The 144,179-nt window shown below is 51.2% G+C and overlaps 2 protein-coding genes across 2 annotated transcripts in view; one reads left to right on the top strand and one right to left on the bottom strand.

Moving 5' to 3' along the window:
- The window catches only part of parp2 (poly (ADP-ribose) polymerase 2), a 113,631-nt gene extending 84,543 nt beyond the window's left edge, over window positions 1–29,088 (top strand). Inside the window, 2 exon segments of the mRNA XM_072501356.1 lie at window positions 24,879–25,003; window positions 28,118–29,088. Coding sequence (XP_072357457.1) covers window positions 24,879–25,003; window positions 28,118–28,277 — 285 coding nt within the window. The 3' untranslated portion in view covers window positions 28,278–29,088.
- Window positions 29,089–37,882: 8,794 nt separating this feature from the next.
- LOC140419814 (protein lifeguard 1) lies at window positions 37,883–103,891 on the bottom strand. The gene is made up of 7 exons (XM_072503828.1): window positions 103,818–103,891; window positions 92,923–93,022; window positions 89,157–89,251; window positions 81,970–82,170; window positions 80,991–81,119; window positions 52,755–52,898; window positions 37,883–38,564 (listed from the first exon to the last, which is right to left on the bottom strand). The coding sequence occupies exons 2-7, from the start codon at window positions 92,993–92,995 to the stop codon at window positions 38,418–38,420; spliced, it is 789 nt and encodes a 262-aa protein (XP_072359929.1). The 5' UTR covers window positions 92,996–93,022; window positions 103,818–103,891; the 3' UTR covers window positions 37,883–38,417.
- Between the last annotated feature and the right edge of the window lie 40,288 nt (window positions 103,892–144,179).

Genomic DNA, 144,179 nt, shown 5'->3' with positions numbered 1-144,179 from the left:
CACCCGAACCCCTCGATTAGATTCCAGTCTGTAACTCACTCCCGGGTATCTGTTATTCTATATATAAACCACCCGAACCCCTCGATTCGATTCCAGTCTGTAACTCACTCCCGGGTATCTGTTATTCTATATATAAACCACCCGAACCCCTCGATTAGATTCCAGTCTGTAACTCACTCCCGGGTATCTGTTATTCTATATATAAACCATCCAAACACCTCGATTAGATTCCAGTCTGTAACTCACTCCCGGGTATCTGTTATTCTATATATAAACCACCCAAACCCCTCGTTTACATTCCAGTCTGTAACTCACTCCCGGGTATCTGTTATTCTATATATAAACCACCCGAACCCCTCGATTAGATTCCAGTCTGTAACTCACTCCCGGGTATCTGTTATTCTATATATCAACCACCCGAACCCCTCGATTAGATTCCAGTCTGTAACTCACTCCCGGGTATCTGTTATTCTATATATAAACCACCCGAACCCCTCAATTAGATTCCAGTCTGTAACTCGCTCCCGGGTATCTGTTATTCTATATATAAACCACCCGAACCCCTCGATCAGATTCCAGTCTGTAACTCACTCCCGGGTATCTGTTATTCTATATATAAACTACCCAAACCCGTCGATTAGATTCCAGTCTGTAACTCACTCCCGGGTATCTGTTATTCTATATATAAACCACCCGAACCCCTCGATTAGATTCCAGTCTGTAACTCACTCCCGGGTATCTGTTATTCTATATATAAACCACCCAAACCCCTCGATTAGGTTCCAGTCTGTAACTCACTCCCGGGTATCTGTTATTCTATATATAAACCACCCGAACCCCTCGATCAGATTCCAGTCTGTAACTCACTCCCGGGTATCTGTTATTCTATATATAAACCACCCAAACCCCTCGATTAGATTCCAGTCTGTAACTCACTCCCGGGTATCTGTTATTCTGTATATAAACCACCCGAACCCTTCGATTAGATTCCAGTCTGTAACTCACTCCCGGGTATCTGTTATTCTATATATAAACCACCCAAACCCCTCGATTAAATTCCAGTCTGTAACTCAATCCCGGGTATCTGTTATTCTATATATAAACCAACCAAACCCCTTTATTAGATTCCAGTCTGTAACTCACTCCCGGTTATCTGTTATTCTATATGTGAACCATGCAAACCCCTCGATTGGATTCCAGTCTGTAACTCACTCCCGGGTATCAGTTATTCTATATATAAACCACCCAAACCCCTCGATTAGATTCCAGTCTGTAACTCACTCCCGGGTATCTGTTATTCTATATATAAACCACCCAAACCCCTCGATTAGATTCCAGTCTGTAACTCACCCCCGGGTATCTGTTATTCTATATATAAACCACCCGAACCCCTCAATTAGATTCCAGTCTGTAACTCACTCCCGGGTATCTGTTATTCTATATATAAACCACCCGAACCACTCAATTAGATTCCAGTCTGTAACTCACTCCCGGGTATCTGTTATTCTATATATAAACCACCCGAACCCCTCGATTGGATTGCAGTCTGTAACTCACTCTCGGGTATCTGTTATTCTATATATAAACCACCCAAACCCCTCGATTAGATTCCAGTCTGTAACTCACTCCCGGGTATCTGTTATTCTATATATAAACCACCCAAACCCCTCGATTAGATTGCAGTCTGTAACTCACTCCCGGGTATCTGTTATTCTATCTATAAACCAACCAAACCCCTCGATTAGATTCCAGTCTGTAACTCACTCCCGAATCTGTTATTCTATATATAAACCATGCAAACCCCTCGATTAGATTCCAGTCTATAACTCACTCCCGGGTATCTGCTATTCTATATATAAACCACCCAAACCCCTCGATTAGATTCCAGTCTGTAACTCACTCCCGGGTATCTGTTGTTCTATATATAAACCGCCCAAACCCCTCGATTGGATTGCAGTCTGTAACTCACTCCCGGGTATCTGTTATTCTATATATAAACCACCCGAACCCCTCAATTAGATTCCAGTCTGTAACTCACTCCCGGGTATCTGTTATTCTATATATAAACCACCCGAACCCCTCGATTGGATTGCAGTCTGTAACTCACTCCCGGGTATCTGTTATTCTGTATATGAACCACCCAAACCCCTCGATTAGATTCCAGTCTTTAACTCACTCCCGGGTATCTGTTATTCTATATATTAACCACCCAAACCCCTCGATTAGATTCCAGTCTCTCACTCACTCCCGGGTATCTGTTATTCTTTATATAAACCACCCGAACCCCTCAATTACATTCCAGTCTGTAACTCACTCCCGGGTATCTGTTATTCTATATATAAACCACCCGAACCCCTCAATTAGATTCCAGTCTGTAACTCACTCCCGGGTATCTGTTATTCTATATATAAACCACCCGAACCCCTCGATTGGATTGCAGTCTGCAACTCACTCTCGGGTATCTGTTATTCTATATATAACCCACCCGAACTCCACGATTAGATTCCAGTCTGTAACTCACTCCCGGCTATTTGTTATTGTATATATAAACCACCCAAACCCCTCGATTAGATTCCAGTCTGTAACTCACCCCCGGGTATCTGTTATTCTATATATAAACCACCCGAACCCCTCAATTAGATTCCAGTCTGTAACTCACTCCCGGGTATCTGTTATTCTATATATAAACGACCCGAACCCCTCAATTAGATTCCAGTCTCTAACTCACTCCCGGGTATCTGTTATTCTATATATAAACCACCCGAACCCCTCAATTAGATTCCAGTCTGTAACTCACTCCCGGGTATCTGTTATTCTATATATAAACCACCCGAACCCCTCGATTGGATTGCAGTCTGTAACTCACTCTCGGGTATCTGTTATTCTATATATAAACCACCCAAACCCCTCGATTAGATTCCAGTCTGTAACTCACTCCCGGGTATCTGTTATTCTATATATAAACCACCCAAACCCCTCGATTAGATTCCAGTCTGTAACTCACTCCCGGGTGTCTGTTATTCTATATATAAACCACCCGAACCCCTCGATCAGATTCCAGTCTGTAACTCACTCCCGGGTATCTGTTATTCTATATATAAACCACCCGAACCCCTCGATTAGATTCCAGTCTCTAACTCACTCCCGGGTATCTGTTATTCTATATATAAACCACCCAAACCCCTCGATTAGATTCCAGTCTGTAACTCACTCCCGGGTATCTGTTATTCTATATATAAACCACCCGAACCCCTCAATTAGATTCCAGTCTGTAACTCACTCCCGGGTATCTGTTATTCTATATATAAACCACCCGAACCCCTCGATTGGATTGCAGTCTGTAACTCACTCCCGGGTATCTGTTATTCTGTATATAAACCACCCAAACCCCTCGATTAGATTCCAGTCTTTAACTCACTCCCGGGTATCTGTTATTCTATATATTAACCACCTAAACCCCTCGATTAGATTCCAGTCTCTCACTCACTCCCGGGTATCTGTTATTCTATATATAAACCACCCGAACCCCTCAATTAGATTCCAGTCTGTAACTCACTCCCGGGTATCTGTTATTCTATATATAAACCACCCGAACCCCTCAATTAGATTCCAGTCTGTAACTCACTCCCGGGTATCTGTTATTCTATATATAAACCACCCGAACCCCTCGATTGGATTGCAGTCTGTAACTCACTCTCGGGTATCTGTTATTCTATATATAACCCACCCGAACTCCACGATTAGATTCCAGTCTGTAACTCACTCCCGGCTATTTGTTATTGTATATATAAACCACCCAAACCCCTCGATTAGATTCCAGTCTGTAACTCACCCCCGGGTATCTGTTATTCTATATATAAACCACCCGAACCCCTCAATTAGATTCCAGTCTGTAACTCACTCCCGGGTATCTGTTATTCTATATATAAACCACCCGAACCCCTCGATTGGATTGCAGTCTGTAACTCACTCTCGGGTATCTGTTATTCTATATATAAACCACCCAAACCCCTCGATTAGATTCCAGTCTGTAACTCACTCCCGGGTATCTGTTATTCTATATATAAACCACCCAAACCCCTCGATTAGATTGCAGTCTGTAACTCACTCCCGGGTATCTGTTATTCTATATATAAACCAACCAAACCCCTCAATTAGATTCCAGTCTGTAACTCACTCCCGAATCTGTTATTCTATATATAAACCATGCAAACCCCTCGATTAGATTCCAGTCTGTAACTCACTCCCGGGTATCTGCTATTCTATATATAAACCACCCAAACCCCTCGATTAGATTCCAGTCTGTAACTCACTCCCGGGTATCTGTTGTTCTATATATAAACCGCCCAAACCCCTCGATTGGATTGCAGTCTGTAACTCACTCCCGGGTATCTGTTATTCTATATATAAACCACCCGAACCCCTCAATTAGATTCCAGTCTGTAACTCACTCCCGGGTATCTGTTATTCTATATATAAACCACCCGAACCCCTCGATTGGATTGCAGTCTGTAACTCACTCCCGGGTATCTGTTATTCTGTATATAAACCACCCAAACCCCTCGATTAGATTCCAGTCTTTAACTCACTCCCGGGTATCTGTTATTCTATAAATTAACCACCCAAACCCCTCGATTAGATTCCAGTCTCTCACTCACTCCCGGGTATCTGTTATTCTATATATAAACCACCCGAACCCCTCAATTAGATTCCAGTCTGTAACTCACTCCCGGGTATCTGTTATTCTATATATAAACCACCCGAACCCCTCAATTAGATTCCAGTCTGTAACTCACTCCCGGGTATCTGTTATTCTATATATAAACCACCCGAACCCCTCGATTGGATTGCAGTCTGTAACTCACTCTCGGGTATCTGTTATTCTATATATAACCCACCCGAACTCCACGATTAGATTCCAGTCTGTAACTCACTCCCGGCTATTTGTTATTGTATATATAAACCACCCAAACCCCTCGATTAGATTCCAGTCTGTAACTCACCCCCGGTTATGTGTTATTCTATATATAAACCACCCGAACCCCTCAATTAGATTCCAGTCTGTAACTCACTCCCGGGTATCTGTTATTCTATATATAAACCACCCGAACCCCTCAATTAGATTCCAGTCTGTAACTCACTCCCGGGTATCTGTTATTCTATATATAAACCATCCGAACCCCTCAATTAGATTCCAGTCTGTAACTCACTCCCGGGTATCTGTTATTCTATATATAAACCACCCGAACCCCTCGATTGGATTGCAGTCTGTAACTCACTCTCGGGTATCTGTTATTCTATATATAAACCACCCAAACCCCTCGATTAGATTCCAGTCTGTAACTCATTCCCGGGTATCTGTTATTCTATATATAAACCACCCAAACCCCTCGATTAGATTGCAGTCTGTAACTCACTCCCGGGTATCTGTTATTCTATATATAAACCAACCAAACCCCTCGATTAGATTCCAGTCTGTAACTCACTCCCGAATCTGTTATTCTATATATAAACCATGCAAACCCCTCGATTAGATTCCAGTCTGTAACTCACTCCCGGGTATCTGCTATTCTATATATAAACCACCCAAACCCCTCGATTAGATTCCAGTCTGTAACTCACTCCCGGGTATCTGTTGTTCTATATATAAACCGCCCAAACCCCTCGATTGGATTGCAGTCTGTAACTCACTCCCGGGTATCTGTTATTCTATATATAAACCACCCGAACCCCTCAATTAGATTCCAGTCTGTAACTCACTCCCGGGTATCTGTTATTCTATATATAAACCACCCGAACCCCTCGATTAGATTCCAGTCTGTAACTCACTCCCGGTTATCTGTTATTCTATATATAAACCACCCGAACCCCTCAATTAGATTCCAGTCTGTAACTCACTCCCGGGTATCTGTTATTCTATATATAAACCACCCGAACCACTCAATTAGATTCCAGTCTGTAACTCACTCCCGGGTATCTGTTATTCTATATATAAACCACCCGAACCCCTCGATTGGATTGCAGTCTGTAACTCACTCTCGGGTATCTGTTATTCTATATATAAACCACCCAAACCCCTCGATTAGATTCCAGTCTGTAACTCACTCCCGGGTATCTGTTATTCTATATATAAACCACCCAAACCCCTCGATTAGATTGCAGTCTGTAACTCACTCCCGGGTATCTGTTATTCTATATATAAACCAACCAAACCCCTCGATTAGATTCCAGTCTGTAACTCACTCCCGAATCTGTTATTCTATATATAAACCATGCAAACCCCTCGATTAGATTCCAGTCTGTAACTCACTCCCGGGTATCTGCTATTCTCTATATAAACCACCCAAACCCCTCGATTAGATTCCAGTCTGTAACTCACTCCCGGGTATCTGTTGTTCTATATATAAACCGCCCAAACCCCTCGATTGGATTGCAGTCTGTAACTCACTCCCGGGTATCTGTTATTCTATATATAAACCACCCGAACCCCTCAATTAGATTCCAGTCTGTAACTCACTCCCGGGTATCTGTTATTCTATATATAAACCACCCGAACCCCTCGATTGGATTGCAGTCTGTAACTCACTCCCGGGTATCTGTTATTCTGTATATGAACCACCCAAACCCCTCGATTAGATTCCAGTCTTTAACTCACTCCCGGGTATCTGTTATTCTATATATTAACCACCCAAACCCCTCGATTAGATTCCAGTCTCTCACTCACTCCCGGGTATCTGTTATTCTTTATATAAACCACCCGAACCCCTCAATTACATTCCAGTCTGTAACTCACTCCCGGGTATCTGTTATTCTATATATAAACCACCCGAACCCCTCAATTAGATTCCAGTCTGTAACTCACTCCCGGGTATCTGTTATTCTATATATAAACCACCCGAACCCCTCGATTGGATTGCAGTCTGCAACTCACTCTCGGGTATCTGTTATTCTATATATAACCCACCCGAACTCCACGATTAGATTCCAGTCTGTAACTCACTCCCGGCTATTTGTTATTGTATATATAAACCACCCAAACCCCTCGATTAGATTCCAGTCTGTAACTCACCCCCGGGTATCTGTTATTCTATATATAAACCACCCGAACCCCTCAATTAGATTCCAGTCTGTAACTCACTCCCGGGTATCTGTTATTCTATATATAAACGACCCGAACCCCTCAATTAGATTCCAGTCTCTAACTCACTCCCGGGTATCTGTTATTCTATATATAAACCACCCGAACCCCTCAATTAGATTCCAGTCTGTAACTCACTCCCGGGTATCTGTTATTCTATATATAAACCACCCGAACCCCTCGATTGGATTGCAGTCTGTAACTCACTCTCGGGTATCTGTTATTCTATATATAAACCACCCAAACCCCTCGATTAGATTCCAGTCTGTAACTCACTCCCGGGTATCTGTTATTCTATATATAAACCACCCAAACCCCTCGATTAGATTCCAGTCTGTAACTCACTCCCGGGTGTCTGTTATTCTATATATAAACCACCCGAACCCCTCGATCAGATTCCAGTCTGTAACTCACTCCCGGGTATCTGTTATTCTATATATAAACCACCCGAACCCCTCGATTAGATTCCAGTCTCTAACTCACTCCCGGGTATCTGTTATTCTATATATAAACCACCCAAACCCCTCGATTAGATTCCAGTCTGTAACTCACTCCCGGGTATCTGTTATTCTATATATAAACCACCCGAACCCCTCAATTAGATTCCAGTCTGTAACTCACTCCCGGGTATCTGTTATTCTACATATAAACCACCCGAACCCCTCGATTGGATTGCAGTCTGTAACTCACTCCCGGGTATCTGTTATTCTGTATATAAACCACCCAAACCCCTCGATTAGATTCCAGTCTTTAACTCACTCCCGGGTATCTGTTATTCTATATATTAACCACCCAAACCCCTCGATTAGATTCCAGTCTCTCACTCACTCCCGGGTATCTGTTATTCTATATATAAACCACCCGAACCCCTCAATTAGATTCCAGTCTGTAACTCACTCCCGGGTATCTGTTATTCTATATATAAACCACCCGAACCCCTCAATTAGATTCCAGTCTGTAACTCACTCCCGGGTATCTGTTATTCTATATATAAACCACCCGAACCCCTCGATTGGATTGCAGTCTGTAACTCACTCTCGGGTATCTGTTATTCTATATATAACCCACCCGAACTCCACGATTAGATTCCAGTCTGTAACTCACTCCCGGCTATTTGTTATTGTATATATAAACCACCCAAACCCCTCGATTAGATTCCAGTCTGTAACTCACCCCCGGGTATCTGTTATTCTATATATAAACCACCCGAACCCCTCAATTAGATTCCAGTCTGTAACTCACTCCCGGGTATCTGTTATTCTATATATAAACCACCCGAACCCCTCAATTAGATTCCAGTCTGTAACTCACTCCCGGGTATCTGTTATTCTATATATAAACCACCCGAACCCCTCAATTAGATTCCAGTCTGTAACTCACTCCCGGGTATCTGTTATTCTATATATAAACCACCCGAACCCCTCGATTGGATTGCAGTCTGTAACTCACTCTCGGGTATCTGTTATTCTATATATAAACCACCCAAACCCCTCGATTAGATTCCAGTCTGTAACTCACTCCCGGGTATCTGTTATTCTATATATAAACCACCCAAACCCCTCGATTAGATTGCAGTCTGTAACTCACTCCCGGGTATCTGTTATTCTATATATAAACCAACCAAACCCCTCAATTAGATTCCAGTCTGTAACTCACTCCCGAATCTGTTATTCTATATATAAACCATGCAAACCCCTCGATTAGATTCCAGTCTGTAACTCACTCCCGGGTATCTGCTATTCTATATATAAACCACCCAAACCCCTCGATTAGATTCCAGTCTGTAACTCACTCCCGGGTATCTGTTGTTCTATATATAAACCGCCCAAACCCCTCGATTGGATTGCAGTCTGTAACTCACTCCCGGGTATCTGTTATTCTATATATAAACCACCCGAACCCCTCAATTAGATTCCAGTCTGTAACTCACTCCCGGGTATCTGTTATTCTATATATAAACCACCCGAACCCCTCGATTGGATTGCAGTCTGTAACTCACTCCCGGGTATCTGTTATTCTGTATATAAACCACCCAAACCCCTCGATTAGATTCCAGTCTTTAACTCACTCCCGGGTATCTGTTATTCTATAAATTAACCACCCAAACCCCTCGATTAGATTCCAGTCTCTCACTCACTCCCGGGTATCTGTTATTCTATATATAAACCACCCAAACCCCTCAATTAGATTCCAGTCTGTAACTCACTCCCGGGTATCTGTTATTCTATATATAAACCACCCGAACCCCTCAATTAGATTCCAGTCTGTAACTCACTCCCGGGTATCTGTTATTCTATATATAAACCACCCGAACCCCTCGATTGGATTGCAGTCTGTAACTCACTCTCAGGTATCTGTTATTCTATATATAACCCACCCGAACTCCACGATTAGATTCCAGTCTGTAACTCACTCCCGGCTATTTGTTATTGTATATATAAACCACCCAAACCCCTCGATTAGATTCCAGTCTGTAACTCACCCCGGGTATCTGTTATTCTATATATAAACCACCCGAACCCCTCAATTAGATTCCAGTCTGTAACTCACTCCCGGGTATCTGTTATTCTATATATAAACCACCCGAACCCCTCAATTAGATTCCAGTCTGTAACTCACTCCCGGGTATCTGTTATTCTATATATAAACCATCCGAACCCCTCAATTAGATTCCAGTCTGTAACTCACTCCCGGGTATCTGTTATTCTATATATAAACCACCCGAACCCCTCGATTGGATTGCAGTCTGTAACTCACTCTCGGGTATCTGTTATTCTTTATATAAACCACCCAAACCCCTCGATTAGATTCCAGTCTGTAACTCATTCCCGGGTATCTGTTATTCTATATATAAACCACCCAAACCCCTCGATTAGATTGCAGTCTGTAACTCACTCCCGGGTATCTGTTATTCTATATATAAACCAACCAAACCCCTCGATTAGATTCCAGTCTGTAACTCACTCCCGAATCTGTTATTCTATATATAAACCATGCAAACCCCTCGATTAGATTCCAGTCTGTAACTCACTCCCGGGTATCTGCTATTCTATATATAAACCACCCAAACCCCTCGATTAGATTCCAGTCTGTAACTCACTCCCGGGTATCTGTTGTTCTATATATAAACCGCCCAAACCCCTCGATTGGATTGCAGTCTGTAACTCACTCCCGGGTATCTGTTATTCTATATATAAACCACCCGAACCCCTCAATTAGATTCCAGTCTGTAACTCACTCCCGGGTATCTGTTATTCTATATATAAACCACCCGAACCCCTCGATTGGATTGCAGTCTGTAACTCACTCCCGGGTATCTGTTATTCTGTATATAAACCACCCAAACCCCTCGATTAGATTCCAATCTTTAACTCACTCCCGGGTATCTGTTATTCTATATATTAACCACCCAAACCCCTCGATTAGATTCCAGTCTCTCACTCACTCCCGGGTATCTGTTATTCTATATATAAACCACCCGAACCCCTCAATTAGATTCCAGTCTGTAACTCACTCCCGGGTATCTGTTATTCTATATATAAACCACCCGAACCCCTCAATTAGATTCCAGTCTGTAACTCACTCCCGGGTATCTGTTATTCTATATATAAACCACCCGAACCCCTCGATTGGATTGCAGTCTGTAACTCACTCTCGGGTATCTGTTATTCTATATATAACCCACCCGAACTCCACGATTAGATTCCAGTCTGTAACTCACTCCCGGCTATTTGTTATTGTATATATAAACCAACGAAACCCTTCGATTAGATTCCAGTCTGTAACTCACTCCCGTGTATCTGTTATTCTATATATAAACCACCCGAACCCTTCGATTAGATTCCAGTCTGTAACTCACTCCCGGGTATCTGTTATTCTATATATAAACCACCCGAACCACTCAATTAGATTCCAGTCTGTAACTCACTCCCGGGTATCTGTTATTCTATATATAAACCACCCGAACCCCTCAATTAGATTCCAGTCTGGAACTCACTCCCGGGTATCTGTTATTCTATATATTAACCACCCAAACCCCTCGATTAGATTCCAGTCTGTCACTCACTCCCGGGTATCTGTTATTCTATACATAAACCACCCAAACCCCTCGATTAGATTCCAGTCTGTAACTCACTCCAGGGTATCTGTTATTCTATATATAAACCACCCGAACCACTCGATTAGATTCCAGTCTGTAACTCACTCCCGGGTGTCTGTTATTCTATATATAAACCATCCAAACCCCTCGATTAGATTCCAGTCTGTAACTCACTCCCGGGTATCTGTTATTCTATATATAAACCATCCAAACACCTCGATTAGATTCCAGTCTGTAACTCACTCCCGGGTATCTGTTATTCTATATATAAACCACCCAAACCCCTCGTTTACATTCCAGTCAGTAACTTACTCCCGGGTATCTGTTATTCTATATATAAACCACCCGAACCCCTCGATTAGATTCCAGTCTGTAACTCACTCCCGGGTATCTGTTATTCTATATATAAACCACCCGAACCCCTCGATTAGATTCCAGTCTGTAACTCACTCCCGGGTGTCTGTTATTCTATATATAAACCACCCGAACCCCTCGATTAGATTCCAGTCTGTAACTCACTCCCGGGTATCTGTTATTCTATATATAAACCACCCGAACCCCTCGATCAGATTCCAGTCTGTAACTCACTCCCGGGTATCTGTTATTCTATATATAAACCACCCAAACCCCTCGATTAGATTCCAGTCTGTAACTCACTCCCGGGTATCTGTTATTCTATATATAAACCACCCGAACCCCTCTATCAGATTCCAGTCTGTAACTCACTCCCGGGTATCTGTTATTCTATATATAAACCACCCGAACCCCTCGATCAGATTCCAGTCTGTAACTCACTCCCGGGTATCTGTTATTCTATATATAAACCACCCGAACCCCTCGATCAGATTCCAGTCTGTAACTCACTCCCGGGTATCTGTTATTCTATATATAAACCACCCGAACCCCTCGATTAGATTCCAGTCTCTAACTCACTCCCGGGTATCTGTTATTCTATATATAAACCACCCAAACCCCTCGATTAGATTCCAGTCTGTAACTCACTCCCGGGTATCTGTTATTCTATATATAAACCACCCGAACCCCTCGATTAGATTCCAGTCTGTAACTCACTCCCGGGGATCTGTTATTCTACATATAAACCACTCGAACCCCTCGATTAGATTCCAGTCTGTAACTCACTCCCGGGTATCTGTTATTCTATATATAAACCACCCGAACCCCTCGATTAGATTCCAGTCTGTAACTCACTCCCGGGTATCTGTTATTCTATATATAAACCACCCGAACCCCTCGATCAGATTCCAGTCTGTAACTCACTCCCGGGTATCTGTTATTCTATATATAAACCATCCAAACACCTCGATTAGATTCCAGTCTGTAACTCACTCCCGGGTATCTGTTATTCTATATATAAACCACCCAAACCCCTCGTTTACATTCCAGTCTGTAACTCACTCCCGGGTATCTGTTATTCTATATATAAACCACCCGAACCCCTCGATTAGATTCCAGTCTGTAACTCACTCCCGGGTATCTGTTATTCTATATATAAACCACCCGAACCCCTCGATTAGATTCCAGTCTGTAACTCACTCCCGGGTATCTGTTATTCTATATATAAACCACCCGAACCCCTCGATTAGATTCCAGTCTGTAACTCACTCCCGGGTATCTGTTATTCTATATATAAACCAACCGAACCCCTCGATCAGATTCCAGTCTGTAACTCACTCCCGGGTATCTGTTATTCTATATACAAACCACCCAAACCCCTCGATTAGATTCCAGTCTGTAACTCACTCCCGGGTATCTGTTATTCTCTATATAAACCACCCGAACCCCTCGATCAGATTCCAGTCTGTAACTCACTCCCGGGTATCTGTTATTCTATATATAAACCACCCGAACCCCTCGATTAGATTCCAGTCTGTAACTCACTCCCGGGTATCTGTTATTCTATATATAAACCAACCGAACCCCTCGATCAGATTCCAGTCTGTAACTCACTCCCGGGTATCTGTTATTCTATATACAAACCACCCAAACCCCTCGATTAGATTCCAGTCTGTAACTCACTCCCGGGTATCTGTTATTCTCTATATAAACCACCCGAACCCCTCGATCAGATTCCAGTCTGTAACTCACTCCCGGGTATCTGTTATTCTATATATAAACCAACCGAACCCCTCGATCAGATTCCAGTCTGTAACTCACTCCCGGGTATCTGTTATTCTATATACAAACCACCCAAACCCCTCGATTAGATTCCAGTCTGTAACTCACTCCCGGGTATCTGTTATTCTCTATATAAACCACCCGAACCCCTCGATCAGATTCCAGTCTGTAACTCACTCCCGGGTATCTGTTATTCTATATATAAACCAACCGAACCCCTCGATCAGATTCCAGTCTGTAACTCACTCCCGGGTATCTGTTATTCTATATACAAACCACCCAAACCCCTCGATTAGATTCCAGTCTGTAACTCACTCCCGGGTATCTGTTATTCTCTATATAAACCACCCGAACCCCTCGATCAGATTCCAGTCTGTAACTCACTCCCGGGTATCTGTTATTCTCTATATAAACCACCCGAACCCCTCGATCAGATTCCAGTCTGTAACTCACTCCCGGGTATCTGTTATTCTATATATAAACCACCCGAACCCCTCGATCAGATTCCAGTCTGTAACTCACTCCCGGGTATCTGTTATTCTATATATAAACCACCCGAACCCCTCGATCAGATTCCAGTCTGTAACTCACTCCCGGGTATCTGTTATTCTATATATAAACGACCCGAACCCCTCGATTAGATTCCAGTCTCTAACTCACTCCCGGGTATCTGTTATTCTATATATAAACCACCCAAACCCCTCGATTAGATTCCAGTCTGTAACTCACTCCCGGGTATCTGTTATTCTATATATAAACCATCCAAACACCTCGATTAGATTCCAGTCTGTAACTCACTCCCGGGTATCTGTTATTCTATATATAAACCACCCAAACCCCTCGTTTACATTCCAGTCTGTAACTCACTCCCGGGTATCTGTTATTCTATATATAAACCACCCGAACCCCTCGATTAGATTCCAGTCTGTAACTCACTCCCGGGTATCTGTTATTCTATATATAAACCACCCGAACCCCTCGATTAGATTCCAGTCTGTAACTCACTCCCGGGTATCTGTTATTCTATATATAAACCACCCGAACCCCTCGATTAGATTCCAGTCTGTAACTCACCCCCGGGTATCTGTTATTCTATATATAAACCACCCGAACCCCTCGATCAGATTCCAGTCTGTAACTCACTCCCGGGTATCTGTTATTCTATATATAAACCACCCAAACCCCTCGATTAGATTCCAGTCTGTAACTCACTCCCGGGTATCTGTTATTCTATATATAAACCACCCGAACCCCTCGATCAGATTCCAGTCTGTAACTCACTCCCGGGTATCTGTTATTCTATATATAAACCACCCGAACCCCTCGATCAGATTCCAGTCTGTAACTCACTCCCGGGTATCTGTTATTCTATATATAAACCACCCGAACCCCTCGATTAGATTCCAGTCTCTAACTCACTCCCGGGTATCTGTTATTCTATATATAAACCACCCAAACCCCTCGATTAGATTCCAGTCTGTAACTCACTCCCGGGTATCTGTTATTCTATATATAAACCACCCGAACCCCTCGATCAGATTCCAGTCTGTAACTCACTCCCGGGTATCTGTTATTCTATATATAAACCACCCAAACCCCTCGATTAGATTCCAGTCTGTATCTCACTCCCGGGTATCTGTTATTCTATATATAAACCACCCGAACCCCTCGATCAGATTCCAGTCTGTAACTCACTCCCGGGTATCTGTTATTCTATATATAAACCACCCGAACCCCTCGATCAGATTCCAGTCTGTAACTCACTCCCGGGTATCTGTTATTCGATATATAAACCACCCAAACCCCTCGATTAGATTCCAGTCTGTAACTCACTCCCGGGTATCTGTTATTCTATATATAAACCACCCGAACGCCTCGATTAGATTCCAGTCTGTAACTCACTCCCGGGTATCTGTTATTCTATATATAAACCACCCGAACCCCTCGATTAGATTCCAGTCTGTAACTCACTCCCGGGTATCTGTTATTCTATATATAAACCACCCAAACACCTCGATTAGATTCCAGTCTGTAACTCACTCCCGGGTATCTGTTATTCTATATATAAACCACCCGAACCCCTCGATTAGATTCCAGTCTGTAACTCACTCCCGGGTTTCTGTTGTTCTATATATAAACCACCCGAACCCCTCGATTAGATTCCAGTCTGTAACTCACTCCCGGGTATCTGTTATTCTATATATAAACCACCCGAACCCCTCGATTAGATTCCAGTCTGTAACTCACTCCCGGGTATCTGTTATTCTATATATAAACCACCCGAACCCCTCGATTAGATTCCAGTCTGTAACTCACTCCCGGGTATCTGTTATTCTATATATAAACCACCCGAACCCCTCGATTAGATTCCAGTCTGTAACTCACTCCCGGGTATCTGTTATTCTATATATAAACCACCCGAACCCCTCGATTAGATTCCAGTCTGTAACTCACTCTCGGGTATCTGTTATTCTATATATAAACCACCCGAACCCCTCGATTAGATTCCAGTCTGTAACACACACCCGGGTATCTGTTATTCTACATATAAACCACCCGAACCCCTCGATTAGATTCCAGTCTGTAACTCACTCTCGGGTATCTGTTATTCTATATATAAACCACCCAAACCCCTCGATTAGATTCCAGTCTGTAACTCACTCCCGGGTATCTGTTATTCTATATATAAACCACCCGAACCCCTCGATTAGATTCCAGTCTGTAACTCACTCCCGGTTATCTGTTATTCTATATATAAACCACCCGAACCCCTCGATTAGATTCCAGTCTGTAACTCACTCCCGGGTATCTGTTATTCTATATATAAACCACCGGAACCCCTCGATTAGATTCCAGTCTGTAACTCACTCCCGGGTATCTGTTATTCTATATATAAACCACCCGAACCCCTCGATTAGATTCCAGTCTGTAACTCACTCCCGGGTATCTGTTATTCTATATATAAACCACCCAAACACCTCGATTAGATTCCAGTCTGTAACTCACTCCCGGGTATCTGTTATTCTATATATAAACCACCCGAACCCCTCGATTAGATTCCAGTCTGTAACTCACTCCCGGGTTTCTGTTGTTCTATATATAAACCACCCGAACCCCTCGATTAGATTCCAGTCTGTAACTCACTCCCGGGTTTCTGTTGTTCTATATATAAACCACCCGAACCCCTCGATTAGATTCCAGTCTGTAACTCACTCCCGGGTATCTGTTATTCTTTCTATAAACCACCCGAACCCCTCGATTAGATTCCAGTCTGTAACTCACTCCCGGGTATCTGTTATTCTATATATAAACCACCCGAACCCCTCTATCAGATTCCAGTCTGTAACTCACTCCCGGGTATCTGTTATTCTATATATAAACCACCCGAACCCCTCGATCAGATTCCAGTCTGTAACTCACTCCCGGGTATCTGTTATTCTATATATAAACCACCCGAACCCCTCGATCAGATTCCAGTCTGTAACTCACTCCCGGGTATCTGTTATTCTATATATAAACCACCCGAACCCCTCGATTAGATTCCAGTCTCTAACTCACTCCCGGGTATCTGTTATTCTATATATAAACCACCCAAACCCCTCGATTAGATTCCAGTCTGTAACTCACTCCCGGGTATCTGTTATTCTATATATAAACCACCCGAACCCCTCGATTAGATTCCAGTCTGTAACTCACTCCCGGGGATCTGTTATTCTACATATAAACCACTCGAACCCCTCGATTAGATTCCAGTCTGTAACTCACTCCCGGGTATCTGTTATTCTATATATAAACCACCCGAACCCCTCGATTAGATTCCAGTCTGTAACTCACTCCCGGGTATCTGTTATTCTATATATAAACCACCCGAACCCCTCGATCAGATTCCAGTCTGTAACTCACTCCCGGGTATCTGTTATTCTATATATAAACCATCCAAACACCTCGATTAGATTCCAGTCTGTAACTCACTCCCGGGTATCTGTTATTCTATATATAAACCACCCAAACCCCTCGTTTACATTCCAGTCTGTAACTCACTCCCGGGTATCTGTTATTCTATATATAAACCACCCGAACCCCTCGATTAGATTCCAGTCTGTAACTCACTCCCGGGTATCTGTTATTCTATATATAAACCACCCGAACCCCTCGATTAGATTCCAGTCTGTAACTCACTCCCGGGTATCTGTTATTCTATATATAAACCACCCGAACCCCTCGATTAGATTCCAGTCTGTAACTCACTCCCGGGTATCTGTTATTCTATATATAAACCAACCGAACCCCTCGATCAGATTCCAGTCTGTAACTCACTCCCGGGTATCTGTTATTCTATATACAAACCACCCAAACCCCTCGATTAGATTCCAGTCTGTAACTCACTCCCGGGTATCTGTTATTCTCTATATAAACCACCCGAACCCCTCGATCAGATTCCAGTCTGTAACTCACTCCCGGGTATCTGTTATTCTATATATAAACCACCCGAACCCCTCGATCAGATTCCAGTCTGTAACTCACTCCCGGGTATCTGTTATTCTATATATAAACCACCCGAACCCCTCGATCAGATTCCAGTCTGTAACTCACTCCCGGGTATCTGTTATTCTATATATAAACGACCCGAACCCCTCGATTAGATTCCAGTCTCTAACTCACTCCCGGGTATCTGTTATTCTATATATAAACCACCCAAACCCCTCGATTAGATTCCAGTCTGTAACTCACTCCCGGGTATCTGTTATTCTATATATAAACCATCCAAACACCTCGATTAGATTCCAGTCTGTAACTCACTCCCGGGTATCTGTTATTCTATATATAAACCACCCAAACCCCTCGTTTACATTCCAGTCTGTAACTCACTCCCGGGTATCTGTTATTCTATATATAAACCACCCGAACCCCTCGATTAGATTCCAGTCTGTAACTCACTCCCGGGTATCTGTTATTCTATATATAAACCACCCGAACCCCTCGATTAGATTCCAGTCTGTAACTCACTCCCGGGTATCTGTTATTCTATATATAAACCACCCGAACCCCTCGATTAGATTCCAGTCTGTAACTCACCCCCGGGTATCTGTTATTCTATATATAAACCACCCGAACCCCTCGATCAGATTCCAGTCTGTAACTCACTCCCGGGTATCTGTTATTCTATATATAAACCACCCAAACCCCTCGATTAGATTCCAGTCTGTAACTCACTCCCGGGTATCTGTTATTCTATATATAAACCACCCGAACCCCTCGATCAGATTCCAGTCTGTAACTCACTCCCGGGTATCTGTTATTCTATATATAAACCACCCGAACCCCTCGATCAGATTCCAGTCTGTAACTCACTCCCGGGTATCTGTTATTCTATATATAAACCACCCGAACCCCTCGATTAGATTCCAGTCTCTAACTCACTCCCGGGTATCTGTTATTCTATATATAAACCACCCAAACCCCTCGATTAGATTCCAGTCTGTAACTCACTCCCGGGTATCTGTTATTCTATATATAAACCACCCGAACCCCTCGATCAGATTCCAGTCTGTAACTCACTCCCGGGTATCTGTTATTCTATATATAAACCACCCAAACCCCTCGATTAGATTCCAGTCTGTATCTCACTCCCGGGTATCTGTTATTCTATATATAAACCACCCGAACCCCTCGATCAGATTCCAGTCTGTAACTCACTCCCGGGTATCTGTTATTCTATATATAAACCACCCGAACCCCTCGATCAGATTCCAGTCTGTAACTCACTCCCGGGTATCTGTTATTCGATATATAAACCACCCAAACCCCTCGATTAGATTCCAGTCTGTAACTCACTCCCGGGTATCTGTTATTCTATATATAAACCACCCGAACGCCTCGATTAGATTCCAGTCTGTAACTCACTCCCGGGTATCTGTTATTCTATATATAAACCACCCGAACCCCTCGATTAGATTCCAGTCTGTAACTCACTCCCGGGTATCTGTTATTCTATATATAAACCACCCAAACACCTCGATTAGATTCCAGTCTGTAACTCACTCCCGGGTATCTGTTATTCTATATATAAACCACCCGAACCCCTCGATTAGATTCCAGTCTGTAACTCACTCCCGGGTTTCTGTTGTTCTATATATAAACCACCCGAACCCCTCGATTAGATTCCAGTCTGTAACTCACTCCCGGGTATCTGTTATTCTATATATAAACCACCCGAACCCCTCGATTAGATTCCAGTCTGTAACTCACTCCCGGGTATCTGTTATTCTATATATAAACCACCCGAACCCCTCGATTAGATTCCAGTCTGTAACTCACTCCCGGGTATCTGTTATTCTATATATAAACCACCCGAACCCCTCGATTAGATTCCAGTCTGTAACTCACTCCCGGGTATCTGTTATTCTATATATAAACCACCCGAACCCCTCGATTAGATTCCAGTCTGTAACTCACTCTCGGGTATCTGTTATTCTATATATAAACCACCCGAACCCCTCGATTAGATTCCAGTCTGTAACACACACCCGGGTATCTGTTATTCTACATATAAACCACCCGAACCCCTCGATTAGATTCCAGTCTGTAACTCACTCTCGGGTATCTGTTATTCTATATATAAACCACCCAAACCCCTCGATTAGATTCCAGTCTGTAACTCACTCCCGGGTATCTGTTATTCTATATATAAACCACCCGAACCCCTCGATTAGATTCCAGTCTGTAACTCACTCCCGGTTATCTGTTATTCTATATATAAACCACCCGAACCCCTCGATTAGATTCCAGTCTGTAACTCACTCCCGGGTATCTGTTATTCTATATATAAACCACCGGAACCCCTCGATTAGATTCCAGTCTGTAACTCACTCCCGGGTATCTGTTATTCTATATATAAACCACCCGAACCCCTCGATTAGATTCCAGTCTGTAACTCACTCCCGGGTATCTGTTATTCTATATATAAACCACCCAAACACCTCGATTAGATTCCAGTCTGTAACTCACTCCCGGGTATCTGTTATTCTATATATAAACCACCCGAACCCCTCGATTAGATTCCAGTCTGTAACTCACTCCCGGGTTTCTGTTGTTCTATATATAAACCACCCGAACCCCTCGATTAGATTCCAGTCTGTAACTCACTCCCGGGTTTCTGTTGTTCTATATATAAACCACCCGAACCCCTCGATTAGATTCCAGTCTGTAACTCACTCCCGGGTATCTGTTATTCTTTCTATAAACCACCCGAACCCCTCGATTAGATTCCAGTCTGTAACTCACTCCCGGGTATCTGTTATTCTATATATAAACCACCCGAACCCCTCGATTAGATTCCAGTCTGTAACTCACACCCGGGTATCTGTTATTCTACATATAAACCACCCGAACCCCTCGATTAGATTCCAGTCTGTAACTCACTCCCGGGTAACTGTTATTCTATATATAAACCACCCGAACCCCTCGATTAGATTCCAGTCTGTAACTCACACCCGGGTATCTGTTATTCTACATATAAACCACCCGAACCCCTCGATTAGATTCCAGTCTGTAACTCACTCCCGGGTATCTGTTATTCTATATATAAACCACCCGAACCCCTCGATTAGATTCCAGTCTGTAACTCACTCCCGGGTATCTGTTATTCTATATATAAACCACCCGAACCCCTCGATTAGATTCCAGTCTGTAACTCACTCTCGGGTATCTGTTATTCTATATATAAACCACCCGAACCCCTCGATTAGATTCCAGTCTGTAACTCACACCCGGGTATCTGTTATTCTACATATAAACCACCCGAACCCCTCGATTAGATTCCAGTCTGTAACTCACCCCGGGTATCTGTTATTCTATATATAAACCACCCGAACCCCTCGATCAGATTCCAGTCTGTAACTCACTCCCGGGTATCTGTTATTCTATATATAAACCACCCAAACCCCTCGATCAGATTCCAGTCTGTAACTCACTCCCGGGTATCTGTTATTCTATATATAAACCACCCGAACCCCTCGATCAGATTCCAGTCTGTAACTCACTCCCGGGTATCTGTTATTCTATATATAAACCACCCGAACCCCTCGATCAGATTCCAGTCTGTAACTCACTCCCGGGTATCTGTTATTCGATATATAAACCACCCAAACCCCTCGATTAGATTCCAGTCTGTAACTCACTCCCGGGTATCTGTTATTCTATATATAAACCACCCGAACGCCTCGATTAGATTCCAGTCTGTAACTCACTCCCGGGTATCTGTTATTCTATATATAAACCACCCGAACCCCTCGATTAGATTCCAGTCTGTAACTCACTCCCGGGTATCTGTTATTCTATATATAAACCACCCAAACACCTCGATTAGATTCCAGTCTGTAACTCACTCCCGGGTATCTGTTATTCTATATATAAACCACCCGAACCCCTCGATTAGATTCCAGTCTGTAACTCACTCCCGGGTTTCTGTTGTTCTATATATAAACCACCCGAACCCCTCGATTAGATTCCAGTCTGTAACTCACTCCCGGGTTTCTGTTGTTCTATATATAAACCACCCGAACCCCTCGATTAGATTCCAGTCTGTAACTCACTCCCGGGTATCTGTTATTCTATATATAAACCACCCGAACCCCTCGATTAGATTCCAGTCTGTAACTCACTCCCGGGTATCTGTTATTCTATATATAAACCACCCAAACCCCTCGATTAGATTCCAGTCTGTAACTCACTCCCGGGTATCTGTTATTCTATATATAAACCACCCGAACCCCTCGATCAGATTCCAGTCTGTAACTCACTCCCGGGTATCTGTTATTCAATATATAAACCACCCAAACCCCTCGATTAGATTCCAGTCTGTAACTCACTCCCGGGTATCTGTTATTCTATATATAAACCACCCGAACCCCTCGATTAGATTCCAGTCTGTAACTCACTCCCGGGTATCTGTTATTCTATATATAAACCACCCAAACCCCTCGATTAGATTCCAGTCTGTAACTCACTCCCGGGTTTCTGTTGTTCTATATATAAACCACCCGAACCCCTCGATTAGATTCCAGTCTGTAACTCACTCCCGGGTATCTGTTATTCTATATATAAACCACCCGAACCCCTCGATTAGATTCCAGTCTGTAACTCACTCCCGGGTATCTGTTATTCTATATATAAACCACCCGAACCCCTCGATTAGATTCCAGTCTGTAACTCACTCCCGGGTATCTGTTATTCTATATATAAACCACCCGAACCCCTCGATTAGATTCCAGTCTGTAACTCACTCCCGGGTATCTGTTATTCTATATATAAACCACCCGAACCCCTCGATTAGATTCCAGTCTGTAACTCACTCCCGGGTATCTGTTATTCTATATATAAACCACCCGAACCCCTCGATTAGATTCCAGTCTGTAACTCACACCCGGGTATCTGTTATTCTACATATAAACCACCCGAACCCCTCGATTAGATTCCAGTCTGTAACTCACTCCCGGGTAACTGTTATTCTATATATAAACCACCCGAACCCCTCGATTAGATTCCAGTCTGTAACTCACACCCGGGTATCTGTTATTCTACATATAAACCACCCGAACCCCTCGATTAGATTCCAGTCTGTAACTCACTCCCGGGTATCTGTTATTCTATATATAAACCACCCGAACCCCTCGATTAGATTCCAGTCTGTAACTCACTCCCGGGTATCTGTTATTCTACATATAAACCACCCGAACCCCTCGATTAGATTCCAGTCTGTAACTCACTCCCGGGTAACTGTTATTCTATATATAAACCACCCAAACCCCTCGATTAGATTCCGTCTGTAACTCACTCCCGGGTATCTGTTATTCTATATATAAACCACCCGAACCCCTCGATTAGATTCCAGTCTGTAACTCACACCCGGGTATCTGTTATTCTACATATAAACCACCCGAACCCCTCGATTAGATTCCAGTCTGTAACTCACTCCCGGGTAACTGTTATTCTATATATAAACCACCCAAACCCCTCGATTAGATTCCGTCTGTAACTCACTCCCGGGTATCTGTTATTCTATATATAAACCACCCGAACCCCTCGATTAGATTCCAGTCTGTAACTCACACCCGGGTATCTGTTATTCTACATATAAACCATCCGAACCCCTCGATTAGATTCCAGTCTGTAACTCACTCCCGGGTATCTGTTATTCTATATATAAACCATCCAAACCCCTCGATTAGATTCCAGTCTGTAACTCACTCCCGGGTATCTGTTATTCTATATATAAACCACCCGAACCCCTCGATTAGATTCCAGTCTGTAACTCACTCCCGGGTAACTGTTATTCTATATATAAACCACCCAAACCCCTCGATTAGATTCCGTCTGTAACTCACTCCCGGGTATCTGTTATTCTATATATAAACCACCCGAACCCCTCGATTAGATTCCAGTCTGTAACTCACACCCGGGTATCTGTTATTCTACATATAAACCACCCGAACCCCTCGATTAGATTCCAGTCTGTAACTCACTCCCGGGTATCTGTTATTCTGTATATAAACCATCCAAACCCCTCGATTAGATTCCAGTCTGTAACTCTCTCCCGGGTATCTGTTATTCTATATATAAACCACCCGAACCCCTCGATTAGATTCCAGTCTGTAACACACTCCCGGTTATCTGTTATTCTATATATAAACCACCCGAACCCCTCGATTAGATTCCAGTCTGTAACTCACTCCTGGGTATCTGTTATTCTATATATAAACCACCCAAACCCCTCGATTAGATTCCAGTGTGTAACTCACTCCCGGGTATCTGTTATTCTATATATAAACCACCCGAACCCCTCGATTAGATTCCAGTCTGTAACTCACTCCCGGGTATCTGTTATTCTATATATAAACCACCCGAACCCCTCGATTAGATTCCAGTCTGTAACTCACTCCCGGGTATCTGTTATTCTATATATAAACCACCCGAACCCCTCGATTATATTCCAGTCTGTAACTCACTCCCGGGTATCTGTTATTCTATATATAAACCACCCGAACCCCTCGATTAGATTCCAGTCTGTAACTCACTCCCGGGTATCTGTTATTCTATATATAAACCACCCAAACCCCTCGATTAGATTCCAGTCTGTAACTCACTCCCGGGTATCTGTTATTCTATATATAAACCACCCGAACCCCTCGATCAGATTCCAGTCTGTAACTCACTCCCGGGTATCTGTTATTCAATATATAAACCACCCAAACCCCTCGATTAGATTCCAGTCTGTAACTCACTCCCGGGTATCTGTTATTCTATATATAAACCACCCAAACCCCTCGATTAGATTCCAGTCTGTAACTCACTCCCGGGTATCTGTTATTCTATATATAAACCACCCAAACCCCTCGATTAGATTCCAGTCTGTAACTCACTCCCGGGTATCTGCTATTGTCTATATCAATCGCACTTGTACCGTCGCTGAGGCTTCGGCCTTTGTTAACCTGTTCATCTCCTCAGGTGGCCCTTGGTGACTGTAACAAGTTGCTCTCTGCCGACTACGAAGCCGACAAGCTGCCTCCTGGGAAGGATAGCACCATGGGCCTGGGCAGGATAGGCCCCAAACCAGGCGGCAATATCCAGCTGTGAGTATCCCTGAGTTCGAGCATCCGTACCATCCGCGAGGGAAGTCAGCTTCTCCTCCCTGCGGGCCCCGGTCTGTACTTGTGGAGTGGCTGAGATATGTCCAACCACCCCTACTGGAAGAAGCGCAGGGCGAGTTCTTCCTTGGTGTGGAACGTGTCCCAGCCGGGAGCGCTCGAGCGCCTTAGAGTTAGAATGGTGGTGGGCTCGAGCCCCCCCTCCTCTCCTGTGGCGGAGGTGCCGCATTTCGGGTGGACCTTGGGTGGCACAATGGTCAGCACTGCTACCTCACGGCGCCAGGGACCCGGGTTCGATTCCGGCCTTAGCCAATTGTCTGTGTGGAGCCTGCACGTTTACCACGTACCTACGTGGGTTTCCTCCGGGTGCTCCGGAGGAGTGGGCCCAGGTAGGTGCTCTTTCAGAGAGTGGGTGAAGATTGGAAGAGCCGAATAGCCTCCGCACTGCAGGAATTAAATGGTTCTAATTCCAATGCGCCCCTGTGCCTGCCATTTTGATGGCGTACTTGTTTGTCCCTACCCGCCCCGCCAGTACAGGGGGACGATGGTGTGGTGCAAAGGTCACTGGACAGGTAATCCAGTTGCCTTGGGGGTGGGGGGTCTCCAGACACCACACACACAGCAATGTGGCTGACTCAATTGCCCCCAACTCTCTGAAATGGCTGAGCAAACGCACTCAGCTGAAGGAGGAATTAGGGATGGGAGAAACCCGAGTCTCTTATCGATTTACTGCTGTTGTTTCCTGTTAGGTTTAAGATTTGGAATTCCCTGCTCCTGTTTACTTTCCAATATTTTTAAACGTATTTTGTTCTCCCTTACCCTCCCCTTCCATCTCCCTGTCTCCCCCTCTCACTCTCCCTTTCTCTCTCTTGCTCTCTCGCTATCTCCCTCTGTCTCTCTCCCTCGTTGTCTCCTCTCCATATCCCTCACTGTCTCCCCCTTTCTCTCACTGTCTCCCCTTTCTCTCTCTCTCTCTCGCTATCTCCCTCTGTCTCTCTCCCTCATTGTCTCCTCTCCATATCCCTCACTGTCTCCCCCTCTCTCTCTCGCTCTCTTTCTCCCACCCCTCTCTCAATGTCTCCCCCCTCTCGATGATTCCGCCTTCTCTCCTGCTGTCTCTCTCTCTCTCTCTCTCTCTGTCACGTGCTGTCTGTCTCTCTCTCTCTCGCTGTCTCCCCCTCTCACTCTCGCTGTCTCCCCCACTCGCTCTCTCGCTGTCACCCCCCTCGCTCTCTCGCTGCCACCCCCCTCTCTCCCGCTGTCTACCCCTCTCTCCCGCTGTCTACCCCTCTCTCCCGCTGTCTACCCCTCTCTCCCCCGCTGTATACCCCTCCCTCTCCCGCTGTCTACCCCTCTCTCCCGCTGTCTACCCCTCTCTCCTGCTGTCTACCCCTCTCTCCCGCTGTCTACCCCTCTCTGCCGCTGTCTACCCCTCTCTGCCGCTGTCTACCCCTCTCTGCCGCTGTCTACCCCTCTCTGCCGCTGTCTACCCCTCTCTGCCGCTGTCTACCCCTCTCTGCCGCTGTCTACCCCTCTCTGCCGCTGTCTACCCCTCTCTGCCGCTGTCTACCCCTCTCTGCCGCTGTCTACCCATCTCTGCCGCTGTCTACCCCTCTCTGCCGCTGTCTACCCCTCTCTGCCGCTGTCTACCCCTCTCTGCCGCTGTCTACCCCTCTCTGCCGCTGTCTACCCCTCTCTGCCGCTGTCTACCCCTCTCTGCCGCTGTCTACCCCTCTCTGCCGCTGTCTACCCCTCTCTGCCGCTGTCTATCCCTCTCTGCCGCTGTCTACCCCTCTCTGCCGCTGTCTACCCCTCTCTGCCGCTGTCTACCCCTCTCTGCCGCTGTCTACCCCTCTCTGCCGCTGTCTACCCCTCTCTGCCGCTGTCTACCCCTCTCTGCCGCTGTCTACCCCTCTCTGCCGCTGTCTACCCCTCTCTGCCGCTGTCTACCCCTCTCTGCCGCTGTCTACCCCTCTCTGCCGCTGTCTACCCCTCTCTGCCGCTGTCTACCCCTCTCTGCCGCTGTCTACCCCTCTCTGCCGCTGTCTACCCCTCTCTGCCGCTGTCTACCCCTCTCTGCCGCTGTCTACCCCTCTCTGCCGCTGTCTACCCCTCTCTGCCGCTGTCTACCCCTCTCTGCCGCTGTCTACCCCTCTCTGCCGCTGTCTACCCCTCTCTGCCGCTGTCTACCCCTCTCTGCCGCTGTCTACCCCTCTCTGCCGCTGTCTACCCCTCTCTCTCTCTTGCTGTCTACCCCCTCTCTCCCGCTGTCTACCCCTCTCTCTCTCTTGCTGTCTACCCCTCTCTCTCTCTCGCTGTCTACCCCTCTCTCCCGCTGTCCAACCCTCTCTCTCTCTCCCGCTGTCTACCCCTCTCTCCCGCTGTCTACCCCTCTCTCTCTCCCTTGCTGTCTACCCCTCTCTCTCTCTTGCTGTCTACCCCCTCTCTCCCGCTGTCTACCCCTCTCTCTCTCTTGCTGTCTACCCCTCTCTCTCTCTCGCTGTCTACCCCTCTCCCGCTGTCTACCCCTCTCTCTTTCTCCCGCTGTCTACCCCTCTCTCTTTCTCCCGCTGTCTACCCCTCTCTCTTTCTCCCGCTGTCTACCCCTCTCTCTTGCTGTCTACTCCTCTCTCTCTCTCGCTGTCTACCCCTCTCTCGCTGTCTCTCTCTCTCCCCCCCCGCTGTCTACCCCTCTCTCTCGCTGTCTCTCTCTCTCTCCCCCCCGCTGTCTACCCCTCTCTCTCCCTCTGTCTACCCCTCTCTCGCTGTCTCCCTCTCTCTCCCCCCCGCTGTCGACCCCTCTCTCTCCCTCTGTCTACCCCTCTCTCTTTCGCTGTTTACCCTCTCTCTCTCTCTCTCTGGCTGTCTCCCCCTCTCTCGATCTCCCTTCCCCCATTGACGTGTGCGCCTCTTCCCTCTCTCGATGTCTCCCTCCCTCTATCTCTCTCTCTCTCCCTCCCTCCCTCCATCTCTCTCTCGATGTCTCCCTCCATCTCCTGGTCTCCTGGTCTGCCCTCCCCCCGTTTCCCCACCCAACCTCCCAACATATCTCTCTCTCCGCACCCCCCCCCCCGTCTCTGTCCCCCACCCTCCTCACAGTAACGGTGCACTGGTTCCCATGGGCCCTGGCACAGAGACCGGAGTGGAAAATCCGAACGGTTATACCCTGAACTACAACGAGTACATAGTCTACAATCCTGCACAAGTCCACATGAAATACCTGCTCAAGGTGCAGTTCGACTTCACCTCCCTGTGGTGAGTGAGCTGGAGTGCAGTTACCACAGCTACAACAGCAACAACCTGCATTTTTAAACCGTAAAACGTCATGCCAGACACGCCAAGACACCAGGACAGACATAGAAAAGGGCTGGACTGGTGGCCGCAACGTCGGTCAAGAGCCTTAAGTAATTTCTTTGCGGGGGGGGAACGTTAAGAAAGCCGAGGCCTTGAAGGGCTTTTTGGAAGACTTGAACCTTAACAAAAAAAACGAGGGGGGGGGGGACTACTCAAAGCATTCGAAAGAGCCAACCTCCTTACCTCCTGGTCCGGTCGCTGTCGATGCTCATTTTGGGACGTGACCTGTTCATTCATTACTGGGCCTCCCGCTCACTCTGGATTCAAATGGATCTTTAAGGAGATCCCAGGATCGTGACTGAAAGAAGAGCTTGGTTGTGTGTGTGTGTGTGTGTGTGGCGGGGGGGGGGGAGAGAGGGAGATGTCCCCAGTGTCCCAGGGCCCACTATTCGTCCCTAAGCCGACATGACCAAAGGTGAGACCTTCCTTTGTGAGAATTGGTGGCCTCGCCCGCTGGCCACTTGGTGGGTGTGGGGGGGGGGGGGGTGTTTCTCAATCACTGGTGATGGGACGAGTCTGACTGGGCACGGAGGGACCTAAGGGAGGGCGAATGTGGTGGGTCCCACGTCATACACAAGGCTGTGGTCAAGTCTGGATTGATGCAAGTTGTTTGAACCTCCAAACTGTATGTCGTACATAATGTTCGGACGTTGCTGTATGTTTTTTTACACTCCGACCCCTTCAACGAAATTACATTCCTCAGAATCGTTATTGAACTGGTCTGAACCGTCTTTTTTTTTTTTGTTTGGATACATGTCCTTATCAGAGTTTTAGCACTTTTACAAATAACGCAACAAACCGTTACAGTCCAGAATCATAGAATCGCTACAGTGCAGAAGAGGGGGGATTCGGCCTATCCAGTCAGCAACGACCCTCCGAAAGACCACCCTACCGAGGCCCAATCCCCCAGCCTGTACCCACCACCCCAGTGCTGACCACCGTGCCGGCCCACAATTACTCGTGCATATGTTAAAAACAGAAAAGGCCGGCAGGAACTATTGGTTCTTAAAACATTTTGTGCCTCTTAACTATACAGCGGGTCTGCTAGAGAATGGAGGGGGTGTGTGTAAGAGGTTAAAGCTATACAGAGATGGTCAAATGACACAATAAGATGCACACCTTTACACACAGCGAATTCAGAACTGGCCTGCTCAAATGATGGAAAACCTGGTCGGAGTGGATCTCTCACAGCGGAGCCTATAAATTTGAGATGGGGTGGGGGGGGGCTCCCCCACACTTTCCAGAACGTGATTCCGAACGGAGTACAGGACTCGGGAACACCATGGGGAATACGCTCCGTGACTATTTTATACCAGTGTTGAATCGAAGGACGCTTGTCGCTAAACCAGTAGGGGAGGATATTTTTCCTGTGGCCGCGTACATCCAGATTGTTTTCACTGTCGTCCGTGATTCTCCCTGGGAGACCCCGAATTACCACACCCAGTGCGCGGTCAATTCCAGCCCCTCTTGACCCGGAGCCGCAACACAGTTGAAATCAACTCTTTAATTTTAAAAAAATACCCGAGGTCTTTGGCTGCCCAATAGGTCCAGTCACTAGGTTAGTAAATGTAAACACAATTAACTTTTATTAAGAACAATAACTATAATTAAATAGGCAGCAAGTACAACTGGTTAACAGCTATTATCTAATTTCTAACTCCTGGCTTTATCTCGCTCCATCCTCGTGTGTGTATATATACAGACACAAAAGACAGACAAACACAGAGGAGAACGAGAGGTGTAAAATACTAAAAAGAATAAAAGTCTCTGTTTCAGGTGAACGTCTTCCAGTTAGACTCCTTCAGTCTAGGCCTCCAGTTGGATACCTTTGCTTTCAGTCTGTAATGGTTTTCACTGCAGACTCATCATACTCTGGAGACTTCTGTCTTTAGACATTAGGGAGGACAGCGGGAGAGAGCTGCTTTCCACCTTGAGGGTCCAGTAGCTTCTCTGTATAATCACAGTAGCAGCAATGTTTGAGAGAAATAGAGAGCATCACAGTTTCCCCTGAGTCTTCCCCTTTCAGAGTCCACAGGTTCTCTGCTGGGTCCCCTGGAAGCTCCACCTGGCAGGACCCAATCGCTGTCTGTGGCCAGGCAGGATACTGTTCCTGGCCGATCCATAGGCCACCAGCCAACCAATCGATCCAAATCCCTCCAATCCCTGGGGTGCCATAAAGTCTGGGTTCTGCTGATCAAAATTTAAAACCTCAGCACAGTGAACTATTTTGCAACGTCTGAGTTCCGTACAATCTCTGGGGTGCCATAAAGTCTGGGTTCTGCTGATCAAAATCTAAGACCTCATAGCACAATGAACTATTTTGCAACTGCTGAGTTCCTCACCCTGCTCAACTTAAAGGTATGTCTCCATTAAAGATGCATGGCGCAAAAACGATAACGACAAAATCATGTTGCATTACAATCGCCATCTGGCCTGGGTTTGCAAAATCCTACCAACTGTCCTGGTTTGAGACAATTCACACCTCTTTAACCTGTGATTATCCCTCTCTCCAGTCGCACTGTCTGGACCTGTAAAGACTTAATTACCTGCAGACTCACATTCAAAGTGTCATCTCGCATTATTGAATTTTTCTATATATGTGTTTCTGGAACGCACCTCTTCATTCACCTGAGTAAGGAGCAGTGCTCCGAAAGCTAGTGATTCGAAACAAACCTGTTGAACTTTAACCTGTAAGACTTCTTACTGTGGACAAAATTAAAGAAATAGGAAATAAGGGAATCAACAGGAACAAAGGATCAAATTTGAAGGCTGTACCAAATATCCTCACGAGCTGTTTATCTACACCAGACCAATAGGATTGAATTTTGACACAGGGCCATGCGCAGTGTACGTAGTCACCCTCGACTCCCAGGCACAAGGGGGTATAGTTACGCCACCCTGGGCTACTGCGCGGTCAATTCCAGCCCCACGTGCCCCGGAGTCGCAACACAGGTGAATTAACCAATAATTCTTGTAAAAATATCTGAAGTCTTTGGCCCTTGGCTACCCAATAATTACAGTCACCCGGTTTGTAAGTTTAAACACAATTACTGTTCATTTGTAACAAGAACTATCACGAAATATTCAACAGGTGTACAGTTGGTTAATGATTAAATAATACCTAGCTCCCACTCTAACTTGCCCCCCCCCCCCCCCCCCTCCCACCCTCTAAATATACGGACACACATACAAGCCAGATATACACAGAGGGGGTGGAAAGGGTAAAAGTCGTAAGCGAGAGCCTTTGTTTCAGACGATGGTTTTTCTGCGCCTTTTCTCCCAACAAACATGACGGTTAAAGTCTCTGTTTGCAGCCTGTACCGGCTTTCTCTGTAGAATCATTCGTTCTCTGTGGTTTAGAAATGCAGCACACTCAACTTTCCTGGAGAGGCAGCTTACCTCTCTTCAAACCTTGCTTTCTGTTCCTGGTTTGGATTCAGGCCTCTGTAGTTTCAGGAATACAGCCCCCACAGGCTTTCTGGAGAGAGCGAGAGAGATAGCGCTCACAGCAGCGACCTGGAGAGAGTTAGCTGGATCTTTTCTCCGTGCTGCCAGAATCAAAACTTGTTCTGAAAAGCATATCAGTGGGATAAGATCCAATCACCACCTGTTACCGGGCAGAGCACAGCTTTTTGGGCCAATTCAATGACCACAATCGATCAAACCCAAGTTCTAACCCCATTTCTCGCACTAGTCCCTACAAGTCTGCTCTCCAGCTTAAGCCGGCGCGTGATCTCTCCTTAAACCTCTGGAATCTTCTGTTTGAATTAAAGACACAGGCTGCTTGCCTTAAAGAGGCACGTCCATTAATCATCCATGGATCAAAATAAGAGCGGCAAAATAAAAGGGGAATAGACTGGAATGACCTTTATAATATAGCAGGATCAAACCTGTGTCTCAAACTCGGTGTAACGTGGAAACGTTGCAGTATCTTGAACGGAGTCTCGTTCATTCTGGGGCTGGTTTAACTCACTGGGCTAAATCGCTGGCTTTTAAAGCAGGCCAGCAGCACGGTTCGATTCCCGTACCAGCCTCCCCAGACAGGTGCCGGAATATGGCGACTAGGGGCTTTTCACAGTAACTTCATTGAAGCCTACTCGTGACCAGCGATTTTCATTTCATTTCATTCTATTACATACCGAGATTTTGTTGGTATAACCCCATATACTACCCCATGTCTCCTCATCAATGTTAGTTGCCAAGGCTCTTTTCCAAGACTGCCACATATCCAATGTACTCACACAGGATCTACAACACTAAGTGTCACAAGACTTGCTAATTAATTGTTTAAGCTCCGCAGAAGTAGGGACGATTTTCCACTCGGGGAAATAGAAGAGTCGAGATGCATAGTTATTTTATTCAGGATAAAAGTCTTTTTTTTTTTTTTAAAAAGTGTGTCTCAGAGTGTCAAGTTGTTGGCATAGCCGCTCAAAGGATGGTGAGGCGGACCACTGAACATATCTCCCAGCCTACAAATGCCTCTATCCCTCCAAACATCGAATCCATATGGTCCATAAGGTAGGAAATTCAGGCTTCCCTGGATGGGAGAGAGCGCGGAAGCCAGTTTCGATCTCCCTTCCAATTGACGAACCATCCTCCACGCTCTAAAGAGTGTTGATAATTATAGAATTCTATTCTCGCACGGTCTCGAAGTCCCCGTAGAACAGCCGGGCTTGTAAAGGTCACACCGACTAGGCTGCTAAGCCTAAGATGAGAGGCTAATTGGTACATTTTAATGCTCGGAACCCCCTTGGAACACGGGAGGTGCAACTTAGCCAGCTTCAAAGGAGGTTTCCTGTTGTTCGATCGTACATATGAACTAACCATCCCATTGCTCATAAGATCCCAGCCCTCAGGATTGGCAGCATCTGGAATGGATACAACAACCCAAGGCAACACATTCATCTTGATCAAGGCGATCCTGCCCAGCCATGATATCGTCAGGGAGGCCCAGCGAGTCAGGTGCCACCCAATATATGCAGTCAACCTTGGGGGGGGGGGGGATTTGCCCCACACCGTTGCTTAAAGAAGAGGGTAAGTACGACTCCCAGGTAGGTAGGTCCCGAGGGAGGGCACCGCCCAAATGGAAAGTTAGTGAAGGGTCTCCTCTCAGCCCATCCAGTGGCCGAGCCTCAGACTTCATGAAACTGACTTTTTGTCACCTGAGAAAATGCTAAATCTTATCTACCGCCCCGGTAATAGCGGGAACCGAGATGTCCGGCTTCGATACAAACAAGCAGCACATCGTCCGCGTAAAACGCGACCTGCTGCTGCTTCCCTGCACTGCAGCCCAAAGATCGAAGGATCCTGTGTAATTGCCTCTGCCAAAGGCTCTATAGACAATGCGCACAATAAAAGGGATAAGGGCAACCCGACCTAGCCCCTCACTGGATTTTCAGATCTATAACCATTCGTAAGCGCTGCCACCAGGCAACTATGCTACAGCATAGAAAAGAACCATAGACAACACAAAGGTTGGTGGAATTGCGGATAGCGATGAGGACTGTCAGAGGATACAGCAGGATTTAGATCGTTTGGAGACTTGGGCGGAGAGATGGCAGATGGAGTTTAATCCGGACAAATGTGAGGTAATGCATTTTGGAAGGTCTAATGCAGGTAGGGAATATACAGTGAATGGTAGAACCCTCAATTATTGACAGTCAGAGAGATCTAGGTGTACAGGTCCACAGGTCACTGAAAGGGGCAACACAGGTGGAGAAGGTAGTCAAGGCATACGGCATGCTTACCTTCATTGGCCGGGGCATTGAGTATAAGAATTGGCAAGTCATGTTGCAGTTGTATAGGACCTTAGTTAGGCCACACTTGGAGTATAGTGTTCAATTCTGGTCGCCACACTACCAGAAGGATGTGGAGGCTTTAGAGAGGGTGCAGAAGAGATTTACCAGAATGTTGCCTGGTATGGAGGGCATTAGCTACGAGGAGCGATTGAATAAACTCGGTTTGTTCTCACTGGAAAGACTGAGTTGAGGGGCGACTTGATAGAGGTCTACAAAATTCTGAGGGGCATAGACAGAGTGGATAGTCCGAGGCTTTTCCCCAGGGTAGAGGGATCAATTACTAGGGGGCATAAGGATTAAGGTGCAAGGGGCAAGGTTTAGAGGAGATGTACGAGGCAAGTTTGTTACACAGAGGGTAGCGGGTGCCTGGAACTCGCTGCCGGAGGAGGTGGTGGAAGCAGGGAGAGTGACATTTAAGGGGCACCTTGACAAATACATGAATAGGATGGGAATAGAGGGATGTGGACCCAGGAAGTGTAGAAGATTGTAGTTTAGTCGGGCAGCATGGTTGGCATGGGCTTGGAGGGCCTAAGGGCCTGTTCCTGTGCTTTACCTTTCTTTGTTCTAATCCCTACAGTGCAGAAGAAGCCCCTTTGACCCATCATGTCTGCACTTACCCTCTGAACCCAGGGTTGCTTTATCCCTGTAACCCCAACCTACCCCGCACATTCCTGGACACTTAAAGGGCAATTGGTCATGGCCAATCCTAACCCGCACACCTTTGGACTGTGGGAGGAAACTCACGCAGACACGGGGAGATTGAGCAAACTCCACGCAGACCAGGCCGGAATTGACTTTCACTGCTCCTCCTCACTCACTGGAGTGTCCTGTGACAAGGCTGTGTCAACGATCTCCTTCTTAAGAAAAGACCGGATGGTGAATACCCTGCACATTCCAGGAATGTAGTTTAAAATTCTCTACCGCCATTGCACAGACCAGCAGAAGGAAATTAGGATCGGATTTTCACACCACGTTCAGGTATGCACCAAAACACACCTCTTTCCCCACCTCCCCCTCTCCAGTTGCACCAGAGATTTCATAAAATGACCTTTTCTTGGATAATAGACCTGCGTACCATTGCAGGATCCAGCTAACCCCTTACAGACCCCAACACAAGAAAGATACAAAAGGAATCGCAACGACAATATTTCTAAGGGGACATTCCTCAACACGAGTGAGGAATAAGGATAAAACATTCGGTATAGTGCTCAGTTATTTTTAAAATTTTAGAGTACCCAATTATATATATTGTTTCCAATTCCGGGGCAATTTAGCGTGGCCATTCCACCTAAACCTGCACATCTTTTGGGTTGTGGGGGTGAAACCCACGCAGACACGGACAGTGACCCAGGGCCGGGATTCCAACCCGGATCCTCAGCGTCGCAGTCCCAGATAGTGCTCAGTTATTGACACCGCCCAGCAAACATGACATATAACAAGATCGAATGAGGCAATATGACGGAGACAGGCCAGCAGATCTTTCAACGAGCTGCAGGCTATGAATCCACATTATCGCCTTCAATAGACTTTACAAAGGCCAAGGCACTGGCTGTTTTATCGAATGTCTTGATAGAGCCGTCGGATTTCACCCTCCCCCATTGCAGGATAAAGCAGAGCTTAATTCACTCCAGCCGCCTTGAGCTGTTTCCTAACTTCATCAAAGCTGTGTTGCCGCCGAGAAGTCCTGGAATAATGAGACCCCCCCCCAGAACGGAACCAGATCCCCCCCGCCACACCTCGCCGCCTCCGGAGCTTTCTGGAAATCGTCCCAAGTTATGAAAGCGAATGATTATGGGCCTGGGACATTGATTGTCCCCAGCCCCCAGTGAGGAACAAAGGGACTTTGGTGTAAAGGTCCATGACTCCTTTAAGGAGGCAGCACAGGTCATAACAATAATCTTTATTGCCACAAGTGGGCTGACATTAACACTGCAATGAAGTTACTGTGAAAATCCCCCAGTCGCCACATTCCGGAGCCTGTTCGGGTCACAGAGGGAGAATTCAGAATGTCCAATTCACCCAACAGCACGTCTTTCGGGACTTGTGGGAGGAAACCGGAGCCCCCGGAGGAAACACACACAGACACGGGGAGAATGTGCAGACTCCGCACAGTGAGCCAAGCTGGGAATTGAACCTGCGACCCTGCCGCTGTGAAGCAATAGTGCTAACCACTGCGCTACCGTGCCGCCCATAGATAGGGTGGTGAAAAAGACGTACAGAATGCTTGCCTTCATTAGTTGGGCACAGAATATAGGAGCAGAGAGGTCTTGATTCAACTTGATGAAACATTGGATAGGCCACAGGTGGAATATTGTGTGCAGTTCTGGTCGGCACACCACCAGAAGGACGTGACTGCGCCGGAGGGGGTGCAGAGCAGATTCACCAGGAGGTTGCCAGGGATGGAAAGTTTCAGAGGAGAGACTGGGTTTGTTTTCCCTGGAATCGAGGGGGATCCAATACAAAATTATGAGGCAGAGATAGGGTAACAATCTTTTCCCCCTGGCAGACATGCCAGAGGGCATGAGTTTACGATGAGGAGCAAATGGTTCAGGGGAAACCTGAGGAAACATTTTTTCACCTAGGGGGTCATGAAAATATGGAACGAGCTGCTTGAGAGGGCGGTGGAGGTGGCGCAACGTTTGAGAAGCATCTAAATCGCCAAGGCATAGTCCGCTATGGACGAAGTGCTAAGCGATTAGCATAAATGGTATTGGAGGGTCGGTACAGACACGGTGGGCCGAAGGGTCTGGTTCTGTACCTTTGACTCTAAAAATCATCTAGGGACATATCACAGAGTATTAACTCCCTGATTAGACATAGAATGTACAATGCAGGAGGCCATTTGGCCCATCGCGTTTGCACCGACCCACTTAAGCCCTCACTTCCACCCTAACCCCATAACCCAATAATCCCTTCTAACCTTTTTTTGGATACTAAGGGCAATTTATCATGGCCAATCCACCTAACCCGCACATCTTTGGACTGTGGGAGGAAACCGGAGCACCCGGAGGAAACCCACGCACACACTGGGAGGAAGTGCAGACTCCGCACAGACAGTGACCCAAGCCGGGAATCGAACCTGGGACCCTGGCGCTGTGAAGCCACAGTGCTCGCCGCTGTGCTACCGTGCTATCCTGTTTACAAAGCACATTAGGCAAGCATGTGCTTTGTAAACAGGATAAAACAAAGGATTAAAAGATGGGGAGCGCTACAGCCCAAGGAAAACTGCTAATGCCGTGCTCGTACCACGTGGTTTCCCCCATCGCGACAGTTTTTAAAAATGCCTTTGAGTCCCCTTGAGTGAGTGTACCATCAGGGTGTGAGGAGAGAGTGAGTGAGCACTGTCCAATCAGGGTGCAAGGAGAATAAGTACCATCCAATCAGGGTGCAAGGAGAGTAAGTACCATCCAATCAGGGTGCAAGGGGAGAGAGTTAGCACCATCCAATCAGGGTGCGAGGAGTGATCGAGTAAGCGCTGCCAATCAGAGTGCGACGGAGTGAGCACCGTCCAATCGGGATCTGAGGAATCAAGGGTTGCAGGAGAGTGGGGGGAAGGTTCTGGTTTCAGATGGATGGCTGCCACTTGTCACATGAAGTCAGCCAGACGACACCGGCTCTTGCTTCTCCGGCGGCAACTTGACCTGACGTACACGCAAGGGATTCTGGGGAGGGAGTCACCTCGCGGCGGCAAATAAATACTTGGTCACGCTGCTTTAGATTAACAAAATACTTTTATTATTAACAGTATGGCACTTGTTTTGCTGCGAATGGGATTTGGGAGAAAATCTATTGAGAGATGTCAGCGAGAACGTCCGAGTGGGCGAGTTAATCCGAGACCTGAATGCATGGCACGGAACAGAATCTGAGGGAGTGCAGAAGAAGTCTTTCTGTCGTAGCTGAGCTGGTACTCTGCGAGAGGGAAAGTGTTAGCGGACGCCAGGTGGCAGAGACATGGGCGTGGACTGTGGTGAGAGGAGGGAGGGAGGCGTTCGGTCAGCAGATCAGCCTGGGTTTTGTAGTTTGGCACATCAGCCTTGACGCCGGTCAGAGTTGTACCGTGACAACTGCCTTTTGGTTTGCTGGCCGTCTGAGTTTAACAGCAATCGCCCACACCGAGGACAAAATCAGTCCATCCTGCCACGTTGCCCCCACCTTATCACTCAGTTGAGGGCACAAGTGCACGCCCCCCCCCCCCCCCCCCCCCCCCCCGGCTGCCCACTGGGGGAGAGAGACCGGGAGATGAGGGGCTAGCGATCGCCTCCGAAGATCATCAGCATGTAGAGGAAGATGTTGATGATGTCCAAGTACAGAATCAGGGCGCCGAAGATGTACTCCTCAGGGCTCAGGCTGTAGCGATGCTTGGCCAGGATGAGCTGGATGTCGGCGGCCAAGAACTGCGAGAGACGACAAGAGGGAAAATCATCAGGAGAGTCAGAGGGAGCTTTACTCTGTATCTAACCCCGTGCTGTACCTGTCCTGGGAGTGTTTGATGGGGACAGTGTAGAGGGAGCTTTACTCTGTATCTAACCCCGTGCTGTACCTGTCCTGGGAGTGTTTGATGGGGACAGTGTAGAGGGAGCTTTACTCTGTATCTAACCCCGTGCTGTACCTGTCCTGAGAGTGTTTGATGGGGACAGTGTAGAGGGAGCTTTACTCTGTATCTAACCCCGTGCTGTACCTGTCCTGGGAGTGTTTTATGGGGACAGTGTCGAGGGAGCTTTACTCTGTATCTAACCCCGTGCTGTACCTGTCCTGGGAGTGTTTGATGGGGACAGTGTAGAGGGAGCTTTACTCTGTATCTAACCCCGTGCTGTAGCTGTCCTGGGAATGTTTGATGGGTACAGTGGAGAGGGAGCTTTACTCTGTATCTAACCCCGTGCTGTACCTGTCCTGGGAATGTTTGATGACGACAGTGTAGAGGGAGCTTTACTCTGTATCTAACCCCGTGCTGTACCTGTCCTGGGAATGTTTGATGACGACAGTGTAGAGGGAGCTTTACTCTGTATCTAACCCCGTGCTGTACCTGTCCTGGGAGTGTTTGATGGGGACAGTGTAGAGGGAGCTTTACTCTGTATCTAACCCCGTGCTGTACCTGTCCTGGGAGTGTTTGATGGGGACAGTGTAGAGGGAGCTTTACTCTGTATCTAACCCCGTGCTGTACCTGTCCTGGGAGTGTTTGATGGGGACAGTGTAGAGGGAGCTTTAATCTGTATCTAACCCCGTGCTGTACCTGTCCTGGGAGTGTTTGATGGGGACAGTGTAGAGGGAGCTTTACTCTGTATCTAACCCCGTGCTGTACCTGTCCTGGGAGTGTTTGATGGGGACAGTGTAGAGGGAGCTTTACTCTGTATCTAACCCAGTGCTGTACCTGTCCTGGGAGTGTTTGATGGGGACAGTGTCGAGGGAGCTTTACTCGGTATCTAACCCCGTGCTGTACCTGTCCTGGGAGTGTTTGATGGGGACAGTGTAGAGGGAGCTTTACTCTGTATCTAACCCCGTGCTGTACCTGTCCTGGGAGTGTGTGATGGGGACAGTGTAGAGGGAGCTTTACTCTGTATCTAACCCCGTGCTGTACCTGTCCTGGGAGTGTTTGCTGGGGACAGAGTAGAGGGAGCTTTACTCAGTAACTCACCACGTGCTGTACCTGTCCTGAGAGTGTTTGATGGGGTCAGTGTAGAGGGAGCTTTACTTTGTATCTAACCCCGTGCTGTACCTGTCCTGGGAGTGTTTGATGGGGATAGTGTAGAGGGCGCTTTAATCTGTCTTTAACCCCGTGCTGTACCCGTCCTGGGAATGTTTGATGGGGACAGTGTACAGGAAGCTTTACTCTGTATCTAACCCCGTGCTGTACCTGTCCTGGGAGTGTTTGATGGGGACAGTGTAGAGGGAGCTTTACTCTGTATCTAACCCCGTGCTGTACCTGTCGTGGGAGTGTTTGGTGGGGACAGTGTAGAGTGAGCTTTAGTCTGTATCTAACCCCGTGCAGTATCTGCCCTGGGAGTGTTCGATGGGGACAGTGTAGAGGGAGCTTTAATCTGTAACTAACCCCGTGCTGTACCCGTCCTGGGGGTTTTTGATGGGGACAGTGTAGAGGGAGCTTTACTCTGTATCTAACCCCGTGCTGTATCTGTCGTGGGAGTGTTTGATGGGGACAGTGTAGAGGTTGCTTTACTCTGTATCTAACCCTGTGCTGTACCTGCCCTGCGAGTGTTTGATGGGGACAGTGTAGAGGGAGCTTTACTCTGTATCTAACCCCGTGTTGTACCTGTCCTGGGAATGTTTGATGGGAACAGTGTACAGGAAGCTTTACTCTGTATCTAACCCCGTGCTGTACCTGCCCTGGGAGTGTTTGATGGGGAAAGTGTAGAGGGAGCTTTACTCTGTATCTAACCCCGTGCTGTACCTGTCCTGGGAGTGTTTGGTGGGGACAGTGTAGAGTGAGCTTTAGTGTGTATCTCACCCCGTGCTGTATCTGTCCTGGGAGTGTTCGATGGGGACAGTGTAGAGGGAGCTTTAATCTGTAACTAACCCCGTGCTGTACCCGTCCTGGGAGTGTTTGATGGGGACAGTGTAGAGGGAGCTTTACTCTGTATCTAACCCCGTGCTGTACCTGTCCTGGGAGTGTTTGGGGACAGTGTAGAGGGAGCTTTACTCTGTATCTAACCCTGTGCTGTACCTGCCCTGGGAGTGTTTGATGGGGACAGTGTAGAGGGAGCTTTACTCTGTATCTAACCCCGTGTTGTACCTGTCCTGGGAGTGTTTGATGGGGACAGTGTAGAGTGAGCTTTACTCTGTATCTAACCCCGTGCTGTATCTGTCCTGGGAGTGTTCGATGGGACAGTGCAGAGGGAGCTTTAATCTGTAACTAACCCCGTGCTGTACCGTCCTGGGAGTGTTTGATGGGGACAGTGTAGAGGGAGCTTTACTCTGTATCTAACCCCGTGCTGTATCTGTCCTGGGAGTGTTTGATGGGGACAGTGTAGAGGGAGCTTTACTCTGTATCTAACCCTGTGCTGTACCTGCCCTGGGAGTGTTTGATGGGGACAGTGTAGAGGGAGCTTTACTCTGCATCTAACCCCGTGCTGTACCTGTCCTGGGAGTGTTTGATGGGGACAGTGTAGAGGGAGCTTTACTCTGTATCTAACCCCGTGCTGTACCTGTCCTGGGAGAGTTTGATGGGGACAGTGTAGAGGGAGCTTTACTCTGTATCTAACCCCGTGCTGTACCTGTCCTGGGAGTGTTTGATGGGGATAGTGTAGAGGGAGCTTTACTCTGTATCTAACCCCATGCTGTGCCTGTCGTGGGAGTGTTTGATGGGGACAGTGTAGAGGGAGCTTTACTCTGTATCTAACCCCGTGCTGTACCTGTCGTGGGAGTGTTTGATGGGGACAGTGTAGAGGGAGCTTTACTCTGTATCTAACCCCATGCTGTACCTGTCCTGGGAGTGTTTGATTGGGACTGTATAGAGGGAGCTTTACTCTGTATCTAACCCCGTGCTGTACCTGTCCTGGGAGTGTTTGATGGGGACAGTGTAGAGGGAGCTTTACTCGGTATCTAACCCCGTGCTGTACCTGGCCTGGGAGTGTTTGATGGGGACAGTGTAGAGGGATCTTTACTCTGTATCTAACCCCGTGCTGTACCTGTCCTGGGAGTGTTGATGGGGACAGTGTAGAGGGAGCTTTACTCTGTATCTAACCCCGTGCTGTACCTGGCCTGGGAGTGTTTGATGGGGACAGTGTAGAGGGAGCTTTACTCTGTATCTAACCCCGTGCTGTATCTGTCCTGGGAGTGTTTGATGGGGACAGTGTAGAGGGAGCTTTACTCTGTATCTAACCCTGTGCTGTACCTGCCCTGGGAGTGTTTGATGGGGACAGTGTAGAGGGATCTTTACTCTGTATCTAACCCCGTGCTGTACCTGTCCTGGGAGTGTTGATGGGGACAGTGTAGAGGGAGCTTTACTCTGTATCTAACCCCGTGCTGTACCTGGCCTGGGAGTGTTTGATGGGGACAGTGTAGAGGGAGCTTTACTCTGTATCTAACCCCGTGCTGTATCTGTCCTGGGAGTGTTTGATGGGGACAGTGTAGAGGGAGCTTTACTCTGTATCTAACCCTGTGCTGTACCTGCCCTGGGAGTGTTTGATGGGGACAGTGTAGAGGGAGCTTTACTCTGTATCTAACCCCCGTGCTGTACCTGACCTGGGAGTGTTTGATGGGGACAGTGTAGAGGGAGCTTTACTCTGTATCTAACCCCGTGCTGTACCTGTCCTGGGAGTGTTTGATGGGGACAGTGTAGAGGGAGCTTTAATCTGTATCTAACCCCGTGCTGTACCTATCCTGGGAGTGTTTGATGGGGACAGTGTAGAGGGAGCTTTACTCTGTATCTAACCCCGTGCTGTACCTGTCCTGGGAGTGTTTGATGGGGACAGTGTAGAGGGAGATTTAGTCTGTATCTAACCCCGTGCTGTACCTGTCCTGGGAGTGTTTGCTGGGGACAGTGTCGATCGAGCTTTACTCTGTATCTAACCCCGTGCTGTACCTGCCCTGGGAGTGTTTGATGAGGACAGTGTAGAGGGGGCTTTACTCTGTATCTAACCCCGTGCTGTACCTGTCCTGGGAGTGTTTGATGGGGACAGTGTAGAGGGAGCTTTACTCTGTATCATACCCCGTGCTGTACCTGTCCTGGGAGTGTTTGATGGGGACAGTGTAGAGGGAGCTTTACTCTGTATCTAACCCCGTGCTGTACCTGTCCTGGGAGTGTTTGATGGGGACAGTGTAGAGGGAGCTTTACTCTGTATCTAACCCCGTGCTGTACCTATCCTGGGAGTGTTTGATGGGGACAGTGTTGAGGGAGCTTTACTCTGTATCTAACCCCGTGCTGTACCTGTCCTGGGAGTGTTTGATGGGGACAGTGTAGAGGGAGATTTACTCTGTATCTAACCCCGTGCTGTACCTGTCCTGGGAGTGTTTGCTGGGGACAGTGTCGATCGAGCTTTACTCTGTATCTAACCCCATGCTGTACCTGTCCTGGGAGTGTTTGATGAGGACAGTGTAGAGGGGGCTTTACTCTGTATCGAACCCCGTGCTGTACCTGTCCTGGGAGTGTTTGATGGGGACAGTGTAGAGGGAGCTTTACTCTGTATCAAACCCCGTGCTGTACCTGTCCTGGGAGTGTTTGATGGGGACAGTCTAGAGGGAGCTTTACTCTGTATCTAACCCCGTGCTGTACCTGTCCTGGGAGTGTTTGATGGGGACAGTGTAGAGGGAGCTTTACTCTGTATCTAACCTTGTGCTGTACCTGTCCTGGGAGTGTTTGATGGGGACAGTGTAGAGGGAGCTTTACTCTGTATCTAACCCCGTGCTGTACCTGTCCTGGGAGTGTTTGATGGGGACAGTGTAGAGGGAGCTTCACTCTGTATCTAACCCCGTGCTGTACCTGTCCTGGGAGTGTTTGATGGGGACAGTGTAGAGGGAGCTTTACTCTGTATCTAACCCTGTGCTGTACCTGCCCTGGGAGTGTTTGATGGGGACAGTGTAGAGGGAGCTTTACTCTGTATCTAACCCCCGTGCTGTACCTGACCTGGGAGTGTTTGATGGGGACAGTGTAGAGGGAGCTTTACTCTGTATCTAACCCCGTGCTGTACCTGTCCTGGGAGTGTTTGATGGGGACAGTGTAGAGGGAGATTTACTCTGTATCTAACCCCGTGCTGTACCTGTCCTGGGAGTGTTTGCTGGGGACAGTGTCGATCGAGCTTTACTCTGTATCTAACCCCGTGCTGTACCTGTCCTGGGAGTGTTTGATGAGGACAGTGTAGAGGGGGCTTTACTCTGTATCTAACCCCGTGCTGTACCTGTCCTGGGAGTCTTTGATGGGGACAGAGTAGAGGGAGCTTTACTCTGTATCTAACCCCGTGCTGTACCTGTCCTGGGAGTGTTTGATGGGGACAGTGTAGAGGGAGCTTTACTCTGTATCTAACCCCGTGCTGTACCTATCCTGGGAGTGTTTGATGGGGACAGTGTAGAGGGAGCTTTACTCTGTATCTAACCCCGTGCTGTACCTGTCCTGGGAGTGTTTGATGGGGACAGTGTAGAGGGAGATTTACTCTGTATCTAACCCCGTGCTGTACCTGTCCTGGGAGTGTTTGCTGGGGACAGTGTCGATCGAGCTTTACTCTGTATCTAACCCCGTGCTGTACCTGTCCTGGGAGTGTTTGATGAGGACAGTGTAGAGGGGGCTTTACTCTGTATCTAACCCCGTGCTGTACCTGTCCTGGGAGTGTTTGATGGGGACAGTGTAGAGGGAGCTTTACTCTGTATCAAACCCCGTGCTGTACCTGTCCTGGGAGTGTTTGATGGGGACAGTCTAGAGGGAGCTTTACTCTGTATCTAACCCCGTGCTGTACCTGTCCTGGGAGTGTTTGATGGGGGCAGTGTAGAGGGAGCTTTACTCTGTATCTAACCCCGTGCTGTACCTGTCCTGGGAGTGTTTGATGGGGACAGTGTAGAGGGAGATTTACTCTGTATCTAACCCCGTGCTGTACCTGTCCTGGGAGTGTTTGCTGGGGACAGTGTCGATCGAGCTTTACTCTGTATCTAACCCCGTGCTGTACCTGTCCTGGGAGTGTTTGATGAGGACAGTGTAGAGGGGGCTTTACTCAGTATCTAACCCCGTGCTGTACCTGTCCTGGGAGTCTTTGATGGGGACAGTGTAGAGGGAGCTTTACTCTGTATCTAACCCCGTGCTGTACCTGTCCTGGGAGTGTTTGATGGGGACAGTGTAGAGGGAGCTTTACTCTGTATCTAACCCCGTGCTGTACCTATCCTGGGAGTGTTTGATGGGGACAGTGTAGAGGGAGCTTTACTCTGTATCTAACCCCGTGCTGTACCTGTCCTGGGAGTGTTTGATGGGGACAGTGTAGAGGGAGCTTTACTCTGTATCTAACCCCGTGCTGTACCTGTCCTGGGAGTGTTTGCTGGGGACAGTGTCGATCGAGCTTTACTCTGTATCTAACCCCGTGCTGTACCTGTCCTGGGAGTGTTTGATGAGGACAGTGTAGAGGGGGCTTTACTCTGTATCTAACCCCGTGCTGTACCTGTCCTGGGAGTGTTTGATGGGGACAGTGTAGAGGGAGCTTTACTCTGTATCAAACCCCGTGCTGTACCTGTCCTGGGAGTGTTTGATGGGGACAATCTAGAGGGAGCTTTACTCTGTATCTAACCCCGTGCTGTACCTGTCCTGGGAGTGTTTGATGGGGACAGAGTAGAGGGAGCTTTACTCTGTATCTAACCCCGTGCTGTACCTGTCCTGGGAGTGTTTGATGGGGACAGTGTAGAGGGAGCTTTACTCTGTATCTAACCCCGTGCTGTACCTGTCCTGGGAGTGTTTCATGGTGACAGTATAGAGGGAGCTTTACTCTGTATCTAACCCCGTGCTGTACCTGTCCTGGGAGTGTTTGATGGGGACAGTGCAGAGGGAGCTTTACTCTGTATCTAACCCCGTGCTGTACCTGTCCTGGGAGTGTTTGATGGGGACAGTATAGAGGGAGGTTTACTCTGTTTCTAACCCCGTGCTGTACCTGTCCTGGGAGTGTTTGATGGGGACAGTGCAGAGGGAGCTTTACTCTGTATCTAACCCCGTGCTGTACCTGTCCTGGGACTGTTTGATGGGGACAGTGTAGAGGGAGCTTTACTCTGTATCTAACCCCGTGCTGTACCTGTCCTGGGAGTGTTTGATGGGGACAGTGTCGAGGGAGCTTTACTCTGTATCTAACCCCGTGCTGTACCTGTCCTGGGAGTGTTTGATGGGGACAGTGTAGAGGGAGCTTTACTCTGTGTCTAACCCCGTGCTGTACCTGTCCCGGGAGTGTTTGATGGGGACAGAGTAGAGGGAGCTTTACTCTGTATCTAACCCCGTGCTGTACCTGTCCTGGGAGTGTTTGATGGGGACAGTGTAGAGGGAGCTTTACTCTGTATCTAACCCCGTGCTGTACCTGTCCTGGGAGTGTTTGATGGGGACAGTGTAGAGGGTGCTTTACTCTGTATCTAACCCTGTGCTGTACCTGTCCTGGGAGTGTTTGATGGGGACAGTGTAGAGGGAGCTTTACTCTGTATCTAACCCCGTGCTGTACCTGTCCTGGGAGTGTTTGATGGGGACAGTGTCGAGGGAGCTTTACTCTGTATCTAACCCTGTGCTGTACCTGTCCTGGGAGTGTTCGATGGGGACAGTGTCGAGGGAGCTTTACTCTGTATCTAACCCCGTGCTGTACCTGTCCTGGGAGTGTTTGATGGGGACAGTGTAGAGGGAGCTTTTCTCTGTATCTATCCCCGTGCTGTACCTGTACTGGGAGTGTTTGATGGGGACAGTGTAGAGGGAGCTTCACTCTGTATCTAACCCCGTGCTGTACCTGTCCTGGGAGTGTTTGATGGGGACAGTGTAGAGGGAGCTTTACTCTGTGTCTAACACCGTGCTGTACCTGACCTGGGAGTGTTTGATGGGGACAGTGTAGAGGCAGCTTTCCTCTGTATCTAACCCCGTGCTGTACATGTCCTGGGAGTGTTTGATGGGGACAGTGTAGAGGGAGCTTTACTCTGTATCTAACCCCGTGCTGTACCTATCCTGGGAGTGTTTGATGGGGACAGTGTAGAGGGAGCTTTACTCTGTATCTAACCCCGTGCTGTACCTGTCCTGGGAGTGTTTGATGGGGACAGTGTAGAGGGAGATTTACTCTGTATCTAACCCCGTGCTGTACCTGTCCTGGGAGTGTTTGCTGGGGACAGTGTCGATCGAGCTTTACTCTGTATCTAACCCCGTGCTGTACCTGTCCTGGGAGTGTTTGATGAGGACAGTGTAGAGGGGGCTTTACTCTGTATCTAACCCCGTGCTGTACCTGTCCTGGGAGTGTTTGATGGGGACAGTGTAGAGGGAGCTTTACTCTGTATCAAACCCCGTGCTGTACCTGTCCTGGGAGTGTTTGATGGGGACAGTCTAGAGGGAGCTTTACTCTGTATCTAACCCCGTGCTGTACCTGTCCTGGGAGTGTTTGATGGGGGCAGTGTAGAGGGAGCTTTACTCTGTATCTAACCCCGTGCTGTACCTGTCCTGGGAGTGTTTGATGGGGACAGTGTAGAGGGAGATTTACTCTGTATCTAACCCCGTGCTGTACCTGTCCTGGGAGTGTTTGCTGGGGACAGTGTCGATCGAGCTTTACTCTGTATCTAACCCCGTGCTGTACCTGTCCTGGGAGTGTTTGATGAGGACAGTGTAGAGGGGGCTTTACTCAGTATCTAACCCCGTGCTGTACCTGTCCTGGGAGTCTTTGATGGGGACAGTGTAGAGGGAGCTTTACTCTGTATCTAACCCCGTGCTGTACCTGTCCTGGGAGTGTTTGATGGGGACAGTGTAGAGGGAGCTTTACTCTGTATCTCACCCCGTGCTGTACCTATCCTGGGAGTGTTTGATGGGGACAGTGTAGAGGGAGCTTTACTCTGTATCTAACCCCGTGCTGTACCTGTCCTGGGAGTGTTTGATGGGGACAGTGTAGAGGGAGCTTTACTCTGTATCTAACCCCGTGCTGTACCTGTCCTGGGAGTGTTTGCTGGGGACAGTGTCGATCGAGCTTTACTCTGTATCTAACCCCGTGCTGTACCTGTCCTGGGAGTGTTTGATGAGGACAGTGTAGAGGGGGCTTTACTCTGTATCTAACCCCGTGCTGTACCTGTCCTGGGAGTGTTTGATGGGGACAGTGTAGAGGGAGCTTTACTCTGTATCAAACCCCGTGCTGTACCTGTCCTGGGAGTGTTTGATGGGGACAATCTAGAGGGAGCTTTACTCTGTATCTAACCCCGTGCTGTACCTGTCCTGGGAGTGTTTGATGGGGACAGAGTAGAGGGAGCTTTACTCTGTATCTAACCCCGTGCTGTACCTGTCCTGGGAGTGTTTGATGGGGACAGTGTAGAGGGAGCTTTACTCTGTATCTAACCCCGTGCTGTACCTGTCCTGGGAGTGTTTCATGGTGACAGTATAGAGGGAGCTTTACTCTGTATCTAACCCCGTGCTGTACCTGTCCTGGGAGTGTTTGATGGGGACAGTGCAGAGGGAGCTTTACTCTGTATCTAACCCCGTGCTGTACCTGTCCTGGGAGTGTTTGATGGGGACAGTATAGAGGGAGGTTTACTCTGTTTCTAACCCCGTGCTGTACCTGTCCTGGGAGTGTTTGATGGGGACAGTGCAGAGGGAGCTTTACTCTGTATCTAACCCCGTGCTGTACCTGTCCTGGGACTGTTTGATGGGGACAGTGTAGAGGGAGCTTTACTCTGTATCTAACCCCGTGCTGTACCTGTCCTGGGAGTGTTTGATGGGGACAGTGTCGAGGGAGCTTTACTCTGTATCTAACCCCGTGCTGTACCTGTCCTGGGAGTGTTTGATGGGGACAGTGTAGAGGGAGCTTTACTCTGTGTCTAACCCCGTGCTGTACCTGTCCCGGGAGTGTTTGATGGGGACAGAGTAGAGGGAGCTTTACTCTGTATCTAACCCCGTGCTGTACCTGTCCTGGGAGTGTTTGATGGGGACAGTGTAGAGGGAGCTTTACTCTGTATCTAACCCCGTGCTGTACCTGTCCTGGGAGTGTTTGATGGGGACAGTGTAGAGGGTGCTTTACTCTGTATCTAACCCTGTGCTGTACCTGTCCTGGGAGTGTTTGATGGGGACAGTGTAGAGGGAGCTTTACTCTGTATCTAACCCCGTGCTGTACCTGTCCTGGGAGTGTTTGATGGGGACAGTGTCGAGGGAGCTTTACTCTGTATCTAACCCTGTGCTGTACCTGTCCTGGGAGTGTTCGATGGGGACAGTGTAGAGGGAGCTTTACTCTGTATCTAACCCCGTGCTGTACCTGTCCTGGGAGTGTTTGATGGGGACAGTGTAGAGGGAGCTTTTCTCTGTATCTATCCCCGTGCTGTACCTGTACTGGGAGTGTTTGATGGGGACAGTGTAGAGGGAGCTTCACTCTGTATCTAACCCCGTGCTGTACCTGTCCTGGGAGTGTTTGATGGGGACAGTGTAGAGGGAGCTTTACTCTGTGTCTAACACCGTGCTGTACCTGACCTGGGAGTGTTTGATGGGGACAGTGTAGAGGCAGCTTTCCTCTGTATCTAACCCCGTGCTGTACATGTCCTGGGAGTGTTTGATGGGGACAGTTTCGAGGGAGCTTTACTCTGTATCTAACCCCGTGCTGTACCTGTCCTGGGAGTGTTTGATGGGGACAGTGTCGAGGGAGCTTTACTCTGTATCTAACCCCGTGCTGTACCTGTCCTGGGAGTGTTTGATGGGGACAGTGTAGAGGGAGCTTTACTCTGTATCTAACCCCGTGCTGTACCTGTCCTGGGAGTGTTTGATGGGGACAGTGTAGAGGGTGCTTTACTCTGTATCTAACCCTGTGCTGTACCTGTCCTGGGAGTGTTTGATGGGGACAGTGTAGAGGGAGCTTTACTCTGTATCTAACACCGTGCTGTACCTGTCCTGGGAGTGTTTGATGGGGACAGTGTCGAGGGAGCTTTACTCTGTATCTAACCCCGTGCTGTACCTGTCCTGGGAGTGTTTGATGGGGACAGTGTAGAGGGAGCTTTACTCTGTGTCTAACACCGTGCTGTACCTGACCTGGGAGTGTTTGATGGGGACAGTGTAGAGGGAGCTTTACTCTGTATCTAACCCCGTGCTGTACCTGTCCTGGGAGTGTTTGATGGGGACAGTGTAGAGGGAGCTTTACTCTGTATCTAACCCCGTGCTGTACCTGTCCTGGGAGTGTTTGATGGGGACAGTGTAGAGGGAGCTTTACTCTGTATCTAACGCCGTGCTGTACCTGTCCTGGGAGTGTTTGATGGGGACAGTGTAGAGGGTGCTTAACTCTGTATCTAACCCCGTGTGTACCTGACCTGGGAGTGTTTGATGGGGACAGTTTAGAGGGAGCTTTACTCTGTATCTAACCCCGTGCTGTACCTGTCCTGGGAGTGTTTGATGGGGACAGTGTAGAGGGAGCTTTACTCTGTATCTAACCCCGTGCTGTACCTGTCCTGGGAGTGTTTGATGGGGACAGTGTAGAGGGAGCTTTACTCTGTATCTAACGCCGTGCTGTACCTGTCCTGGGAGTGTTTGATGGGGACAGTGTAGAGGGTGCTTTACTCTGTATCTAACCCCGTGTGTACCTGACCTGGGAGTGTTTGATGGGGACAGTTTAGAGGGAGCTTTACTCTGTATCTAACCCCGTGCTGTACCTGTCCTGGGAGTGTTTGATGGGGACAGTGTAGAGGAAGCTTTACTCTGTGTCTAACACCGTGCTGTACCTGACCTGGGAGTGTTTGATGGGGACAGTGTAGAGGGAGCTTTACTCTGTATCTAACCCCGTGCTGTACCTGTCCTGGGAGTGTTTGATGGGGACAGTGTAGAGGGAGCTTTACTCTGTATCTAACCCCGTGCTGTACCTGTCCTGGGAGTGTTTGATGGGGACAGTGTAGAGGGAGCTTTACTCTGTATCTAACGCCCTGCTGTACCTGTCCTGGGAGTGTTTGATGGGGACAGTGTAGAGGGAGCTTTACTCTGTATCTAACGCCGTGCTGTACCTGTCCTGGGAGTGTTTGATGGGGACAGTGTAGAGGGTGCTTTACTCTGTATCTAACCCCGTGTGTACCTGTCCTGGGAGTGTTTGATGGGGACAGTGTAGAGGGTGCTTTACTCTGTATCTAACCCCGTGTGTACCTGACCTGGGAGTGTTTGATGCGGACAGTGTAGAGGGACCTTTACTCTGTATCTAACCCCGTGCTGTACCTGTCCTGGGAGTGTTTGATGGGGACAGTGTAGAGGGTGCTTTACTCTGTATCTAACCCCGTGCTGTACCTGTCCTGGGAGTGTTTGATGGGGACAGTGTAGAGGGAGCTTTACTCTGTATCTAACCCCGTGCTGTACCTGTCCTGGGAGTGTTTGATGGGGACAGTGTAGAGGGTGCTTTACTCTGTATCTAACCCTGTGCTGTACCTGTCCTGGGAGTGTTTGATGGGGACAGTGTAGAGGGAGCTTTACTCTGTATCTAACCCCGTGCTGTACCTGTCCTGGGAGTGTTTGATGGGGACTGTGTAGAGGGAGCTTTACTCTGTATCTAACCCCGTGCTGTACCTGGCCTGGGAGTGTTTGATGGGGACAGTGTAGAGGGAGCTTTACTCTGTATCTAACGCCGTGCTGTACCTGTCCTGGGAGTGTTTGATGGGGACAGTGTAGAGGGTGCTTTACTCTGTATCTAACCCCGTGTGTACCTGTCCTGGGAGTGTTTGATGGGGACAGTGTAGAGGGTGCTTTACTCTGTATCTAACCCCGTGTGTACCTGACCTGGGAGTGTTTGATGCGGACAGTGTAGAGGGAGCTTTACTCTGTATCTCACCCCGTGCTGTACCTGTCCTGGGAGTGTTTGATGGGGACAGTGTAGAGGGTGCTTTACTCTGTATCTAACCCCGTGCTGTACCTGTCCTGGGAGTGTTTGATGGGGACAGTGTAGAGGGAGCTTTACTCTGTATCTAACCCCGTGCTGTACCTGTCCTGGGAGTGTTTGATGGGGACAGTGTAGAGGGTGCTTTACTCTGTATCTAACCCTGTGCTGTACCTGTCCTGGGAGTGTTTGATGGGGACAGTGTAGAGGGAGCTTTACTCTGTATCTAACCCCGTGCTGTACCTGTCCTGGGAGTGTTTGATGGGGACAGTGTCGAGGGAGCTTTACTCTGTATCTAACCCTGTGCTGTACCTGTCCTGGGAGTGTTCGATGGGGACAGTGTAGAGGGAGCTTTACTCTGTATCTAACCCCGTGCTGTACCTGTCCTGGGAGTGTTTGATGGGGACAGTGTAGAGGGAGCTTTACTCTGTATCTATCCCCGTGCTGTACCTGTACTGGGAGTGTTTGATGGGGACAGGTTAGAGGGAGCTTTACTCTGTATCTAACCCCGTGCTGTGCCTGTCCTGGGAGTGTTTGATGGGGACAGTGTAGAGGGAGCTTTACTCTGTATCTAACCCCGTGCTGTACCTGTCCTGGGAGTGTTTGATGGGGACAGTGAAGAGGGAGCTTTACCCTGTATCTAACCCCGTGCTGTACCTGTCCTGGGAGTGTTTGATGGGGACAGTGTAGAGGGAGCTTTACTCTGTATCTAACCCCGTGCTGTCCCTGTCCTGGGAGTGTTTGATGGGGACAGTGTAGAGGGAGCTTTACTCTGTATCTAACCCTGTGCTGTCGCTGTCTTCTTCACTCTTCCCAGAATCAGTCAAGAGATAGCGACCAGGTACGTGATGAGTTGGTCACCTCATTCTTCGCCCTGTTGTCTATTCCTGATCATTCATGTACCTCTTCCTGCACCCCCCTGCACTGCTGCTCCCCTATGTCCCCTTTCCCACCTCTCCGAGATTGGCCGTGCTGAATCTTCCTGTCCTCGGGTGGGGTTCGGTGGCGTGATCCTGCACTGCGCATGTCATTAACCCACTGGGCCTCTCTGACAGCTCATCTTCTTCCTGTTCAGCATGGACATGGGAATGAACGCAGGGCGCTGGGGGTTATACTTACGATGGAGAAGATCATGGCTCCCAGCGAGCCATAGACGATTTGCAGTATGCGATCGTAGAAGAAGATGCTGAAGAAACCAAACATGAAGAGAATGATGGAGGCGACCAGGAGGAAGCCATAGCAGAGGGTGAAGTCGAACCGGGTCTGTGGAGACGTGGGGAGAGAGAGAGAGAGAGAGAGAGTGAGCGATGGGGTGATGAAGGCTTCACCATGGGGAGGGGGGGGCTTGAGAGGTTCTCCTTAGAGAGGCACATACTGTTCACAACCGTGCTGAAGTTAAATGCTTGTGCGACCCAAAACCCAAGAAGGTTAATTTGGAGCAGTAATGCCGACATTTTCAATTTGGTATTACGTTAGAAAAGGGCGGCACGGTAGCACAGTGGTTAGCACGGTTGCTTCACAGCGCCAGGGTCCCAGGTTCGATTCCCGTCTTGGGTCACTGTCTGTGCGGAGTCTGCACATCCTCCCCGTGTCTGCGTGGGTTTCCTCCGGGTGCTCCGGTTTCCTCCCACAGTCCAAAGATGTGCAGGTTAGGTGGATTGGTCATACTAAATTGCCCTTAATGTCCAAAAAGGTCAGGTGGGGTTACGGGGATAAAGGGGATAGGGTGGACGTGTGGGGCTTAGGTGGGGTGCTCTTTCCAAGAGCCGGTGCAGACTCGATGGACCGAATGGCCTCCTTCTGCACTGGAAATTCTCTGATTCTAAAACATATGCAAACCAGTGAGGAACGGTGCTGTCTTCTTGTTATCGGTCACTAAAGAATATTTATGGACTTTAAAGTACACATACACATCAAGAAAAACTCCAATACGTGACAACAGTACACTTCAGTATAATCATGGCTGTGGACACTAAGCGACTCTTGGACAGGCACATGGACAGCAGTAAATTGAAGGGGTGTAGGTCAGGTTGATCTTAGATTAGGATAAATGGTCAGCACAACATTGAGGGCCGAAGGGCCCGTACTGTGCTGTATTGTTCTATGCTCTTAAATCTTACTTTTTCCACCAGTATTTTGACAACACCGTCCACTCTGGAGGATAGACGGTGAGCGGGAGTCTCCCCCCCCCGCCCCCATCACCGCCCAGTTCCAACCCCTGGGCCAGGACCCCCAGTGGTGTCCACAAGACGGGATTTCTGCGGGCCACGCGTGCCGAGGCAGCAGACACTGCCACAGAGCCGGGACTGGCTGCTGACGAGGGCCTTGTTAATTCACGTCCTCCGGGGTTCATTTTACATTCCCCCGCCATCAGTCAGCCTGGCGTAATACATAGATCATTGAGGCACGATGCCTGCTGTCATGATATGCACTCAGGCACATAATGAGATACAGACAGGCGGTGACAAGACATCCACTACGGCCAATCAACACACAGGACAGAACACAACCAATCACCAGACAGAGCACTAGAGGGGAGATTCCCACTTTCAAACACACGAGGCATCAGCACTCCGCCACTTTCCACTGGTGATAGCTGTAGTGACAGTCAGGGTGTACAAATCAGTCAACACCTTCTACACGTGGCTCAGGGCTAGCCTGGTTGAGTCAGTTAGAGTTAGCACACTTAGAGTAGTAGAGAGTCAACCCACAGCAAGCTGTGTGCCTTGTTACAGAAGTTCAATGAATCGTATTGACCCAACGTCTAAGTTTGCTGTCTGCTTTCCAGTACAACTGCATCCAGTTGCAGTCCGTGTTACCCCAGGGTCAATAACACGACACCTGCTGGGAAAGAAATCGCAGTGCAGAGCTGGGTTTTTTACTGAATAAAAACTCTGCACTTTATACGTTGGCCAACGTGTTGAACCAGAGAGAGACAGAGAGCAGACATTACTCTCAATGGGACACCTCCCAGAGAGAGACAGAGAGCAGACATTACTCTCAATGGGGGACACCTCCCAGAGAGAGAGACAGAGCAGACATTACTCTCAATGGGACATCTCCCAGAGAGAGACAGAGAGCAGACATTACTCTCAATGGGGGACACCTCCCAGAGAGAGAGACAGAGCAGACATTACTCTCAATGGGACATCTCCCAGAGAGAGACAGAGAGCAGACATTACTCTCAATGGGGGACATCTCCCAGAGAGAGAGACAGAGAGCAGACATTACTCGCAATGGGACATCTCCCAGAGAGAGAGACAGAGAGCAGACATTACTCTCAATGGGACATCTCCCAGAGAGAGAGACAGAGAGCAGACATTACTCTCAATGGGACATCTCCCAGAGAGAGAGACAGAGAGCAGACATTACTCTCAATGGGACATCTCTCACAGAGAGAGAGAGGCAGAGAGCAGACATTACTCTCAATGGGACATCTCCCAGAGAGAGACAGAGAGCAGACATTACTCTCAATGGGGGACACCTCCCAGAGAGAGAGACAGAGCAGACATTACTCTCAATGGGACATCTCCCAGAGAGAGACAGAGAGCAGACATTACTCTCAATGGGGGACATCTCCCAGAGAGAGAGACAGAGAGCAGACATTACTCTCAATGGGACATCTCCCAGAGAGAGAGACAGAGAGCAGACATTACTCTCAATGGGACATCTCCCAGAGAGAGAGACAGAGAGCAGACATTACTCTCAATGGGACATCTCTCACAGAGAGAGAGAGACAGAGAGCAGACATTACTCTCAATGGGACATCTCCCAGAGGGAGAGACAGAGAGCAGACATTACTCTCAATGGGACATCTCCCAGAGAGAGTGACAGAGAGCAGACATTACTCTCAATGGGACATCTCTCACAGAGAGAGAGACAGAGAGCAGACATTACTCTCAATGGGACACCTCCCAGAGAGAGAGACAGAGAGCAGACATTACTCTCAATGGGACATCTCTCACAGAGAGAGAGACAGAGAGCAGACATTACTCTCAATGGGACACCTCCCAGAGAGAGAGACAGAGAGCAGACATTACTCTCAATGGGACATCTCTCACAGAGAGAGAGACAGAGAGCAGACATTACTCTCAATGGGGCATCTCCCAGAGAGAGACAGAGAGCAGACATTACTCTCAATGGGACACCTCCCAGAGAGAGAGACAGAGAGCAGACATTACTCTCAATGGGACACCTCCCAGAGAGAGAGACAGAGAGCAGACATTACTCTCAATGGGACATCTCTCACAGAGAGAGAGACAGAGAGCAGACATTACTCTCAATGGGACATCTCCCAGAGAGAGACAGAGAGCAGACATTACTCTCAATGGGACATCTCCCAGAGAGAGAGACAGAGAGCAGACATTACTCTCAATGGGACACCTCCCAGAGAGAGACAGAGAGCAGACATTACTCTCAATGGGACATCTCCCAGAGAGAGAGACAGAGAGCAGACATTACTCTCAATGGGACACCTCCCAGAGAGAGAGACAGAGAGCAGACATTACTCTCAATGGGACACCTCCCAGAGAGAGAGACAGAGAGCAGACATTACTCTCAATGGGACACCTCCCAGAGAGAGAGACAGAGAGCAGACATTACTCTCAATGGGACACCTCCCAGAGAGAGAGACAGAGCAGACATTAGCCTCAATGGGACATCTCCCAGAGAGAGACAGAGAGCAGACATTACTCTCAATGGGACACCTCCCAGAGAGAGACAGAGAGCAGACATTACTCTCAATGGGACACCTCCCAGAGAGAGAGACAGAGAGCAGACATTACTCTCAATGGGACATCTCTCACAGAGAGAGAGACAGAGAGCAGACATTACTCTCAATGGGACACCTCCCAGAGAGAGACAGAGAGCAGACATTAGCCTCAATGGGACATCTCTCACAGAGAGAGACAGAGAGCAGACATTACTCTCAATGGGACATCTCTCACAGAGAGAGACAGGGAGCAGACATTACTCTCAATGGGGGACACCTCCCAGAGAGAGAGACAGAGAGCAGACATTACTCTCAATGGGACATCTCTCACAGAGAGAGAGACAGAGAGCAGACATTACTCTCAATGGGGGACACCTCCCAGAGAGAGAGACAGAGAGCAGACATTACTCTCAATGGGACATCTCTCACAGAGAGAGAGACAGAGAGCAGACATTACTCTCAATGGGACATCTCCCAGAGAGAGAGACAGAGAGCAGACATTACTCTCAATGGGACATCTCCCAGAGAGAGAGACAGAGAGCAGACATTACTCTCAATGGGACATCTCCCAGAGAGAGACAGAGAGCAGACATTACTCTCAATGGGACACCTCCCAGAGAGAGACAGAGAGCAGACATTAGCCTCAATGGGACATCTCTCACAGAGAGAGAGACAGAGAGCAGACATTACTCTCAATGGGACATCTCCCAGAGAGAGAGACAGAGAGCAGACATTACTCTCAATGGGACATCTCCCAGAGAGAGAGAGACAGAGAGCAGACATTACTCTCAATGGGACATCTCTCACAGAGAGAGAGACAGAGAGCAGACATTACACTCAATGGGACATCTCTCACAGAGAGAGAGAGACAGAGAGCAGACATTACTCTCAATGGGACATCTCTCACAGAGAGAGAGACAGAGAGCAGACATTACTCTCAATGGGACATCTCTCACAGAGAGAGAGACAGAGAGCAGACATTACTCTCAATGGGACATCTCTCACAGAGAGAGAGACAGAGAGCAGACATTACACTCAATGGGACATCTCTCACAGAGAGAGAGAGACAGAGAGCAGACATTACTCTCAATGGGACATCTCCCAGAGAGAGAGACAGAGAGCAGACATTACTCTCAATGGGACATCTCCCAGAGAGAGAGACAGAGAACAGACATTACTCTCAATGGGACACCTCCCAGAGAGACAGGGAGCAGACATTACTCTCAATGGGGCATCTCCCAGAGAGAGATACAGAGAGCAGACATTACACTCAATGGGACATCTCCCAGAGAGAGAGACAGAGAGCAGACATTACTCTCAATGGGACATCTCCCAGAGAGAGAGACAGAGAGCAGACATTACTCTCAATGGGGCATCTCCCAGAGAGAGAGAGACAGAGAGCAGACATTACTCTCAATGGGACATCTCCCAGAGAGAGAGACAGAGAGCAGACATTACTCTCAATGGGACATCTCCCAGAGAGAGAGACAGAGAGCAGACATTACTCTCAATGGGGCATCTCCCAGAGAGAGAGACAGAGAGCAGACATTACTCTCAATGGGGGACACCTCCCAGAGAGAGAGACAGAGAGCAGACATTACTCTCAATGGGGCATCTCCCAGAGAGAGAGACAGAGAGCAGACATTACTCTCAATGGGGGACACCTCCCAGAGAGAGAGACAGAGAGCAGACATTACTCTCAATGGGACATCTCCCAGAGAGAGACAGAGAGCAGACATTACTCTCAATGGGACATCTCCCAGAGAGAGACAGAGAGCAGACATTACTCTCAATGGGACATCTCCCAGAGAGAGAGACAGAGAGCAGACATTACTCTCAATGGGACATCTCCCAAAGAGAGAGACAGAGAGCAGACATTACTCTCAATGGGACATCTCCCAGAGAGAGACAGAGAGCAGACATTACTCTCAATGGGACATCTCCCAGAGAGAGAGACAGAGAGCAGACATTAGCCTCAATGGGACACCTCCCAGAGCGAGAGACAGAGAGCAGACATTACTCTCAATGGGACACCTCCGAGAGAGAGAGACAGAGAACAGACATTACTCTCAATGGGACATCTCCCAGAGAGACAGGGAGCAGACATTACTCTCAATGGGGCATCTCCCAGAGAGAGAGACAGAGAGCAGACATTACACTCAATTGGACATCTCTCACGGAGAGAGAGACAGAGAGCAGACATTACTCTCAATGGGACACCTCCCAGAGGGAGAGACAGAGAGCAGACATTACTCTCAATGGGACACCTCCCAGAGCGAGAGAGAGCAGACATTACTCTCAATGGGGGACACCTCGCAGAGAGAGAGACAGCGAGCAGACATTACTCTCAATGGGACATCTCCCAGAGAGAGAGAGAGCAGACATTACTCTCAATGGGGGACGCCTCCCAGAGAGAGAGACAGCGAGCAGACATTACTCTCAATGGGACATCTCCCAGAGAGAGACAGAGAGCAGACATTACTCTCAATGGGACACCTCCCAGAGAGAGAGACAGAGAGCAGACATTACTCTCAATGGGACATCTCTCACAGAGAGAGAGACAGAGAGCAGACATTACTCTCAATGGGACACCTCCCAGAGAGAGACAGAGAGCAGACATTAGCCTCAATGGGACATCTCTCACAGAGAGAGACAGAGAGCAGACATTACTCTCAATGGGACATCTCTCACAGAGAGAGACAGGGAGCAGACATTACTCTCAATGGGGGACACCTCCCAGAGAGAGAGACAGAGAGCAGACATTACTCTCAATGGGACATCTCTCACAGAGAGAGAGACAGAGAGCAGACATTACTCTCAATGGGGGACACCTCCCAGAGAGAGAGACAGAGAGCAGACATTACTCTCAATGGGACATCTCTCACAGAGAGAGAGACAGAGAGCAGACATTACTCTCAATGGGACATCTCCCAGAGAGAGAGACAGAGAGCAGACATTACTCTCAATGGGACATCTCCCAGAGAGAGAGACAGAGAGCAGACATTACTCTCAATGGGACATCTCCCAGAGAGAGACAGAGAGCAGACATTACTCTCAATGGGACACCTCCCAGAGAGAGACAGAGAGCAGACATTAGCCTCAATGGGACATCTCTCACAGAGAGAGAGACAGAGAGCAGACATTACTCTCAATGGGACATCTCCCAGAGAGAGAGACAGAGAGCAGACATTACTCTCAATGGGACATCTCCCAGAGAGAGAGAGACAGAGAGCAGACATTACTCTCAATGGGACATCTCTCACAGAGAGAGAGACAGAGAGCAGACATTACACTCAATGGGACATCTCTCACAGAGAGAGAGAGACAGAGAGCAGACATTACTCTCAATGGGACATCTCTCACAGAGAGAGAGACAGAGAGCAGACATTACTCTCAATGGGACATCTCTCACAGAGAGAGAGACAGAGAGCAGACATTACTCTCAATGGGACATCTCTCACAGAGAGAGAGACAGAGAGCAGACATTACACTCAATGGGACATCTCTCACAGAGAGAGAGAGACAGAGAGCAGACATTACTCTCAATGGGACATCTCCCAGAGAGAGAGACAGAGAGCAGACATTACTCTCAATGGGACATCTCCCAGAGAGAGAGACAGAGAACAGACATTACTCTCAATGGGACACCTCCCAGAGAGACAGGGAGCAGACATTACTCTCAATGGGGCATCTCCCAGAGAGAGAGACAGAGAGCAGACATTACACTCAATGGGACATCTCCCAGAGAGAGAGACAGAGAGCAGACATTACTCTCAATGGGACATCTCCCAGAGAGAGAGACAGAGAGCAGACATTACTCTCAATGGGGCATCTCCCAGAGAGAGAGAGACAGAGAGCAGACATTACTCTCAATGGGACATCTCCCAGAGAGAGAGACAGAGAGCAGACATTACTCTCAATGGGACATCTCCCAGAGAGAGAGACAGAGAGCAGACATTACTCTCAATGGGGCATCTCCCAGAGAGAGAGACAGAGAGCAGACATTACTCTCAATGGGGGACACCTCCCAGAGAGAGAGACAGAGAGCAGACATTACTCTCAATGGGGCATCTCCCAGAGAGAGAGACAGAGAGCAGACATTACTCTCAATGGGGGACACCTCCCAGAGAGAGAGACAGAGAGCAGACATTACTCTCAATGGGACATCTCCCAGAGAGAGACAGAGAGCAGACATTACTCTCAATGGGACATCTCCCAGAGAGAGACAGAGAGCAGACATTACTCTCAATGGGACATCTCCCAGAGAGAGAGACAGAGAGCAGACATTACTCTCAATGGGACATCTCCCAAAGAGAGAGACAGAGAGCAGACATTACTCTCAATGGGACATCTCCCAGAGAGAGACAGAGAGCAGACATTACTCTCAATGGGACATCTCCCAGAGAGAGAGACAGAGAGCAGACATTAGCCTCAATGGGACACCTCCCAGAGCGAGAGACAGAGAGCAGACATTACTCTCAATGGGACACCTCCGAGAGAGAGAGACAGAGAACAGACATTACTCTCAATGGGACATCTCCCAGAGAGACAGGGAGCAGACATTACTCTCAATGGGGCATCTCCCAGAGAGAGAGACAGAGAGCAGACATTACACTCAATTGGACATCTCTCACGGAGAGAGAGACAGAGAGCAGACATTACTCTCAATGGGACACCTCCCAGAGGGAGAGACAGAGAGCAGACATTACTCTCAATGGGACACCTCCCAGAGCGAGAGAGAGCAGACATTACTCTCAATGGGGGACACCTCGCAGAGAGAGAGACAGCGAGCAGACATTACTCTCAATGGGACATCTCCCAGAGAGAGAGAGAGCAGACATTACTCTCAATGGGGGACGCCTCCCAGAGAGAGAGACAGCGAGCAGACATTACTCTCAATGGGACATCTCCCAGAGAGAGAGAGAGCAGACATTACTCTCAATGGGGGACACCTCGCAGAGAGAGAGACAGAGAGCAGACATTACTCTCAATGGGACATCTCCAAGAGAGACAGACAGAGAGCAGACATTAGCCTCAATGGGACACCTCCCAGAGCGAGAGACAGAGAGCAGACATTACTCTCAATGGGACACCTCCGAGAGAGAGAGACAGAGAACAGACATTACTCTCAATGGGACACCTCCCAGAGAGACAGGGAGCAGACATTACTCTCAATGGGACATCTCTCACAGAGAGAGAGACAGAGAGCAGACATTACTCTCAATGGGACATCTCCCAGAGAGAGACAGAGAGCAGACATTACTCTCATTGGGACGTCTCCCAGAGAGAGACAGAGAGCAGACATTACTCTCAATGGGACATCTCCCAGAGAAAGACAGAGAGCAGACATTACTCTCAATGGGGGACATCTCCCAGAGAGAGAGACAGAGAGCAGACATTACTCTCAATGGGGAACATCTCCCAGAGAGAGTGACAGAGAGCAGACATTACTCTCAATGGGACATCTCCCAGAGAGAGACAGAGAGCAGACATTACTCTCATTGGGACATCTCCCAGAGAGAGACAGAGAGCAGACATTACTCTCAATGGGACATCTCCCAGAGAGAGAGACAGAGAGCAGACATTACTCTCAATGGGACACCTCCCAGAGAGAGAGACAGAGAGCAGACATTACTCTCAATGGGGAACATCTCCCAGAGAGAGTGACAGAGAGCAGACATTACTCTCAATGGGACATCTCCCAGAGAGAGACAGAGAGCAGACATTACTCTCAATGGGGGACATCTCCCAGAGAGCGAGACAGAGAGCAGACATTACTCTCAATGGGACATCTCCCAGAGAGAGACAGAGAGCAGACATTACTCTCAATGGGACATCTCCCAGAGAGAGAGACAGAGAGCAGACATTACTCTCAATGGGACATCTCCCAGAGAGAGAGACAGAGAGCAGACATTACTCTCAATGGGACACCTCCCAGAGAGAGAGACAGAGAGCAGACATTACTCTCAATGGGACATCTCCCAGAGAGAGAGACAGAGAGCAGACATTACTCTCAATGGGGGACATCTCCCAGAGAGAGAGACAGAGAGCAGACATTACTCTCAATGGGACATCTCTCACAGAGAGAGAGAGACAGAGAGCAGACATTACTCTCAATGGGGAACATCTCCCAGAGAGAGTGACAGAGAGCAGACATTACTCTCAATGGGGAACATCTCCCAGAGAGAGTGACAGAGAGCAGACATTACTCTCAATGGGACATCTCCCAGAGCGAGAGACAGAGAGCAGACATTACTCTCAATGGGACACCTCCCAGAGCGAGAGACAGAGAGCAGACATTACTCTCAATGGGACACCTCCGAGAGAGAGAGACATAGAACAGACATTACTCTCAATGGGATCCCTCCCAGAGAGACAGGGAGCAGACATTACTCTCAATGGGACATCTCCCAGAGAGAGACAGAGAGCAGACATTACTCTCAATGGGACATCTCCCAGAGAGAGACAGAGAACAGACATTACTCTCAATGGGATCCCTCCCAGAGAGACAGAGAGCAGACATTACTCTCAATGGGGGACATCTCCCAGAGAGCGAGACAGAGGGCAGACATTACTCTCAATGGGACATCGCCCAGAGAGAGAGACAGAGAGCAGACATTACTCTCAATGGGACATCTCCCAGAGAGAGAGACAGAGAGCAGACATTAGCCTCAATGGGACATCTCCCAGAGAGAGAGACAGAGAGCAGACATTACTCTCAATGGGACACCTCCCAGAGAGAGAGACAGAGAGCAGACATTAGCCTCAATGGGACATCTCTCACAGAGAGAGAGACAGAGAGCAGACATTACTCTCAATGGGGGACACCTCCCAGAGAGAGAGACAGAGAGCAGACATTACTCTCAATGGGACATCTCCCAGAGAGAGACAGAGAGCAGACATTACTCTCAATGGGGGACACCTCGCAGCGAGAGAGACAGAGAGCAGACATTACTCTCATTGGGACATCTCCCAGAGAGAGACAGAGAGCAGACATTACTCTCAATGGGACATCTCCCAGAGAGAGAGACAGAGAGCAGACATTACTCTCAATGGGGCATCTCTCACAGAGAGAGAGAGACAGAGAGCAGACATTACTCTCAATGGGACACCTCCCAGAGAGAGAGACAGAGAGCAGACATTACTCTCAATGGGACACCTCCCAGAGAGAGACAGAGAGCAGACATTACTCTCAATGGGACACCTCCCAGAGAGAGAGACAGAGAGCAGACATTACTCTCAATGGGGCATCTCTCACAGAGAGAGAGAGACAGAGAGCAGACATTACTCTCAATGGGACACCTCCCAGAGAGAGAGACAGAGAGCAGACATTACTCTCAATGGGACACCTCCCAGAGGGAGAGACAGAGAGCAGACATTACTCTCAATGGGACATCTCCCAGAGAGAGAGACAGAGAGCAGACATTACTCTCAATGGGACATCTCCCAGAGAGAGACAGAGAGCAGACATTACTCTCAATGGGACATCTCCCAGAGAGAGACAGAGAGCAGACATTACTCTCAATGGGACACCTCCCAGAGAGAGAGACAGAGAGCAGACATTACTCTCAATGGGACATCTCCCAGAGAGAGAGACAGAGAGCAGACATTACTCTCAATGGGACATCTCCCAGAGAGAGAGACAGAGAGCAGACATTACTCTCAATGGGACATCTCTCACAGAGAGAGAGAGACAGAGAGCAGACATTACTCTCAATGGGGGACATCTCCCAGAGAGAGAGACAGAGAGCAGACATTACTCTCAATGGGGGACACCTCGCAGCGAGAGAGACAGAGAGCAGACATTACTCTCAATGGGACATCTCCCAGAGAGAGAGACAGAGAGCAGACATTACTCTCAATGGGACATCTCTCACAGAGAGAGAGAGACAGAGAGCAGACATTACTCTCAATGGGGCATCTCCCAGAGAGAGAGAGAGAGAGCAGACATTACTCTCAATGGGACATCTCCCAGAGAGAGAGACAGAGAGCAGACATTACTCTCAATGGGGCATCTCCCAGAGCGAGAGACAGAGAGCAGACATTACTCTCAATGGGACATCTCCCAGAGAGAGAGACAGAGAGCAGACATTACTCTCAATGGGGGACACCTCCCAGAGAGAGAGACAGAGAGCAGACATTACTCTCAATGGGACATCTCTCACAGAGAGAGAGAGACAGAGAGCAGACATTACTCTCAGTGGGGCATCTCCCAGAGAGAGAGAGAGAGAGCAGACATTACTCTCAATGGGACATCTCCCAGAGAGAGAGACAGAGAGCAGACATTACTCTCAATGGGGCATCTCCCAGAGCGAGAGACAGAGAGCAGACATTACTCTCAATGGGACATCTCCCAGAGAGAGAGACAGAGAGCAGACATTACTCTCAATGGGACACCTCCCAGAGCGAGAGACAGAGAGCAGACATTACTCTCAATGGGACACCTCTCCCAGAGAGAGACAGAGAGCAGACATTACTCTCAATGGGGGACATCTCCCACAGAGAGAGAGACAGAGAGCAGACATTACTCTCAATGGGACACCTCCCAGAGAGAGACAGAGAGCAGACATTACTCTCAATGGGGGACATCTCCCAGAGAGAGAGACAGAGAGCAGACATTACTCTCAATGGGACATCTCCCAGAGAGAGACAGAGAGCAGACATTACTCTCAATGGGGGACACCTCGCAGCGAGAGAGACAGAGCAGACATTACTCTCAATGGGACATCTCCCAGAGAGAGAGACAGAGAGCAGACATTACTCTCAATGGGACATCTCTCACAGAGAGAGAGACAGAGAGCAGACATTACACTCAATGGGACATCTCCCAGAGAGAGAGACAGAGAGCAGACATTACTCTCAATGGGACATCTCCCAGAGAGAGAGAGATAGAGAGCAGACATTACTCTCAATGGGACATCTCCCAGAGGGAGAGACAGAGAGCAGACATTACTCTCAATGGGACATCTCCCAGAGAGAGAGACAGAGAGCAGACATTACTCTCAATGGGACATCTCCCAGAGAGAGACAGAGAGCAGACATTACTCTCAATGGGACACCTCCCAGAGCGAGAGACAGAGAACAGACATTACTCTCAATGGGACATCTCCCAGAGCGAGAGACAGAGAGCAGACATTACTCTCAATGGGACATCTCCCAGAGAGAGACAGAGAGCAGACATTACTCTCAATGGGACATCTCCCAGAGCGAGAGACAGAGAGCAGACATTACTCTCAATGGGACATCTCCCAGAGAGAGACAGAGAGCAGACATTACTCTCAATGGGACATCTCCCAGAGCGAGAGACAGAGAGCAGACATTACTCTCAATGGGACATCTCCCAGAGAGAGACAGAGAGCAGACATTACTCTCAATGGGACACCTCCCAGAGAGAGACAGAGAGCAGACATTACTCTCAATGGGACATCTCCCAGAGCGAGAGACAGAGAGCAGACATTACTCTCAATGGGACACCTCCCAGAGCGAGAGACAGAGAGCAGACATTACTCTCAATGGGACACCTCCCAGAGAGAGAGACAGAGAGCAGACATTACTCTCAATGGGACATCTCTCACAGAGAGAGAGACAGAGAGCAGACATTACTCTCAATGGGACATCTCCCAGAGAGAGACAGAGAGCAGACATTACTCTCAATGGGACATCTCCCAGAGCGAGAGACAGAGAGCAGACATTACTCTCAATGGGACATCTCACAGAGAGAGAGAGACAGAGAGCAGACATTACTCTCAATGGGACATCTCCCAGAGGGAGAGACAGAGAGCAGACATTACTCTCAATGGGACATCTCCCAGAGAGAGAGACAGAGAGCAGACATTACTCTCAATGGGACATCTCCCAGAGCGAGAGACAGAGAGCAGACATTACTCTCAATGGGACATCTCCCAGAGAGAGACAGAGAGCAGACATTACTCTCAATGGGACACCTCCCAGAGAGAGACAGAGAGCAGACATTACTCTCAATGGGACATCTCCCAGAGCGAGAGACAGAGAGCAGACATTACTCTCAATGGGACACCTCCCAGAGCGAGAGACAGAGAGCAGACATTACTCTCAATGGGACACCTCCCAGAGAGAGAGACAGAGAGCAGACATTACTCTCAATGGGACATCTCCCAGAGAGAGAGACAGAGAGCAGACATTACTCTCAATGGGACATCTCCCAGAGAGAGAGACAGAGAGCAGACATTACTCTCAATGGGACATCTCTCACAGAGAGAGAGACAGAGAGCAGACATTACACTCAATGGGACATCTCTCACAGAGAGAGAGACAGAGAGCAGACATTACTCTCAATGGGACATCTCTCACAGAGAGAGAGACAGAGAGCAGACATTACACTCAATGGGACATCTCCCAGAGAGAGAGACAGAGAGCAGACATTACTCTCAATGGGACATCTCCCAGAGAGAGAGACAGAGAGCAGACATTACTCTCAATGGGACATCTCCCAGAGAGAGAGACAGAGAGCAGACATTACTCTCAATGGGACATCTCCCAGAGCGAGAGACAGAGAGCAGACATTACTCTCATTGGGACACCTCCCAGAGAGAGAGACAGAGAGCAGACATTACACTCAATGGGACATCTCTCCCAGAGAGAGAGACAGAGAGCAGACATTACTCTCAATGGGACATGTCTCACAGAGAGAGAGACAGAGAGCAGACATTACACTCAATGGGACATCTCTCACAGAGAGAGAGACAGAGAGCAGACATTACTCTCAATGGGACATCTCTCACAGAGAGAGAGACAGAGAGCAGACATTACTCTCAATGGGACATCTCCCAGAGAGAGAGAGACAGAGAGCAGACATTACTCTCAATGGGACATCTCTCACAGAGAGAGAGAGACAGAGAGCAGACATTACTCTCAATGGGACATCTCCCAGAGAGAGAGAGACAGAGAGCAGACATTACTCTCAATGGGACATCTCTCACAGAGAGAGAGACAGAGAGCAGACATTACTCTCAATGGGACATCTCCCAGAGAGAGAGAGACAGAGAGCAGACATTACTCTCAATGGGGCATCTCCCAGAGAGAGAGACAGAGAGCAGACATTAATCTCAATGGGACATCTCCCAGAGAGAGAGACAGAGAGCAGACATTACTCTCAATGGGACATCTCCCAGAGAGAGAGACAGAGAGCAGACATTACTCTCAATGGGACATCTCCCAGAGAGAGAGACAGAGAGCAGACATTACTCTCAATGGGACATCTCCCAGAGAGAGAGACAGAGAGCAGACATTACACTCAATGGGACACCTCCCAGAGAGAGAGACAGAGAGCAGACATTACTCTCAATGGGGGACATCTCCCAGAGAGAGTGACAGAGAGCAGACATTACTCTCAATGGGACATCTCCCAGCGAGAGAGAGACAGAGAGCAGACATTAGCCTCAATGGGACATCTCCCAGAGAGAGAGACAGAGAGCAGACATTACTCTCAATGGGACATCTCCCAGAGAGAGAGACAGAGAGCAGACATTAGCCTCAATGGGACATCTCCCAGAGAGAGAGAGACAGAGAGCAGATATTAGCCTCAATGGGACATCTCCCAGAGAGAGAGACAGAGAGCAGACATTACTCTCAATGGGACACCTCCCAGAGGGAGAGACAGAGAGCAGACATTACTCTCAATGGGACACCTCCCAGAGCGAGAGACAGAGAGCAGACATTACTCTCAATGGGACATCTCCCAGAGAGAGACAGAGAGCAGACATTACTCTCAATGGGACATCTCCCAGAGAGAGACAGAGAGCAGACATTAGCCTCAATGGGACACCTCCCAGAGCGAGAGACAGAGAGCAGACATTACTCTCAATGGGGGACATCTCCCAGAGAGAGTGACAGAGAGCAGACATTACTCTCAATGGGACACCTCCCAGAGGGAGAGACAGAGAGCAGACATTACTCTCAATGGGACACCTCCCAGAGCGAGAGACAGAGAGCAGACATTACTCTCAATGGGACATCTCCCAGAGAGAGACAGAGAGCAGACATTACTCTCAATGGGACATCTCCCAGAGAGAGACAGAGAGCAGACATTAGCCTCAATGGGACACCTCCCAGAGCGAGAGACAGAGAGCAGACATTACTCTCAATGGGGGACATCTCCCAGAGAGAGTGACAGAGAGCAGACATTACTCTCAATGGGACACCTCCCAGAGGGAGAGACAGAGAGCAGACATTACTCTCAATGGGACACCTCCCAGAGCGAGAGACAGAGAGCAGACATTACTCTCAATGGGACATCTCCCAGAGAGAGAGACAGAGAGCAGACATTACTCTCAATGGGACATCTCCCAGAGAGAGACAGAGAGCAGACATTACTCTCAATGGGACATCTCCCAGAGAGAGACAGAGAGCAGACATTAGCCTCAATGGGACACCTCCCAGAGCGAGAGACAGAGAGCAGACATTACTCTCAATGGGGGACATCTCCCAGAGAGAGTGACAGAGAGCAGACATTACTCTCAATGGGACATCACCCAGAGGGAGAGACAGAGAGCAGACATTACTCTCAATGGGACATCTCTCACAGAGAGAGAGACAGAGAGCAGACATTACTCTCAATGGGACACCTCCCAGAGCGAGAGACAGAGAGCAGACATTACTCTCAATGGGACACCTCCCAGAGAGACAGGGAGCAGACATTACTCTCAATGGGACATCTCCCAGAGAGAGAGAGACAGAGAGCAGACATTACTCTCAATGGGACATCTCCCAGAGAGAGAGACAGAGAGCAGACATTACTCTCAATGGGACATCTCCCAGAGAGAGACAGAGAGCAGACATTACTCTCAATGGGACATCTCTCACAGAGAGAGAGACAGAGAGCAGACATTACTCTCAATGGGACACCTCCCAGAGAGAGAGACAGAGAGCAGACATTACTCTCAATGGGACATCTCTCACAGAGAGAGAGACAGAGAGCAGACATTACTCTCAATGGGACACCTCCCAGAGCGAGAGACAGAGAGCAGACATTACACTCAATGGGACATCTCTCACAGAGAGAGAGAGACAGAGAGCAGACATTACACTCAATGGGACATCTCCCAGAGAGAGAGACAGAGAGCAGACATTACTCTCAATGGGACATCTCTCACAGAGAGAGAGACAGAGAGCAGACATTACTCTCAATGGGACATCTCCCAGAGAGAGAGACAGAGAGCAGACATTACTCTCAATGGGACATCTCTCACAGAGAGAGAGACAGAGAGCAGACATTACACTCAATGGGACATCTCTCACAGAGAGAGAGACAGAGAGCAGACATTACTCTCAATGGGGGACACCTCCCAGAGAGAGAGACAGAGAGCAGACATTACTCTCAATGGGACATCTCCCAGAGAGAGAGACAGAGAGCAGACATTAATCTCAATGGGACATCTCCCAGAGAGAGAGACAGAGAGCAGACATTACTCTCAATGGGACATCTCCCAGAGAGAGAGACAGAGAGCAGACATTACTCTCAATGGGACATCTCCCAGAGAGAGAGACAGAGAGCAGACATTACTCTCAATGGGACATCTCCCAGAGAGAGAGACAGAGAGCAGACATTACTCTCAATGGGACATCTCCCAGAGAGAGAGACAGAGAGCAGACATTACTCTCAATGGGACATCTCCCAGAGAGAGAGACAGAGAGCAGACATTACTCTCAATGGGACATCTCTCACAGAGAGAGAGAGACAGAGAGCAGACATTAATCTCAATGGGACATCTCCCAGAGAGAGAGACAGAGAGCAGACATTACTCTCAATGGGACATCTCTCACAGAGAGAGAGACAGAGAGCAGACATTACTCTCAATGGGACATCTCTCACAGAGAGAGAGACAGAGAGCAGACATTACACTCAATGGGACATCTCTCACAGAGAGAGAGACAGAGAGCAGACATTACTCTCAATGGGGGACACCTCCCAGAGAGAGAGACAGAGAGCAGACATTACTCTCAATGGGACATCTCCCAGAGAGAGAGACAGAGAGCAGACATTAATCTCAATGGGACATCTCCCAGAGAGAGAGACAGAGAGCAGACATTACTCTCAATGGGACACCTCCCAGAGAGAGAGACAGAGAGCAGACATTACTCTCAATGGGACATCTCACAGAGAGAGAGACAGAGAGCAGACATTACACTCAATGGGACATCTCCCAGAGAGAGAGACAGAGAGCAGACATTACTCTCAATGGGACATCTCTCACAGAGAGAGAGACAGAGAGCAGACATTACTCTCAATGGGACATCTCCCAGAGAGAGAGACAGAGAGCAGACATTACTCTCAATGGGGGACATCTCCCAGAGAGAGTGACAGAGAGCAGACATTACTCTCAATGGGACATCTCCCAGAGAGAGACAGAGAGCAGACATTACTCTCAATGGGACATCTCTCACAGAGAGAGAGAGACAGAGAGCAGACATTACTCTCAATGGGACATCTCCCAGAGAGAGAGAGACAGAGAGCAGACATTAGCCTCAATGGGACATCTCCCAGAGAGAGAGACAGAGAGCAGACATTACTCTCAATGGGACATCTCCCAGAGAGAGAGACAGAGAGCAGACATTAGCCTCAATGGGACACCTCCCAGAGGGAGAGACAGAGAGCAGACATTACTCTCAATGGGACACCTCCCAGAGCGAGAGACAGAGAGCAGACATTACTCTCAATGGGACATCTCCCAGAGAGAGAGACAGAGAGCAGACATTAGCCTCAATGGGACACCTCCCAGAGGGAGAGACAGAGAGCAGACATTACTCTCAATGGGACACCTCCCAGAGAGAGAGACAGAGAGCAGACATTACTCTCAATGGGACATCTCCCAGAGAGAGAGAGACAGAGAGTAGACATTACTCTCAATGGGACATCTCCCAGAGAGAGACAGAGAGCAGACATTACTCTCAATGGGACATCTCCCAGAGAGAGAGACAGAGAGCAGACATTACTCTCAATGGGGGACATCTCCCAGAGAGAGAGACAGAGAGCAGACATTACTCTCAATGGGGGACATCTCCCACAGAGAGAGAGACAGAGAGCAGACATTACTCTCAATGGGACACCTCCCAGAGCGAGAGACAGAGAGCAGACATTAGCCTCAATGGGACACCTCCCAGAGCGAGAGACAGAGAGCAGACATTACTCTCAATGGGACATCTCTCACAGAGAGAGAGACAGAGAGCAGACATTACTCTCAATGGGACATCTCCCAGAGCGAGAGACAGAGAGCAGACATTACTCTCAATGGGACACCTCCGAGAGAGAGAGACAGAGAGCAGACATTACTCTCAATGGGACACCTCCCAGAGCGAGAGACAGAGAGCAGACATTACTCTCAATGGGACATCTCCCAGAGAGAGAGACAGAGAGCAGACATTACTCTCAATGGGGGACACCTCCCAGAGAGAGAGACAGGGAGCAGACATTACTCTCAATGGGGGACATCTCCCAGAGAGAGAGACAGAGAGCAGACATTACTTTCAATGGGACATCTCCCAGAGAGAGAGACAGAGAGCAGACATTACTCTCATTGGGACATCTCCCAGAGAGAGACAGAGAGCAGACATTACTCTCAATGGGACATCTCTCACAGAGAGAGAGACAGAGAGCAGACATTACTCTCAATGGGACATCTCCCAGAGAGAGACAGAGAGCAGACATTAGCCTCAATGGGACACCTCCCAGAGAGAGAGACAGAGAGCAGACATTACTCTCAATGGGACACCTCCCAGAGCGAGAGACAGAGAGCAGACATTACTCTCAATGGGACATCTCCCAGAGAGAGAGACAGAGAGCAGACATTACTCTCAATGGGACATCTCTCACAGAGAGAGAGACAGAGAGCAGACATTACTCTCAATGGGGGACATCTCCCAGAGAGAGAGACAGAGAGCAGACATTACTCTCAATGGGACACCTCCCAGAGAGAGAGTGAGAGCAGACATTAGCCTCAATGGGACACCTCCCAGAGAGAGAGACAGAGAGCAGACATTACTCTCAATGGGGGACATCTCCCAGAGAGAGAGACAGAGAGCAGACATTACTCTCAATGGGACATCTCCCAGAGCGAGAGAGACAGAGAGCAGACATTACTCTCAATGGGACATCTCCCAGAGAGAGAGACAGAGAGCAGACATTAGCCTCAATGGGACACCTCCCAGAGAGAGAGACAGAGAGCAGACATTACTCTCAATGGGGGACATCTCCCAGAGAGAGAGACAGAGAGCAGACATTACTCTCAATGGGACATCTCCCAGAGCGAGAGAGACAGAGAGCAGACATTACTCTCAATGGGACATCTCCCAGAGAGAGAGACAGAGAGCAGACATTACTCTCAATGGGACACCTCTCACAGAGAGAGAGAGACAGAGAGCAGACATTACTCTCAATGGGACACCTCCCAGAGAGAGACAGAGAGCAGACATTACTCTCAATGGGACACCTCCCAGAGAGAGACAGAGAGCAGACATTACTCTCAATGGGACATCTCCCAGAGCGAGAGAGACAGAGAGCAGACATTACTCTCAATGGGACATCTCCCAGAGAGAGAGACAGAGAGCAGACATTAGCCTCAATGGGACACCTCCCAGAGAGAGAGACAGAGAGCAGACATTACTCTCAATGGGACATCTCCCAGAGAGAGAGACAGAGAGCAGACATTACTCTCAATGGGACACCTCTCACAGAGAGAGAGACAGAGAGCAGACATTACTCTCAATGGGACACCTCCCAGAGAGAGAGACAGAGAGCAGACATTACTCTCAATGGGACACCTCCCAGAGAGAGAGACAGAGAGCAGACATTACTCTCAATGGGGGACATCTCTCACAGAGAGAGAGACAGAGAGCAGACATTACTCTCAATGGGACATCTCTCACAGAGAGAGAGACAGAGAGCAGACATTACTCTCAATGGGACACCTCCCAGAGCGAGAGACAGAGAGCAGACATTACTCTCAATGGGACATCTCCCAGAGAGAGAGACAGAGAGCAGACATTACTCTCAATGGGACATCTCCCAGAGAGAGAGACAGAGAGCAGACATTACTCTCAATGGGACATCTCCCAGAGAGAGAGACAGAGAGCAGACATTACTCTCAATGGGACATCTCCCAGAGAGAGAGACAGAGAGCAGACATTACTCTCAATGGGACATCTCCCAGAGAGAGAGACAGAGAGCAGACATTACTCTCAATGGGGGACATCTCTCACAGAGAGAGAGACAGAGAGCAGACATTACTCTCAATGGGACATCTCTCACAGAGAGAGAGACAGAGAGCAGACATTACTCTCAATGGGACACCTCTCACAGAGAGAGAGACAGAGAGCAGACATTACTCTCAATGGGACATCTCCCAGAGAGAGAGACAGAGAGCAGACATTACTCTCAATGGGACATCTCCCAGAGCGAGAGAGACAGAGAGCAGACATTACTCTCAATGGGACACCTCCCAGAGCGAGAGACAGAGAGCAGACATTACTCTCAATGGGACATCTCCCAGAGAGAGACAGAGAGCAGACATTACTCTCAATGGGACACCTCTCACAGAGAGAGACAGAGAGCAGACATTACTCTCAATGGGACATCTCCCAGAGCGAGAGACAGAGAGCAGACATTACTCTCAATGGGACATCTCCCAGAGAGAGACAGAGAGCAGACATTACTCTCAATGGGACATCTCCCAGAGAGAGAGACAGAGAGCAGACATTACTCTCAATGGGACACCTCCCAGAGCGAGAGACAGAGAGCAGACATTACTCTCAATGGGACATCTCCCAGAGAGAGAGACAGAGAGCAGACATTACTCTCAATGGGACATCTCTCACAGAGAGAGAGACAGAGAGCAGACATTACTCTCAATGGGACATCTCCCAGAGCGAGAGAGACAGAGAGCAGACATTACTCTCAATGGGACACCTCCCAGAGAGAGAGAGACAGAGAGCAGACATTACTCTCAATGGGGGACACCTCCCAGAGAGAGAGACAGAGCAGACATTACTCTCAATGGGGGACACCTCCCAGAGAGAGAGACAGAGAGCAGACATTACTCTCAATGGGACATCTCACAGAGAGAGAGACAGAGAGCAGACATTACTCTCAATGGGACATCTCACAGAGAGAGAGACAGAGCAGACATTACTCTCAATGGGGGACACCTCCCAGAGAGAGAGACAGAGAGCAGACATTACTCTCAATGGGGGACACCTCCCAGAGAGAGAGACAGAGAGCAGACATTACTCTCAATGGGGGACACCTCCCAGAGAGAGAGACAGAGAGCAGACATTACTCTCAATGGGACACCTCTCACAGAGAGAGAGACAGAGAGCAGACATTACTCTCAATGGGACATCTCTCCCAGAGAGAGAGACAGAGAGCAGACATTACTCTCAATGGGACATCTCTCCCAGAGAGAGAGACAGAGAGCAGACATTACTCTCAATGGGACATCTCTCCCAGAGAGAGAGACAGAGAGCAGACATTACTCTCAATGGGACATCTCCCAGAGAGAGAGACAGAGAGCAGACATTACTCTCAATGGGACATCTCCCAGAGAGAGAGACAGAGAGCAGACATTACTCTCAATGGGACATCTCCCAGAGAGAGAGACAGAGAGCAGACATTACTCTCAATGGGACATCTCTCCCAGAGAGAGAGACAGAGAGCAGACATTACTCTCAATGGGACACCTCTCACAGAGAGAGACAGAGAGCAGACATTACTCTCAATGGGACACCTCCCAGAGAGAGAGACAGAGAGCAGACATTACTCTCAATGGGACATCTCTCACAGAGAGAGACAGAGAGCAGACATTACTCTCAATGGGGGACACCTCCCAGAGAGAGAGACAGAGAGCAGACATTACTCTCAATGGGACATCTCTCACAGAGAGAGAGACAGAGAGCAGACATTACTCTCAATAGGACATCTCCCAGAGAGAGAGAGAGAGCAGACATTACTCTCAATGGGACACCTCCCAGAGAGAGAGACAGAGAGCAGACATTACTCTCAATGGGACATCTCTCACAGAGAGAGACAGAGAGCAGACATTACTCTCAATGGGGGACACCTCCCAGAGAGAGAGACAGAGAGCAGACATTACTCTCAATGGGACATCTCTCACAGAGAGAGAGACAGAGAGCAGACATTACACTCAATGGGACATCTCCCAGAGAGAGAGAGAGAGCAGACATTACACTCAATGGGACATCTCCCAGAGAGAGAGACAGAGAGCAGACATTACTTTCAATGGGACATCTCTCACAGAGAGAGACAGAGAGCAGACATTAGCCTCAATGGGACATCTCCCAGAGAGAGAGAGACAGAGAGCAGACATTACTCTCAATGGGACACCTCCCAGAGAGAGAGACAGAGAGCAGACATTACTCTCAATGGGACACCTCCCAGAGAGAGAGACAGAGAGCAGACATTACTCTCATTGGGACATCTCCCAGAGAGAGAGACAGAGAGCAGACATTACTCTCAATGGGACATCTCCCAGAGCGAGAGACAGAGAGCAGACATTACTCTCATTGGGACATCTCCCAGAGAGAGAGACAGAGAGCAGACATTACTCTCAATGGGACATCTCCCAGAGAGAGAGACAGAGAGCAGACATTACTTTCAATGGGACATCTCTCACAGAGAGAGACAGAGAGCAGACATTAGCCTCAATGGGACACCTCCCAGAGCGAGAGAGACAGAGAGCAGACATTACTCTCAATGGGACACCTCCCAGAGAGAGAGACAGAGAGCAGACATTACTCTCAATGGGACATCTCTCACAGAGAGAGAGAGGCAGAGAGCAGACATTACTCTCAATGGGACATCTCCCAGAGAGAGAGACAGAGAGCAGACATTAGCCTCAATGGGACACCCAGAGAGAGTGAATGAGAACAGACATTACTCTCAATGGGGGACACCCAGAGAGAGTGAAAGAGACCAGACATTACTCACAATGGGGGACACCTCCCAGAGAGAGGGACAGAGAGCAGACAGTACTCTCAATGGGGGACACCTCCCAGAGAGAGAGACAGAGAGCAGACATTACTCTCAATGGGACATCTCCCAGAGAGAGAGACAGAGAGCAGACATTACTCTCAATGGGACACCTCCCAGAGAGAGTGACAGAGAGCAGACATTACTCTCAATGGGACACCTCCCAGAGAGAGAGACAGAGAGCAGACATTACAGAGAGCAGAGATTTTAAAACATCGCGGCCTAGTTTCGGGAGCCGTTCAGAGGAGGAGGAGCAGTCTCTGTCAGGGAGAGAACCTGAGAACATCTAAGACACGCAGAAGGTAAGAAGGTAAGTAAGTGATTTTTACTCATTTTTACTTTTATACCTTTTTCAAATTGTGTGTGTCGGGGGGAAACTGAAGTGACATCACAGAAAAGCTGTGGCCTGAGTGGCTGGTTGGGAATCTACACTAAATTAAAAAAATTAAGCATTGGTAACTAATTAAACATAATTACTTAATTATAATTTAGAGGGGTATCTAAGCCAGAGATCGGAGGGTACTATATTTAGCTTTCGCATTTATATTAGAAATCTAGTGCTAGGAAACAGATAGTTAACGTTAACTTTAAAAACATTTTTTTAAAATATTTTTTAAAATTTAAACTTTTAATTTTAATTAATTGACGCAATGTCTGTTAGAGGGGTGCAGTGCTCTGACTGTGAGATGTGGCAGGTCCGGGAGGCTTCCAGCGTCCCGGATGGCTTCATCTGCAGAAAGTGCACCCAACTGGAGCTCCTCACAGACCGCATGGTTCGGTTGGAGCAGCAATTGGATGCACTTAGGAGCATGCAGGTGGCGGAAAGCGTCATAGATAGCAGTTATATAAATGTGCTCACACCTAAGGTGCAGGCAGAGAAATGGGTGACCACCAGAAAGGGCAGGTAGTCAGTTCAGGAATCCCCTGTGGATGTCCCCCTCTCGAACAGGTATACCCCTTTGGATACTGTCGGGGGGGATAGCCTATCAGGGGAAAACAGCAGCAGCAGCCAGAGCAGTGGCACCACGGCTGGCTCTGATGTTCAGAAGGGAGGGTCAAAGCGCAGAAGAGCAATAGTAATAGGGGACTCTATAGTCAGGGGCACAGATAGGCACTTCTGTGGACGTGCAAGAGACTCCAGGATGGTATGTTGCCTCCCTGGTGCCAGGGTCCAGGATGTCTCCGAACGGGTAGAGGGCATCCTGAAGGGGGATGGCAAACAGGCAGAGGTCGTTGTACATATTGGTACTAACGACATAGGCAGGAAGGGGCATGAGGTTCTGCAGCAGGAGTTCAGGGAGCTAGGCAGAAAGTTAAAAGACAGGACCTCTAGGGTTGTAATCTCGGGATTACTCCCTGTGCCACGTGCCAGTGAGGCTAGAAATAGGAAGATAGAGCAGCTAAACACGTGGCTAAACAGCTGGTGTAGGAGGGAGGGTTTCCGTTATCTGGACCACTGGGAGCTCTTCCGGGGCAGGTGTGACCTATATAAGAAGGACGGGTTGCATCTAAACTGGAGAGGCTTAAATATCCTGGCCGCGAGGTTTGCTAGTGTCACATGGGAGGGTTTAAACTAGTATGGCAGGGGGGTGGGCACGGGAGCAATAGGTCAGAAGGTGAGAGCATTGAGGGAGAACTAGGGAATAGGGACAGTAGGGCTCTGAGGCAGAGCAGACAGGGAGAAGTTGCTGAACACAGCGGGTCTGGTGGCCTGAAGTGCATATGTTTTAATGCAAGAAGTATTACGGGTAAGGCAGAGACCTGGTTGAGGGAAGGACAGGATTGGCAGCTAAACGTTCCAGGATTTAAATGTTTCAGACGGGATAGAGGGAGGTGTAAAAGGGGTGGCGGAGTTGCGCTACTGGTTAGGGAGAATATCACAGCTGTACTGCGGGAGGACACCTCAGAGGGCAGTGAGGCTATATGGGTAGAGATCAGGAATAAGAAGGGTGCAGTCACAATGTTGGGGGTTTACTACAGGCCTCCCAACAGCCAGCGGGAGATAGAGGAGCAGATAGGTAGACAGATTTTGGAAAAGAGTAAAAACAACAGGGTTGTGGTGATGGGAGACTTCAACTTCCCCAATATTGACTGGGACTCACTTAGTGCCAGGGGCTTAGACGGGGCGGAGTTTGTAAGGAGCATCCAGGAGGGCTTCTTAAAACAATATGTAGACAGTCCAACTAGGGAACGGGCAGTACTGGACCTGGTATTGGGGAATGAGCCCGGCCAGGTGGTAGATGTTTCAGTCGGGGAGCATTTCGGGAACAGTGACCACAATTCAGTAAGTTTTAAAGTGCTGGTGGACAAGGATAAGAGTGGTCCTAGGATGAATGTGCTAAATTGGGGGAAGGCTAATTATAACAATATTAGGCGGGAACTGAAGAACATAGATTGGGGGCGGATGTTTGAGGGCAAATCAACATCTGACATGTGGGAGGCTTTCAAGTGTCAGTTGAAAGGAATTCAGGACCGGCATGTTCCTGTGAGGAAGAAGGATAAATACGGCAATTTTCGGGAACCTTGGATAACGAGAGATATTGTAGGCCTCGTCAAAAAGAAAAAGGAGGCATTTGTCAGGACTAAAAGGCTGGGAACAGACGACGCCTGTGTGGAATATAAGGAAAGTAGGAAGGAACTTAAGCAAGGAGTCAGGAGGGCTAGAAGGGGTCACGAAAAGTCATTGGCAAATAGGGTTAAGGAAAATCCCAAGGCTTTTTACACGTACATAAAAAGCAAGAGGGTAGCCAGGGAAAGGGCTGGCCCACTGAAGGATAGGCAAGGGAATCTATGTGTGGAGCCAGAGGAAATGGGCGCGGTACTAAATGAATACTTTGCATCAGTATTCACCAAAGAGAAGAAATTGGTAGATGTTGAGTCTGGAGAAGGGTGTGTAGATAGCCTGGGTCACATTGAGATCCAAAAAGACGAGGTGTTGGGTGTCTTAAAAAATATTAAGGTAGATAAGTCCCCAGGGCCTGATGGGATCTACCCCAGAATACTGAAGGAGGCTGGAGAGGAAATTGCTGAGGCCTTGACAGAAATCTTTGGATCCTCACTGTCTTCGGGTGATGTCCCGGAGGACTGGAGAATAGCCAATGTTGTTCCTCTGTTTAAGAAGGGTAGCAAGGATAATCCAGGGAACTACAGGCCGGTGAGCCTTACTTCAGTGGTAGGGAAATTACTGGAGAGAATTCTTCGAGACAGGATCTACTCCCATTTGGAAGCAAATGGACGTATTAGTGAGAGGCAGCATGGTTTTGTGAAGGGGAGGTCGTGTCTCACTAACTTGATAGAGTTTTTCGAGGAGGTCACAAAGATGATTGATGCAGGTAGGGCAGTGGATGTTGTCTATATGGACTTTAGTAAGGCCTTTGACAAGGTCCCTCATGGTAGACTAGTACAAAAGGTGAAGTCACATGGGATCAGGGGTGAGCAGGCAAGGTGGATACAGAACTGGCTAGGTCATAGAAGGCAGAGAGTAGCAATGGAAGGATGCTTTTCTAATTGGAGGGCTGTGACCAGTGGTGTTCCACAGGGATCAGTGCTGGGACCTTTGCTGTTTGTAGTATATATAAATGATTTGGAGGAAAATGTAACTGGTCTGATTAGTAAGTTTGCAGACGACACAAAGGTTGGTGGAATTGCGGATAGCGATGAGGACTGTCAGAGGATACAGCAGGATTTAGATTGTTTGGAGACTTGGGCGGAGAGATGGCAGATGGAGTTTAATCAGGACAAATGTGAGGTAATGCATTTTGGAAGGTCGAATGCAGGTAGGGAATATACAGTGAATGGTAGAACCCTCAAGAGTATTGAAAGTCAAAGAGATCTATGAGTACAGGTCCACAGGTCACTGAAAGGGGCAACACAGGTGGAGAAGGTAGTCAAGAAGGCATACGGCATGCTTGCCTTCATTGGCGGGGGCATTGAGTATAAGAATTGGCAAGTCATGTTGCAGCTGTATAGAACCTTAGTTAGGCCACACTTGGAGTATAGTGTTCAATTCTGGTCGCCACACTACCAGAATGATGTGGAGGCTTTAGAGAGGGTGCAGAAGAGATTTACCAGAATGTTGCCTGGTATGGAGGGCATTAGCTATGAGGAGCGGTTGAATAAACTCGGTTTGTTCTCACTGGAACGAAGGAGGTTGAGGGGGGACCTGATAGAGGTCTACAAAATTATGAGGGGCATAGACAGAGTGGATAGTCAGAGGCTTTTCCCCGGGGTAGAGGGGTCAATTACTAGGAGGCATAGGTTTAAGGTGAGAGGGGCAAGGCTTAGAGTAGATGTACGAGGCAAGTTTTTTACGCAGAGGGTAGTGGGTGCCTGGAACTCGCTACCGGAGGAGGTGGTGGAAGCAGGGACGATAGTGACATTTAAGGGGCATCTTGACAAATACATGAATAGGATGGGAATAGAGGGATACGGACCCAGGAAGTGTAGAAGATTGTAGTTTAGTCGGGCAGCATGGTCAGCACGGGCTTGGAGGGCCGAAGGGCCTGTTCCTGTGCTGTACATTTCTTTGTTCTTTGTACTCTCAAGCGAGACATTTCCCAGAGAGTACACACACACACATACGCACGCGCGCACACACACTCAAGGAAACCCCAGGGGTTGGCCTTACCTGGCTGGCAAAGAGGATGACTGCCAAGCAGACAGCCACTGTGGATCCCAGAGCGATCATGACCGAGGCGGTATTGTAGGTGGAGGCAATCACTCCAACCATGTAGGAGAGGCTGAGTGTCAGCACGGCCTGCGGAGGAGAGGGTGGAGGAGAGTGAGAAGGCAGCGGAGACTGGCATTGGGAAGGCTGGTGCTGGTCGTCATGTCGAATGGCATCCCCCCCCCACCCCCGCACACAGCGGATTCCTCTGAAGACACGGGCGACAATGACTGAGCGGTTAAATTCACCGGGGGGGGGGGGGGGTGCGGTTTGGGGAATTGAAGAGGCGCATAGGGTGGTACAGTGGTTAGCACCGCTGCCTCACAGTGATCAGGACCCGGGTTCAATTCTGGCCTTGGGTCACTGTCTGTGCGGAGTCTGCACGTTCTCCCCGTGTGTGCGTGGGTTTCCTCCGGGTGCTCCGGTTTCCTCCCACAGTCCAAAGACGTGCAGGTTAGGCGAATTGGCCGCGATCGATGCAGGGGGTGGTCACGGGAATAGGCCAGGGAAGTGGGCCCAGGCACGGTGCTCTTTCGGAGGGTCGGTGTGACCCAATGCGCCTCCTGCAGCAATGTAGGGATTCTATGGACCTCGGAGAGTTGGGAAAGGGGGAGAGTAAGGAGATGGGGAGTGCGGGACGCCGTGCTTGGGGTCGACAGCAAGGACTGCGAAGTTTAAAATCACGGCATTACAGGATTGGGGTCAGTGAGCACAGGGTGATGTTTGAGGGGGTGGCGGTTCGATAGGGGGTGGGGGGAATGGGGGACTTGGCGCAAGTTACGACGGGGGCAGCAAACCTTCGGATGACCAGAGGTTTCCGGAGCGTGGAAGAGACCGGGCCGGGCTGCGTTGGGATGTTCAAGGCTGAGGCGAGAGGCGGCTGGGTCCCCGTGCCCGCCATCTGCGTTACGCCCACTGGGTGTAAAATGGTTCTGCTCACCATGAAGAGGAGGTTCCAGGGGTACTTCCTCCGAATGTCCCCGCAGCAGTTCAGGGCCACCAGCACGACGATGAAAATGCCAAAGGAGGAATAGAAGAAGGCCGAGTTCGCGTGGGCGAAGTTCTTGATGTCTGAGGAGTAGGTGAAGACACAGACAATCCCGAAGGTCAACAGCAGCTGAATGCCGAGGATCAGAAACACCTGAGGGGCGAAACACAGTTACTGACGCACAAAACTGTACTGCTTTTGTCCCCTTCAAACTGTACAACATGGGGTTAGATACAGAGTAAAGTTCCCTCCACACTGTCCCCATCAAACACTCCCAGGACAGGTACAGCACGGGGTTAGATACAGAGGAAAGCTCCCTCTACACTGTCCCCATCAAACACTCCCAGGACAGGTACAGCACGGGGTTAGATACAGAGTAAAGCTCCCTCTACACTCTCCCCATCAAACACTCCCAGGACAGGTACAGCACGGGGTTAGATACAGAGTAAAGCTCCCTCTACACTGTCCCCATCAAACACTCCCAGGACAGGTACAGCACGGGGTTAGATACAGAGTAAAGCGCCCTCTACACTGTCCCCATCAAACACTCCCAAGACAGATACAGCACGGGGTTAGATACAGAGTAAAGCTCCCTCTACACTCTCCCCATCAAACACTCCCAGGACAGGTACAGCACGGGGTTAGATACAGAGTAAAGCTCCCTCTACACTGTCCCCATCAAACACTTCCAGGGCAGGTACAGCACGGGGTTAGATACAGAGTAAAGCTCCCTCTACACTGTCCCCATCAAACACTTCCAGGGCAGGTACAGCATGGGGTTAGATACAGAGTAAAGCTCCCTCTACACTCTCCCCATCAAACACTCCCAGGACAGGTACAGCACGGGGTTAGATACAGAGTAAAGCTCCCTCTACACTGTCCCCATCAAACACTTCCAGGGCAGGTACAGCATGGGGTTAGATACAGAGTAAAGCTCCCTCTACACTGTCCCCATCAAACACTCCCAGGACAGGTACAGCACGGGGTTAGATACAGAGTAAAGCTCCCTCTACACTCTCCCCATCAAACACTCCCAGGACAGGTACAGCACGGGGTTAGATACAGAGTAAAGCTCCCTCTACACTGTCCCCATCAAACACTTCCAGGGCAGGTACAGCATGGGGTTAGATACAGAGTAAAGCTCCCTCTACACTCTCCCCATCAAACACTCCCAGGACAGGTACAGCATGGGGTTAGATACAGAGTAAAGCTCCCTCTACACTGTCCCCATCAAACACTCCCAGGACAGGTACAGCACGTGGTTAGATACAGAGTAAAGCTCCCTCTACACTGTCCCCATCAAACACTCCCAGGACAGGTACAGCACGGGGTTAGATACAGAGTAAAGCTCCCTCTACACTGTCCCCATCAAACACTCCCAGGACAGGAACAGCACGGGGTTAGATACAGAGTAAAGCACACTCTACACTGTCCCCATCAAACACTCCCAGGACAGGTACAGCATGGGGTAAGATACAGAGTAAAGCTCCCTCTACACTGTCCCCATCAAACACTCCCAGGACAGGTACAGTACGGGGTTAGATACAGAGTAAAGCTCCCTCTATACAATCCCCATCAAACACTCCCAGGACAGGTACAGCACGGGGTTAGATACAGAGTAAAGCTCCCTTTACACTGTCCCCATCAAACACTCCCAGGACAGGTACAGCACGGGGTTAGATACAGAGTAAAGTTCCCTCTACACTGACCCCATCAAACACTCCCAGGACAGGTACAGCACGGGGTTAGATACAGAGTAAAGCTCCCTCTACACTGTCCCCATCAAACACTCCCAGGACAGGTACAGCACGGGGTTAGATACAGAGTAAAGCTCCCTTTACACTGTCCCCATCAAACACTCCCAGGACAGGTACAGCACGGGGTTAGGTACAGAGTAAAGCTCCCTCTACACTGTCCCCATCAAACACTCCCAGGACAGGTACAGCACGGGGTTAGATACAGAGTAAAGCTCCCTCTACACGGTCCCCCATCAAACACTCCCAGGAGAGGTACAGCATGGGGTTAGATACAGAGTAAAGCTCCCTCTACACTGTCCCCATCAAACACTCCCAGGACAGGTCCAGCACGGAGTTAGATACAGAGTAAAGCTCCCTCTACACTGTCCCCATCAAACACTCCCAGGACAGGTACAGCACGGGGTTAGATACAGAGTAAAGCTCCCTCTACACTGCCCCCATCAAACACTCCCAGGACAGGTACGGCACGGGGTTAGATACAGAGAAAAGTTCCCTCTACACTGTCCCCATCAAACACTCCCAGGACAGGTACAGCACGGGGTTAGATACAGAGTAAAGCTCCCTTTACACTGTCCCCATCAAACACTCCCAGGACAGGTACAGCACGGGGTTAGGTACAGAGTAAAGCTCCCTCTACACTGTCCCCATCAAACACTCCCAGGACAGGTACAGCACGGGGTTAGATACAGAGTAAAGCTCCCTCTACACGGTCCCCCATCAAACACTCCCAGGAGAGGTACAGCATGGGGTTAGATACAGAGTAAAGCTCCCTCTACACTGTCCCCATCAAACACTCCCAGGACAGGTCCAGCACGGAGTTAGATACAGAGTAAAGCTCCCTCTACACTGTCCCCATCAAACACTCCCAGGACAGGTACAGCACGGGGTTAGATACAGAGTAAAGCTCCCTCTACACTGCCCCCATCAAACACTCCCAGGACAGGTACGGCACGGGGTTAGATACAGAGAAAAGTTCCCTCTACACTATCCCCATCAAACACTCCCAGGACAGGTACAGCACGGGGTTAGATACAGAGTAAAGCTCCCTCTACACTGTCCCCATCAAACACGCCCAGGACAGGGACAGCACGGGGTTAGATACAGAGTAAAGTTCCCTCTACACTATCCCCATCAAACACTCCCAGGACAGGTTCAGCACGGGGTTAGATACAGAGTAAAGTTCCCTCTACACTGCCCCCATCAAACACTCCCAGGACAGGTACAGCACGGGGTTAGGTACAGAGTAAAGCTCCCTCGACACTCTCCCCATCACACACTCCCAGGGCAGGGACAGCACGGGGTTAGATACAGAGTAAAGCTCCCTCTACACTGTCCCCATCAAACACTCCCAGGACAGGTACAGCACGGGGTTAGATACAGAGTAAAGCTCCCTCTACACTGTCCCCATTGTGGTGTTGGGTGCTCTGGTGCACAGATGAGCCAACACAGTTGTATGTGGTACAACTCTATTTTATTTTAACTCTTACAATACAGTTCGTTCTGGATACTCTGCACGTGCTGTCTCCCTGAGTGTGTCTGGTGGCAGGTCTGTCCTGGTCCTCCTCTGCAGCTAATACTGACCACCGGGGGTCGTGTCTGTGCTTTTATATCTTTCTGTCATTGGTTGTGGTGTGTGTTCTGATTTGTCTGTTGGTGTGTCTATCATGATGTGTGTGTTTGAATATCATGACACCCATCAAACACTCCCAGGACAGGTACAGCACGGGGTTAGATACAGAGTAAAGCTCCCTCTACACTGTCCCCATCAAACACTCCCAGGACAGCTACAGCACGGGGTTAGATACAGAGTAAAGCTCCCTCTACACTGTCCCCATCAAACACTCCCAGGACAGGTACACACGGGGTTAGATACAGAGTAAAGCTCCCTCTACACTGTCCCCATCAAACGCTCCCAGGACAGGTACAGCACGGGGTGAGATACAGAGTAAAGCTCCCTCTACACTGTCCCCATCAAACACTCCCAGGACAGGTACACACGGGGTTAGATACAGAGTAAAGCTCCCTCTACACTGTCCCCATCAAACACTCCCAGGACAGGTACAGCACGGGGTGAGATACAGAGTAAAGCTCCCTCTATACTGTCCCCATCAAACATTCCCAGGACAGGTACAGCACGGGGTTAGATACAGAGTAAAGCTCCCTTTACACGGTCCCCATCAAACACTCCCAGGACAGGTACAGCACAGAGTTAGATACAGAGTAAAGCTCCCTCTACACAGTCCCCATCAAACACTCCCAGGATAGGTACAGCACGGGGTTAGATACAGATTAAAGCTCCCTCTACACTGTCCCCATCAAACACTCCCAGGACAGGTACAGCACGGGGTTAGATACAGAGTAAAGCTCCCTCTACACTGTCCCCATCAAACACTCCCAGGACAGGTACAGCACGGGGTTAGATACAGAGTAAAGCTCCCTTTACACTGTCCCCATCAAACATTCCCAGGACAGGTACAGCACGGGGTTAGATACAGAGTAAAGCTCCCTTTACACTGTCCCCATCAAACACTCCCAGGACAGGTACAGCACGGGGTTAGATACAGAGTAAAGCTCCCTTTACACTGTCCCCATCAAACACTCCCAGGACAGGTACAGCACGGGGTTAGAAACAGAGTAAAGCTCCCTCTACACTGTCCCCATCAAACACTCCCAGGACAGGGACAGCACCGGGTTAGATACAGAGTAAAGCTCCCTTTACACTGTCCCCATCAAACACTCCCAGGACAGGGACAGCACCGGGTTAGATACAGAGTAAAGCTCCCTTTACACTGTCCCCATCAAACACTCCCAGGACAGGGACAGCACCGGGTTAGATACAGAGTAAAGCTCCCTTTACACTGTCCCCATCAAACACTCCCAGGACAGGTACAGCACGGGGTTAGATACAGAGTAAAGCTCCCTCTACACTGTCCCCATCAAACACTCCCAGGACAGGTACAGCACGGGGTTAGATACAGAGTAAAGCTCCCTCTACACTGTCCCCAGCAAACACTCCCAGGACTGGTACAGCACCGGGTTAGATACAGAGTAAAGCTCCCTCGACACTGTCCCCATCAAACACTCTCAGGACAGGTACAGCACGGGGTTAGTTACAGAGTAAAGCTCCCTCTACACTGTCCCCAGCAAACACTCCCAGGACAGGTACAGCACGGGGTTAGATACAGAGTAAAGCTCCCTCTACACTGTCCCCATCAAACACTCCCAGGACAGGTACAGCACGGGGTTAGCTACAGAGTAAAGCTCCCTCTACACTGTCTCCATCAAACACTCCCAGGACAGGTACAGCACGGGGTTAGATACAGAGTAAAGCTCCCTCTACACTGTACCCATCAAACACTCCCAGGACAGCTACAGCACGGGGTTAGATACAGAGTAAAGCTCCCTCTACACTGTCCCCATCAAACACTCCCAGGACAGGTACAGCACGGGGTTACATACAGAGTAAAGCTCCCTCTACACTGTCCCCATCAAACACTCCCAGGACATGTACAGCACGGGGTTAGATGCAGAGTAAAGCTCCCTCTACACTGTCCCCATCAAACACTCCCAGGACAGGTACAGCACGGGGTTAGATACAGAGTAAAGCTCCCTCTACACTGTCCCCATCAAACACTCCCAGGACAGGTACAGCACGGGGTTAGATACAGAGTAAAGCTCCCTCTACACTGTCCCCATCAAACACTCCCAGGACAGGTACAGCACGGGGTTAGATACAGAGTAAAGCTCCCTCTACACTGTCCCCATCAAACACTCCCAGGACAGGTACAGCACGGGGTTAGATACAGAGTAAAGCTCCCTCTACACTGTCCCCATCAAACACTCCCTGGACAGGTACAGCACGGGGTTAGATACAGAGTAAAGCTCCCTCTACACTGTCCCCATCAAACACTCCCAGGACAGGTGCAGCACGGGGTTAGATACAGAGTAAAGCTCCCTCTACACTGTCCCCATCAAACACTCCCAGGACAGGTACAGCACGGGGTTAGATACAGAGTAAAGCTCCCTCTTCACTGTCCCCATCAAACACTCCCAGGACAGGTACAGCACGGGGTTAGATGCGGAGTAAAGCTCCCTCTACACTGTCCCCATCAAACACTCCCAGGACAGGTACAGCACGGGGTTAGATACAGAGTAAAGCTCCCTCTACACTGTCCCCATCAAACACTCCCAGGACAGGTACAACACGGGGTTAGATACAGAGTAAAGCTCCCTCTACACTGTCCCCATCAAACACTCCCAGGACAGGTACAGCACGGGGTTAGATACAGAGTAAAGCTCCCTCTACACTGTCCCCATCAAACACTCCCAGGACAGGTACAGCACGGGGTTAGATACAGAGTAAAGCTCCCTCTACACTGTCCCCATCAAACACTCCCAGGACAGGTACAGCACGGGGTTAGATGCAGAGTAAAGCTCCCTCTACACTGTCCCCATCAAACACTCCCAGGACAGGTACAGCACGGGGTTAGATACAGAGTAAAGCTCCGTCTACACTGTCCCCATCAAACACTCCCAGGACAGGTACAGCACGGGGTTAGATACAGAGTAAAGCTCCCTCTACACTGTCCCCATCAAACACTCCCAGGACAGGTACAGCACGGGGTTAGATACAGAGTAAAGCCCCCTCTACACTGTCCCCATCAAACACTCCCAGGACAGGTACAGCACGGGGTTAGATACAGAGTAAAGCTCCCTCTACACTGTCCCCATCAAACACTCCCAGGACAGGTACAGCACGGGGTTAGATGCAGAGTAAAGCTCCCTCTACACTGTCCCCATCAAACACTCCCAGGACAGGTACAGCACGGGGTTAGATACAGAGTAAAGCTCCCTCTACACTGTCCCCATCAAACACTCCCAGGACAGGTACAGCACGGGGTTAGATACAGAGTAAAGCTCCCTCTACACTGTCCCCATCAAACACTCCCAGGACAGGTACAGCACGGGGTTAGATACAGAGTAAAGCTCCCTCTACACTGTCCCCATCAAACACTCTCAGGACAGGTACAGCACGGGGTTAGATGCAGAGTAAAGCTCCCTCTACACTGTCCCCATCAAACACTTCCAGGACAGGTACAGCACGGGGTTAGATACAGAGTAAAGCTCCCTCTCCACTGTCCAATTATGTGCTTCAGCCTCGTACACATCCTGAATCAAAGGGCAGTCTGTACCAGCTTTTCACGCCGCCGCACCGGTACCCCGGCGACGAGGGGTGCAGTCACCGGGAAATCCCGTTGACCATGGCAGGGTCGGTAGGTCCTGCTGGTGGGGTGCCTCATCACTGGAAAACACGCGGCGGGCTGCTCGGCCAATCCCGCCCAATGTCTCACGCCCGCGGCCCTTCCGGAACTTTCTGCTCACCTTTCGAATGAAGTGCCGGCGAATGGTCGTATCGTCCAAGGTGCTGGCGAACATGCCCTCGTTCTCGCTGTAACTGGGAGGCGCGTCCTGGTATCCTGGGGGGGGGGATTGGAGGCTGGTCCAAATCAGATGTACTATCATTCTCATACACCCTCCTCACCGAGGGGTCTGACCCCGAACTTCCCGACCCCCCTCTCACTGGGGCGATGGACTGAGTACCAGTTCAGAGAAGGTTCACGGGGCCGATTCCCAGGATGAAGGGGGTTTGTCCGATGAGGAAAACCCCTTCCCATTCACTCCCATTGTACACAATCCCAATGAACCCAACCCCCTTCCCATTCACTCCCATTTTACACAATCCCAATGGATCCAAACCCCTTCCCATTCACTGCCATTGTACACAATCCCAATGGACCCAAACCCCTTCCCATTCACTCCCACTGTTCACAATCCCAATGGACCCAAACCCCTTCCCATTCACTCCCATTGTACACAATCCCAATGGACCCAAACCCCTTCCCATTCACTCCCATTGTACACAATCCCAATGGACCTAAACCCCTTCCCATTCACTCCCACTGTACACAATCCCAATGAACCCAACCCCCTTCCCATTTACTCCCATTTTACACAATCCCAATGGATCCAAACCCCTTCCCATTCACTCCCATTGTACACAATCCCAATGGACCCAAACCCCTTCCCATTCACTCCCACTGTTCACAATCCCAATGTACCCAAACCCCTTCCCATTCACTCCCATTGTACACAATCCCAATGGACCCAAACCCCTTCCCATTCACTCCCATTGTACACAATCCCAATGGACCTAAACCCCTTCCCATTCACTCCCACTGTACACAATCCCAATGGACCCAAACCCCTTCCCATTCACTCCCACTGTACACAATCCCAATGGACCCAAACCCCTTCCCATTCACTCCCATTGTACACAATCCCAATGGACCTAAACCCCTTCCCATTCACTCCCACTGTACACAATCCCAATGGACCCAAACCCCTTCCCATTCACTCCCATTGTACACAATCCCAATAGACACAAACCCCTTCCCATTCACTCCCATTGTACACAATCCCAATGAACCCAAACCCCTTCCCATTCACTCCCATTGTACACAATCCCAATGGACCTAAACCCCTTCCCATTCACTCCCACTGTACACAATCCCAATGGACCCAAACCCCTTCCCATTCACTCCCACTGTACACAATCCCAATGAACCCAAACCCCTTCCCATTCACTCCCACTGTCCACAATCCCAGTGGACCCAATAACCTTCCCATTCACTCCCACTATCCACAATCCCAACGGACCCAATCCCTTCCCATTCACTCCCACTGTCCACAATCCCAATGGACCCAAACCCCTTCCCATTCACTCCCATTGTACACAATCCCAATGGACCCAAACCCCTTCCCATTCACTCCCACTGTACACAATCCCAATGGGCCAAATCCCCTTCCCATTTACTCCCACTGTACACAATCCCAATACACCCAAACCACTTCCCATTCACTCCCACTGTACACAATCCCAAAGGGCCAAATCCCCTTCCCATTTACTCCCACTGGACACAATCCCAATGGATCCAAACCCCTTCCCATTCACTCCCATTGTACACAATCCCAATGGAAGAAACCCCTTCCCATTCACTCCCACTGTACACAGTCCCAATGGACCCGAACCCCTTCCCATTCACCCCCACTATACACAATCCCAATGGAACCAACTCGCTTCCCATTCACTCCCACTGGACACAATCCAAATGGATCCAAACCCCTTCCCATTCACTCCCACTGATCACAATCCCAATGGACCAAACCCCTTCCCATTCACTCCCGTTGTGCACAATCCCAATGGGCCCAAATCCCTTCCCATTCACTCCCATTGTACACAATCCCAATGGACCAAAACCCCTTCCCATTCATTCCCACTGTACACAATCCCAATACACCCAAACCAACTTCCTATTCACTCCCATTGCACACAATTCCAGTGGACACAATCCCCTTCCCATTCACTCCCACTGTAAACAATACCAATGGACCCAATCCCCTTCCCATTCACTCCCATTGTACACAATCCCAATGGGCCCAATCCCCTTCCCATTCACTCCCACTGTACACAATCCCAATGGACCCAATCCCCTTCCCTCTCACTCCCATTGTACACAATCCCAATAGACCCAATGTCCTTCCATTTACTCCCATTGTACACAATCCCAATGGATCTAACACCCTTCCCATTCACTCCCACTGTACACAATCCAAATGGATCCAAACCCCTTCCCATTCACTCCCACTGTACACAATCCCAATGGACCCAATCCCCTTCCCATTCACTCCCAGTGTACACAATCCCAATGGATCCAAACCCTTTCTCATTCACTCCCACTGTACACAATCCCAATGGGTCCAGATCCCTTCCCATTCACTCCCATTGTACACAATCCCAATGGAACAAACCCCCTTCCCATTCACTTCCATTGTATACAATCCCAACGTACACAAACCCCTTCCCATTCCCTCCCACTGTACACAATCCCAATGGACCCAATCCTTTTCCATTCACTCCCACTGTACACAATCCCAATGGACCAAAACCCCTTCCTATACACTCCCATTGTACACAATCCCAATGGACCCAAACCCCTTCCCATTCACTCCCATTGTACACAATCCCAATGGATCCAAACCCTTTCTCATTCACTCCCACTGTACACAATCCCAATGGGTCCAGATCCCTTCCCATTCACTCCCATTGTACACAATCCCAATGGAACAAACCCCCTTCCCATTCACTTCCATTGTATACAATCCCAACGTACACAAACCCCTTCCCATTCCCTCCCACTGTACACAATCCCAATGGACCCAATCCTTTTCCATTCACTCCCACTGTACACAATCCCAATGGACCAAAACCCCTTCCTATACACTCCCATTGTACACAATCCCAATGGACCCAAACCCCTTCACATTTACTCCTATTGTACACAATCCCAATGGACCTAAACACCTTCCAATTCACTCCCACTGTACACAATCCCAATGGACACAAACCCCTTTCCACTGTACACAATCCCAATAGACACAAACCCCTTCCATTTCACTCCCACTGTACACAGTCCCAATGGATCTAAACCCCTTCCCATTCACTCCCACTGTACACAATCCCACTGGAACTAAACCCCTTCCCATTCACTTGCACTGTACACAATCCCAATGGACTCAAACCCCTTCCCATTCACTCCCACAGTACAGAATCCCAATGGACCCAAACCCCTTCCCATTCCCTCCCATTGTACACAATCCCAATGGACACCAACCCCTTCCCATTCACTCCAACTGTACACAATTCCAATGGACCCAAACCCCTTCTCATTCACTCCCACTGTACACAATCCCAATTGACACAACCCCTTCCCATTCGCTCCCATCGTACACAATCCCAATGGACACAAACCCCTTCCCATTCACTCCCTCTGTACACAATCCCAATGAACCCAAACCACTTCCCATTCACTCGCACTGTACACAATCCCAATTGACACAAACTCCTTCCCATTCACTCCCATTGTACACAATGCCAATGGACACAAACCCCATCCCATTCACTCCCACTGTACACAATGCCAATGGACCCAAACCCCTTCCCATCACTCCAATTGTACACAGTCCCAAGGATCCAAAACTCTTCCCATCACAATCCCTGACCCCACCATGTATAGTGATGATCTTTTACCTTCTGCGGGTGGAGCATGTTCACTCATCGTGAGGGCCGTCCTGTCATCATACTCGGTAGCCATGGTCGCCATGTTTTTGACCAAGTAAACTGTCCTCACCTAAAACAGAGGAGCAACATTAGCTAGGGGAGGCAATGCATTGTGGAATTGCCACTGGACTATTAATCCGGGGATCCAGGTTCAAATCCCACTGTGGCAGATGGTGAAATCTGAATTAATTTTTTCCAAAATCTGGAATAAAATGTCCAACGAAGACCGTGAAACCATTATCGATTGTGATATAAAGAACCCATCTGGTTCACTGATGTCCTTTTAAGGAATTGGAAATCTGCCATCCTGGCCCGGTCTGGCCTACATGTGACTCCAGGCCCACAGCAATGTGGTTCGACCCTTAGAAGACGTGCCCTCCGAGATGGCCTAGCGAGCCATTCAGTTCAAGGGCAATTAGGGATGGACAATAAATGCTAGGCCCATCCATCGACGCCCCACACCCGTCGATGAATATGTCCACCGAGCTGCCTCTTCCTCTTGCTCTCAACCTCTTCACCCCCTTCCTCTCCTTGCCCTTCCTGTTCCTCAATCCCTATCCTGGTCTTCGTCGCAGCTCTTTCAGGCTCCCCCACAGATTCTCAGGGCGGTGGGTGGGCGCTGGTCACTTCCTCCTAGTCCTGCACAGTTTGTATTGGGTCAGTGCCGTTTACATTGCAAATCGCCCCAAAGCTTTGGGGGCGAATATAGAGCAAAATACGACCTCGGGCCACATGAGGTGGGGGGTGGGGGGGGGGGGGGGGGGGGGGGGCGGTGGAGGGATTTGAGGTTTAGTCCCAGGGGCACTTTAAAAGAGCTAAGAAAAGGCAGAGAGGTTTGGGGAGGGCATTCCTAAGCTAGGCCCCAGGGAGCTGAAGGCAGGAGTGGCGGAACGATTAAAATCCAGGAAGGGGGCAGCACGGTGGCGTAGTGGTTAGCACTGCTGCCTCACGGCGCCGAGGTCCCAGGTTCGATCCCGGCTCTGGGTCACTGTCCGTGTGGAGTTTGCACATTCTCCCCGTGTCTGCGTGGGTTTCGCCCCCACAACCCAAAGATGTGCAGTGTAGGTGGATTGGCCACGCTAAACTGCCCCTTAATTGGAAAAAATTAATTGGGTACTCTAAATTAATAAAAAATAAAACAAATCCGGGAAGGGGGCTCAAAAGGCAGGAATTGGAATCATAGAAGAATCCCTACAGTACAGCAGGAGGCCAGTCAGCCCATCGGGTCTGCACCGATCCTCTGGAACAGCATCCTAACCTTGGCCCACTCCTCACCCTATCGCCATAACCCACCTAGGCGTGGCCAATCCATCTAACCTGCACATCTTTGGATTGTGGGAGGAAAGCTGCATCGACATAGGCAGTTACCCAAGGCTGGAATCAAACCCAGGACTCTGGCGCTATGAGGCAGCGGTGCTTACCACCGTGCGGCCCCTATTGGAGGAGTGCGGGGATCTCGGAGGGTGAAGGGCGTTGAGGGGATTCTAGAGTTAGGGGCCCAGGTTTGAGCTTTTACTCGCCAAAGAGACTTTCGGATTATTGTCATTAGTGGGGCAATGAGGGGAAGATGAGGGAGGGACACTGATGGAAGGACAGGGGGAGGGGAGGGGGAGGGAGTGGAGATTGAGGGAGAGCAGACTGAGAGAGCGGAGACTGAAGGTGTAGAGGCTGAGCGAGGGGTGAATGAGGGTGGAGCAGCCAAAGGAGAGAGAGAGAGTGAGGGAGGGGACAGAGAGAGAGTGAGGGAGGGGAGTGAGGGAGGGGACACAGAGAGTGAGGGAGGGACACAGCGAGAGTGAGGGAGAGGGTCACAGAGAGTGAGGGAGGGGAGTGAGAGGACACAGCGAGAGTGAGGGAGGGGGGTCACAGAGAGTGAGGGAGGGGAGTGAGAGGACACAGCGAGAGTGAGGGAGGGGTCACAGAGAGTGAGGTAGGGGAGTGAGGGAGGGGACACAGAGAGTGAGGGAGGGACACAGCGAGAGTGAGGGAGGGGGTCACAGAGAGTGAGGGAGGGACACAGCGAGAGTGAGGGAGGGACAGAGAGAGAGTGAGGGAGGGGAGTGAGGGAGGGGACACAGAGTGAGGGAGGGACACAGCGAGAGTGAGGGAGGGACAGAGAGAGAGTGAGGGAGGGGAGGGGGGAGGGGACAGAGAGAGTGAGGGACGGGAGTGAGGGAGGGGACACAGAGAGTGAGGGAGGGGACACAGAGAGTGAGGGCGGGGACACACTGAGAGTGAGGGGGGGAGTGAGGGAGGGGACACAGTGAAGGAGTGAGGGGAGTGAGGAAGGGGACACAGAAAGAGTGAGGGAGGGGAGTGAGGGCGGGGACACACTGAGAGTGAGGGGGGGAGTGAGGGAGGGGACACAGTGAAGGAGTGAGGGGAGTGAGGAAGGGGACACAGAAAGAGTGAGGGAGGGGAGTGAGGGCGGGGACACAGTGAGGGAGTGAGGGGAGTGAGGAAGGGGACACAGAAAGAGTGAGGGAGGGGAGTGAGGGCGGGGACACACTGAGAGTGAGGGGGGGAGTGAGGGAGGGGACACAGTGAAGGAGTGAGGGGAGTGAGGAAGGGGACACAGAAAGAGTGAGGGAGGGGAGTGAGGGCGGGGACACAGAGAGTGAGGGAGGGGAGTGAGGGAGGGGACACAGAGTGAGGGAGGGGAGTGAGGGAGGGGACACAGAGAGTGAGGGGGGAGTGAGGGAGGGGAGTGAGGGAGGGGACACAGAGTGAGGGAGGGAGGGGAGTGAGGGAGGGGACACAGAAAGAGTGAGGGAGGGGAGTGAGGGAGGGGACACAGAGAGTGAGGGAGGGGAGTGAGGGAGGGGACACAGAGAGTGAGGGGGGAGTGAGGGAGGGGACACAGAGTGAGGGAGGGAGGGGAGTGAGGGAGGGGACACAGAGAGTGAGGGGGGAGTGAGGGAGGGGACACAGAGTGAGGGAGGGAGGGGAGTGAGGGAGGGGACACAGAAAGAGTGAGGGAGGGGAGTGAGGGAGGGGACACAGAGAGTGAGGGGGGAGTGAGGGAGGGGACACAGAGTGAGGGAGGGAGGGGAGTGAGGGAGGGGACACAGAGAGAGTGAGGGAGGGGACACAGCGAGAATTAGAGAGGGGTCACAGAGACTGACGGAGGGGTCACAGAGAGTGAGGGAGGGGAGTGAGGGAGGGGAGTGAGGGAGGGGTCACAGAGAGCGTGAGGGAGGGGACACAGTGAGAGTGAGGGATGGGAGTGAGGGAGGGGAGTGAGGGAGGGGACACAAAGAGAGTGAGGGAGGGGTCACAGAGAGAGTGAGGGAGGGGGTCACCGAGAGAGTGAGGGGGGGAGTGAGGGAGGGGACACAGAGTGAGGGAGGGAGGGGAGTGAGGGAGGGGACACAGAGTGAGGGAGGGGAGTGAGGGAGGGAGGGGAGTGAGGGAGGGGACACAGAGAGAGTGAGGGAGGGGGTCACCGAGAGAGTGAGGGGGGGAGTGAGGGAGGGGACACAGAGTGAGGGAGGGAGGGGAGTGAGGGAGGGGACACAGAGTGAGGGAGGGGAGTGAGGGAGGGAGGGGAGTGAGGGAGGGGACACAGAGAGAGTGAGGGAGGGGGTCACCGAGAGAGTGAGGGGGGGAGTGAGGGAGGGGACACAGAGTGAGGGAGGGGAGTGAGGGAGGGAGGGGAGTGAGGGAGGGGACACAGAGTGAGGGAGGGAGGGGAGTGAGGGCGGGGACACAGAGTGAGGGAGGGGAGTGAGGGCGGGGACACAGAGTGAGGGAGGGAGGGGAGTGAGGGAGGGACACAGTGAGAGTGAGGGAGGGTCACAGAGAGAGTGAGGGAGGGGACACAGCGAGAGTGAGGGAGGACAGAGAGAGAGTGAGGGAGGGGTCACAGAGAGTGAGGGAGGGGAGTGAGGGAGGGGACACAGAGTGAGGGAGGGACACAGCGAGAGTGAGGGAGGGACAGAGAGAGAGTGAGGGAGGGGAGGGAGGGAGGGGTCAGAGAGAGTGAGGGCGGGGACACACTGAGAGTGAGGGAGGGGACACAGAGTGAGGGAGGGGACAGAGAGAGTGAGGGGGGAGTGAGGGAGGGGACACAGTGAGGGAGTGAGGGGAGTGAGGAAGGGGACACAGAAAGAGCGAGGGAGGGGAGTGAGGGCGGGGACACAGAGAGTGAGGGAGGGGAGTGAGGGAGGGGACACAGAGAGTGAGGGAGGGGAGTGAGGGAGGGGACACAGAGAGTGAGGGAGGGGAGTGAGGGAGGGGACACAGAGAGTGAGGGAGGGGAGTGAGGGAGGGGACACAGAGAGTGAGGGAGGGGAGTGAGGGAGGGGACACAGAGAGTGAGGGAGGGGAGTGAGGGAGGGGACACAGAGAGTGAGGGAGGGGAGTGAGGGAGGGGACACAGAGAGTGAGGGGGGAGTGAGGGAGGGGACACAGAGAGTGAGGGAGGGGAGTGAGGGAGGGGACACAGAGAGTGAGGGAGGGGAGTGATGGAGGGGACACAGAGAGTGAGGGAGGGGAGTGAGGGAGGGGACACAGAGAGTGAGGGGGGAGTGAGGGAGGGGTGTGAGGGAGGGGACACAGAGTGAGGGAGGGAGGGGAGTGAGGGAGGGGACACAGAGAGAGTGAGGGAGGGGACACAGCGAGAATTAGAGAGGGGTCACAGAGACTGACGGAGGGGTCACAGAGAGTGAGGGAGGGGAGTGAGGGAGGGGACACAGAGTGAGGGAGGGAGGGGAGTGAGGGCGGGGACACAGAGAGAGTGAGGGAGGGGACACAGAGAGTGAGGGAGGGGAGTGAGGGAGGGTCACAGAGAGAGTGGTGACTCAGGGAGGGGAGCGTTGTCAGTGTGAGGAGTCAGGGAGAATGAAGAGGAGGTATGAATGACGATCAGGATGAATGGGGATTTTAAGATGAAGGTGAAACAAGGTGGTTTGGTGAAACGTTGCGAGGAGGGGGCTTGACACCATGACACGTGATGTTCAAGCTGGGGAAGGGGATGTTTGCAAGGAAGACGTAACCAAGTTCGACAACAGGTTGCCAGGGAAACGCCAGGAGAAGGGTCGACCAATCCGTTTGCCTTGCCGATGAAGGACAGTCCAACAGCCTCCAGTTGCCAACGCGCTGCTGGGAATTGGAAGGCCCTCACAAGCCACCCCTCCCCTCGCAGGGCCCATTGCACTCACCCGTCTAGGGGGCCAGTTAAAGGACGGCCCAGCTGCACGAGTGAGGTCGAGTGGCGGTGAGTCGAAGAACCCTGGTGCCCCCTGACATCACCCTCCTCTTTGCCGGTTACCCCCAAACTGACTAACCTTGCAAAACCTTGAGGAGGGTAGGGGGATTGAGGGTGGGGTGGGGGGCAGGAGGGTCGAAGGGCAGAAGTGAGGTCACAAACCGTGTCGACCAACATCCTGTCACATGTGTCGACGGGTCACAAAGGGACCCTACCCCAACCCCACTGTGAGCCCAAATATCGCTTCCCTGGTAACCAACAATCAGGAAGTGACGGAGGCGTAGGTGTAATGTCACCGACTATAATCCAGAGGCCCCCGGCTAATGCTCTGGGAGCGGGGGGGTGGGGGCGTGCGGATACAGGCTCACATCCCCCCAAGGCTGGTGGAATTGAAATTCAATAATAGAATCTGGAGTTTATGGCGCTAATCCCAGCAATGATGACCGTGACAACCATCGTCAATTGTTGTTTAAAAAAAAAAAAGCCCATCATCTGGTTCACTAACGTCCCCCTTTAGGAGAAGGGAAATCTGCTGTCCTTGCCCGGTCTGGCCTACATGTGACTCCAGACACCGCCCCCCCCCCCCCCCCCGAACAATGTGGTTGATTCTTAACTGCCTCCTTCAAAAATGGCCGAACAAACCACATTGGGCTGAAGGGGGCAATTGCGGATGAGCGACGAATGGACCTGCCAGCGCCGCCCACATCTCACAGAAGAATACAAGATGCACCGCAGTTCAGGGAATGGAGGCCTCCGAAAGCACGGGTTACACCCTGGTTCAGGGGCCCTCCAGAACTGGAGCCAGCCTCTCTCGCCGCGCAGAACCAGGGCGCTGTGATGGTGGAGAAAGAGGCAGTTCAGCCCGTCGGGTCTGTGCTGGGCCAAGAAAGGAAAGGAACGGGCCGCTCATTTGAACCCTGCCCGGTCCGTGACCGTGCAGGTTCCGGCACTTTGGATGGCGATCCAGCTTCCTCTTAAATGATTCGAACATTTCAGCCTCGACCACCGACGGAGGCAGTGAATTCCAGACACTCACCGCCCTCTGGTTGGGAAAGGTTTCCCCTCGTGTCCCCCACTAACCCTCCGGCCAATTATCTTAAAATTCCCTTTTTCTGAGGACCCGGGTTCAATCCCGGCCCTGGGTCACTGTCCATGTGGAGTTTGCACATTCTCCTTGTGCCTGCGTGGGTTTCAGGGAATATACAGTGAGTGGTAGAACCCTCAAGCGTATTGAAAGTCAGAGAGATCTAGGTGTACAGGTCCACAGGTCACTGAAAGGGGCAACACAGGTGGAGAAGGTAGTCAAGAAGGCATACGGCATGCTTGCCTTCATTGGCCGGGGCATTGAGTATAAGAATTGGCAAGTCATGTTGCAGCTGTATAGAACCTTAGTTAGGCCATACTTGGAGTATAGTGTTCAATTCTGGTCGCCACACTACCAGAAGGATGTGGAGGCTTTAGAGAGGGTGCAGAAGAGATTTACCAGGATGTTGCCTGGTATGGAGGGCATTAGCTATGAGGAGCGGTTGAAAAAACTCGGTTTGTTCTCACTGGAATGACGGAGGTTGAGGGGCGACCTGATAGAGGTCTACAAAATTATGAGGGGCATAGACAGAGTGGATAGTCAGAGGCTTTTCCCCAGGGTAGAGGGGTCAATTACTAGGGGGCATAGGTTTAAGGTGAGAGGGGCAAGGTTTAGAGTAGATGTACGAGGCAAGTTTTTTACGCAGAGGGTAGTGGGTGCCTGGAACTCGCTACCGGAGGAGGTGGTGGAAGCAGGGACGATAGTGACATTTAAGGGACATCTTGACAAATACATGAATAGGATGGGAATAGAGGGATACGGACCGAGGAAGTGTAGAAGATTTTAGTTTAGACAGGCAGCATGGTTGGCACGGGCTTGGAGGGCCGAAGGGCCTGTTCCTGAGCTGTACATTTCTTTGTTCACTCTCACAACCCAAAGATGTGCAGCCTAGGTGGATTGGCCACGTTAAATTGCCACTGAATTGAAAAAAACAATTGGGTGCTCTAAAAAAAATTTTTTAATCTTAAAACCTCCTGTTGATTGACCCCCTCTGTCAGGGGAAACAGGCCTTTCCTGCCAACCCTGTCTAGGTCCCTCATAACCCTGATAAGTGCGAGGTGATTCATTTTGGTCGGACAAATTTGAATGAGGATTACAGGGTTAAGGGCAGGGTTCTGAAGAATGTGAAGCAGAGAGATCTCGGGAGTTCATGTCCACAGATCTCTGAAAGTTGCCACCCAAGTGGATAGAGCCATGAAGAAAGCCTATAGTGTGTTAGCGTTTATTAACAGGAGGATTGAGTTTAAGAGCCGTGAGGTTATGCTGCAACTGTACAAGACCTTGGTTAGACCACGTTTGGAGTATTGTGTGCAGTTCTGGTCACCTCATTACAGGAAGCATTGGAAAGGGTGCAAAGGAGATTTACCAGGAGCTGCCTGGATTGGAGGGTAGGTCTTATGAGGAAAGATTGAGGGGCCTAGGGCTTTTCTCATTTTAGCGAAGGAGGATGAGAGGCGACTTAATTGAGGTGTATAAGATGATGAGAGGGATAGATAGAGTAGACGTTCAGCGACTTTTTCCTCGGGTGGATGTAGGAAAGGTTGAGGGAGCTAGGGCTTTTCTCTTTGGAGCGAAGGAGAATGAGAGGCGACTATTTCCTCGGGTGGATGTAGCTGTTACAAGGGGGCATAACTATAAGGTTCAGGGTGAGAGATATAGGAGGGATGTCCGAGGTAGGTTCTTTACTCAGAGAGTGGTTAGGGTGTGGAATGGACTGCCTGCTGTGATAGTGGAGTCGGACACTTTAGGAACTTTCAAGCGGTTATTGGATAGGCACATGGAGCACACCAGAATGACAGGGAGTGGGATAGCTTTATCTTGGTTTCGGACAAAGCTCGGCACAAAGTCGAGGGCCGAAGGGCCTGTTCTGTGCTGTACTGTTCTGTGTTCTATGTTACAAGGGGGCAGAACTATTGTGGTGGTATGCATTAGGGGTATTACGGTACCCTGTGATGCCGGGAGGCTATTGGTGGATAGACGCCGGGTCTCGTTTGGATCAGCCGCCTACTGGATCCAACCAGTAAGGCGGAGTATAAGAGCCCGGGTTCTCCCCGCAGCCGCATTTTGTAACTGTGCTGCTGGGGAACAAGTCTGCATAATAAAGCCATTGATTGACTCCTTCTCATCTCGTCTCGTGAGTGATTGATTGTGCTACAATTTATTACGCAGACTTTAAAGAACATGGAGCTCCGAATCACTCCGGAGTGTCTGCCAATCAGCCCCCACGCGGCAAACTCAGTGGCCACTTTTAAACACTGGTAAGCGTGTTTTCATGGATACCTCCGAACGGCCCCTGGCAGACCTACAGAAGACCAGAAAATGCTGGCCCTGCATTCCAGGGTGAGCCCTGAAATCTACACTCTCATAGAGGACGCGGACGATTACCAGGCGGCGCTCGCCATGCTGAGAGGACTCTATGTTCGGCCCATCAACCAGGTTTACGCACGCCACCAGCTCGTGACGAGACAGCAAATCCCCGGGGAATCGCTGGATGAATTCTACAGTGCGCTGCTAATACTGGGGAGAAATTGCAACTGCCCACCGGTTCCGGCTAATGAACATACGGAGCTACTCATTCGGGATGGGCCCCATGGGGCCTGAGGAAAACGCCCCAATGCAGCAACAGCGACTGGCTTCTGTGACCCTGGACCAGTCGCGGGGGAGAGGGTACGCATCCAGCTGCGTGTACCTATTGATGGTTTGGGTATAGTCTACGACCATCCTCTGCTTCTCCCCGGTCTTTACAACTACCACCTGAGCTCTCCAGGGACTATTGCTGGCCTGAATTATGCCTTCCCTCAGCAGCCGTTGGACTTCTGACCGGATAAAGGTTCGGTCCTGGGCGCTGTACCGTCTGCTCCTAGTGGCGATGGGTTTGCAATCCGGGGTGAGGTTCGCAAACAGGGAAGGCGGGTCGACCTTGAGGGTTGCGAGGCTGCAGATAGTGAGTGGGGGTATAGGGCCGCCGAATTGAAACGTTAAACTCTGGAGGTTGCACTGGAAATCCAATCATACGGAGCTACTCATTCGGGATGCTTTCGTGGCAGGTATGTTTTCGTCCCAAATTCGCCAGCGATTGCTGGAAAGAGACTCACTAGGCCTCAAGGAGAAACGGGCCCTCGCTGCCTCGTTCGATGTGGCATCGCAGAACGCCCGTGCCTATGCCCCCGACCGCGCGGCAGCCCATTGGGCACCGTGGACCCCCGCCGCGACCAAACCCCCGCAGGCCTGTCCTGCCAGAGAGCCAGATCACCCGGGTGGGCCCCGCTGCTACTTTTGTGAGCAAGCGAAACACCCCCGCCTGCGCTGCCCGGCCCGCTCAGCCCTCTGTAAAGGGTGCGGCAAAAAGGGGCACTTTGTAGCAGTGTGCCAGGCCCGGGGGGTCGCCGCAATCTCCGGGGAGAACCAGGACTCCAACCTCAACCTCCCCCAACGATCCTTGTGCGGCTACCGGGAGCCGCCATCTTGGGTCCCGGACACCATGCGGGACGGATGGCGCCGCCATTTTGTGCTCCTCCGGCCACGTGCGATCAATGGGCGGTGCCATCTTGTCCACCCCCGACCGTGTGCGACCCGTGGACGCCGCCATCTTGGCTGACGGCTAAGGGCCCCGGGATGGACGGCCCCACGGGGCCTGAGGAAAACGCCCCGATGCAGCAACAGCGACTGGCTTCTGTGACCCTGTACCAGTCGCGGCCCCGAACGCTCCAAACAGCAACAACAACGGTATTCATAAACGGGTACGAGACGCCCTGCCTGATCGACTCTGGGAGCACGGAGAGTTTTATACATCCCGATAATGTAAGATGCTGTTCCCTTCCGATCCACCAGAGTAATCAAAAGATTTTCCTGGCAGCAGGATCCCATTCTGTAGAGATCAAAGGGTTCTGCATCGCGAACCTCACAGTGCAGGGGAGGGAGTTCAAGAACTACCGGCTTTACGTCCTTCCCGACTTCTGCGCTGCCACACTCCTGGGATTGGATTTCCAGTGCAACCTCCAGAGTTTAACGTTTCAATTCGGCGGCCCTATACCCCCACTCACTATCTGCAGCCTCGCAACCCTCAAGGTCGACCCGCCTTCCCTGTTTGCGAACCTCACCCCGGATTGCAAACCCGTCGCCACTAGGAGCAGACGGTACAGCACCCAGGACCGGACCTTCATCAGGTCAGAAGTCCAGCGGCTGCTGAGGGAAGGCATAATTCAGGCCAGCAATAGTCCCTGGAGAGCTCAGGTGGTAGTTGTAAAGACCGGGGAGAAGCAGAGGATGGTCGTAGACTATAGCCAAACCATCAATAGGTACACACAGCTAGATGCGTACCCTCTCCCCCGCATATCCGACATGGTCAATCGGATTGCACAGTACAAGGTCTTTTCCACGGTGGACCTTAAGTCCACCTATCACCAGCTCCCCATCCGCCCGAGCGACCGCAAATACCCTGCTTTTGAAGCAGATGGGCGGGCCTATCACTTTTTAAGGGTTCCATTCGGCGTCACTAATGGGGTCTCGGTCTTCCAGCGCGAGATGGACCGAATGATTGACCGGTACGGTTTGCGGGCCACGTTTCCGTACCTCGATAACGTCACCATCTGCGGCCACGACCAGCAGGACCACGACGCCAACCTCCGAAAATTCCTCCAGACCGCAAACGCCCTGAATCTCACAAAGAACAGGGAGAAATGCGTGTTTAGCACCGACCGTTTAGCCATCCTCAGCTACGCAGTGCGAAACGGAGTTATAGGCCTAGACCCGGAACGCATGCGCCCCCTTATGGAGTTCCCCCTCCCTCACTGCTCCAAGGCCCTGAAACGCTGCCTGGGCTTTTTCTCTTATTACGCCCAGTGGGTCCCCAACTACGCGGACAAGGCCCGTCCGCTAATTCAGTCACTGTCTTTCCCCTATCGACAGAGGCCCGCCAGGCCTTCAGCCGCATCAAAGCGGATATCGCAAAGGCCAGGATGCGCGCCATCGACGAGTCCCTCCTCTTCCAAGTCGAGAGCGACGTGTCCGACGTAGCTCTGGCGGCCACCTTCAACCAAGCGGGCAGACCCGTGGCCTTTTTCTCCCGAACCCTCCACGCCTCAGAAATCCGCCACTCCTCAGTGTAAAAGGAGGCCCAGGCCATAGTGGAAGCTGTGCGACATTGGAGGCATTACCTGGCCGGCAGGAGATTCACTCTCCTCACTGACCAACGGTCGGTTGCCTTCATGTTCGATAATGCACAGCGGGGCTAAATTAAAAATGACAAGATCTTACGGTGGAGGATCGAACTCTCCACCTACAACTACGAGATCTTGTATTGTCCCGGGAAGCTAAACGATCCTCCTGATGCCCTAACCCGCGGCACATGTGCCAACGCACAAGTGGACCGTCTCCGAACCTTCCACGAGGACCTCTGCCACCCGGGGCCACTCAGTTCTATCACTTCGTGAAGACCCGCAACCTCCCCTACTCCATCGAGGAGGTCCGAACAGCCACCAGGGACTGCCAAATCTGTGCAGAGTGCAAGCCGCACATCTACGGGTCAGATAAAGAGCACCTGATAAAGTCTTCCTGCCCCTTTGAACGCCTCAGTCTGGACTTCAAAGGCCCCCTCCCCTCCACCGACTGCAACACGCACTTCCTGAACGTGTTTTGTTTTTGTTTTTTTAAATATGTTTATTCAAAGTTTTTTCAACAAACATTTTCAACCAAAAGAAAACGAGAAAAGAACAGAACATAAACATATCCATCAAACATAACACAGAACTTATACAATGGGTTTCTCCCGCACACAATAACCCTCCCATATGCTTTCTTTTTTTTTACAAGTACCCCGAGGAAAACCCCCTCCCCCGCCCGCCCAAACCACCCCCCCCTCCCCCCGAAAGAGACCCCCCCCCGGAAAGAGACACCCCCTCCCCTCCCTCCCTGGGTTGCTGCTGCTGACCGACCTCCTCCTAACGCTCCGCGAGATGGTCTAGGAACGGTTGCCACCGCCTGTAGAACCCCTGCGCAGACCCTCTCAAGGCAAACTTTATCCTCTCCAGCTTGATGAACCCTGCCATGTCATTTATCCAGGCCTCCACGCTGGGGGGCTTCACGTCCTTCCACATGAGCAAGATCCTCCGCCGGGCTACCAGGGACGCAAAGGCCGGAATACCGGCCTCTTTTGCCTCCTGCACTCCCGGCTCGTCCGCCACCCCAAATAATGCCAATCCCCAGCTCGGCTTGACCTGGGCTTTCACCACCTTGGACATAGTCCTCGCAAAACCCCTCCAAAACCCATCCAGTGCCGGGCACGACCAGAACATGTGGATGTGATTTGCCAGATTTCCCGAGCACCTCCCGCATCTGTCCTCCACCCCAAAGAGCCTACTCATCCTCGCCCCTGTCATATGCGCTCTGTGAATAACCTTAAACTGTATCAGGCTAAGCCTGGCACATGAGGAAGAGGAATTAACCCTACTCAGGGCATCAGCCCACAGACCCTCATCAATCTCTCCAAGCTCCTCCTCCCACTTGCCCTTTAGCTCCTCTACCGAAACCTCCTCCTCTTCTTTCATCTCTTGATAGATCGCCGAAACCTTGCCTTCTCCGACCCATACACCCGAAATCACCCTGTCCTGAATCCCCTGTGCCGGGAGCAACGGGAATCCTCTCACCTGCCGCCTCACAAACGCCCTCACCTGCATGTACCTGAACGCATTTCCCGGGGGTGACCCAAACTTCTCCTCCAGCGCCCCTAGGCTCGCAAACGTCCCGTCTATAAACAGGTCCCCCATCCTTCTGATCCCTGCCCGGTGCCAGCTCCGAAACCCCCCGTCCATCCTTCCTGGGACGAACCGATGGTTATCTCTGATAAGGGGACCACACCGAGGCTCCCTTCGCACCCCTAAGTCATCTCCACTGCCCCCAGATCTTTAGCGTTGCCGCCACCACCGCTCATGGTGTATCTTGTCGGCGAGAGCAGCAGCGGTGCCATCACCAGCGCCCTCAGGCTCGTTCCTTTGCAGGACGCCATCTCCAGCCTCTTCCATGCTGCCCCCTCTCTCTCTATTACCCACTTACGGATCATCGCCACGTTGGCTGCCCAATAATAGCCACCCAGATTCGGCAACGCCAGCCCCCCCTGTCTCTACTACGCTCTAGAAACCCCCTCCTTACCCTCAGGGTCTTGTTTGCCCACACAAAACCCATGATGCTCCTACCTACCCGCTTAAAAAAGGCCTTGGTAATCATAATAGGAAGGCACTGGAACACAAAAAGAAACCTCGGGAGGACCATCATTTTAATCGACTGTACCCTGCCCACTAGCGATAGTGGCAACACATCCCATCTTTTGAAGTCCTCCTCCATCTGCTCCACCAGCCGCGTCAAATTAAGTTTGTGCAGGGCCCCCCAGCTCCTAGCTACCTGGATCCCCAAGTACGGAAAGCTCCTTTCCGCCCTCCTCAACGGTAGGTCGTCTATCCCTCTTCCCTGGTCCCCTGGATGCACCACAAAGAGCTCACTTTTCCCTACGTTAAGCTTATAGCCCGAAAAGTCCCCAAACTCCCTTAGGATCCGCATGACCTCCGCCATCCCCTCCACTGGATCTGCCACATACAGCAACAGGTCGTCCGCATACAGCGACACCCAATGCTCCTCTCCCCTCGGACCACCCCCTCCATTTCCTGGACCTGAACGTGGTTGACGAGTACTCCCGTTTCCCATTCGCCATCCCCTGCCCCGACATGATCGCGGCCACGGTCATTAAAGCCCTCTGTACCATCTTTACACTATTCGGTTTCCCCACCTACATACGTAGCGATAGGGGGTCCTCCTTCATGAGCAACGAACTGCGTCAATTCCTGCTCAGCAAGGGCATTGCCTCGAGCAGGACGACCAGTTACAACCCCCGGGGTAACGGACAGGTAGAGAGGGAGAATGGAACGGTCTGGAAGACTGTCCTGCTGGCCCTACGGTCCAGGAATCTCCCAGTCTCCAGCTGGCAGGAAGTCCTCCCGGATGCCCTTCACTCCATCCGGTCGCTGCTCTGTACAACTACCAATCAAACCCCTCACGATCGCCTCCTTGTCTTCCCTAGGAAGTCCTCCTCCGGAATGTCACTCCTGAACTGGCTGGCAGCCCCGGGACCCATCCTGCTCCGAAAACATGTGCGGGTACACAAATCGGACCCGTTGGTTGAGAGGGTTCACCTCCTCCACGCGAACCCTCAGTATGCCTTTGTGGCGTACCCCGACAGCCGACAGGACAGTCTCTCTGCGGGACCTGGCGCCCGCCGGATCTACACACACACCCCCAACACCAATCATCCCCTCCCTCCCGCCGGCGCACCCCACGGCCGCTCCCTTCCCGGGTGGATCGGTCCTTCCCCCGGCCCCGCCTAGGGGTAGTGAAGCAGGAAGAGACATCGCTACGCTCCCAGAGACGAGGGTGCCCGAGCCAGTGCCTGCATCACCATCGGGGCTGAGACGATCGGGGAGGACGACCAGGGCATCCATTCGACTCATCGAATCATTATAACAAAGCAAGAAATGCCTCTGTAAATAATTCAGTTGCCCAGTAAAAACGGCATTGTAAATAGTGCTAGTAGTTTGATATCGGAGCATAGGATGTTTGAGGTGAGGGATGCAGTTAGTGTCCCTGCTGATTTTACCTGCAGGAAGTGCTGCCATCTCCAGCTCCTCCAAGACCGAGTTAGGGAACTGGAGCTGGAGTTGGAAGAACTTCGGATCATTCGGGAGGCAGAAGGGGTCATAGATAGCAGCTTCAGGGAATTAGTTACACCAAAGATTGGAGATAGGTGGGTAACTGTAAGAGGGACTGGGAAAAAGCAGTCAGTGCAGGGATCCCCTGCGGTCGTTCCCCTGAGAAACAAGTATACCGCTTTGGATACTTGTGGGGGGGGGGGGGACTTACCAGGGGTAAGCCATGGGGTACGGGCCTCTGGCACGGAGTCTGTCCCTGTTGCTCAGAAGGGAAGGGGGGAGAGGAGCAGAGCATTAGTAATTGGGGACTCTATAGTCAGGGGCACAGATAGGAGATTTTGTGGGAGCGTGAGAGACTCACGTTTGGTATGTTGCCTCCCAGGTGCAAGGGTACGTGATGTCTCAGATCGTGTTTTCTGGGTCCTTAGGGGGAGGGGGAGCAGCCCCAAGTCGTGGTCCACATTGGCACTAACGACATAGGTAGGAAAGGGGACAAGGATGTCAGGCAGGCTTTCAGGGAGCTAGGATGGAAGCTCAGAACTAGAACAAACAGAGTTGTTATCTCTGGGTTGTTGCCCGTGCCACGTGATAGTGAGATGAGGAATAGGGAGAGAGAGCATTTAAACACGTGGCTACAGGGATGGTGCAGGCGGGAGGGATTCAGATTTTTGGATAACTGGGGCTCTTTCTGGGGAAGGTGGGACCTCTACATCTGAACCTGAGGGGCACAAATATCCTGGGGGGGAGATTTGTTAGTGCTCTTTGGGGGGGTTTAAACTAATGCAGCAGGGGCATGGGAACCTGGATTGTAGTTTTAGGGTAAGGGAGAATGAGAGTATAGAGGTCAGGAGCACAGATTTGACGTCGCAGGAGGGGGCCAGTGTTCAGGTAGGTGGTTTGAAGTGTGTCTACTTCAATGCCAGGAGTATACGAAACAAGGTAGGGGAACTGGCAGCATGGGTTGGCACCTGGGACTTCGATGTTGTGGCCATTTCGGAGACATGGATAGAGCAGGGACAGGAATGGATGTTGCAGGTTCCGGGGTTTAGGTGTTTTAGTAAGCTCAGAGAAGGAGGCAAAAGAGGGGGAGGTGTGGCGCTGCTAGTCAAGAGCAGTATTACGGTGGCGGAGAGGATGCTAGATGGGGACTCTTCTTCCGAGGTAGTATGGGCTGAAGTTAGAAACAGGAAAGGAGAGGTCACCCTGTTGGGAGTTTTTTATAGGCCTCCTAATAGTTCTAGGGATGTAGAGGAAAGGATGGCGAAGATGATTCTGGATATGAGCGAAAGTAACAGGGTAGTTATTATGGGAGACTTTAACTTTCCAAATATTGACTGGAAAAGATATAGTTCGAGTACAATAGATGGGTCGTTTTTTGTACAGTGTGTGCAGGAGGGTTTCCTGAAACAATATGTTGACAGGCCAACAAGAGGCGAGGCCACGTTGGATTTGGTTTTGGGTAATGAACCAGGCCAGGTGTTGGATTTGGAGGTAGGAGAGCACTTTGGGGACAGTGACCACAATTCGGTGACGTTTACGTTAATGATGGAAAGGGATAAGTATACACCGCAGGGCAAGAGTTATAGCTGGGGGAAGGGCAATTATGATGCCATTAGACGTGACTTGGGGGGGGATAAGGTGGAGAAGTAGGCTGCAAGTGTTGGGCACACTGGATAAGTGGGGCTTGATCAAGGATCAGCTACTGCGTGTTCTTGATAAGTATGTACCGGTCAGACAGGGAGGAAGGCGTCGAGCGAGGGAACCGTGGTTTACCAAGGAAGTGGAATCTCTTGTTAAGAGGAAGAAGGAGGCCTATGTGAAGATGAAGTGTGAAGTTTCGGTTGGGGCGATGGATAGTTACAAGGTAGTGAGGAAGGATCTAAAGAGAGAGCTAAGACGAGCAAGGAGGGGACATGAGAAGTATTTGGCAGGAAGGATCAAGGAAAACCCAAAAGCTTTCTATAGGTATGTCAGGAATAAGCGAATGACTAGGGAAAGAGTAGGACCAGTCAAGGACAGGGATGGGAAATTGTGTGTGGAGTCTGAAGAGATAGGCAAGATACTAAATGAATATTTTTCGTCAGTATTCACTCAGGAAAAAGATAATGTTGTGGAGGAGAATGCTGAGCCCCAGGCTAATAGAATAGATGGCATTGAGGTACGTAGGGAAGAGGTGTTGGCAATTCTGGACAGGCTGAAAATAGATAAGTCCCCGGGACCTGATGGGATTTATCCTAGGATTCTCTGGGAGGCCAGGGAAGAGATTGCTGGACCTTTGGCTTTGATTTTTATGTCATCATTGGCTACAGGAATAGTGCCAGAGGACTGGAGGACAGCAAATGTGGTCCCTTTGTTCAAAAAGGGGAGCAGAGACAACCCCGGCAACTATAGACCGGTGAGCCTCACGTCTGTAGTGGGTAAAGTCGTGGAGGGGATTATAAGAGACAAGATTTATAATCATCTAGATAGGAATAATATGATCAGGGATAGTCAGCATGGCTTTGTGAAGGGTAGGTCATGCCTCACAAACCTTATTGAGTTCTTTGAGAAGGTGACTGAACAGGTAGACGAGGGTAGAGCAGTTGATGTGGTGTATATGGATTTCAGCAAAGCGTTTGATAAGGTTCCCCACGGTAGGCTATTGCAAAAATACGGAGGCTGGGGATTGAGGGTGATTTAGAGATGTGGATCAGAAATTGGCTAGCTGAAAGAAGACAGAGGGTGGTGGTTGATGGGAAATGTTCAGAATGGAGTACAGTCACAAGTGGAGTACCACAAGGATCTGTTCTGGGGCCGTTGCTGTTTGTCATTTTTATCAATGACCTAGAGGAAGGCGCAGAAGGGTGGGTGAGTAAATTTGCAGACGATACTAAAGTCGGTGGTGTTGTCGATAGTGTGGAAGGATGTAGCAGGTTACAGAGGGATATAGATAAGCTGCAGAGCTGGGCTGAGAGGTGGCAAATGGAGTTTAATGTAGAGAAGTGTGAGGTGATTCACTTTGGAAGGAATAACAGGAATGCGGAATATTTGGCTAATGGTAAAGTTCTTGAAAGTGTGGATGAGCAGAGGGATCTAGGTGTCCATGTACATAGATCCCTGAAAGTTGCCACCCAGGTTGATAGGGTTGTGAAGAAGGCCTATGGAGTGTTGGCCTTTATTGGTAGAGGGATTGAGTTCCGGAGTCGGGAGGTCATGTTGCAGCTGTACAGAACTCTGGTACGGCCGCATTTGGAGTATTGCGTACAGTTCTGGTCACCGCATTATAGGAAGGACGTGGAGGCTTTGGAGCGGGTGCAGAGGAGATTTACCAGGATGTTGCCTGGTATGGAGGGAAAATCTTATGAGGAAAGGCTGATGGACTTGAGGTTGTTTTCGTTGGAGAGAAGAAGGTTAAGAGGAGACTTAATAGAGGCATACAAAATGATCAGGGGGTTGGATAGGGTGGACAGTGAGAGCCTTCTCCCGCGGATGGATATGGCTGGCACGAGGGGACATAACTTTAAACTGAGGGGTAATAGATATAGGACAGAGGTCAGAGGTAGGTTCTTTACGCAAAGACTAGTGAGGCCGTGGAATGCCCTACCTGCTACAGTAGTGAACTCGCCAACATTGAGGGCATTTAAAAGTTTATTGGATAAACATATGGATGATAATGGCATAGTGTAGGTTAGATGGCTTTTGTTTCGGTGCAACATCGTGGGCCGAAGGGCCTGTACTGCGCTGTATTGTTCTATGTTCTATGTTCATAGCCGCTGTGTTAGTGGCATCCCAGGTACCGGTTCTGTAAACCCCTACCACCATACGGCCCACTATCCCCGCTGGGTTCCTTTTAACAAGGGGTGAATGTGGTGGTATGCATTAGGGGTATTATGGTACCCTGTGATGCCGAGCGGCTATTGGTGGATAGACGCCAGGTCCCGATCAGCCGCCTACTGGCTCCACCCAGTAAGGCGGAGTATAAGAGCCCGGGTTCTCCCAGCAGCCGCATTCTGTAACTGTGCTGCTGGGGAACAAGTCTGTGTAATAAAGCCATCGATTGACTCCTTCTCATCTCGTCTCGTGAGTGATTGATTATGCTCCAACTATAAGGTTCATGGTGGAAGATATAGGAGGGATGTCAGAGGTAGGTTCTTTACTCAGAGAGTGGTTGGGGCGTGGAACGCACTCCCAGCTATGGTAGTGGAGTCGGACACTTTAGGAATTTTCAAGCGGTTATTGGATAGGCATATGGAGCACACCACAATGATTGGGAGTAGGTTGATTTGATCTTAGTTTCAGACTAGTTCAGCACAACATCGTGGGCCGAAGGGCCTGTCCTGTGCTGTACAGTTCTATGTTCTATAATTTTGTACACCTCAATGAGGCCATTTCTCTGCCTCCTCCATTCTGAGTGAAACAATCCTCGCCTCTCCAATCTCTCCTCAAAGCTACAATTTTCAAGCCCAGGCAACATTCTTGTAAAGCTCCTCTGCACTCCCCCTCTCTCTCTCTCTCTCTCTGTGGCCTAACCACCGTTTTATGCAGATCCAGAATGACGTCCCTGCTTTGTCATCAATGCCTTGGTCAGTAAAGGAAAGCTTTCCAGCTGCTTTCTTGACCGCCTTGTCCACCTGTCCTGCCACCTGTGGTCAGGCAATCCAAGGCCTCTCCCCTCTCAATATCTTCCCGTTTATTTCCTTGCTTTGCTCGCCCACTGGGTGTCATATTATGCCGAGTTGAACTTAACTTTGATGTTGATGAATACTCAAAGTCGTCCAGTGATCACAAATAATTTATTGAGTAACGAATCAATTAACTTGTGAGTTCGATTCTTCAATACTTTTACTAGTAGTCAAATTACAAGATAGAATTAGATTAACTATGAATATTATTCTTTACACTCTGTTTCGAATGTTAAAAATGTTAAACTATAAATGCCTCAATAAAATATTTTCTAAAAAGAAACTACACCGGGATTGAATCTCCGCCTGCTGCCACTCGTCGTGGGGATGCAAGTCGAGACGCCGATGGTGATTCGATGCATCCCTGGAAGCTTCATCACATGACTTACCTCCCACCCTCCAGCCAGTACAAATATCACAGAATGGGCACGGGGCAGAATGAGGCCATTCGGCCCATTGTGGCTGCACCGTCTCTCCAAACGAGCATCACGACTTAGTGCCGTTCCCCTGCCTTTTCCCTGTAACCCCACCCCGCTCTGCCGGACATTGTTTCCATTCAGATAATCGTCCCTCGCCCTCTCGGACGCCCCGATTGAACCTGCCTCCACCGCACTTCCAGACAGTGCATTCCAGACCCCGACCACTCTGTGTGGAAAAGGGGTTTTCTCAAATCACATTCGCCTCTTTTACAAATCGCTTCCGATCTGCGCCCTCTCGTTCTCGATCCTATCACGAAGCCGGAACAGTTTCCCCCCGTCCGCTCTGTCCAGACCCCCCCCCCCCCCCCCTCATGATTCTGAACATATCTATCAAATCCCCTCTCGGCCTCCTTCTCTCCAAGGAGAACAGTCCCAACCTCTCCAAACTATCCCCATAACTGAAGTTTCCCATCCCCGGAACCATCCTTGTAAACCTCTTCTGCGCTCTCTCTCTCCAATGTGTTCACACCCTTCCTATAGTGTGGCCCCCAGAACTGTGCACAATATTCCAGCCGAGGTCTGACTGGTGTCTGGTATCAGCTCAGTATAACATTACCCAGCCGGCCAAGATATCCATCCTTGTGACGTACTCTGTCTTCCTCCGCCCATTGGACGCATAGAATCCCTACAGTGCCGCTGGAGGCCATTCGGCCCAGCGGGTCTGCACAGACCCTCCGAAACAGCACCCAACCTAGGCACACTCCCCTATCCTAGTAACACCACATTTGGATGCTAAGGGGCAATTTAGCATGACCAAACCACCTAACCGGCACATCTTTGGACTGTGGGAGGAAACCCAAGGCTGGAATCGAACCCGGGTCCCTGGTGCTGTGAGGCAGCTGTGCTAACCACTGTGCCACTCTGCCACCCATTGAAAAGCGCAAAGGCCGGTTGCGCAATTGGACGATACTGCCAGTCAAATGGCTCCTCCTTCTCCCTCAATTTTCAATATTTCTTTCCTATCTGTTGAAGAATAAATGACAAGGAATAGACAATTTTTTTGCAATGTCCCAAAGGTTATTTCCCAAAGGTGGGTGGGGGGGGGGTCATGCAGAGCAGTGTCCGAGGGAGATTGACCCTCAATCCCTGGAGACCCCAGGCCATTCCTGGGGACTGAGCAGCTCTAATATTGGCAAGGGGAGGAGGGAGCGCACTGGGGGTGGAGGGAATAATCGCACGGCAAAGGACTCACCGATTCTCACTGGGACCTCCCCGGTAGTTTCTGGGAGAGGGGGGGGGGGCAGAACTGTTGCTCCGTTCTCCACCAGTGATGATGCTCTCGCGATCAGGCCAGTCGAACCAGGAAGTGCGAGTGGCACAGGAACTCGGCAACGTTGTCAGCTAATGGGTAAATTCCCTGATGCCCGCGATTATTACGGACACAGCCTGCAATAGTAAAAGTTCCTGAGTTATCACGTCACATTTCTTCAGTTCCTGTCGACATCGTTCACCTCAACCACTTCCTGTTGTTAGCGATTTCCGTGTTATCTCTCTCTCTCTGGGTGCAGAGGTCTCTCTCCTGAATTCTCCGTTGTTTTTCTCAGCAATTTTTTTTTAAAAATAAATTTAGAGGACCCAATTCATTTTTTCCAATTAAGGGGCAATTTAGCGTGGCCAATCCACCTACCCTGCACATCTTTGGGTTGTGGGGGCAAAACCCACGCAGACACGGGGAGAATGTGCAAACTCCACACGGACAGTGACCCAGAGCCGGGATCGAACCTGGGACCTCGGCGCCGTGAGGCAGCAGGGCTAACCCACTGCCCCACCGTGCTGCCCTGTTTTTCTCAACAATGATAATCATCTTTATTAGTGTCACAAGTAGGCTTGATTGTCCCCAGCCCCCAATGAGGAACAAAGGGACTTTGGTGTAAAGGTCCATGACCCCTGGAAGGAGGCAGCACAGGTAATAATAATAATCTTTATTATTGTCACAAGTAGGCTGACATTAACGCTGCGATGAAGTTACTGGGAAAAGCCCCCAGTCGCCACATTCCGGAGCCTGTCCGGGTCACAGAGGGAGAATTCAGAATGTCCAATTCACCTCACAGCACATCTTTCGGGACTTGTGGGAGGAAACCGGAGCACCCGGAGGAAACCCACGCAGATACAGGGAGAACGATATTGTATTGAGGGCCCCTGGTTTGCGTCCCCCACCCCTCACTGAAGCAGTCCGCGTCCATGTGCAGTAAGACATGTACAATATCCAGACTCAAGGCCATTAACGATCGCCCCCCACAACCGCCGGACGATGAACATCTCCAATAAGGGAGGATCTAACCCGATCACCCTCGACATTCTCCAACATTACCATCCCCCCTGGTGGGTTACCATTGACCAGAAACTCAATAGTGGCTACAAGAGCAGATCAAAAGCTGGGAATCCTGTGGTAACTCACCTCCTGACTCCCCACAAAGCCTGTCCACCATCGACAAGGCACGGGAATGTGATGGGATACTCTCCACTTGCCTGGGTGAGTGCGGCTCCGACAACACTTATGGTAGTCACCACTGTTGTATTATATTGTATGTACTGCACTGCATACGAGGGTATTACGGTAAGGCCCCTGTACTGCAGGTACGGGGGTAGATCCCTGCCTGCTGGATCCGCCCAGTAGGCGGAGTATAAATGTGTGTGCTCTCCGAACGGCAGCCATTTCGGCAGCAGCTGCAGGAGGCCACACATCTCTGTGTAACAAAGCCTCGATTACTCTCTACTCTCGTCTCGTCGTAATTGATAGTGCATCAACACTCGAGAAGCTCGACACCATCCAGGACAAAGCAGCCCCGCTTTGATCGGCACCCCATCCACAAACATTCACTCCCTCCACCACCGACGCACAGTGACAGCAGCGTGTGTACCATCTACAAGATGCACCGCAGCGACTCACCAAGGCTCCTTCGACAGCACCTTCCAAACCCACCACCTCTACCATCTAGAAGGACAAGGGGCAGCAGACACATGGGGAACTCCACCACCTGCAAGTTCCCCTCCGAGCCCCACACTCATCATCCTGACTGGGAAATATATCGGCCGGTCCTTCACTGTCACTGGGTCAAAATTCTGGACCTCCCTCCCTGACAGCACGTTCTCCCCGTGTGTGCGTGGGGTTTCCTCCGGGTGCTCCGGTTTCCTCCTACAGTCCAAAGACGTGCAGGTTAGGTGAATTGGCCATGATAAATTGCCCTTAGTGTCCAAAAACGTGAGGTGGGGTTGCTGGGATAGGATGGAGGTGCGGGCTTAAGTAGAGTGCTATATCGGTGCAGACTCGATGGGCCGAATGGCCTCCTTCTGCACTGCAAATTCTATGAATAAATGCTGGGCCTGGCCAGTGAACGCTCACAGCCCGTGGACGAATAAATGACTGATTTTTCAAAGGAGTGGCACATCCCCTGCACTTGAACGCTGCCGAGCCCCATCATTGTTTTTAATAGGCCGCTGTATCAGGTCGCACCACGGCCTTCCTGTCTACTCGGGGATTGAAGCCTCACAGCCATTTCGGCCATAGCTAAAAAAAACCTTGGCTGTGGTATCGTCCATGTGAATCATTTTTAAATTTTACTGCACGCTCTCCAGTGCCGGCACTCCATCCTTTTTCTGGAACGTGGAGCGGGGAACCGCACACAATTGGGCAAGGCCTGGATTGTAACTGAGGGGGAGTGGGGGGGGGGGGGGCGGGGGGGGGGGGTAGCTGCTTTGGGCGGGGGGTGGGGGGGGGGGGGGGGGGGGGGACCAGTCCCGGGAGCCCAGTATATACAATTCAGACCTGTTGGGGGTTTCTGCTGTGATCCAGTGAGAGAGTTCTTCCGAGGTAGTGATCCAGGAAGCTGGTGAAAGTGCTGCTGGGAGGCGAGGTGCCAATCCTGGGTCAGGTGACCCTGAGCCGGGCCGATTGGGCAACATAGTTGTCCGACTGGTTGCTGTTAACTGGCAAGAGACGGGGCCCAACGCGGCTAATCTTTTGAAAAAATAAATTTAGAGCATCCAATTCATTTTTTCCAATTAAGGGGCAATTTAGCGTGTTCAATCCCCCTACCCTGCTCATCTTTGGGTTGTGGGGGCGAAACCCACGCAAACACGGGGAGAATGTGCAAACTCCACACGGACAGTGACCCAGAGCCGGGATCGAACCCGCGACCTCGGCGCCGTGAGGCAGCAGTGCTAACCCACTGCGTCACCGTGCTGCCCTCAGGCTAATCTTGCAGGAAGAGGCTGCGTCCTCTGGTGGAGTGGAAGAGAACATTCCAGAAAGGTTCGCAGAGGACTCCCACCGTCTCGGAAAGACAGGAAAATAAAATCTGTGTCCGGTTTCGGGTGAATTTAGCGGAGGTGTTTCTCGGTGGCTGCAGCACTCATCCCCTCCCTCCTCACTCACTCCCCTCCTGCCTCCTCACTCACTCCCCTCCTGCCTCCTCACTCACTCCCCTCCTGCCTCCTCACTCACTCCCTCCTGCCTCCTCATTCACTCCCCTCCTGCCTCCTCACTCACTCCCCTCCCTCCTCACTCACTCCCCTCCTGCCTCCTCACTCACTCCCCTCCTGCCTCCTCACTCACTCCCCTCCTGCCTCCTCACTCACTCCCCTCCCTCCTCACTCACTCCCCTCCTCCCTCCTCACTCACTCCCCTCCCTCCTCACTCACTCCCCTCCTGCCACCTCACTCATCCCCTCCCTCCTCACTCACTCCCCTCCTGCCTCCTCACTCACTCCCCTCCTGCCTCCTCACTCACTCCCTTTCCTGCCTCCTCACTCACTCCCCTCCTGCCTCCTCACTCACTCCCCTCCTCCCTCCTCACTCACTCCCCTCCTCCCTCCTCACTCACTCCCCTCCTGCCTCCTCACTCACTCCCTTCCTGCCTCCTCACTCACTCCCCTCCTCACTCACTCCCCTCCTGCCTCCTCACTCACTCCCCTCCTGCCCCCTCACTCACTCCCCTCCTCACTCACTCCCCTCCTGCCTCCTCACTCACTCCCCTCCTGCCTCCTCACTCATTCCCCTCCTGCCTCCTCACTCACTCCCCTCCTGCCTCCTCACTAACTCCCTTCCTGCCTCCTCACTCACTCCCTTCCTGCCTCCTCACTCACTCCCCTCCTGCCTCCTCACTCACTCCCATCCTGCCTCCTCACTCACTCCCCTCCTGCCTCCTCACTCACTCCCCTCCTGCCTCCTCACTCACTCCCCTCCTGCCTCCTCACTCACTCCCCTCCTGCCTCCTCTCTCACTCCCCTCCTGCCTCCTCACTCACTCCCTTCCTGCCTCCTCACTCACTCCCTTCCTGCCTCCTCACTCACTCCCTTCCTGCCTCCTCATTCACTCCCCTCCTGCCTCCTCACTCACTCCCCTCCTGCCTCCTCACTCACTCCCTTCCTGCCTCCTCACTCACTCCCCTCCTGCCTCCTCATTCACTCCCCTCCTGCCTCCTCACTCACTCCCCTCCTGCCTCCTCACTCACTCCCCTCCTGCCTCCTCACTCACTCCCTTCCTGCCTCCTCACTCACTCCCTTCCTGCCTCCTCACTCACTCCCTTTCTGCCTCCTCACTCACTCCCTTCCTGCCTCCTCACTCACTCCCCTCCTGCCTCCTCATTCCCCTCCTGCCTCCTCACTCACTCCCTTTCTGCCTCCTCACTCACTCCCTTCCTGCCTCCTCACTCACTCCCCTCCTGCCTCCTCACTCACTCCCTTCCTGCCTCCACACTCACTCCCTTCCTGCCTCCTCACTCACTCCCTTCCTGCCTCCTCACTCACTCCCCTCCTGCCTCCTCACTCACTCCCCTCCTGCCTCCTCACTCACTCCCTTTCTGCCTCCTCACTCACTCCCTTCCTGCCTCCTCACTCACTCCCCTCCTGCCTCCTCACTCACTCACTCCCTGCCTCCTCACTCACTCCCTTCCTGCCTCCTCACTCACTCCCTTCCTGCCTCCTCACTCACTCCCCTCCTGCCTCCTCACTCACTCCCCTCCTGCCTCCTCACTCACTCCCTTCCTGCCTCCTCACTCACTCCCCTCCTGCCTCCTCACTCACTCCATCCCTCCTCACTCACTCCCCTCCTGCCTCCTCACTCACTCCCCTCCTGCCTCCTCACTCACTCCCCTCCTGCCTCCTCACTCACTCCCTTTCCTGCCTCCTCACTGACTCCCCTCCTGCCTCCTCACTCACTCCCCTCCTGCCTCCTCACTCACTCCCCTCCTGCCTCCTCACTCACTCCCCTCCTGCCTCCTCACTCACTCCCTTTCCTGCCTCCTCACTCACTCCCCTCCTGCCTCCTCACTCACTCCCCTCCTGCCTCCTCACTCACTCCCCTCCCTCCTCACTCACTCCCCTCCTCCCTCCTCACTCACTCCCCTCCTCCCTCCTCACTCACTCCCTTCCTGCCTCCTCACTCACTCCCCTCCTCACTCACTCCCCTCCTGCCTCCTCACTCACTCCCCTCCTGCCCCCTCACTCACTCCCCTCCTCACTCACTCCCCTCCTGCCTCCTCACTCACTCCCCTCCTGCCTCCTCACTCATTCCCCTCCTGCCTCCTCACTCACTCCCCTCCTGCCTCCTCACTCACTCCCTTCCTGCCTCCTCACTCACTCCCTTCCTGCCTCCTCACTCACTCCCCTCCTGCCTCCTCACTCACTCCCATCCTGCCTCCTCACTCACTCCCCTCCTGCCTCCTCACTCACTCCCCTCCTGCCTCCTCACTCACTCCCCTCCTGCCTCCTCTCTCACTCCCCTCCTGCCTCCTCACTCACTCCCTTCCTGCCTCCTCACTCACTCCCTTCCTGCCTCCTCACTCACTCCCTTCCTGCCTCCTCACTCACTCCCCTCCTGCCTCCTCACTCACTCCCCTCCTGCCTCCTCACTCACTCCCCTCCTGCCTCCTCACTCACTCCCCTCCTGCCTCCTGCCTCACTCACCTCCTCCTCCTCACTCACTCCCTTCCTGCCTCCTCACTCACTCCCCTCCTGCCTCCTCACTCACTCCCTTCCTGCCTCCTCACTCACTCCCTTTCTGCCTCCTCACTCACTCCCTTCCTGCCTCCTCACTCACTCCCCTCCTGCCTCCTCATTCCCCTCCTGCCTCCTCACTCACTCCCTTTCTGCCTCCTCACTCACTCCCTTCCTGCCTCCTCACTCACTCCCCTCCTGCCTCCTCACTCACTCCCTTCCTGCCTCCTCACTCACTCCCTTCCTGCCTCCTCACTCACTCACTCCCTGCCTCCTCACTCACTCCCTTCCTGCCTCCTCACTCACTCCCTTCCTGCCTCCTCACTCACTCCCCTCCTGCCTCCTCACTCACTCCCCTCCTGCCTCCTCACTCACTCCCTTCCTGCCTCCTCACTCACTCCCCTCCTGCCTCCTCACTCACTCCCTTCCTGCCTCCTCACTCACTCCCTTTCTGCCTCCTCACTCACTCCCTTCCTGCCTCCTCACTCACTCCCCTCCTGCCTCCTCATTCCCCTCCTGCCTCCTCACTCACTCCCTTTATGCCTCCTCACTCACTCCCTTCCTGCCTCCTCACTCACTCCCCTCCTGCCTCCTCACTCACTCCCTTCCTGCCTCCTCACTCACTCCCTTCCTGCCTCCTCACTCACTCACTCCCTGCCTCCTCACTCACTCCCTTCCTGCCTCCTCACTCACTCCCTTCCTGCCTCCTCACTCACTCCCCTCCTGCCTCCTCACTCACTCCCCTCCTGCCTCCTCACTCACTCCCTTCCTGCCTCCTCACTCACTCCCTTCCTGCCTCCTCACTCACTCCCTTCCTGCCTCCTCACTCACTCCCTTTCTGCCTCCTCACTCACTCCCTTCCTGCCTCCTCACTCACTCCCATCCTGCCTCCTCATTCCCCTCCTCCCTCCTCACTCACTCCCTTTCTGCCTCCTCACTCACTCCCTTCCTGCCTCCTCACTCACTCCCATCCTGCCTCCTCATTCCCCTCCTCCCTCCTCACTCACTCCCATCCTGCCTCCTCACTCACTCCCTTCCTGCCTCCTCACTCACTCCCTTCCTGCCTCCTCACTCACTCCCTTTCTGCCTCCTGACTCACTCCCTTCCTGCCTCCTCACTCACTCCCCTCCTGCCTCCTCACTCACTCCCTTTCTGCCTCCTCACTCACTCCCTTCCTGCCTCCTCACTCACTCCCCTCCTGCCTCCTCACTCACTCCCCTCCTGCCTCCTCACTCACTCCCCTCCTGCCTCCTCACTCAGTCCCTTTCTGCCTCCTCACTCACTCCCTTCCTGCCTCCTCACTCACTCTCATCCTGCCTCCTCACTCACTCCCTTCCTGCCTCCTCACTCACTCCCCTCCTGCCTCCTCATTCCCCTCCTGCCTCCTCACTCACTCCCTTTCTGCCTCCTCACTCACTCCCTTCCTGCCTCCTCACTCACTCCCCTCCTGCCTCCTCACTCACTCTCTTCCTGCCTCCTCACTCACTCCCTTCCTGCCTCCACACTCACTCCCTTCCTGCCTCCTCACTCACTCCCCTCCTGCCTCCTCACTCACTCCCCTCCTGCCTCCTCACTCACTCCCTTCCTGCCTCCTCACTCACTCCCTTCCTGCCTCCTCACTCACTCCCCTCCTGCCTCCTCACTCCCCTCCTGCCTCCTCACTCACTCCCCTCCTGCCTCCTCACTCACTCCCTTCCTGCCTCCACACTCACTCCCCTCTTCACTCACTGCCCTCCTGCCTCCTCACTCACTACCCTCCTCCCTCACTTCCCTCTTGCCTCCTCACTCACTCACTCCCTTCCTCCCTCCTCACTCCCTTCCTGCCTCCTCTCTCTCACTCCCTGCCTCCTCACTCACTCCCTGCCTCCTCACTCAATCCCTGCCTCCTCACTCACTCCCTACCTCCTCACTCACTCCCTGCCTCCACACTCACTCCCTCCCTGCCTCCTCACTCACCCCCTGCCTCCACACTCCCTCCCGTCCTCCCTCCTCACTCATCCCCTGCCTCCACACTCACTCCCTTCCTCCCTCCTCACTCACTCCCTGCCTCCTCACACCCGCCCTCCCTCCTCACTCACTCCCTGCCTCCACACTCACTCCCTTCCTCCCTCCACTCACTTCCTCCGTCCACACTCACTCCCTTCCTCCCTCCTCACTCACTCACTGCCTCCTCACTCACTCCCTTCCTGCCTCGTCACTCACTCCCTTCCTCCACACTCACTCCCTTCCTCCTCACTCACTCCCTTCCTCCCTCCTCACTCACTCCCTTCCTCACTCACTCCCTCTCTCCCTCCTCACTCACTCCCTCCACACACTCCCTCACTCCTCACTCACTCCCAGCCTCCTCACTCACTCCTTTGTTCCTCACTCACTCCCTTCCTGCCTCCTCACTCCCTCCCTCCCTCCTCACTCATTCCCTCCACACTCACTCCCTCACTCCTCACTCACTCAATCCCTCCCTCCTCTCACTCCCTCCCTGCCTCCTCTCACTCTCTCCCTCCTCACTCACTCCCTTCCTCCTCACTCATTCCTTCCCTTCTCAATCATTCCCTCCTCACTCACTCACTCCCTCCTCACTCATTCCCTTCCTGCCTGCTCACTCACTCACTCCCTGCCTCCACACTCACTCCCTCCCTCCACTCACTCAATCCCTCCCTCCTCTCACTCCCTTCCTCCCACCTCACTCCCTCCCTCCCTCCTCACTCCCTCCTCACTCACTCATTCCCTCCCTCCTCACTCACTCCCTTCCTGCCTCCTCACTCCCTCCCTCCTCACTCGCTCCCTCCTCACTCACTCATTCCCTCCCTCCTCACTCACTCCCTTCCTCCACACTCATTTCCTTCCTCCCTCCTCACTCACTCCCTCCCTCCTCTCACTCCCTTCCTCCCACCTCACTCCCTCCCTCCCTCCTCACTCCCACCTCACTCACTCCCTCCCTCCCTGCCTCCTCCTACTCCCTCCCTCCTCACTCACTCCCTTCCTCCTCACTCACTCCCTCCCTCCTCACTCATTCCATCCTCACTCACTCCCTCCCTCCTCACTCATTCCCTTCCTGCCTGCTCACTCACTCGCTGCCTCCACACTCACTCCCTCCCTCCACTCACTCAATCCCTCCCTCCTCTCACTCCCGTCCTCCCATCTCACTCCCTCCCTCCTCACTCCCTCCCTCCTCACTCACTCATTCCCTCCCTCCTCACTCACTCCCTTCCTGCCTCCACACTCACTCGCTTCCTGCCTCCTCACTCACTCCCTTCCTCCACACTCATTTCCTTCCTCCCTCCTCACTCATTCCCTCCCTCCTCACTCACTCCCACCCTCCTCACTCACTCCCTCCCTCCTCACTCATTTCCTTCCTGCCTTCTCACTCACTCACTCACTCCCTTCCTGTCTCATCACTCACTCCCTTCCTGCCTCCTCACTCACTCCCATCCTGCCTCCTCACTCACTCACTTCCTGCCTCCTCACTCACTCCCCTCCTGCCTCCTCACTCACTCCCCTCCTGCCTCCTCACTCACTCTCTTCCTGCCTCCTCACTCACTCCCTTCCTGCCTCCTCACTCACTCCCTTCCTGCCTCCACACTCACTCCCTTCCTGCCTCCTCACTCACTCCCCTCCTGCCTCCTCACTCACTCCCCTCCTGCCTCCTCACTCACTCCCTTCCTGCCTCCTCACTCACTCCCTTCCTGCCTCCACACTCACTCCCCTCCTGCCTCCTCACTCCCCTCCTGCCTCCTCACTCACTCCCTTCCTGCCTCCTCACTCACTCCCCTCCTGCCTCCTCACTCACTCCCCTCCTGCCTCCTCACTCACACCCTTCCTGCCTCCAGACTCACTCCCCTCCTCACTCACTCCCCTCCTGCCTCCTCACTCACTACCCTCCTCCCTCACCTCCCTCTTGCCTCCTCACTCACTCACTCCCTTCCTCCCTCCTCACTCCCTTCCTGCCTCCTCTCTCTCACTCCCTGCCTCCTCACTCACTCCCTGCCTCCTCACTCACTCCCTGCCTCCTCACTCACTCCCTACCTCCTCACTCACTCCCTGCCTCCACACTCACTCCCTCCCTGCCTCCTCACTCACCCCCTGCCTCCACACTCCCTCCCGTCCTCCCTCCTCACTCATCCCCTGCCTCCACACTCACTCCCTTCCTCCCTCCTCACTCACTCCCTGCCTCCTCACACCCGCCCTTCCTCCTCACTCACTCCCTGCCTCCACACTCACTCCCTTCCTCCCTCCACTCACTTCCTCCGTCCACACTCACTCCCTTCCTCCCTCCTCACTCACTCACTGCCTCCTCACTCACTCCCTCCCTGCCTCGTCACTCACTCCCTTCCTCCCTCCTCACTCACTCACTTCCTCCTCACTCACTCCCTTCCTCCCTCCTCACTCACTCCCTTCCTCACTCACTCCCTCTCTCCCTCCTCACTCACTCCCTCCACACACTCCCTCACTCCTCACTCACTCCCAGCCTCCTCACTCACTCCTTTGTTCCTCACTCACTCCCTTCCTGCTCCTCACTCCCTCCCTCCTCACTCATTCCCTCCACACTCACTCCCTCACTCACTCAATCCCTCCCTCCTCTCACTCCCTCCCTGCCTCCTCTCACTCTCTCCCTCCTCACTCACTCCCTTCCTCCTCACTCACTCCCTCCCTTCTCAATCATTCCCTCCTCACTCACTCACTCCCTCCTCACTCATTCCCTTCCTGCCTGCTCACTCACTCACTCCCTGCCTCCACACTCACTCCCTCCCTCCACTCACTCAATCCCTCCCTCCTCTCACTCCCTTCCTCCCACCTCACTCCCTCCCTCCCTCCTCACTCCCTCCTCACTCACTCATTCCCTCCCTCCTCACTCACTCCCTTCCTGCCTCCTCATTCCTCACTCCCTCCCTCCTCACTCACTCATTCCCTCCCTCCTCACTCACTCCCTTCCTCCACACTCATTTCCTTCCTCCCTCCTCACTCACTCCCTCCCTCCTCACTCACTCCCTCCCTCCTCACTCATTTCCTTCCTGCCTTCTCACTCACTCACTCACTCCCTGCCTCATCACTCACTCCCTTCCTGCCTCCTCACTCACTCCCTTCCTGCCTCCTCACTCACTCCCTTCCTGCCTCCTCACTCACTACCCTCCTGCCTCCTCACTCACTCCCCTCCTCCATCCTCACTCACTCCCCTCCTGCCTCCTCACTCACTCCCCTCCTCACTCACTCCCCTCCTGCCTCCTCACTCACTCCCTTCCTGCCTTCTCACTCACTCCCTTCCTGCCTCCTCACTCACTCCATTCCTGCCTCCTCACTCACTCCCTCCCTCCTCACTCACTCCCCTCCTGCCTCCTCACTCACTCCCTTTCTGCCTCCTCACTCACTCCCTTCCTGCCTCCTCACTCACTCCCCTCCTGCCTCCTCACTCCCCTCCTGCCTCCTCACTCACTCCCATCCTGCCTCCTCACTCCCCTCCTGCCTCCTCACTCACTCCCCTCCTGCCTCCTCACTCACTCCCTTCCTGCCTCCTCACTCACTCCTCCTGCCTCCTCACTCACTCCCCTCCTGCCTCCTCACTCACTCCCTTCCTGCCTCCTCACTCACTCCCCTCCTGCCTCCTCACTCTCCTCCTGCCTCCTCACTCACTCCCATCCTGCCTCCTCACTCCCCTCCTGCCTCCTCACTCACTCCCCTCCTGCCTCCTCACTCACTCCCTTCCTGCCTCCTCACTCACTCCCTTCCTGCCTCCTCACTCACTCCCTTCCTGCCACCACACTCACTCCCCTCCTGCCTCCTCACTCACTCCCTTCCTGCCTCCTCACTCACTCCCTTCCTGCCTCCTCACTCACTCCCTTCCTGCCTCCACACTCACTCCCCTCCTGCCTCCTCACTCCCCTCCTGCCTCCACACTCACTCCCCTCCTGCCTCCACACTCACTCCCTTCCTGCCTCCTCACTCCCTCCCTCCTCACTCGCTCCCTCCTCACTCACTCATTCCCTCCCTCCTCACTCACTCCCTTCCTCCACACTCATTTCCTTCCTCCCTCCTCACTCACTCCCTCCCTCCTCTCACTCCCTTCCTCCCACCTCACTCCCTCCCTCCCTCCTCACTCTCACCTCACTCACTCCCTCCCTCCCTGCCTCCTCCTACTCCCTCCCTCCTCACTCACTCCCTTCCTCCTCACTCACTCCCTCCCTCCTCACTCATTCCCTCCTCACTCACTCCCTCCCTCCTCACTCATTCCCTTCCTGCCTGCTCACTCACTCCCTGCCTCCACACTCACTCCCTCCCTCCACTCACTCAATCCCTCCCTCCTCTCACTCCCGTCCTCCCATCTCACTCCCTCCCTCCTCACTCCCTCCCTCCTCACTCACTCATTCCCTCCCTCCTCACTCACTCCCTTCCTGCCTCCACACTCACTCGCTTCCTGCCTCCTCACTCACTCCCTTCCTCCACACTCATTTCCTTCCTCCCTCCTCACTCATTCCCTCCCTCCTCACTCACTCCCACCCTCCTCACTCACTCCCTCCCTCCTCACTCATTTCCTTCCTGCCTTCTCACTCACTCACTCACTCCCTTCCTGCCTCATCACTCACTCCCTTCCTGCCTCCTCACTCACTCCCATCCTGCCTCCTCACTCATTCCCTTCTTGCCTCCTCACTCACTCCCCTCCTGCCTCCTCACTCACTCCCCTCCTGCCTCCTCACTCACTCTCTTCCTGCCTCCTCACTCACTCCCTTCCTGCCTCCTCACTCACTCCCTTCCTGCCTCCACACTCACTCCCTTCCTGCCTCCTCACTCACTCCCCTCCTGCCTCCTCACTCACTCCCCTCCTGCCTCCTCACTCACTCCCTTCCTGCCTCCTCACTCACTCCCTTCCTGCCTCCACACTCACTCCCCTCCTGCCTCCTCACTCCCCTCCTGCCTCCTCACTCACTCCCTTCCTGCCTCCTCACTCACTCCCCTCCTGCCTCCTCACTCACTCCCCTCCTGCCTCCTCACTCACACCCTTCCTGCCTCCACACTCACTCCCCTCCTCACTCACTCCCCTCCTGCCTCCTCACTCACTACCCTCCTCCCTCACCTCCCTCTTGCCTCCTCACTCACTCACTCCCTTCCTCCCTCCTCACTCCCTTCCTGCCTCCTCTCTCTCACTCCCTGCCTCCTCACTCACTCCCTGCCTCCTCACTCACTCCCTGCCTCCTCACTCACTCCCTACCTCCTCACTCACTCCCTGCCTCCACACTCACTCCCTCCCTGCCTCCTCACTCACCCCCTGCCTCCACACTCCCTCCCGTCCTCCCTCCTCACTCATCCCCTGCCTCCACACTCACTCCCTTCCTCCCTCCTCACTCACTCCCTGCCTCCTCACACCCGCCCTTCCTCCTCACTCACTCCCTGCCTCCACACTCACTCCCTTCCTCCCTCCACTCACTTCCTCCGTCCACACTCACTCCCTTCCTCCCTCCTCACTCACTCACTGCCTCCTCACTCACTCCCTTCCTGCCTCGTCACTCACTCCCTTCCTCCCTCCTCACTCACTCCCTTCCTCCTCACTCACTCCCTTCCTCCCTCCTCACTCACTCCCTTCCTCACTCACTCCCTCTCTCCCTCCTCACTCACTCCCTCCACACACTCCCTCACTCCTCACTCACTCCCAGCCTCCTCACTCACTCCTTTGTTCCTCACTCACTCCCTTCCTGCCTCCTCACTCCCTCCCTCCTCACTCATTCCCTCCACACTCACTCCCTCACTCACTCAATCCCTCCCTCCTCTCACTCCCTCCCTGCCTCCTCTCACTCTCTCCCTCCTCACTCACTCCCTTCCTCCTCACTCACTCCCTCCCTTCTCAATCATTCCCTCCTCACTCACTCACTCCCTCCTCACTCATTCCCTTCCTGCCTGCTCACTCACTCACTCCCTGCCTCCACACTCACTCCCTCCCTCCACTCACTCAATCCCTCCCTCCTCTCACTCCCTTCCTCCCACCTCACTCCCTCCCTCCCTCCTCACTCCCTCCTCACTCACTCATTCCCTCCCTCCTCACTCACTCCCTTCCTGCCTCCTCATTCCTCACTCCCTCCCTCCTCACTCCCTCCCTCCTCACTCACTCATTCCCTCCCTCCTCACTCACTCCCTTCCTCCACGCTCATTTCCTTCCTCCCTCCTCACTCACTCCCTCCCTCCTCTCACTCCCTTCCTCCCACCTCACTCCCTCCCTCCCTCCTCACTCCCACCTCACTCACTCCCTCCCTCCCTGCCTCCTCCTACTCCCTCCCTCCTCACTCACTCCCTTCCTCCTCACTCACTCCCTCCCTCCTCACTCAATCCCTCCTCACTCACTCCCTCCCTCCTCACTCATTCCCTTCCTGCCTGCTCACTCACTCCCTGCCTCAACACACACTCCCTCCCTCCACTCACTCAATCCCTCCCTCCTCTCACTCCCGTCCTCCCATCTCACTCCCTCCCTCCTCACTCCCTCCCTCCTCACTCACTCATTCCCTCCCTCGTCACTCACTCCCTTCCTGCTTCCTCACTCACACCCTCCCTCCTCACTCACTCCCTTCCTGCCTCCACACTCACTCGCTTCCTGCCTCCTCACTCACTCCCTTACTCCACACTCATTTCCTTCCTCCCTCCTCACTCACTCCCTCCCTCCTCACTCACTCCCTCCCTCCTCACTCACTCCCTCCCTCCTCACTCATTTCCTTCCTGCCTTCTCACTCACTCACTCACTCCCTGCCTCATCACTCACTCCCTTCCTGCCTCCTCACTCACTCCCTTCCTGCCTCCTCACTCACTCCCTTCCTGCCTCCTCACTCACTACCCTCCTGCCTCCTCACTCACTCCCCTCCTCCATCCTCACTCACTCCCCTCCTGCCTCCTCACTCACTCCCCTCCTCACTCACTCCCTTCCTGCCTCCTCACTCACTCCCTTCCTGCCTCCTCACTCACTCCATTCCTGCCTCCTCACTCACTCCCTCCCTCCTCACTCACTCCCCTCCTGCCTCCTCACTCACTCCCTTTCTGCCTCCTCACTCACTCCCTTCCTGCCTCCTCACTCACTCCCCTCCTGCCTCCTCACTCCCCTCCTGCCTCCTCACTCACTCCCATCCTGCCTCCTCACTCCCCTCCTGCCTCCTCACTCACTCCCCTCCTGCCTCCTCACTCACTCCCTTCCTGCCTCCTCACTCACTCCTCCTGCCTCCTCACTCACTCCCCTCCTGCCTCCTCACTCACTCCCTTCCTGCCTCCTCACTCACTCCCCTCCTGCCTCCTCACTCTCCTCCTGCCTCCTCACTCACTCCCATCCTGCCTCCTCACTCCCCTCCTGCCTCCTCACTCACTCCCCTCCTGCCTCCTCACTCACTCCCTTCCTGCCTCCTCACTCACTCCCTTCCTGCCTCCTCACTCACTCCCTTCCTGCCACCACACTCACTCCCCTCCTGCCTCCTCACTCACTCCCTTCCTGCCTCCTCACTCACTCCCTTCCTGCCTCCTCACTCACTCCCTTCCTGCCTCCACACTCACTCCCCTCCTGCCTCCTCACTCCCCTCCTGCCTCCACACTCACTCCCCTCCTGCCTCCACACTCACTCCCTTCCTGCCTCTTCACTCACTCCCTTCCTGCCTCCACTCACTCCCCTCCTGCCTCCACACTCACTCCACTCCTTCCTTGTCACTCACTCCCCTCCTGCCTCCACACTCACTCCCCTCCTGCCTCCACACTCACTCCCTTCCTGCCTCCACACTCACTCCCCTCCTCCCTCCTCACTCACTCCCCTTCTGCCACCTCACTCACTCCCCTCCTGCCTCCTCACTCACTACCCTCCTCCCTCACTCCCCTCCTGCCTCCTCACTCACTCACTCCCTTCCTCCCTCCTCACTCCCTTCCTGCCTCCTCTCTCTCACTCTCTCCCTCCTCACTCACTCCCCTCCTCTCTCCTCACTCACTCCCTGCCTCCTCACTCACTCCCTACCTCCACACTCACTCCCTCCCTGCCTCCTCACTCACCCCCTGCCTCCACACTCCCTCCCGTCCTCCCTCCTCACTCACCCCGCCTCCACACTCACTCCATTCCTCCCTCCTCACTCACTCCCTTCCTGCCTCCACACTCACTCACTTCCTCCCTCCTCACTCACTCCCTTCCTGCCTCCTCACTCCCTCCCTTCCTCCTCACTCACACCCTCCTCACTCACTCACTCCCTGCCTCCTCACTCACTCACTTCCTCCCTCCTCACTCACTCACTCCCTCCTCACTCACTCCCTTCCTGTCTCCTCATTCACTCCCATCCTGCCTCTTCACTGACTCCCTCCTCACTCAGTCAGTTCCTCCTAACTCTTTCCATCCTCACTCACTCACTTCCTTCCTCCTCACTCACTCCCTCCCTCCCTCCTCACTCACTCCCTTCCTCCTCACTCACTCCCTTCCTGCCTCCTCACTCACTCCCTTCCTGCCGCCTCACTCACTCACTTCCTGCCTCCTCACTCACTCACTCCCTTCCTCCTCACTCACTCCCTCCCTCCCTCCTCACTCACTCCCTTCCTCCTCACTCACTCCCTTTCCTGCCTCCTCACTCACTCCCTTCCTGCCTCCTCATTCACTCCCTTCCTGCCTCCTCACTCACTCACTCCCTGCCTCCTCACTCACTCCCTTCCTGCCTCCTCACTCACTCACTCCCTGCCTCCTCACTCACTCCCTTCCTCCCTCCTCACTCACTCCCTTCCTGCCTCCTAACTCACTCCCTTCCTGCCTCCTCACTCACTCCCTTCCTGCCTCCTAACTCATTCCCTTCCTGCCTCCTCATCTCACTCCTTGCCTCCTCACTCACTCCCTTCCTCCCTCCACACTTACTCCCTTTCTCCTCACTCACTCCCTTCCTCCTCACTCACTCCCTTCCTGCCTCCTCACTTACTCCCTTTCTCCTCACGCACTCCCTTCCTTCCTCCTCACTCTCCCTTCCTGCCTCCTCACTCACTCCCTTCCTTCCTCCTCACTCACTCCCTTCCTGCCTCCTCACTCACTCCCTTCCTGCCTCCTCACTCACTCACTCCCTTCCTCCTCACTCATTCCCTTCCTGCCTCCTCACTCACTCCCTTCCTGCCTCCTCACTCACTCCCTTCCTGCCTTCTCACTCACTCCCTTCCTCCCTCCACACTCACTCCCTTCCTGCCTCCTCACTCACTCCTTGCCTCCTCACTCACTCCCTTCCTGCCTCCTCACCCACTCCCTTCCTGCCTCTGCACTCATTCCCTTCCTGCCTCCTCACTCACTCCCTTTCTCCTCACTCACTCCCTTCCTTCCTCCTCACTCACTCCCTTCCTGCCTCCTCACTCACTCCCTTCCTGCCTCCTCACTCACTTACTCCCTTCCTCCTCACTCATTCCCTTCCTGCCTCCTCTCACTCCCTTCCTGCACCTCACACACCTTTCCTGCCTCCCCACTCACCCATCTATCTCCTCCATCACTCCCTTCCTTGCCATTCTTCACTTCCCTCTTGCCTTCTCACTCACTCCCTCCCTCACTCCTCACTCACTCATTCCCTGCCTCCTCACACACACCCTTCCTGCTCCGCACGCATACCTTTCCAGCCTCTTCTCTCTCCCTCCCTGCTCCTCACTCACTCCGTCTCCTCACTCACTCACTCACTTCCTGCCTCCTCACGCACACCCTTCCAGCCTCTTCACTCACTTCCTTCCTGCCCCCTCACTCAGACCCTCCCTGCCTCCTCACTCACAACCTTCTTACCCCTCAGAGTGTCTCTCTCAGGCAGCATATGTTACTGCTGCCACTGTGTTTGTGGTGGAGCAAGTGGATGGGGTATCCAAGCAAGTGGAGAGTATTCCATCACACTCCTGACTTGTGCCATGTAGATGGTGGACAGGCTTTGGGGGGGGGGGAGTGAGGAAGTTGATAGTGGGGGATTCAGCGATGGTAATGCCTTTTCCTGTCAAAGGCAATGGTTTGAATCTCTTTTGTTGGAGATGGTCATTGCCTGGCACATGTGGCTTGAATGTATCTTGCCAGTTGTCAGCCCAAGCCTGGATATTTACAGGTCTTTCTGCAATTTGTCATGCGAGAGTACCTTTAAGAAATGGGTGTTTACTACTGCAGTGATGTCAGAGAGTGGGTGGAGCTGGGCTGTCTGTCAGCTTTTTACTTTCGTTTTAGGCTGTTTGCTGCAGGGTGTGTTTTAGTTTCGTTTTCAGTGTTGGAGCTGAAGCCAAACAGAGCAGGTGTACTGTTGATCTCTCTCCCATCAAAAGACTATCTCTTGATCATTTGGTGAATTCAGAATTATAAATGTTTTCAGTAGTGACTTTAACCTGATGTGCTTCTGGTAAAAGGTGTTTTAAGTCTTATGGATGTTAAAAGGAAAGCTTAAAGGATTACTTAGTGTTGTATTCTTTGGCGGTTGTATTTGAATTGATGGTTGCTAAGATGTTCACTGGATGTTTTAAAAAGGTTAACTTGAGTTCATAGAATAAACATTGTTTTGCTTTAAAAAATACTTTTCCATTTTTGCTGTACCACACCTGTAGAGTGGGCCGTGTGCTCCCCATACCACAATCTAGTAAAAGGTGTGGCTCAGGTGAACTCCATGATACACTTTGGGGTTCTCTAAACCCGGGCCCATGACAATTTGGACAAGGACTGCTTCATTATCTGAGGAGTTGTGAATGGTGCTGAACATTGTGTAGTCATCCGCAAACATCCCCACTTTTGCAGAGCCTTTGGCTTTGACCTTTGGGTCCTCATTGTCCACGGGGATAGTGCCAGAGGACTGGAGAGTGGCGAATGTTGTTCCTCTGTTCAAGAAAGGGAATAGAATGACCCTGGTAATTATAGGCCAGTTAGTCTTACTTCGGTGGTCGGTAAGTTAATGGAAAAGGTCCTGAAGGATAGGATTTATGACCATTTGGAAAGATGCAGCTTAATCGAGGATAGTCAACACAGATTCGTGAAGGGTAAGTCATGCCTCACAAATTTGATTGAATTCTTTGAGGTGGTTACTAAGTGTGTAGATGAAGGTAGAGCAGTTGATGTCGTATACATGGATTTTAGTAAGGCGTTTGATGAGGTTCCCCATGGTCGGCTCATGAAGAAAGTAAGGAGGTGTGGGATAGAGGGAAATTTGGCCAATTGAATAAGTAACTGGCTATCACATAGAAGACAGAGGGTGGTGGTGGATGGAAAATGTTCAGACTGGAGACCAGTTACCAGCGGTGTACCACAGGGATCAGTGCTGGGTCCTCTGCTATTTGTGATTTTTATCAATGACTTGGAGTAGTGGGCTGAAGGGTGGGTCAGTAAATTTGCTGATGACACCAAGATTGGTGGAGTAGTGGATGAGGTGGAGGGCTGTTGTAGGCTGCAAAGAGACATTGATAGGATGCAGAGCTGGGCCGAAAAATGGCAGATGGAGTTTAACCCTGATAAGTGCGAGGTGATTCATTTTGGTAGGAAAAATTTGAATGCGGATTACAGGGTCAACGGCAGGGTTCTGAGGAATGTGGAGGAACAGAGAGATCTTGGGGTTCATGTCACTCAAGTGGACAGAGCCGTGAAGAAGGTCTATAATGTGTTAGCGTTTATTAACAGGGGGCTTGAGTTTAAGAGCCGTGGGGTTATGCTGCAACTGTACATGACCCTGGTGAGACCACATTTGGAGTATTGTGTGCAGTTCTGGTCACCTCACTATAGGAAGGATGTGGAATCATTGGAAAGGATGCAAAGGAGATTTACCAGGATGCTGCCTGGTTTGCAGGATAGGTCTTATGAGGAAAGGTTGAGGGAGCTAGGGCATTTCTCTTTGGAGTGGAGGAGGATGAGAGGCGACTTAATAGAAGTTTATAAGATGATGAGGGGGATAGTTAGAGTGGACGTTCAGAGACTATTTCCTCGGGTGGATGTAGCTGTTCCAAGGGGGCATAACTATAAGGTTCAGGGTGAGAGATATAGGAGGGATGTCCGAGGTAGGTTCTTTACTCAGAGAGTGGTTAGGGTGTGGAATGGACTGCCTGCTGTGAGAGTGGAGTCGGACACTTTAGGAACTTTCAAGTGGTTATTGGATAGGCACATGGAGCACACCAGAATGACAGGGAGTGGGATAGCTTGATCTTGGTTTCGAACAAGACTCGGCACAACATCGAGGGCCGAAGGGCCTGTTCTGTGTTGTACTGTTCTATGTTCTATGACCTTATGATGGAAACGAGGTCATTGATGAAGCAGCTGAAGATGGTTGAGCCTAGGACACTACCTGAGGAACTCCTGCAGTGATGTCCTGGAGCTGAGATGATTGACCTCCAACCACCACAACCATCTTTCTTTGTGCTAGACGGGACTGCCACCCATGACGCCCACCAAACGTGGAGGGTTTTCCCACTTTTCTTCAACAAAAAGAGTCGAGGAAACCCAAAACTCATTGCCCTCGAAAGGGAGTTTGACGTGTGGGTTGATTGAAGGTCGCGTGGCTGAGTTTGTGAGATATATTCATAAAATTTAATGTGCAGAAGGAGGCCATTCGGCCCATCGAGTTTGCATCGGCCCTTGGAAAGGGCAGCCCACGCCTCCCCGTAACCCAACCTAACCTTTTTGGACACTAAGGGCAATTTATCATGGTCAATCAACCTAACCGGCACATCTTTGGACTGTGGGAGGAAACCGGAGCACCCGGAGGAAACCCGCGCACACACGGGGAGGATGTGCAGACTCCGCACAGACAGTGACCCAAGCCGGGAATCGAACCTGGGACCCTGGTGCTGTGAAACAACTGTGCCAACCACTGTGCCACCATGCCGCCCTTGTTGGGGTATCAAGGGGTACGGAGTGAAGGAGGGAGTGGTTTCTCAAATTCCTTCTGCCCCCGAACCCTATCAATCTCCAGAACATCGGAGTTCACTGTGCGAGAGTGAATGAATGCCTGCCGACAATATTTCCATTGCGCTTCACCCAAAGCTAAGGGGGTTGGTTCATATTTTCCTGACAAGTTTTGTGTCCAAGGGTTGGGTGGTGGTGGGCACCCAGTGGTGTGACCAGCGGGCAAGTAATCAGGAGGTCCAGGATAATCCTCTGCAGATGGTGAAAATGTAATTGCAATTGAAAAAGAATTGACAGTCTTATGTCGATCGATTGCCATAAAATAATCCATCTGGTTCACTGACCTCCTTCAGGGAAGGAAATCTGCTGTCCTCATCTGGTTTAGCCACACTCCCAACAGTAATGTGGTCGAGCCTTGCTCGTGGCCGTGTGTCCTTAGAGAGAGGTGCAGGCTGTGTCCACCAGCACCGTCGTGAGCTTCCGTGCCTGGCGGGTACCACAGGGACTCTAATCACCTTTCGGTTTCATGGTTTAAGTTTCATTTGTGATTTATTTTTGTTTTAGGTGGTACCCCTTTAAGGAGCTGCTCCTTTTAATTTGTCCCTCAGTCGATATGATTTAGTTTAGTGGATTGTCTGCTTGACTCAAAATGGGTTTACTTGGGGCAGCACGGTGGCGCAGTGGGTTAGCCCTGCTGCCTCACGGCGCCGAGGTCCCAGGTTCAATCCCGGCCCTGGGTCACTGTCCGCGTGGAGTTTGCACATTCTCCCCGTGTCTGCGTGGGTTTCGCCCCCACAACCCAAAGATGTGGATTGGCCACGCTAAATTGCCCCTTAATTGGAAAAAAAAATGAATTGGGTACACTAAATTTATTTTAAAAAATTTTTTAAGGGGTTTAGTGGCTGGCTGGGCCTCTCTCTGTGCTGTGAACCCGACTGCACGGTAACGGGCCTTCTGCAATGTGGCTGCAAGAGATAAAGGGGTCAGTTTCCTTTGCTCTTCCAGCAATCCCACCTGCACTCAATGCGACCTCAAACTTGCCTCTGTAACGTTGTCCCCTCCCCAACGTTGTTCCCTCCCCAACCCCACGCTCAGCCTCCATTGCCTCCCCCCCACCACCCCACCTCCACCCCCCCCCCCCCCCCCCCCCAGGCAGAACAGCAGGCATGCGGCCAACCTCCACTCTACAAGCCCATGAGGCCTTGGGTGGCAGCGGTGGCCGCCCTCAGGGGTGGGCTCTCCTGTCTAATTGTCCAATTAGAAGCAGCTGAGGGAGACGGTGAAGTAATGTCTACGGGCTATTAAGCCAGAGGCCCAAGGCTAATGCACTGCAAGACCGGGCGGGGGGGGGGAGGGATGTGCTCTGCAAGAGGCGGGGGGAGGGTGCATGTTCAAATCTCCCCAACGGCAGCCGGTGGAATTTAAATTCAATTAATGGCTTCGGATGGCGGCCATGGAGTGAGTGGTCGCACATTTGGTGGCTCCTGCCCGGGGTGGATTTTCTCGGTCCTTCCCCACCCGAATGGTGTGGTGTTGGATGGCAGGAGGTGCATGAGCGCAGAGCGAATGTAATAATCCTCTGGTGGGACTGGTTAATGGCTCATCGGACGAGAAGTGAAACGAGAGACAGCAGCTTGAGCAAGAGAGTATCTGTCGTGCCACACAGGAGAAGATGGCAGAGAGCAGGGGGCAGCGCTGCCCGTCCGGTGGTCGACGGAGCAACTGGTGGAATTACTCAACAGCAAGTCCCAGTAGCAGAGGAAGGAGGCCTTGGAGGACTTGGCGAAGGTGGTGGAGCCGCTTAGGGCGGCGATTGAGCGATTGGAGCAGAGGCTGGCGACACAGGGCCTGGAGATGACAGAAGGTGGAGGAGCCGGTTCGGGGAGCGCGAGGATCGGTTGACCTCACCGGAGGTGAAGATGGTGACGAGCCGCCAGAAAAGGCGGAGGGAAAAGTTGGAGGATCTCGAGAACCGCTCCAGGAGGTAAAATCGTGAAGATGCCTGGGGGTATTCGTGGTGCGAAGGCCGCCAAGTACGTATTTTAAAAATTCATTTTACGGGATGTGGTGCGTCGCTGGTTAGGCCAGCACATGATGCCCATCCCTAGTTGCCCTTTGAGGAGGTGGTGGGTGAGCCGCCTTCTCGAACCGGCTGCAGTCCCTGTGTGGTGTGGGTAACACCCACAGTGCTGTCAGGGAGGGAGGTCCAGGATTGTGACCCGGCGACAGTGAAGGAACGGCCGATATATTTCCCAGTCAGGATGGTGAGTGTGGGGCTCGGAGGGGAACTTGCAGGTGGTGGAGTTCCCCATGTGTCTGCTGCCCCTTGTCCTTCTAGATGGTAGAGGTGGTGGGTTTGGAAGGTGCTGTCGAAGGAGCCTTGGTGAGTCGCTGCGGTGCATCTTGTAGATGGTACACACGCTGCTGTCACTGTGCGTCGGTGGTGGAGGGAGTGAATGTTTGTGGATGGGATGCCGATCAAAGCGGGGCTGCTTTGTCCTGGATGGTGTCGAGCTTCTCGAGTGTTGTCGAAGCCGCACTCACCCAGGCAAGTTTAGAGTATCCCATCACACTCCTGACTTGTGCCTTGGAGATGGTGGACAGGCTTTGGGGGGTCAGGTGAGTTACTCACCGCAGGATTCCCAGCCTCTGACCTGCTCTTGTAGCCACAGTATTAATATGGTCCAGTTTCCAATCAACATCCTGGGTGCTACCATTGATCAGGTCAAGTCAGAGGCTAGGAATCATTCGGTGAGCATGCTGGAGAAGCTGATGGGAGAGGGAGTCTTTGACCTTTCTCTCGGGGTGGTTCGAGTGCACAGGGTGCTGAGGAGGAGGCTGGGGGTGCCATCGAGGTAGTGGTGAGGTTGCATCTCTTCCTGGACAAGATCTTGAAGTGGGTGAATCTGACCAAGAAGTGCACTTGGGAGGAGAACGAGTTGCGTATCTATCAGGACCTGGGAGCGGAGTTGGCCAAGCGGAGGGCCGGGGACAACCGGATCAAGGCCGCCCTCTACAAGAAGGGGGTGATGTTTGGAGTTCTGTTTGTGGGTTACCCACCAGAAGGAAGAGTTTTATTTTGACTCGCCGGAGGAGGCAAAGGACTTTATGATGGACTGGGAGGAGGATGAGGACATTAAACTTTGGAGTGATGTTTTGTATAAAATGTGGATTGGCGAAGGTCACGACGGGGGGAGCGGTGAGGGTGTCTTTTGTTTTTCCTTGTGTGTGTGTGTTGTTTGGAGGGATGAGGATTGAGGGGCAGATTGGGGGGGGGGGGGGGGTTAGAACAAACAAAGAACAAAGAAAAGTACTGCACAGGAATAGGTCCTTCGACCCTCCAAGACTGGCCGACCATGATGCCCGTCTGAACTAAAATCTTCTACACTTCCTGAGTCCGTATCCCTCTATTCCATCCTATTCATGTATTTGTCAAGATGCCCCTTAAATGTTACTATCGTCCCTACTTCCACCACTCCTCCAGCAGCGAGTTCCAGGCACCCACCACCCTGTGTAAAATCTTGCCTCATACATCTCCTCTAAATCTCGCACCTTAAACCTATGCCCCATAGTTTACATAGACATAGAACATACAGTGCAGAAGGAGGCCATTCGGCTCATCGAGTCTGCAACGACCCACTTAAGCCCTCCCTTCCCCCGAAACCCGTAACCCAGTAACCCCTCCTAACCTTTTTTGGTCACTAAGGGCAATTTATCACGGCCAATCCACCTAACCCGCACGTCTTTGGACTATGGGAGGAAACCGGAGCACCCGGAGGAAACCCACGCAGCCACGGGGAGAACGTGCAGACTCCGCACAGACAGTGACCCAGCAGAGAATTGAACCTGGGACCCTGGCGCTGTGAAGCCACAGTGCTAATCACTTGTGCTACCGTGCTACTCTAAATTGACCCCGCTACCCTGGGAAGAAGTCTCTAACTATCCACTCTGTCTATGCCCCTCATAATTTTGACCTGTGGACCTGTACACATAGATCTCTCTGACTGTCAATACTCTTGAGGGTTCTACCATTCACTGTATATTCCTTACCTGTATTAGACCTTCCAAAATGCATTACCTCATATTTGTCCGGATTAAACTCCATCTGCCATCTCTCCGCCCAAGTCTCCAAACTATCTAAATCCTGCTGCATCCTCTGACAGTCCTCATCGCTATCCGCAATTCCACCAACCTTTGTGTCGTTCGCAAACTTAAATCAGACCAGTTACATTTTCCTCCAAATCATTTATGTGTACTACAAACAGCAACGGTCCCAGCTCTGAACCCTGCGGAACACCACTAGTCACCATGAGGGACCTTGTCAAAGGCCTTACTGAAGTCCATATCGACAACATCCACTACCCTACCTGCATTAATCATCTTTGTGACCTCCTCGAAAAACTCTGTCAAGTTAGTGAGACACAACCTCCCCTTCACAAAACCGTGCTGCCTCTCGCCTATACGTCCACTTGCTTCCAAATGGGAGTAGATCCTGTCTCGAAGAATTCTCTCCAGTAATTTCCCTACCACTGACATAAGGCTCACCGGCCTGTGGTTTCCTGGATTATCATTGCTACCCTTCTTAAACAAAGGAACAACATTGGCTATTCTCCAGTCCTCCGGGACATCACCTGAAGACAGTGAGGACCCAAAGATTTCTGTCAAAGCCTCAACAATTTCTTCTCTTGCCTCCTTCAGTGTTCTGGGGTAGATCCCATCAGGCTCTGGGGAATTACCACCGTAATATTTTTCAAGACGCCCAACACTTCTTCTTTTTGGATCTCAATGTGACCCAGGCTATCTACACATCCTTCTCCAGGCTCAACATCCACCAATTCCTTCTCTTTGGTGAATACTGATGCAAAGTATTCATTTAGTACCTCGCCCATTCCTCTGGTTCCACACATTGATTCCCTTCCCTGTCCTTCAGTGGGCCAACCCTTTCCCTGGCTACCCTCTTGCTTTTTATGTACGTGTAAAAAGCCTTGGGATTTTCCTTAACCCTACTTGCCAATGACTTTTCGGGACCCCTTTTAACCCTCCTGACTCCTTGCTTACGTACCTTCCTACTTTCCTTATATTCCACACAGGCTTCGGCTGTTCCCAGTCTTCCAGCCTTGACAAATGTCTCCTTTTTCTTTTTGACAAGGCCTACAATATCTCGCGTTATCCAAGGTTCCTGAAATTTGCCATATTTATCCTTCTTCCTCACAGGAACATGCCAGTCCTGAATTCCTTTCAACTGATATTTGAATGCCTCTCACATGTCAGATGTTGATTTACCCTCAAACATCCGCTCCCAATCTAGGTTCTTCAGTTCCCACCCAATATTGTTATAATTAGCCTTCCCCCAATTTAGCACATTTACCCTAGGACCACTCTTATCCTTGTCCACCAGCACTTTAAAACTTACTGAATTGTGGTCACTGTTCCCGAAATGCTCACCTACTGAAACTTCTACCACCTGGCCGGGCTCATTCCCTAATACCAGGTCCAGTACAGCCCCTTCCCTAGTTGGACTGTCTACATATTGTTTTAAGACGCCCTCCTGGATGCTCCTTACAAACTCTGCCCCGTCCAAGCCCCGAGCACTAAGTGAGTCCCAGTCAATATTGGGGAAGTTAAAGTCTCCCATCACAACAACCCTGTTGTTTTTACTCCTTTCCAAAATCTGTCTACCTATCTGTTCCTCTGTCTCCTGCTGGCTGTTGGGAGGCCTGTAGTAAACCCCCAACATTGTGACTGCACCCTTCTTATTCCTGATCTCTACCCATATAGCCTCGCTGCCCTCTGAGGTGTCCTCCCACAGTACAGCTGTGACATTCTCCTAACCAGTAGCGCAACTCCTCCATCCCTTTTACATCCTTCTCTATCCCGCCTGTAACATCTAAATCCTGGAATGTTTAACTGCCAATCCTGTCCTTCCCTCAACCAGGTCTCTGTAATGGCAACAACATCATAGTTCCAAGTACTAACCCAAGCTCTAAGTTCATCTGGCTTACCTGTTATACTTCATGCAGTAAAACATATGCACTTCAGGCCACCAGCCCCGCTGTGTTCAGTAACATCTCCCTGTCTGCTCTTCCTCAGAGCCATAGTGGCCATATTTCCTAGTTCTCCCTCAATTTTTTCACCTTCTGACCTATTGACCTATATACAGTGAATGGTAGAACCCTCAAGAGTATTGACAGTCAGAGAGATCGAGGTGTACAGGTCCACAGGTCACTGAAAGGGGCAACACAGGTGGAGAAGGTAGTCAAGAAGGCATATGGCATGCTTACCTTCATTGGCCGGGGCATTGAGTATAAGAATTGGCAAGTCATGTTGCAGCTGTATAGAACCTTAGTTAGGCCACACTTGGAGTATAGTGTTCAATTCTGGTCGTCACACTACCAGAACGATGTGGAGGCTTTAGAGAGGGTGCAAAAGAGATTTACCAGGATGTTGCCTGGTATGGAGGGCATTAGCTATGAGGAGCGGTTGAATAAACTTGGTTTGTTCTCACTGGAACGACGGAGGTTGAGGGGCGACCTGATAGAGGTCTACAAAATTATGAGGGGCATAGACAGAGTGGATAGTCAGAGGCTTTTCCCCAGGGTAGAGGGGTCAATTACTAGGGGGCATCGGTTTAAGGTGTGAGGGGCAAGGTTTATTGGAGATGTGCGAGGTAAGTTTTTTTACACAGAGGGTAGTGGGTGCCTGGAACTCGCTGCCGAAGGAGGTGGTGGAAGCAGGGACAATAGTGACATTTAAGCGGCATCTTGACAAATACATGAATAGGATGGGAATAGAGGGATATGAACCCCGGAAGTGTAGAAGATTTTAGTTTAGACAGGCAGCATGGTCGGCGCAGGCTTGGAGGGCCGAAGGGCCTGTTCCTGTGTTGTACTTTTCTTTGTTCTTTGCTCCGGTACCCACCCCCCTGCCATACTATTTTAAACCCTCCCGTTAGTCAGAGGCATCGGGTGCGAGCCACCATGCTAGCTGGTTGGGCGAGTTAACGGGAGTGAAATTTGGGGGGGGGGGGGGGGGGGGGGGTGTTGCCAGAAGGGAGTGGGGGAATGGGTTGTTTTTTTGTTTGGTGATGGATGCTGACATGGGTGGGAGGATGACGGACATCCTGGGCGGGCCTGGTAAAGCGCGAGACGCGGGCCAGGGGGAAGCTGGCTTACAACAGGATGTGGCTGATCGGCAGGGGTAGGGTGGTGGGGAGCCCCCACCCCCGGCCCAGCTGCTTATATGGAACAGAATCTGAGGGGTTAAATGGTTAAACAGTCAGGGTTGAAGGGCGGGATGTTGTGTTCCTTCAGGAGACACACCTGAAGCTGGGAGATCTGGCGTGGCTGAGGAAGGGGTGGGTGGGGCAGGTGTTGAACTCGGGGTTGGACATGGCGGTGCTGGTCAACAAGAAAGTGGGGTTCACGGTTGGCAGTATTGTAACCGACCTGGGGGGCAGGTACGTGATGGTTAGTGGGAAGCTGGAGAGGACGTCTGTGGTCCTGGTGAATGTCTATGTCCCATATTGGGACGATGTGGACTTTATGAGGTTGGCGTTAGGGAAGATCTGAGTGGAGGTGGTACAGGAAGAAGCCCAGTGGCCGCAGTGGAGGTCGGATGCGGGCCTGTTGGCAGATGAGAGGGTGCGCGAGAAGGCGAGGGCAGTCATCCGAGGTTATGTGGAGCGAATGACACGGGGGAGTTGTGGGGGGCGCTTAAGGCGGTAGTTAGTGGCTGTAGTCAGGGGCAAATTTATCTCGATTCGGGTGCATAGGGAGAGGGTGGAACGAGAGCACTGAGGCTTATGTATGAGATTTTGAAGGTGGATCAGTGGTGGCCAATCCACCTACCCTGCACATCTTTGAGTTGTGGAAGTGAGACCCACGCAGACACGGGGAGGATGTGCAAACTCCACACAGACAGTGACCCAGGGCCGGGGTCGCACCCAAGGGCTGTCGAAGGGAATTTAGTGTGCGGATTAGTTGCCCGCTTAAGGGTATTCATTTTTATCCAGCTGCTTGCAATGCAAATCGCTTGTCACAAGTAGGCTTCAAATGAAGTTACCGTGAAAAGCCCCTAGTCGCCACATTCCGGCGCCTGTTCGGGGAGGCTGGTACGGGAATTGAACCGTGCTGCTGGCCTGCTTTAAAAGCCAGCTCTTTAGCCCTGTGCTAAACCAGCCCCTTGATTATATTTTATAAGAATAGGCACTTGGCAAAGCATGATGGATATTTAGCCATACTTTACTTTAATTCTGGATAGACTTTTGGAAGGTCGTGTAATGTAAGCAATGTGCAGCTGCGCAGCTTTTTGCTGACAGTATGTTTTATATTTTGCTTAGACAGAACACAGAGAACATCCCAAGGTGTTCTTAAAACATGGCTGAGGCAGCTTGTTTTCTGTCTCTTATCTAAGCCGAGCTTTTGTCCTCGATGTTGTTTACGTTATGGTATAAATATGTGCTCGGAATACTGTAATACAGCGGATTCTGGAACGGCCTTTGACCATCTCAGTCCCCTCCACGATTTTGTGTCCTTAATAAATGACCTTCAGCAAATCTTGAAGTGCCTGGCTTTTTATTTCCACATGTGCTGACCACCGTGCCACCCTCCCCAGCCGAGTGTTCCAAGACGTTTGGTGCAGAGCTGAGGGCCCCTGCTGGGGATTTGTGAGGGGGAGGCTTCCTCCCCACGTTGTCGCAGGTGGCCATTTTGCTGATCTCAAAGAAAGATAAGGACCCTGAGCAGTATGGGCCGCGCCGCCCGATTTCGCTGCTGAACCTGGATGCGAAGTTGTTAGCGTTGCGGATGGAGAACTGTGTGCCGGGTGGGGGTGAGGACCAGACGGGGTGTGTCGACGGGCGGCAGTTGTCGGCGAATGTATGTCGGCTGCTTAATGTCATTGTGATCCCCTCGGAGAGGCAGAAGCAGTGGTGGCGATGGAAGCGGAGAAGGCTTTGGATCAGGTGGAGCGGGCATATTTGTTGGAGGTGCTGGGTCGGTTTGGGTTTGGCCTGGGTTTTGTGGATTGGGTTTGGCTGCCAATGGTTAGTATCCGGACGGATAGGACGAGTTTGGGGTACTTGGGCTGAATCAGGTGACAAGGCAGGGGTGCCCCTTCTCCCTGCTTCTTTTTGCTCTGGCAAAGAGCCGTTGATAATGGTACTTAGGGCGTTGAGGGGTTGGAGAGGGATTGAGTGGGTGGGGTTGAGTCTCGTTGTATGCGGACGATCTTCTGTATTACATTTCGGACCTGGTAGGCACCTTTGATAGGATCGTGGAGATCCTGAGGCAATTTGGCTGTTTTCCGGGGTATAAATTGAACATGGGGAAAAGTGAGGTGTTCCCGATTAATGCTGGAGGGCAGGAG

Source organism: Scyliorhinus torazame, chromosome 5, assembly GCF_047496885.1.
Source record: "Scyliorhinus torazame isolate Kashiwa2021f chromosome 5, sScyTor2.1, whole genome shotgun sequence".
Taxonomy (NCBI): Eukaryota; Metazoa; Chordata; class Chondrichthyes; order Carcharhiniformes; family Scyliorhinidae; genus Scyliorhinus; species Scyliorhinus torazame.
This window is presented reverse-complemented; position numbering and strand designations above follow the sequence as displayed.

Excerpts from the sequence above, each read along its gene's own strand:
- LOC140419814 (XM_072503828.1), bottom strand. The coding sequence starts at position 92,995 with ATGGCGACCATGGCTACCGAGTATGATGACAGGACGGCCCTCACGATG. Across the intron at positions 89,252-92,922 it reads ACATGCTCCACCCGCAGAAG|GATACCAGGACGCGCCTCCC; the intron begins GTAAAAGATCAT and ends CCCCCCCCCCAG. Across the intron at positions 38,565-52,754 it reads GAGCCATGATCTTCTCCATC|TTCTTGGCCGCCGACATCCA; the intron begins GTAAGTATAACC and ends CGTCTCTCGCAG.